Source organism: Pantherophis guttatus, chromosome 4 (assembly GCF_059756535.1).
Source record: "Pantherophis guttatus breed Tessera chromosome 4, ASM5975653v1, whole genome shotgun sequence".
Taxonomy (NCBI): Eukaryota; Metazoa; Chordata; class Lepidosauria; order Squamata; family Colubridae; genus Pantherophis; species Pantherophis guttatus.
The window spans coordinates 88,965,355-89,109,533 of record NC_142066.1 but is presented as its reverse complement, the minus strand read 5'-3'; the positions used below and the strand labels follow the sequence as shown (position 1 = coordinate 89,109,533).

Here is a 144,179-nt window from a genome sequence, read left to right as displayed (position 1 = left end):
GAATTGCCTTTAGCTTTGCTTCAGATGGGTGGATTCCAGCAGCATTGATGCAGAAACCCAGGAATTCTGTGGATTCCATGCTGATCTGGCACTTTTCAGTTTTAGGCCTGCTTTGCGGAAACATTGGAGTACCATGTGAAGACATTATGCCAGGATTGCTGCTAATTCCCCCACAATCAGGACATCATCAAAGTATGGGAAGACACCAAGAATGTTCTTCAATGTTCATTCCATAATACTTTGGAATAATCCTGGTGCTACGCTTACCCCAAACTGCAAGCGGTGCACTTGGAATGCACCTCTGCGTGTGACTGTTGTCTGGGCCTCTGTGGTAGTGTCATTCACCAGCAGTGGCTGGTAGGCCTGGGCAAGGTCTAGCTTACCAAAGATTCAGCCTCCCTGGAATGAGTTGAGGATGTGGCTTACCACTGGTACAGGTTAAGCATGCTGCTGTAGTGCCTTATTTATGGTGCATTTGTAGTCTGCGCAGATGCAAACATCCCCATTAGGCTTAACTGGGGTCACTATGGGAGTCTCCCAATGGCTACAGTCCACAAGTTGGAGCACTCCCTGTGTACCAGCTTGTCAGCCTCTATGATGCTTGCTTGCTATTGGCTGTCATAGTAACGGGGGGGGAGATGAATAGGTATTTGGGGGCAGAGGAGAGAGCTGGTGGAGATGTCTCATGATGTGACCGAAAAGGGAGGAAAAGGGAGGAATACTCTCAGAGTCTTCTGTGCAGCTGAATGGACTTGTTGATAGCTAGTCAAGGTCAACCATTCTGGCATACCAGATGGATGGGACCATCTGAAGATGCACCTCACATGACACCTTGGGGAGCTGGGGATTGGACATTCAGCCAGGGTCCTTGGGGGGAGGGATTTGGGAATACTTTCAATATGTAACTTTTGCCTCAGATCTTGCTTTCTTTTCACTGCTATCAGTTCATGCTCAGTACCTTTTTCTACAAACATGGAGTTGGGGTTTTTCTTTCTTGAGTTTTGAATGGAGGCACACCTGACATTAAGCAAGATCTGCTTTAACAGCCATCCCAGAGAAAACTCTACCATGGGGGCTGAGCAAAGAATGTCTAACCAAGGCAATGACCAGGAGGACATGGGAGCTGCTGGGTCCACTCCCCTGAAATCCCACCATAGCTGGGAAGTGATGGAGTGGATGCCTGAACTGCAGATTGAAGAAAAGCCGGTCAGAACCAAATGGTTGCTGGGCATGGGAAAGATGGAAGCTATGGAAGAGATTCCCCCTGGAGTGACAGCTGCTAGACACCAGCGTGGAGATACTGCCTGGCAGGAAGAGGACAAAGAAGACCTCTTGAAAGTCAGAAAGCACATGAAAGGTATGCCTTGCCTGTGCATGAGAAGGCTGAGCACCCGGGGGGGGGGGAGCAGGAGATCCCTAGAACCTGGCCAGAGCCAGCGCAGGCTGCAGGAATTCAAGCAGCGGTGGCAACCCAGCCCCCCCCCCTGTGAGGGGGGTAATTCCCCATAGGTGCCAAATTCCAAAGGTTGCTCAGTTAGGAGTAAAATATGGAGGTGATCCCAAGGCTTTGGGATTTTTCCTAGCCCAAGTTTGGAATCATATGCAGGAGTACGGGGAGGATTTCACCTCGGAGGCAGCAAAGGTGCCATGTATCACCATGGCCCTGGAGGGGACCGCAACTGAGTGGATAGTGGCCCTGCATAATGAGGACTCCCCACTGCTGAGTGATTATAATTTGTTTATGATGGCTCTCTGAGTGCATTTTGATGACCCCCTGCCTGAACAAAAGGCTAGAACCAGGATGAAAACCCTAACCCAGGGGAAGAGATCAGTGTCTCAATACACCCAGGAATTTTGCCAGCTGGTTGTCCACATGCGGGGGAGGTCTGCAGAGGCTCTGATGGAATGCTACAAGGATGGGCTCAATGAGGGGCCCCCTGAGACCTGCAACACTGGTATGTGTTGGCAGCTGATGTGGAAATTAATCAGGCCAGAGATTGGTACAGGGGGGCCGCAGCTGGAATAATCCTCCCCCCTTCATCCTGAAAGAAAAGAACAGCCAAAGGGGCCCCCAGCATCCAAGCCTAGGTCTACCACATGTTTCAGATGTGGGAAGGAGTGGCACTGAGCTACTGATTGTTTCTCCAAACCTGACTCCAAGCCGACTTCAACTGGAGGAAAGAAAGTTGAGAACCACCAGCAAAAAAAACGTGAAACAGCCTGAAAGGTGTGGAAGTCATTGAGTTCACTCTCCCAGGCCTGGAGGAGTTGGGAGCTGCGACCATCCCAGGGGACAGCAAAACTGACACCAACGATGACCCCTTGGTAAGTCAGCATGTGGACCCCATGACCATCCCAGTGGACTTAAGGCATCCCGGCATCATCCAGTGCCCAGGGGAAGATGCTAGCCCTTTTGGACTCTGGGTGTACTAGGTATGTAATCAGCCCAGAGGTGGTGGAAAAAATGGGACTGAGACTGTGGACAATGAAAGTGCCCTTAGTATTTTGCCAGTTGGATGGGTCAGTAGCTGGAGGGAGGGAGTCAGCCCATTTTGTGACCGAATCAATTGAGATGTCGATGCGGGACCACTGAGAGACTTTGAGTTTTATCATAGCTCCAGGAAGGGAACGACCCCTCTTGCTCAGACTGTCCTGGCTCTGGAAATGGAACCCTCATGTGAATTGGAGGAAGGGCTTGTTGCGCATCTGCTCCACCCAGCAGGGGAAGGAAGGGGGAAAATCCTTCTGCATGGCCAAAGCTGTGAAGGAGCTGGCAGCAGCAGTGAGCAAATACATTGCTGGGGAGGAGAAAATCCTTAAGGAATATTTGGACCTCAGGGAGGCATTCAGTGAGAGGGTGTCAGATGTGCTCCCACCTCATCGGCCCACAGACTGCAGCATAGAAATCCTCCCAGGGGTGAAGCTTCCTAAACCTAAGATCTACTCCATGACCCTGCATGAGCTGGAGGAGTTGCGAAACTTTATTGATAAAAACCTGAAACAGGTCTTCATCCAATGAACTAGGCCATGAGTGGCCACCCCGGTGCTGTTCTGGGAGAAAAAAGATGTCTCTCTTCACTTATGTGTTGACTACATGAACATCTTTACAAGAGGGTCCTGGTCTATATAGATGACATTCTTATTTACACTGAGACCATGGACAAACACATGAAAATAGTGCGATCAGTCCTGAAAAAACTCAGGACTGCTGAGCTGTATGCTAAATTGTCAAAGTGCGAGTTTCATCAGAATAAGATTGACTATTTGGGTTACCGGATATAGCATGAGGGTATAGAAATGGATCTGGAGAAAGTCCGGGCAGTCTTGGAGTGGGCACCTCCACGTATCCACAAGCAGCTGCAAAGCTTCTTAAGCTTTGCCAACTTTTATTGACAATTTATTCCCTCATTTGTAAAAATTGCATTACCCATTGCCAACCTCCTAAAAACAAAGCAGCTGGCTGCTCCTGTCATCACCAGAGATCAGGGGAAGGGGAACCTGAACCTATCCACCGATTTAAGCAAGCAGTTAAAGCAGTGATGAAATGTAAAATTTTTACTACCAGTTCTGTGGGCGTGGCTTGTTGGGGGGGAGTAATGTGACTGGGTGGGCATGGCCAACTTTTTTTTTACTTTTAAAAGCATTTTTTCTACAACCTCTTCAAGAGGTTGTAAAAAAAATGCTTTTAAAAGGCTCTGATGATCCCAGATGAGTTGCCTGATTGTCAGATCCTTTTAAAAGCATTTTTTCAACCGAAAGCTCTGACGAAGAGCTCTTCGGCCAAAGAGGTTATAGAAAAAATCCTTTCAAAAGGCTTTGATGATCCCAGCTGAAGAAAAAATGCTTTTAAAAGTAAAAAAAAACCTCTGATGATCACGCGGCTCAGCTGGACATGAGGGGGGCATGGATTTTTGCTACAGGTTCTCTGAACTACCCGCTGCCATTGCTACTGGATCGAGCGTTCCGGTCCGAACCAGGAGCATTTCACCCCTGAGTTAAAGGAAGCACTAAAAACTGATGACTGGTTCATATCCCACTCCAATGAGTGTACTGTTCGTGATGGTCTCACATGGGTGAGTGCTAAGTTGTATGTCCCTGCCAGCCTGAGGGGAGCAGTGTTACAACAAGCCCACAATGCCAAAACTGCTGGGCATTTTGGCTTAAGACATTACACTTAGTTAAACGACAGCTCTGGTGGCCTCGCTAAAGAAGGACATAGAGGCATATGTCACTAGCTGCCCTGTGTGTGCTTCTGCCAAAAGGCCACCTGAGAAGCTACGTGGGCTACTCCAGAATGTTGCCAGACATGCAGCTCCTTGGAAGGAAATATCCATGGACTTTATTGTTGAACTACCCGAAAGTGGTGGAAATACAGGGTGATTACAGACTTGTTCTCTAAGCAGGTGCACTTTGTACCATGCCCTCAAGATTTCCTCATCAAAGGTGTTGGTTGAACGGTTTATTCAACATGTGTATAGGTTACATGGTGTTCCTGAATGAATAATTTCAGACAGAGTGGTTCACTTCAACTCCCACTTCTCTCCCACTTCTTAACCCAAGGGCTAAGCTCCTCCTACCACCCTCAGACAAATGGGGCTTGTGAAAGGACTAACTCGGTGCTAGAACAATGCCTCAGGTTTTATGTAAATTATTAGCAAGATACCGTATTTTCCGGCGTATAAGACGACTGGGCGTATAAGACGACCCCCGAATTTTCCTGTTAAAATATAGGGTTTGGGCTATACTTGCCGTATAAGACTACCCCTCTTCCAACGCACACCAAATAAAAATTAAAAAACATCAACTGGCTTACCCACAATGTAAAAGCAGCTGTGCTAGACCCAAAATGGCCCCTGCAACAAGCAGGAACCTCACACAGCCACAAAAAGCCCCAAAACCCAACTTTCACACTTCACACACACAAAATTCCACATACAGCTTTGTGAGATTTTGTGTGTTTGTGTAGTTAGAGTGAAACACTACAAAAACATACTAAATCTCAGAAAGCTGTACAAATATTATTATTATTTTTATATATATGAAAGCTAAATTTAAAACTTCCTAAACTTTAAATGGCTAGGTCTAAAAAAGAACAACTAAAAAAACCCCAATTAACTATTTTTTTTAAAGATCCCAAAGGGGAAAAAAAACTTACCCAATAGAACAGGGGTCTCCAACCTTGGCAACTTTAAGACTTGTAGACTTCAACTCCCAGAATTCCTCAGCCAGCTTTGTTTGCTGGCTGAGGAATTCTGGGAGTTGAAGTCCACAACTCCCTGCCTGCTTGATTGCAGGCAGGGAATTGCTTGCTGATGGAATGGATTCAGGTAAGCGAAACAAGGCAAGCGAAGCAAGGCAAGCAGCTAAGGTAAGCAAGCTGGAGGGGGAAAACTTTTCCTTCTCCATGGCTCTGGCGATCCCAGTTGAGTTGCCTGATTAGCAGATCATCAGGGCTTGGATCGTCAGAGCCATGTGAAAGGAGAAAAGTTTTTTCCTTCTCCATGGCTCTGGTGATCCCAGCTGAGTTGCCTGATTAGCAGATCATCAGGGCTTGGATCATCAGAGCCATGTGAAAGGAGAAAAGTTTTTTCCTTCTCTATGGCTCTGGCGATCCCAGTTGAGTTGCCTCATTAGCAGATCGTCAGGGCTTGGCTCGTCAGAGCCATGTGAAAGAAGAAAAGTTTTTTCCTTCTCCATGGCTCTGGCGATCCCAACTGAGTTGCCTGATTAGCAGATCATCAGGGCTTGGATCATCAGAGCCATTTAAGGCTCGTCAGAGCCTTTTGGGCTGGTCTGCCTGGTTACAGGAGAACGACACCCGGCATTTAAGACAACCCCCGACTTTTGAGAAGATTTTCATGTGTTAAAAAGTCGTCTTATATGCCGGAAAATACGGTAACTGGGCAGACTTATTGCCATTTGCAGAGATCGCTTATAATAACTCCATACATAGTAGTACTGGTTTTACCCCATTCAAAGTAGTGTCTGGTCAAGATTTTGTGCTCATCCCAGAACTATTGCAGGAAAGCTGCTCAATCCAGTCTTTGGTGGACTGGATTGAGCAGCTTCAGTTTACCTGGCCCGTAACTCGTAAGGCATTAGACGAGGCTCACTGAGCCCATAAGAAGCAGGCTAACAAGAATAATTTAAGATAGAGATATATAGAATTAGAACTTTTGTAAATATGTTTTTTATGATAGAGATACCAATATAGAAAAGCTGTTATTAGTGGAAAAATTTTGCTATATTGTTTTTCTGGTTTTTTTTTTTCTGTGTTGTATTTTTGTATTGTGTTTTAAATGTTGGAATTTCAATAAATACTATCTTTTTTAAAAAAAGAAATAGGCTGACAAGAAAAGAGCTAGGCCAAAGGACTACCAAGTGGGGGATAAGTTTTTCCTCTCCACTAAGTACCTATAAATTACCCAAAAGTTGAAAAAACGTGGGCCTAAATATATAGGCCTTTTTCTTATTGTACGAGTTGTAAACCTGGTCATGCTACAGTTGGAGCTACCCAAAACCCTCACGAGGATCCACCCAGTGTTTCATGTTAGTTTACTGAAGCCTGAACATACCTCCTCACTTCATCTGGACCATTCCCCCCCCTCCAGTTCTGCTCCTCATTAAAGGAGAGCAACATTTTGAGGTCAAAGAGATCCTTGATTCTAGAAAACATAGGGGGAAAGTATAGTATTTGGTGGCCTGGAAACATTTCTCTTCCTCTCTATCTGAATGGCTGAATGAGCAAGATGACCGAGCTCTGAAGCTTTTACAGTTATTCCACTCCAAAAATCCTGATAAGCCTTGATTGTATTACTCTCTATATATATTCTATGTTTTGATACTTTTGGGAGGTATCTACCCTGTCCATTTTACTTTGTTTTCTTTCCTAGGACTAACATCTCTTCTGCAGGAAGACCGAACATCAGCCTCTATGATGCTTGCTTGCTATCGGCTGCCATAGTAACGGAGGGGGGATGGAGAGCTATTTGGGTGGGGTGAGATCGAGCTAGTGCAAATGTTTTGTGATGTGACCGAAAAAGGAGGAAAAGGAAGAAATACTCTCAGAGTCTTCTGCGCAGCTGAATGGACTTGTTGATAGCCAGTCAAGGTCAACTGTTCTGGCATACCAGATGGACGGGGCCATCTGAAGATGCACCTCACATGACATCTTGGGGAGCTGGGGATTGGACATTCAGCCACCCTTGGGGGGAGGGATTTGGGAATACTTTCAATATGTAATTTTCACACCTTTTGCCTCAGATCTTGCTTTCTTTTTGCTGCTATCTGTTCATGCTCAGTAAAAGTACCTTTCTCTACAAACATGGGGTTGGGGTTTTCTTTCTTGAGTTTTGAACTGTCTAGTCCTGCATCAATTTTAGCCTACAATGCAAAGGGAACCCTGCACAGTTTTAATTGGATTGGAGTTACTGCTGGATCAAGGTTGAGTGAAATGGATGCTCCTTTATATTATCCCAACTTAGTGCTGAATATGTCAGTGTATTGTTGGCATACCGCTTCTAGATCAGCTATTTGGGTTCAATGAATGCCCATTACCATTACCCTGCTGCCCAGGGCCTTGAGACAGTCCAGTCCTATGAGGCTGGTGTGCTGTCCCTCTATGACCACTACGCTGAGGGGACCCTCAAATTCTCTAAATTGTAGCCTAATGGTAGCTTCGCCCCTTACCGGAACATGGCAACTCTGGAAGTCTGTTAGCACTAAACTCAATTATTTGAGCAGGACTCGCCATTAGCTACATTTGCAGATGTGGTTGAAAGTCGTGGACAATATAATGGACAGGGCTGATCCAGTATCAAGCTCCATGGAGCATGGGACCCCTTGAAGTTCTAGTTGGAGTTTTATATTTTTTTTAATGGAGCGTTGGGTCCCTGTGTGTTGGATGCTATGCCTTCCTGAGCAGTATTTAACTTGGTTCTGTCCTGGGGGCCTTTTCCATTTGTGCTGCTGTGTCATAGTTTTCATTTCCCCCTGATGACCTCTGCAAACTCTGGCAATGTGCCCTTGCTTCCCACAGGCAAGGCATACAGCTGTGCAGAAACTGCACTGTTCTTTCATGTTGTCCCCTGCAGCTTGCACAGCTCTATGAGGGAGTTACTTGCTCGGTGGGGCATGGCCGTCTGGATGTCTCTCTCTGGAAGCAGTCAATTTTGTCGTTCTCACTCCAAGCCTTCTGTGGTCTCTTGGTGGATTGCTGTGTGGCTGGTGTGTGTTTTTGGTAGCCAGAGACTCTTCATGGCCCTGTTGTAGCTCCGTTGCCTGAGCCTGGGCTATCAACAGATGCAGACTCTGAGAGTGAGGGAGAGGAGTTGGCAAGGCCTCCCTCTCCAGGACCCTCCTCTCTGGCAATGCCTCCGGAAGACACCGAAGGCCAAGAGATAGGCCCAGAGCCAAGCACGTCCCCGCAGCCACAGGTGGACAGCAATGAAGGAGATAAGTGCTGGCTGGATCCTCAACAGCAGTGCAGAGAGAAGCGTGCGCAGCAGAGGGGAAGGCGTGCCAGAGATCAGCTGAGTCACTGGACCACACCCCACAGGGTATAATGTGGGTGTGGTGGCCGGTTCAGTTTGTGACAAGCAAAAACTAGAAATAATCCATGATCTCTGCATTACTGGATTTCTGCCTGCCTTATCAGACTGCATTTGGACTAATGCTTGTATTGCTGAAACTTTGCCTGCTTTATCGGAATGCTTGCAGTCTAATCTTTCTTTTGTGTGAGTAAAGTCTGAATTGGCAGCTAGCCACTGGGTTGCTGCCAGCTTTATCTTCAAAGACTTTGTCGTGTGGCTTATTAACTCCGGGCCGTCTGTGGGGGTGCTTGTGTGGAATGGGGACAGAACAGGCCCCTCCAGCAGCCTCATCTGCCATGACTTCCTTCAACATGCCTTGGAAAGTCAGTTTCTCTCTTTTTTAGAAATTTTTTTTTTTTAAATAATACAATTAAAAACATCGGACATGGTTTGACATTTCTGGTTTAGACATTTCTGTCACATTTTACTTTACAACTAATACAATTCCTTTATGTTATACAGATATATACATTATTTCACAATTCAAACACAAAAATTCTTATGTCTATAGAACTTACCTATTAGATCTCTCAGTGGCTTTTGATACCATCGACCATGGTATCATGCTGCGCTGATTGGAGGGGTTGGGGGTAGGGGGCACCATGTTGCGGTGATTCTCCTCCTTCCTCTCTGACTGGTCACAGTTTGTGTTGACGGGGGGGACAGAGATCGACCTCGAGTCGCCTTGTGTGTGGGGTGCCACAAGGATCGGTTCTCTCGCCCCTTTTGTTCAACATTTATGTGAAGCCGCTGGGTGAGATCATCCGTGGTTTCGGGGTGAAGTGCCATCTGTACGCTGATGGCACTCAGCTGTACATCTCAACCCCGGGCCACCCCAACGATGCCCTTGATGTGATGTCCTGGTGCCTGGAGGCCGTGCGGAGCTGGATGGGGAGAAACAGGCTCAGGCTGAACCCATCCAAGACCGAGTGGCTGTGGCTTCTGGCATCCTGATATAGTCAGTTGGTGCCATCGCTGACTATTGGGGGGCGAGTTGTTGGCCCCCATAGAGAGGGCTCGCAACTTGGGCGTCCTCCTGGATACACAACTGTCTGTAGAAGAGCATATGATGGCTGTGGCCAGGAGGGCTTTTTATCAGGTTCACCTGATCCACCAGTTGCGTCCCTTTCTGGATCGGGATGCCTTACGCATGGTCACTCATGCTCTCATCACTTCCCGCCTGGACTACTGTAATGTTCTCTACATGGGGCTCCCCTTGAAGAGCACCCAGAAGCTCCAACTGGTCCAGAATGCGGCTGCGCAGGTGGTTATGGGGGAGACTCGGCGCTCCCATGTAACACCTCTCCTGCACGAGCTGCACTGGCTCCCAGTGGTCTTCCGGGTACGCTTCAAGGTATTGGTTACCACCTTTAGAGCGCTCCATGGCTTAGGACCCCTTAGGTATTTACGAGACCACCTTCTGCCACCGATAGCCTCCCAGCAACCAGTACGCTCCCACATAGAGGGGCTCCTCAGGGTGCCGTCAGTCAAACAATGCTGACTGGTGGTCCCCAGGGGGAGAGCCTTCTCTGTGGGGGCACCTACCCTCTGGAATGAGCTGCCCCCGGAGATACGGCAGATCCCGGATTGACACACCTTTCGCCGTGCCCTAAAGACGTTTTTATTTCAACAAGCCGGGCTAGCCTAACTCTTTTAAATTGTTTTAATTTTTAAACTAAGAGCCTGGATAGCTCAGCAGACTAATGCATTGTAATTTAACTCCAGCTGTCTGCAATTAGTAAGTTTGAATCTTGCCAGGCTCAAGGTTGACTCAGCCTTCCATCCTTTCTAAGGTAGGTAAATTGAGGACCCGGTTTGTGGGGGCAATAAGCTGACTTTGTAAAAATATACAAAAGTATGAAGGCTATTGCTTAATGCATTGTAAGCCACCCTGAGTCTCCAGAGAAGGGCGGCATATAAATCAAATTAAAAAAAAAACCTGTTTAATTATGGGTTTTAATACAGGAGTGCTTTTAATTGTGGGCCAAATTAATTTAATCGGATTTTAATACTGTTTTTAAATTTTGTGTTCTTGTGTTTTATCTGTTAGCTGTTCACCGCCCCGAGTCCTTCAGGAGAAGGGCGGTATATAAATATAAACAATAAATAAATAAATAAATAAATAAATAAATAAATAAATAAATAAATAAATAAATAAATAAATTACATCCATAACAATTTCATAGCTTTCAAAAAACTAACATAGATTTCTGAACTTTCAACTCATCAGTAATCCTTTAACCCGGCAATTTTCCTCCTCTCCAACCAATAGTATAATTTATTCCAGATTTCATAGTATTCTGTTTTGCAATTATCGTTGAGTTCCAACGTCAATCTGTCCATTTCAGCACAAGTTAATATCTTAGCCACTACTTCTTCTTCTCAGGGGGTTTCTTTATTTTTCCAGTTTTGTGCAAAGGCCAGTCGTGCTGCCACTAGACTATGTAACATTAAGTATATTGTTTCCTTACTGTATTTATCTATTGTAATACCTGGTAAAAAGAGTTCTGGCTTTAATTCTATATTTTGCATTAACATTTCCTCCAGCCATTGCTTTATCTGGTGCCAAAAGTCTCTAGTTTTCAGGCATTCCCACCAGATATGATAAAAGGTCATATCTGACTGCCTCACATTTCCAACACATCGGTGAATAAGTTTTGCTCATTTTGGCTAGTCTTGTAGGTGGGAGATGCCACCTATAGAACATCTTGTATAGATTTTCTTTATACGTAGTAGCTAAAGTAAGTTTTCTGTTCCTTTCCCATTAATTCTGCCAATTATTTAAGTCAATGCTATAGCCAAAATTATTGCTCCATTTTAACATGGTTTCCTTCACTTCTTCTTCAAACATAGCCTGCTCCAGTAGTTATTGATATATTTTTCTAATCACTTTTTCCTCTGAACCTAATTAAATTCGGTCAAATTTCATTATTTCTGTGTTTATGCCCTGTTCTTTCTTGTCTTTTGTAAATTTTGATTTAACTTGGAGATATGCCCACCATTCAAGTTCTATTCCTTCCTCAAACAAATTTTTCCTAGATTTCAATTCTCCTCTTTCATTTAATATATCTTTCTATGTGATTACTCTTCCTAGTTTAATAAAATTTGGATGTGTGAACATCTCCAAAGTCGATAGCCAGTTCGGGATTTCCATATAGTTACGTTCCTTAGTTTTAACCCAGACATCTAGTAGTGCTCGTCTGACAAAGTGCTTCTGGAAGTACTGGTGAGTCTTATATTTCTCTTCCCAGAGGATAGCATGCCGCCCCATCTGCATGTTGTGGCCTTCCAGCGTTAACAGCCTCCTATTTTTTAGAAGTATCCAATCTCTCACCCATACCAGTGTTGCTGCTTGATAGTATTTTTCCCAGTCTGGAAGGCCAAGTCATGCTTTCCTTAGCATCCTGTAAAAGTTTTAATTTAATTCTCGGTTTTCTACTTTGCCAAATGAATTCCAATATAATTTTATTTAAATGTCTGAAAAATTCCTTTCCTAATCTGATCAGTATATATTGAAATAAAAAGAGTATTTTAGGTAATACATTCATCTTTATTGTTGCAATTCTCCCCATAAAGGAGAGTTGCAATTTTTTTCACCTATCTAGGTCCACTTTGATTTGGTCAATTAATTTGTCCTAGTTATCCCCTTTAAGTGTAATACATCTTGCCATCATCTGAATCCCTAGATATCTCACTTTTTTTGTTGTTTGAATATTTATTCTCCCGGCCAATTCATTTTCTTGCATCTTGGTCATATTTTTAACTAACATTTTAGTTTTCTCCTTGTTTATCTTCAGGCCTGCTACTTCACCATATTCACCCAGTACCTCCATTAGCCTTGCACCAGACTGTAAAGGCTCTTCTATAATAAAAACGAAGTCATCTGTGAACGCCTCCATTTTAAAAGTTTCTTTCTTAATTTCTAAATCCTTAATTTGTTCATCTTCCTGAATTATTCTAGCCAAAACTTCTAGGGATAATACAAATAATAGTGGGGATAGTGGGCAGCCCTGTCTTGTACTTTTTTGAATTTGGAAGTTTTTAGTTGTTTCTCCGTTAATTACTACTTTAGCTTCTTGTTTAAAATAAATTGCTTTGAACATGTTTATAAAGTTCTCCCCAAGCTCCATGTGCCTTAACTGGTTTAACATAAAATGCCATTTAACATTATCGAACACTTTTTGCGCATCGACAAATATTAACACCATTTGTCTTTGTGGTTCCTTTTGTAATTGTATCTCCAATTCTTCTAGATTTTTTTGTCATTAACTTTTCTGTTTGTTTTCCTTTGCCATATATGCAATTGCAATACCTCTCATGTAGGCTTTTGCCATATCCCATAAGTTTTGGTTATTAGTGTCTTCCTTCTTAATAACTTGAAAGAATAGATGTATTTGTTCTTCCATCTTTAATGTGAAGTCTTTGGGGTTCAAGACTGCTCTTTTTAAGGCCCGCCTCTTTATTTTCTTCTGTCCTTTCCACTTAATTTTGATTGGATTGTGGTCTTCCCAAAGATTTGTAATTGATTGTAATTTCCTCCACTTCCGAATTTAATTCTATTGATGTCCAGACCATATTGATTCTAGTCTACGATAGATGTCGACCTGAGTAGTATGTATATTGCCTTTTCCTCAAGTTTCTCTCTCTCCAGCTATCCTGAATGTTCAATTCCTCTGCCAATTTAAAAAAGGTACTGGGTAATATTCTTCTAATTCCTTTCCTTATTTTGTCACTTCTGTGGTCTAAGTCTCTATCTACTATTGCATTGAAGTTTCCCACTATACAAATGTTATCATTATCTATCTTTTCAATCACATTGTGTAATTTCTTTTTTTTCTTTTTTTTTAATATACTTTATTAAATTTTTCCATTATAAAAGAAAGGAAAAAAAAGATATACAATCTCTATCTCCTTCAGAGGTACAGTGTTTATACAATTTACGGAATCATACGTCAAATAAACTTCATCCTTAGCTATTCAATATTCTATGCAATATAGCTCGTACTTCAAGTGCATAACAAGTCATATCCTAAAATCATGTTTTTGTCTTGTTCTTCAACCAATTGTACCAATTTCCCCATACTTCATAATATTTAGATTTCTCCTCATTATTTATCTCACTCGTCAATTTTGCCATTTCTGCGCACTCTAGGATTTTGTTTATTAGTATTTCTTCTGAGGGTATGGATTTATTTTTCCAGTATTTCGCAAAGGCTAGTCTAGCCGCAGTTGTAATCTGGATTATGAGTTGAGTTTTGTTGTTATTGAGGCCGTCTCCGATTATACCCAGGAGGAAGATTTCTGGAGATAAAACTATCTCCTGTCCCGTTATTTCACATAGCCAATATCGAATTTTTGACCAGAACCTTTTGGTCTCTGGACAGGTCCACCATAGATAATAGAAGGTGCCGACCGTTTTTCCACATTTCCAACACGTGGCTGAGAGATTGAGAAACATTTTCTAGCTGGTGCTAGATACCACCTGTGTAACATTTTATAATGGTTTCCTCTGAATGTTACCGATTTCATCATTTTATAATTCCTATTCCAGGCCATCTCCCAGTCGTTAAAATTTAATCTGTATCCCAGGTTTTTTTCCCAAATATATAGCTGATTTTTTGCTATAATCTCCGCCCTATCCTCATCTAGTAAGAAGTTATATATTTTTGCTAGCATTTTCTTGTCTATTCCCCAAATAATTTTGTCAAAATTTCCATATTTAGCTTCTATACCAAATTGGTCTCTGTCTTTTTGGAATCTTGAATTAATCTGCAGGTAATTTCACCAATCCAAGTTGAAACCCTGGTCCCTCAATAAATCCAAAGATTTGAGCTTCCCCTTTTCATCAAGAATATCTTTATATGTGCCCAATTTATAACCATCTCTCCTGTTTGGGGCCGCCAATGCTTCTGTAATAGAAAGCCAGTTAGGTACCTTAGTATAAATCCTCTGTCTAATTTCCTCCCACGTGTGTATAAGTGTCTCCCTAATTTTGTGTTTATGAAAGTAGGATTTTTTCTTGTTCTTTGTGTCCCACAGGTGAGCATGCCATCCTTCCAATAGGTCATGTCCTTCTAATGTCAGGATTCTTCTATTTCGTAACGTGATCCACTCCTTAAGCCAAATTATTTTCGCCGCCTTTTGGTATATTTCCCAATCGGGGAGCCCGAATCCTCCCAAATTTCTTTTTCCTTGCAGTATCTTGAAGGAGATCGTCGATTTCTTACCCTCCCATAAGAAATTTCTAATGTGTTTGTTCAGGTCCAGAAAATTTTTTTTATCTAAGGTTATCGGAATATTTTGAAATAGGAACAGAATTTTAGGTAGGATGTTCATTTTAATCGCTGCTCTTTTACCAATCAGAGACAGTTTTAGCCTTTTCCATCTTTCTAGGTCTTGATATATTTTCTGCAATAGAGGGATATAATTGTCTTCTTTTAATGATGAGAATCTCGCAGTGATCCATATTCCCAAATATTTTATTTTCTTAACTACCTGGAGGCCTAATAAGTCTTCCAATTCCTTTTTTTGTGAATCTGTCATATTTTTCACTATTATTTTAGTGTTTTTCCTATTGAGTTTAAGGCCCACCACTTCTCCATAATTCTGTATTTCCTGCATTAATTTTAAACCGGTTTCTAATGGATCTTCTATTATGAGGGCTACGTCGTCTGCAAAAGCTTGCGTTTTAAATATTTCCTTCCTGATCTTTAATCCTTTAATTTCTTTATTGGCTCTGATCTTTCTAAGTAGCACCTCTAACACCAGAATATAAAGTAGGGGGGATAGGGGGCATTCCTGCCTCACTCCTTTTTGGATCTGAAATACCTGAGTTTTATCTCCATTCATTAATATGTTTGCCCTCTGTTTATGGTAGATGTTCTCGAACATTTTCCTAATATTCATCCCGAATCCCATTAGATTAATTTGGTTAATCATAAAAGTCCAATTCAAATTGTCAAACGCCTTTTGGGCATCGACAAACATTAGGGCCAGCTGTTTTTCAGGCTGTTGTTCATAGAATTCTATGGTGTTCAATACTGTTCTCAAGTTGTCTCTGATCTGTCTCCCTGGTAGAAAGCCATTCTGATCTTTGTGGATCCACCGATTTAAATTTTTTTTGACCCTCTCCGCAATTATGTTCGTGAACAGTTTGTAGTCTGCGTTCAGCAAGGAGATGGGTCTATAATTAGATATCTGTTTCGGGTCAGCACCTTCTTTCAGTATGAGCGTCAAATACGCTTTCCTCCAGGTATCTGGGATTGTTGTACCAGCCAGAGCCTCATTAAATATTTCTAATAGTTCTAGTTTCAGGGCTTCATCAAATTTTAGATATATTTCCCCAGGAAGACCATCTGGGCCTGGGGTTTTGTTTTTCTTTATTTTAGAGAGGGTGGTTTTTAATTCCTCTATAGTGATCTTTTCATTCAACATTTCCTTTTCTTCTTCTGTAATTTGGGGTAAGCTGGCTTCCATCAAATACTGTTCCACCTTATTTGACTCAATTTCTTCATTTTTGTATAGGCATTCGTAGAATTCTCTTATGCTTTCTAATTTGTCTTTTTCCTTCGTCAGAAGGTTGCCCTGAGAGTCTTCTAATACCAATATTTGATTTTTTTTTCCTTCTCTTTTTTTAATTTATAAGCAAGCCATCTCCCCGACTTATTGGCATTCTCAAAGCAATAATGTTTAGATCTTTTTATTTTTTGTGCCATCTCCTCCTGGTCCAATAGATTCAGTCTGTGTCTCACAATCGACCACTGTTGTTTAATCGCCTCATCTCCCAGACGTTGCTGGAGTTCATCTTCAGCTTGTAATAGCTTTTTAGTATGCTCTTCCCTGATCTTCCTTTTTTCCTTGTTTTTAAAGGCTGTATATGAGATGGCTACCCCTCTCACATAAGCCTTCATGGTGTCCCAAACAATTTCTTTGGCTGTATCTTGTTTCCCGTTTTCTATGAAAAAGCGCTTTACTTCTTCGTTCAGTTTCAGTGTGAACTCTTTATCATTTAGCAGGTTGGTCCTTAAACTCCATCTCTGTTGTTTTCTCTTGGTATCGTGGTGCCAGCTAACTTCAAGAAACTTATGGTCTGCCCAGGCATTTGTACACATATCAACCTTTTTGATTTCCAGGCCTAATTTCCTAGTAGCCCAGACCATGTCTATTCTGGACCAAGAGTTCTGCGGCATTGAATAGAATGTAAATTGTCTATCCTGGGGGTGTAAAGTACACCACATATCTATTAAGTTTATCTCGTCCACCAAGTCAAAGAAACTCTTTGGTAAGGGAGATCTTTTATTCTTTTTAATTATATCACTTTTATAGTCTCTATTTGGGTCAACAATTCCATTAAAGTCCCCTAACATGCATATTTCATTATGTGCCCATTTTGCAAGCTGTTCATGCAATTTCTGATAAAATTTCCCTTGTTTTTTGTTTAGGGCGTAGACCCCTACCAATAACATCTTAGAATTACCTCTCATTATTTCTACTATTAGTATTCTCCCTTTTTCATCCTTATATTTACATTCTGCTTCTATTCCTTTCTTGACGTAGATAGCAACCCCCCTTTTTCTTTTCTCAGCTAGTGAAACAAATACTTTACCAAATTTGGTATAATTTAGATAGTTGGCTTCATCTTTTTTTATATGCACCTCCTGAATACAGATTATATCGGGATTCTGTTTCGCCAGTTTGGACAATATTATCTTTCTCTTTTTATAATCATTTAAGCCATTAACGTTTAACGATAAGATCTTTGTATCGTTCATTCCTGATGTTGGTATCTGGTCTCTAGTTCTTATTTGCCTTTAAGGTTACTGCTCTTACTGGTCTAGTTTTTTTCCCTTTTTCTTCTGTGTCTTCCTTTTTCTTCTCCTCTTCTATATCTTCCCTTGTGCTTTGTTCTTGAGATATTTCTTCTTCCGTATTCACTGTTTCGATTTCCTCCTTACTAATTTGTTCCTCTTCTCCTCCCCTTAGCTGATTCTAGGAAATCTTGGGCAGCACTTAAACAGTCAATTTTAATTTTTCTCCCTTGCCATGATATTAACATTCCTTCTGGCAAGAGCCACCTAAATATTATGCTTCTCCTATTTAGTTGACTTGTCAGAAATCTGTAGTTTTTCCTCCTTTCCCTCACTCTCCTTGGGATTTGTTTTAAAATGTTCACTTCTTTTCCCCCATACATAATTTGTTCCTCCCGGGCTATATTATATAGAATATCTCTCACCTTTTTTCTAGCAAACCGAACGTGGACCTCTCTAGGGAGCCTATTTCTTCTCGTGTAGTTTGTTTGAACTCTGTACACCTCATCAATCTCTCGAATTATTTCCTGATTATCTTGTTGGAGGGTCTCCGCGATCAACTCGGCCATCTTGTCTCCTAGGTCCTCTTCTTTGTCTTCCAATATGTTTTGGAATCGAAGGTAAAACGAGGCCTTATCCATCTCGAGTTGTATCAGGGCGTCTTCCGTTTCTTTGTTCTGCGCCAACAGAGTTTGGTCAACTATGTCCAATTTCTTCTCGTTTTTTTCAATCCTTTGTTCTGCTTTTTGGATTCTATTTTCATTACTGGCAATAGAGATTTGAATCTCATTCATTTTGGAATCTAGTGCGTGTATGTCCAATTTTAATTCAGAATGGCTGTTCAATAGTTTCTCTTGCATCGCAAGCATGGTTTCTTGTATTGATAGCAGAGAAGATTGTACCGTTTGCAGCGTTGGGGTTACTGGGGGTTTGTCTGTTTTCTGGAGACCTTCTACTTATTTCTGGGTAGCTGGGGATGACATTGCTAGCGTAGGATTGGATGGCAATTTTTACCAGTTTTTGCAATTGTTGATGTCAAACTTGCCATTTCTTTCAAAAGCAATTTTTGTCTCTTATTATGTTCTCTATCTTTCTCCAGATAATCATCCAGTGGCACTTGCCACTTTTTGCTTAGGGGCACTTTCTTAAATCCTTGTTAACTTCCTTTATTAATTCCCAGTAAACTCTTAATAGATTTTAATTAATGCTTAATTTCCCAATTAATATAGTAGGATAGTTTAATGTTTCCAACAAACAACAATCACTTTTGGCAATCTAATCCTATATTATCAAATTATACCTTTAAATATTATATCTAAAAAGTTTTACTTAATTTTAACCTAAATCTATTAATAGCTTAGATAAATACGATAGGATCAATGTAATTGAATAATCACTATAAAAGTTCACAGAAGAAAATATTTAGATAGGGTAGAAAATTAGCTTCTTAATTAATTAATTAATTAATTAATTAATTAATTAATTCCTAAGAAGATAATCAAATGCATGCATAAACAATTGATATATTATCAGTGTCTATATAAAAATATCAAAAATATATTTGCTAAATATTATGATAATATACTATAAGTTAATCATGTTAATATAAATATGTAAATATAAAAGTTAACTGTGCATATAGATTATTTTTTTTCCACAAAGGCAGATTGTCACAGCCTAAGCTCAATAATATTTCTTAGATCTGGACTGTCAGTGAGTCAGCACTTTCAATAGTTCTTCAGGCCAGTCTCTGCAGTGGCTGTGCTTCCGGTCTCTAGGTTGAACAAACACAATCCACAAACTCCAAATCGCAATCCACAAACTCCAAGCAACAGCCTCCGATCATTCTAAAACTCTAATTCACCGAGAAAAAAGAAAACAGTATTCCTTGAATTCCTTATTCTTTTCTCCGATCTTCACCCTGTGCGCGTATTTTCGCCACCTCAGTTTTTTTAAAAGTTCCTCGCCGGCTTGTCAGGCACTTTATCTTCCTGATTAGCTCTCTCCTAGTAATCGCCGCTCACTCCCTCTCCGAGCACTTCTCTCCTGTCTCCACCGGCTCTTTTTCAGATGCCAATTGCACCACAATGGGGAAATCGCCTAATCGCCCAAATCTATCTCGCACTGTAGCCTCCGATCTCCGATGCTTCCTATTTGGTTGTTGGCTTCCGCAGCTTCAGGGCAGCCATTGACAGGCTGACTCGCGCGTGTTGAGTTGACAGAGCTGCCCGGTTTCACGATCAGCGTTGCGCTCCGCTTTCACATTCGCCGAGCTCGCTCTCTAGTCCGCGGGGCTCTCCGGGCACCGCGCCCCCGAGGGGATCCCCACAACACGGCGAATGAGGGGGTTGAGGAGCAGCGGTCACTCACCCAACGCCATATCGCCGTGGATCACCAACCAGAAGTCCCCACATTGTGTAATTTCTATATAGAATTGTTTTGCCCCTCATTCAGCGCACAGATTCCCACCAGTGCCACTTTTTTTTGGTTGGTAAGTGTTGGTAAGGCCTTCTTAAGTCTCTCACCCTTATAGGTCTTACCAACACTTACCAACTCTCACCCTTAAGTCTCTCACCCTTGTTTGAGTACTACTAGCTGTCTTCCTCTGTATTCTAGTGGGTCATCTCTGGTTCTGTGTAGTATCTCATCCCGAATTGATTTCTTAACAAATCTGATATGGATTTCTTTGGGTAGGTTATATCTTCTTGCATAATTGGTGTGAATCCTATAAATCTTGTCCATTTCATTAGCCATCTCTTCCTTCCTTCCCTATTCCTAAGGCCCCCGTTAGTAGGTTCATCATCTCTGTAGGTCTTCACCTTTGTCTTCTCTTACATTTTGAAAGCGTAAATAGTGGGCAGCCTTTTCTGTTTTGAGGAAGATAACAGTCAATTCTAAATCTTTATTTGCTTGTATTAATCTTTTATTCATTTCATCTACTCTTTTTTCCTCTTTCCCATTCTCTCTTCCATTTCTTGCAGTTTTTGTTCGTTCTTCATAGTTTGTTTTTGAAAGCATTCAAATTTTCCATCCATCTTTTCTTTAAGTTCTCCAGTGTCACTCTTCACTTCCCCTATCTCTTTTTTCAAGTCTTCATGATTTTTCAACATTATGTCTTGCATTGATTGTAGCATTAATTGCAGCTCCTTGAATGAATTAGTTCTTTCTCATTGCATCATCTCTTCTATCAATCTTTGTCCCACTGGGCTCAGTTTGACTGCTGTAGTTTGGGCTTCCTGTCTCCTTCCTGTACCACTTTCCGTTAGATTGGGAATACTTGTCATCTTTAACACCATTTTAAACCAGCCCTCCCACTTATTTACAGTCTTCGTGCTTCCCTCAAACATACCAAAACTATCAATTAATCTATTCTATGCCTACTTACATCAAAGTTTATGTTTTATATATATTAATAAATTATGTATTGAATATATTAAATTTTATGGTACAACACCTTGTAATATATACCACAGCAGATATTAATATTCACAAAACACTATTAACAAGGATATTTAAATAGCTTGTAAGTTTTAAATATTTATATCAAACTCTAATCCTAAATTGCCTACCTATTATTACAATCAATAGCAAAGGTAAATTAATAAAAATAAATGAATTATATTGTATAATCACATATATTGATAAAAACCTCTTGCCATAATGACACCATCTAATTTACAATTAATCTCCTGTATATACCTCTCTCTCTCTCTCTATATATATATATAGTCTTTGTGGAAATATAGTATTATCAACAAATATAGAAAATCTCTCGCCCTTACAACATAATCAGTCTCTTGTTTCTCTGTAACTTCTTTTTCTTTTTTTCCTTTTATAGCAAGAGTTCTTTTCATTTAAACTGTTGTTTAAGCCTATTTTCTTCTTCACCAGTAGATGTCTCCCTTGCCTCCTTCTATGTTATTCAGCATTAAATCCTTAATCAAGATGTCCACCTCCTCTGATTTGTCAGCACTTTTTACTTTCCAACTTTAAGTTATTTTAGTATCTTATTATAAGTTTTTTATAGACAAAAGCAACCACCCTTAGTCTTTTTACTTCTTCAGCCAGAAGAACCTAACACGTTGCAGTAAGCCCTTCCATGCCCAAACTTGCCTTTTGCCACTATTTCATGGGGGAAGAACTTTCTTCCCTCCTTCTTCCTGGGGCTCCTTTTCTCCTCTTCCCTTATTTGAAATCCTCCAGGGAGTTCTCTCACCTCAGATCACTTCCATGAGATTGCTGAGCTTCAAACTCCACCAGATCCATCACACCGTTGTCCCACTATCTCACCGCTTTTCTTTATCCAGCTATCGGCTGTCATCTCTTCATGGCCACCATCATGGGCCCTTTCCTTCTCCCATCCAGCTTCTCCAAGGCTTTCCTGCTTCTCCTGCTCCCGACTGCCATCAAGAACTGCTCTGCAGGGCGCTTTCTTCTTCCAGTCCCCCTCTGAGGGACCTGGGACTCCAAAAAGTCCACCGGGCAATTGGAAGTGGTTGTAAAAGTGGCTCTCTGATCAGGAGAGTTGTCTCACACAGCCATTCTCTCTGACAGCTGGCCCCGCCCCCAAAAGTCAGTTTCTCCATGGCGAATAGGTGCTGCTGTAATTCACTATTATGCAGGCTGCAAATGAGCCTGTCTCTGAGATGATCTTCCAGATCAGGGAACTCAATTGGTGTGAAGATTGGCGAAGGATTGCCACAAACTCTGCTGCAGATTCCCCACATCTCTGTTCTCATTGCTTGAATGCATGGCACTGGGCGATGACTGAGAGTCTAGGCTCAAACTGTTCCTTTAATTTTTTTTCTTGAGATCTGCATAGGCCACTGTCTCTAAGCTTGTCGATGCTACCAAGTTTTCAGTGATATCAAACATGGCTTGTCCACAGACACATAACAGGGCTGCCATCTTCAGGTCATTGTCTATGATCTGGTTAGCCCAGAGATAGTTGTCTACTCAGGAAACATATGAGCTCCACTGTTCTGGGTGAGTAATAATGGAATTAACAAAAGAGATTAAAAAAAACAAAAGAATGGTAAAGCAACAGGCCCAGATGGACTGCCAGCAGAGCTATATAAAACATTATAGGATGTAATAAGTAATACAATGTTGGATGTATTCAATAATCTTTTAGTAAAAACAAAGATACCGAATTCATGGATGGAGGCATATATTACACTTATACTGAAAGAGGATACAGATCTACAACAAATTAAAAACTATAGACCAATTTCCTTGCTAAATACAGATTACAAGATATTTGCATCAATAATGGTAAATAGACTAAAGAGATTGTTAAATGAATTTATACATACAGATCAAAATGGTGTTTTACCTAAGAGGCAGATTAGAGATAATATGAGGATTTTGAACACTTTGGAATATTACAAAGCAAATCCAGAAAAACAAATGGCATTGACATTTCTTGATGCACAGAAGGCATTTGACAAGGTGAATTGGCGATTTATGATAAATCAATTATAGACTATAGACTTTGGGGGGAGATTTACAAACTTGATCAAAGCAATTTATAGTAAAAATTTGACAAAGTTGATGATAAATGGAGATATGACTGAGAAGGTTAATACCATGAAAGGAACAAGACAGGGATGTCCTTTATCCCCATTGTTATTTGTGTTGACATTAGAGGTATTAAATAGAACTATAAGACAAAATGAAAAGATAAAAGGTATGAAAATGAAAAAAGAAGAATATAAGTTGCAAGCATTTGCAGATTACTTAGTGTTTATTCTAGAGGAACCTCAAGAAGTAGGACCAAAATTAATAGAATTAATAGAAGAATATGGAAAGGTGGCAGGGTTGAAAATGAATAAATATAAAACAAAAATACTGGTGAAAAACATTACAGAGAAACAGAAAATGGATTTAATGGAGAAATTAGATATTCAGATTACCAAGAAGGTAAGGTACCTAGGAATTCAATTAACATCAAGATGTGTAATAATAAAGGAAGATTATTATTATAAACTGAAAAGACAAATTGAGATGGACTTGGAGAGATGGAAAAACTTACAATTATCATTAATGGGAAGAATTACAACAATTAAGATGATTATATTACTTAGATTGTTGTTTTTATTTCAAACAATACTGATAAAATTGGGGAAAAATACTTCAAAAATCTTAATAAAATGATAAAATGATAAAATGAAATTTATATGGCAAGGGGAAAAAGTAAGAATTAACATAAAAATGTTTCAAGATGCGAGCTTCTGACGTGACATCAAGCAGTGTGGGCGAGGGAGAATTTGACAGCTCCCGTAAACCCAGCTAATCCTTGTATAGGAGCCCCAAAAGGGCAGTTCCAGACCTGGAGAGTCCGGAACATTAAAGGGGAAGGTTTCAAGCTTCGGACAAGGCGCTAGTGTCCTGGAGTGTGAAGCCGGACCCCTTAAATCTAGCAGGGAAAAATCTGCCTTCTTAGGCAGATCGAAAGCGATGGTGGCCGCCTTTGAGAGGAAGTAAAGAGTGATTCCAGCTACAGCTACAGCGATCAAAGGGGGAGGAAGGAAGAAAAGAGAATTAGTGCAATGGCAGAAAAACAAAGGTGGAGTTGAAAAGAGAGTCGCAGAGAATATTTAAAGAGACAACTACAGAGAAAGGCGCTCAGCGGGAGACGATCGAAAGAAATTAACAACGTAGCGGAAACAGTAAGCAGAATCAACAAAAGAAGCTACAAAGTAATTACCCTGGACTTTCTGGATTGATACAGAGGAGACGGAGGAGAAAAGAGAGAACAATTGTAAAATGGTGACTTTGCTTAAACGGATACCCTTGATGGATGATTTTGGAATGAGCTATCCGATTTTGTTTTGGAAAGGAGATTTTGGACAGAGCCAGAGAAGTAAGTAAAACAATTCGATACTGTGGATTTATAAATAACAAGAATGATAACAAAGTTTGAGACTGTGTAGGACTGGAAATAAGGAAGAATTGGATGGGGGTGAGAAGAGTGGAGGAAAAAAAATCTGAACTGGACAATCTGATCCAATAAGGAATGGAAGGAGTGGAGGAAGGCGTCTTGGAAAAAAAACCCTGGCTTCGAATTTGATTTAAGTAATCCTAAGTAACTATTAAGTAATTACTATTAAGTAATATTTTTGAAAGATTTTTGTAATTGGGAAAAAGGGGGAATCTATATGAGCAAAAATTATATGCTTTATAGAAAGGAGTAAGAATTAAAGGAAATTAGACAGTGGTGAAAAAGGGATTGGTTTAAAAAAATACAGTGAAAGGAGAGGGGAGAAGAAGCATAACAGTTGATAATTGTTGTTTGTAAGGTACATTTGAGAGAGGTAGCGATTTTCTAACTGAGTACTAATGTTGCAAAGTAAAGTAATACCAAAATTTTATGATATTGTGGAGGAATTGGACTAAAAATATAATAATGTCAACAACAACAATAACAAAAATGGGGGGGAACCTATAGTAAACACAACTGCAACACCCTCACCTACAATGCAGCGATCGATTGAATCCATGCTGGGAAAAGAAAAGGATAAGATGGAGCCAACTATGAGCAGCATGCAAAATATGTTACAAACAATTCAAGAAACTTTATTGAAATCGCAAGAAAAAATGGCAGATCACCAGGAGGAAGCCAGAAGAAATCACCAAGAAATTAAGGATGAACTAGGAGAGCTAAAGGATGATTTGAAAAGTATGAAAGAGAAGATGGAGAATATTCAACAGACAGTAGCAGAGAATGAGCATAAAGTAAAAAAAATAGAAGATGAAGTAGAACATTTGGATTTAAAGTTAGAAATGGCAGAACAGAAATTACAACAACAAAATAAAGACTTCCGGCGGCTCCGTAGGACGTTGAGGACGCTCCCTGGGTGAGCGCTAGCCCCGCAACTTTGTTAGCCGCTAGAACAGCAAAAAATCAGCTGTCTAGCGGCGAAGAACCTCCCCCCCCCCCGGGAGAAGAGGGGGAAGTGAGCAGCCAGGCGCAGGGTAGAGCTCCATAAGAGCCCTAGAATTAATTCTAGGGCTCGAAAGGTGTGAGCTCCCCAAGAACCTGGGAAAAGCTCCAAAGCCGGGACACCTCTGCCAGAAGGCAGAGCAAAACGCCACATCCGCCCCTGCTTCCAATTGATACAAAGAGAAAATTGAAGCAGGCAGAACAAAAACAGGAGACTACATAATTGCAAGTACTTATACTTTAATTCCTTTGAACATTGCTTCTTTTCGAGCCTATAAGAGTGGAGCTGGAGTGGAAAGGGAGGGGAAGATGGCGCTGGCTCGTTAAGACAAAGAGACGAAAGTGCAAGTTAAGAAGAAAGTTATTACAGGCTTGTTAACTCATTAATGCCTATCAGTTAACAACTCCGCTTAAAATTTTTTGGATTTAACCTTATATTCTGGACTTTGGGAATTAAAATTTAAAGATTTTAAAGACTTTCTGATTTTTCCTCGCTGGCTATAAGAACTGTTTCTGAGACTGTGTAATTTTAAAATGGCTTCAAAGCAGACAAAATTGGTGTTGCCTAAAGCAGGGAGTGCGGGAAGTTCCCCAGCTCAAACTAGCAGGTTGCAAACTTTATTGCCTCCGGCAGATACACAAGCTCAATTACAACCACAATTACAACCACAAGCACAAATGTTAACACTTGAGATGTTTCAGGAAGCCATGAAAGAAATTAAAGAAGGTTTTAAAGAGGACATTGCATTTGCATTTAAAGGAGTCTCAGATCAAATGGAAGAAATGAAGGACATAATTAAGACAAGAAATCAACACATAAGGGAAGATATAGTCTTTGCACTCCAGGGACTGGCAAAACATGTTAGTCATGTAGAAGATAGAATTGATGAGGTTGCTCAAGCTAATGAGATTTTAGATGGTAAAGTTGAGGAATCACAAACTAAGATTGACAAAGCAGAAGCTGAAATGTTGTTGACACAATATAAGATGATGGAATTTGCCGTGAGAATAAGAGGCTTGAAAGAAAATCCGAAGGAAAATTTGAAAGAGATCTTTGAAGATGCTCTGGCACAATTTATAGGAGTGCCCAGAGGTGAACTCGAATGGCAAATGGATCAGATCTATCGTGTTAACTCATGGGTAGCTAGACAAAGGAAACCAAGAGATGTTGTGATTTATTTTGTCACTAGAAGGATTAGAAATGAGATTTTACAAGCTGCCTATAAAAATAAGTTGCAAGTGGCAGGACAAGAAGTTGCAGTATTTAAAGAAATACCACCCAAAATGCTGAAATCCAAGAAAGAGTATGCTTTTCTGGCAGATGAGCTGAGGAATCGACAGGTACAATACAGATGGGAAGTCCCAGTCGGATTATCAGTGGATTTTGCAGGAGAGCGATATCGCCTTAATACAATATGCAAAGCAAGAGATTTTTATAGTAACATACTAAAGGCTGGACAACCACCAGTGCCAGGAGGTAAAAAAGTAAGAGAGGCGACAGAGGGAAGAAAAGAGGATCTGCAGAAGCAATTGGAAGGCGGAGCTATGAGTATGCAGGAGGAGGTTCTGCAACTTTCAAGTGCTGTCCAAGCATGGGATATAGTTGAAAAACAAGAAGAAGGCAAAGATCAAAGACAAACCAGAGCAGCTACTAAACGTAAAGTTGAAGAGTTAAAAAAGTTACAAGAGTAGGCTTTATCACAAGAAGTGAATACTGGCGCAGAAGCTGTGGGAGGGGCGAGACCCAAAAGAAAATTCCAAGAGGATTATCAAGCGGTTCTCGCCAAGCTTCGAGAGTCTGAGGATGGCTTCTAGGTTCTTAACCTGGAATGTAAATGGTTTAAATTCACCACAAAAAAGGAAGGAAATATTTCACCACTTGAGACAATTTAAAAATGAAATAATATGCCTGCACAAACACATATAAGGACAACTGATCAAAAATATTTAATAAATACAAAATTGGGAACACATTTTGTTGCATCAGCCCCGGAAAAAAAGAATGGAATAGTGATTTACTTGAAAAGAGATTTGATGGCTAAATTAGTTGAGGCAGATCAACAAGGAAGATTTCTGGCAATTGAGATAATGATAGAAGGAAAGAAAACACTTTTATTGGGGATATATGCTCCCAACCAACAGCAAGAGAAATTTTATAAGTTGATACATACAAAATTATTACATTGGGATTATAATTCATGTATATTGATGGGAGATTGGAACGGAGTGTTAGACCCTAGTATTGATAAGAAAAGAATAGTACAATCTACCAAATTGCGATCTAGACTGCCTAAGACTTTTTTTGATATGATGGAGGATATGGAATTAAGAGACATTTGGCGTGAAAGGAATTATAGAGAACAAGATTTTACATTTTTTTCAGATAGACATCAATCCTTTTCAAGAATTGATTTTATATTAATTACAAATGATTTTTTTTCCAGGGTAAAGAAGATAAAGATTTGTCCCAGAATTTTAACTGATCATAGCCCAGTTTGGATGGAACTGGAGTGTCGGGAAAGAGCTAGGAGATCTTGGCGGTTAAATGAAAACCTTTTCAGATACGAGAAAAATGTAATAGAATGTAAAAAACTAATGAAGGAATTTTTTGTTTTCAGTATGAACAAGGAAACATCTATGGACATGGTATGGGATGCTAGTAAAGCATATATGAGAGGAGTTTTGATAAATATGAATAATGCTTATAGGCGTAAACAAGTGGAGAAAAGGAGGGAATTAGAGGAAGAGATTAAGAAAAAAGAAAGGGTGTTAATTGATAACCCAGGGGATAAGAAAATCAAAGAAGAGATCAGTTTATTAAATGGGCAATTTAATATGATGCTTTCAGACCAAGTGGCAACCAATCTACAATATGCTAAACATAATACTTTTTGTAATGCAAATAAACCAGGTAGATGGTTGGCATACATGCTGAGGAAAAAACAAAAATCTCATACCATAGAGAAAATAGAGTATAAAGGTAAAGAGCTGTATCACCAAAATATGATTAAAAAGGCATTTTTAGAATTTTATGCAAGACTGTATACTGCAGACAAAATACAAGGTGCAGAGGTAGAGACATATCTGGATAGACAGAATATTCCAATAGTTACAGAGGAACAAAGAGAACGGTTAAACCAATTAATAACAGAGGAGGAGATCCTCTCAGCAATTAAACAGTTAAAAACTGGTAAGGCTCCTGGCACGGATGGATTAACAGCTGTGTATTATAAATATTTACAACTGGAGATGGTTTTACCTCTTAAAGAATTATTCAATAGAATTCAGCTGGGTGAAGGGGTACCACCTTCATGGAAAACAGCTTTTATTTCGTTAATTCCAAAAGAAGATCAAGATTTGACACAACCCAAAAATTATAGACCCATATCCTTATTGAATACAGATTATAAAATATTTGCTAAGATATTGGCAAATAGGTTAATGCTAGTAATGCAAAAAATGGTTCATGCTGACCAAACTGGTTTTATACAAGGTAGACAAATGAAAAATAATGTAAGACAAATTGTTGACATTTTGGAATATTTGGAAAGGAATAACCAAATCCCTGCGGTGCTTATATTTCTGGATGCGGAAATATTTGATTTTGATCGATTAGATTGGCAATTTTTATTGAGAGTGGTTAATAGGATGCAATTTGGGAATTGCTTTATGCAGTCCATAAAAGCAATATATCAGGAACAGACAGCTCAGATAATTATTAATGGCAGTTTGACAGAAACTTTTAAAATTGAAAAAGGCACGAGGCAGGGATGTCCCTTATCGCCATTATTATTTATATTAACTTTGGAGTTGCTGTTAAATAAAATACGTAAGGTAGATGGGATAAAGGGAATCAAAGTTAGAGATTATGAATATAAGATACGGGCATTTGCAGATGATTTGGTTATGACCTTAACTCATCCAGTGGAATCAGCAAAGGTTTTGATTGATATAATAAAACAGTATGGTCAAGTATCTGGGTTTAAGATAAACATTGGAAAAACAAAGATGATAGTTAAAAATATGACAGCTAATCAAAAAGAGGAGTTACAAAGGGTAACGGGATGTGAAATAGTTAAAAAAGTCAAGTATTTAGGAGTTTATATTGCATCTTCTAATGGTAAATTGTATAAGTATAATTATGAACTGATATGGCATAAAATACAAGCTGAAATGGATAAATGGAAAAAATTACAACTGTCCTTGTTGGGTAGAATAGCAGTTATAAAAATGAATGTGTTACCTAGGTTTTTGTTCCTCTTTCAAATGATACCAATACTAAAAAAGGATGCCAACCTGGAAGAGTGGCAGAAAGGTATTAATAAGTTCGTATGGCAAGGTAAGAAACCAAGGATAAAATTGAAAATAATGCAGGACATACGAGAAAGAGGAGGATTGAAAATGCCAAATTTAAAATTGTACTATGAAGCAGCTGTTCTATCAGCAATTAGTGATTGGATTAATTTAACAAATGGAAGGATATTGAATATTGAAGGGCATGATCTGGTCTATGGTTGGCATGCTTATTTAGTGTATGAAAAAAGGGTGGATAGAGCATTTAAGAGTCATATACTGAGAAATGCTTTGTTGCGTGTCTGGAAGAAATATCAATATAAGTTAAATGAAAAAATACCTATATGGACAGCACCCAGGCACGCAATAGAGAATACGAGTATAGAAAGTAGACAGGATGTAATTACGTATAAAGATATTCTCATTATGGAGGGAGGTATATTAAAATTAAAATCTGTGAATGTGTTGAAAGAGGAAAAAATAACTCAAACATGGTTTCAATATGTACAATTACAAGCCAGATGGAGAAAAGACCAGAAAACTGGTGTTATACAAAGTGATGAAAATTTAATTAAACAAATTAGAGACCAAAGCCCAATGCACATAAAAAGATTGTATAATATATTGATAGAGATGGACTCGGAAACAGAGCTAGTTAAGGACTGTATGATAAAATGGGCGCAGAATTTTGAACAGCCAATAATGATGGAAACGTGGGAGAAAATATGGGTGACAAATGTGAAATTTACCAAAGTGCAAAATTTAAGGGAGAACTTTTATAAAATGTTTTATAGATGGCATCTAGACCCAAAAAAGTTATCTCGTATGTATCCGAATGTACAACCAAAATGTTGGAGATATAATTGTGAGGATGCCACTTATTTTCACATTTGGTGGACATGTAAAAAGGTTAAAGCGTTTTGGATTAAAATCTGGTGGATTTTACAAAATATTCTTAAAAAGAGGTTGAAATTTACACCACAGCTGTTTCTTCTGGGTATAGTTACGGATTGTACAGTTATAGAGACTAAATTGATTTTGAATTTAATAACTGCAGCAAGACTGTTGGTGGCACAATATTGGAAGAAGCAAGATTTACCTACAATCCAAGAGTGGACAATGAAAGTTACAAATCTAGCGGAAATGGCAAAAATCTCGGCGTACTTGAAGGATCATTCAAATGAAAGATATTTAAGAGACTGGAGAAGATGGATAGATTATATTCAAAATAAATACCGGAATAAGAAATTGCAGGTTATGAATGATTATATAGATATTTAGTGTGTCTTTAAGTAATAAAGCTAGGCGGGTAATTAGGGAATTGAAGGAACAAGAGATGTGGAATGTCATAATTGTTTAGATTAGGATTGATTATGATTGTTGAAGTTTATACCCTGTAATTTGTTCTGGGAAGAGGAGGGGGGAGGGGGGAGGTTGAGGTAGGGAAGGGGGGGGAAATATGTAAACTTTTTGTAAAACTTTTCAATAAAAAACAAAACAAAACAAAATAAAATAAAGAACTGGTTGGCGCCAGTTGGAGCCTCCGAGTGCTCCTCAAGGGGAGCCCCAAGTAGAGAGCGTTACAATAGTCCAGACAGGAGGTGACGAGGGCATGAGTGACCGTGTATAACGAGTCCCGATCCAGAAAGGGACGCAACTGGCGGATCAGGCGAACCTGATGAAAAATCCTCCCGGTCACGGCCGTCAAGTGCTCTTCTAAAGACAGCCGTGAATCCAGGAGGACACCCAAGTTGCGAGCCCTTTCCGTGGGGGCCAATGCTTCATCCCCAATAGTCAGCGATGGCACCAGCTGACTATATCGGGATGCCAGAAGCCACAGCCACTCGGTCTTGGATGGGTTGAGCCTGAGCCTGTTTCTCCCCATCCAGATCCGTACGGCCTCCAGGCACCAGGACATCACTTCAAGAGCATCGTTGGGGTGGTCTGGGGTGGAGATGTACAGCTGGGTGTCGTCAGCGTACTGATGGTACTCCACCCCGAAACCACGGATGATCTCGCCTAGCGGCTTCACATAAATGTTGAACAAAAGGGGTGAGAGGACCGATCCTTGTGGCACCCCACATATAAGGGGCCTCGGGGTCAACTTCTGCCCCCCTGTCAACACAGACTGCGACCGGTCAGAGAGAAAGGAGGAGAACCACCGTAATACGGTGCCTCCCACCCCCAACTCTTCCAACTGGTGCAGCATGATACCATGGTCGATGGTATCAAAAGCTGCTGAGAGATCTAATAGGACCAGGACAGAGGAACAACCTCTGTTCTGAGCCCTCCAGAGATCATCCACCAACGCGACCAATGCCATTTCCGTGCTGTACCCAGGCCTGAAACCCGACTGGAACAGATCTAGATACGTCGTTTCATCCAGGTACTGGGGAAACTGTCGTGCAACCACACTCTCAACAATCTTCGCCACAAAGGAAAGGTTGGAGACTGGACGATAGTTAGCCAATATTGCCGGGTCCAGGGAAGGCTTCTTGAGGAGAGGTCTCACCACTGTCTCTTTCAAGGCGGCGGGAAAGACACCCTCGCCCAATGAAGCATTTATAATCCCCTGGAGCCAGCCTCGTGTCACCTCCCGGGAAGCCAGCACTAACCAGGAGGGGCACGGGTCCAGAAAACATGTGGTCACGTTCAGTCTACCCAGAATCCTGTCCACGTCCTCAGGGTTCACAGGATCAAACTTAAAGATTTAAAGACAGAGCTGTTCCTGTTGGGTATCTTACCTGAGAAAATTAGTAAAGAAACTATATATTTGATTATTCATGTAATAACTGCAACAAGAATTGTTTTTGTACAAAATTGGAAAGCAGAAAAAATTCCTACAAAGGGTGAGGTAATTAAGAAAATATTGGAAATTGCAAAAATGATTGACAATGGCAATTAAAGGAAAGGAAGAATTGGAATATTACAATATATGGGGGCAATTATATCATTGAATAGAGATTGAATATGGACAAGAAGCAGAATAAAATTTAAGAAATTTAGAAAGAATATGTTGTAATAAACTATATTAAAATGTAAAAGCAAAGATGTATATGTATCACGAAAATGATGGTAAATGTTGAATATGATGACACAAAATTTTGTACTCAGATGACATACTAATTGAATAACGATGTACCGCTTGTTTAAAAATAAAAATTAAAAAACTTTTTATTAAAAAAAACACCAATCATAGAACTAGAAAAAGCCTGCCCAAATATAAATGTTTTAAATTTCCTTCCAAAACAGTTGGGGTCATTTAAAGGTTAGCTTCACTTTGGCACAGTTAACAGTTAGGGTCATCTAAAGGTTAGTTTAATTTTAATACAACTATATATATTCAATGCATCACAAGGTTCACCCTGTATTCCATTGTAGCCTACTCAAACTGGAAGTTACCTCTAATATCAGACCACCCTTACCAACCCCTCCAGTACCCATTATGGTAGAAGGAGAGCAACATTTTGAAATCAAGGAAATCCTTGACTCATGCACTCACCATGGCTCCACACAATATTTGGTAGCCTGGAAACACCTACCCCCCTCTCGGAACGAATGGGTAGCCAAAAAACACATTAAGGCCCCTATGCTATTAAGGAAATTCCACCTGAAATACCCACAGAAACCTTCCTAACTACTAATGTATTGTATCTCTTCTTATGTCTTTCCAGGTGGATTATCCATTTTTCTAAGGAGGGCAGTATGTCAGATCCGTGTATCTGCCATTCTTCAGAGGAAGGGGGGGGTTTATTTTCCTTTTCCTTTTCTATGTATTCCATATCCTGGATTGCATTTTTGTATAACCTTTAACCTGATTTATAACCATTGCTTGGCGCCCTAGCTGCCTGGCATTTTTTCACCTCTTGGGGAACGTAGGGGGGAGGGTGGGCCATGTGGACTGCATCGCCAGATAATGGCCCTGAGAAAGTTCTCTTATCTCTTTCTCAGAGTAGCCGGTACAATAACATCTTCATACCTGTGGATTGGCTGTTTATGGCTCCTACATTGGACTGTTGGGAGGGGTCTCTAATTTCTTTTATTTTAATTGTATGCCCTGAGGAATCTCAGAGCCTGCTTTGAATTCATCTTGCTATCACCCTTTTTCAATAAAAGATTCCTTTTGAAATGCCAAGTTTCAAGAATCTTTACTTTCTTGAATAAGGGGGAGAGGATAGACTTTACACTATCAGAACATGGTAAAACTTATTTGGAGATACAAGTTCAGCCTGATTAATGGCTGCATGTCTGAATAAATCTATGATGGGGAGAGACCAAATTATAAGGTCAGAGAGGAGCAGATGAATCTAGGTTTCTCAATAACAAACTAGGATTTTTTTTTTGTTAGAAGTTTAAACCATCCATCAAAAGCCAGAAGTGGTTCAAGCATGAAAAGCTTTAGCATACTGATGTCCCAATTGGCTGTCTAGTTGGATGCAGTAGATATTTTCTGAACCATATTTTTTGCCTCTTAAACAAATAAAATAAATAAGAGTTTGTTAAATTTAGTAAAGGCGTAATCCATGTATTCCAATTGACTCCCAATGTTAATAAGAAAACCACCCAGCTACCATTGTTTTGCAACTGAATTTCAGCAGAACAATCTGAGGAGACACAGGCAGGAACTAAAAAAATTGGGCTGGAGGGACACATGTGGTGGTCCAAACCACCTATTGCTCCCATCTTTTAGAAAGCACGGAACTTTAGGACCAGGAATATGTCCCTACTGGGCCATGAAATCACTGAACCATGACTCCTTTCAGCCCAACACACCTCACAGAAGGTAGTGAAGATCAAATGGAAATAGAAAGCACATTTGTGAAATATAACAAGATATAAAAGCAAGGAATACTTTAAACAAATGATTATTTACTAGGAAGAATTGTCTACTGTAAAAGATGGGCCAAATAAGTATTAAAATCAGTTGATTCGCTTTTTCATGAGAAAGGAGAACACCCTCTAATAAATTGTACTTTCTTGTAATATATCTTATTTGAAAGAGCATACTGTGATTTCAATGAACTTTTCAAATTAATGTTTAGGATTTCAGTCATTGCAAAAGGATCTGTGTGATGGCTTGTCTAACTTAGTTCATAAACTTGTAAAACGTTCTGCTTTGAACTAGGAAATTTTACATTTGGTTTTCTTTTCTTCCCAATTGTAAATGTCTAAGGACTTCATAGAACATTGGATTCAGCAACATATATCTGCCAAATTATTCAGAAGTAATACGGCCTAAATGGGACAGCAGCATGTCCAACTGCAACTACCCATTAAATCATAATTTGAAATCAATTTCAAATGAAACAGAAACAAAGTTCAAATTTCTATACTTCAAACCCTACTTAAATTATGTTTATTTTAAAATAAGCCTCACTGATTTTGTATAATATGGCTTTGAAAAGGGCAAAGTACCCAGTTTGTTTAGAAAACACTCTCAGTGTTTTATTTTTTTTTCTTTTTTAAAGGCCTAAGATAGAAAGGGTTATAAAAATAGCAACTGTAGCTTGCATCAGTAAAACAGTGCTTTGATGACTTCACATCTGGCTTTGGTTTAAGGCAAGGATAGAAAAGCAGCTACAGAAGTAGTTACTGGGGTCTTGAGAGTAAACTGCAGAAATAGTCACCCTTGAATTATGTTTACACAGTACAGCACTGGGAAATTTGCTGTACATCGCTTTCTGACTTTAAGACAGTCCCCAAGAAGCCAGCTGATTTAGAGCTGCCCTATAGAAATGCAGCACTTTAGTTATGGCACCTGTTGCACTGGTGGGTAAGGAGAAGACAAGAAAGCAGTGGTTAGATAAAATATCCCAATCTTCCTCCAATTATGTATCCACAAAGCAAGATTATAAGAAACATTTTATAATGTCTTTTAATATGACTACTTTTATTCAGGTTTCTGACCAAACCACAAGTCTCAATGTAGCTTGGCAGTCACAGAAGCAGAAATCAAACTTCAAGATATAAAAAGAATACTTTCCCCATTCCTTTTTCTAATTCCTTTAATCTTCTTGATTTACAGCTTCCAATTTGGGGGCAATCATTCTTTTTATTTTTTAGAAAATGCGTAAAATGCGTGATGTATGTGCACTAAATTTTGAACTTATAAATTGTTTCTGAAAAACCAAGAAGAACCAAAACAAAGTTTAGGCTATTAATTTTTCAGAAGAAGAATGGCTTCCCACTAAACCAATCATGTAGGATATAATGTGTAGGGACAGAAAGAAAACTACTCTTTTATTCCTCATTTGAAAAATATACTAAAAGCTCTTTAAAGGAATTAGAAAAAGGAATGGGGAAAGTATTCTTTTAAACTAGCATAATTTGACTATTTATACCAACATTTGAATTTAGTTAACTGAATATAATGACCAACAGAAAACTGCCAGCATTGAAGAATGCTTCAAAATTTGAGAATTGGAATTTAGATTTTAAATGTTATCATTTTATACTTTATAGTTTGAAATAAGCCCATTTTTATGTGTGAAAATTTAATAGAATATTTCCAAATTGTCAAAAGTGCTTTCCCACAAAGTATTTATATCCACCTTTATCAAAAAGAAATACTTCAAATAACATCAAACTCACTCAGAACTTCTAAAACAATTGGTATTTCTTGTGATTAGACTGCAATTCTGTTGCAGTTCAAGATGCCCCAATTATCTCTCCCATAGGCCATGTATCAGTCACTGTAGTCTTCCCTGAATCCCACAACAGAGATACAAGGCCACACAGTTGTTCTTTCATTTAACTTTTCATTACAGCATGGAGCAGTTTCATTGATTATATGATATGATTCAGAACACTATCTTGTTGGTTGGTTTCTCTCTTTGACATGCTTGCTGGAATTATATTGATCAAATGGGAAAGGAAAATTACAGCAGTGCTTGTCCTCGCTCACACCAAGTAATGGTATTTTATTGAAGCTTCAGTGCCTCTTCAGATGGGTTGAATTCACAAGGCCTCCCCAATGGTCTGCAGACCACAGGTTGAGAACCACTGATCCTATCCAAAGAAACTTTTTGTTTGCTAAATTACTTAAGTTTTGAAATGTTGGAAAACAGAAAGAACCTTGACTGGTATCATGCAGGTTGGACTAACCAGGCCAATAACAATCGTTTTAGAAAATAGTGGGGAAATGGGGAGGGAATCCTATTGATTACAGGATGGCTATCCTGGCACAAACTAAGATCTATAGCTTGCCTTTAACTACTGATCTGCTTACTGGTTAAACTGTAAAATTCCTGCAAAGCATTTAAAACAATAACCAACTTTTCTATAATAAATAAATTGCAGTCTATTCAATACAGTAGTGAGTAATTTATGAGACTCAAGTTACTGAAGCCCCAGATATAGTAATAGTTTTTTAAAAATCAAACACCTCCCATTTATCCAGGAATAAATACGTGAAAACTTTCCTACTAAAGAATCCTTTGAAACACATTCACTTTCAGTAACAATCAAAAAGCCCAAACCAATCAGGCAACCCCTCCAGAGCCATATCGGAGAATTCCTTTTCCACATAAGCTTCTAATAGGAAAAGATGAAAAATTGGGTACCGCGCTGGAGATAAACATCTGTATGTGAGTTGAAATGTACTTGAATATAAGTAGCTCTGGTTGGTAGTTGGGCTGTTGACTAACAGCCCATCTGTAACTGAATGTTTGCGTGCATGTGTCTGTATATATCTGTATTATGATACACACCCCAGACGTTCGAGATACCTTTGATTCCTGGCTGGTGGTAGAGGCAGGAGGTGGGGGCTGAATGTCGTTCTCGTTCTCCACCCTCTCAAGGCTGACTTCAGTCTTGTTACCCGGAGGAATCATTTCGCCTCTGACAGGAAAGATCGCGGCTGTGACTGGCTGTCAAAAAGCTCTCCCTTTAGTTCACGTGTTTTCGCTTCGCCATTCCTCCGGAGTAGCGTGATTCCTCGGACTCCACCGGACTAAGATGCAGGCGTGGATTTTCTACTTAACAACTAATAAACCCTACAGCCTTTTTCTACCGCCTTCGTGTTTTATGCCTCTTCCTCCTCCTCCTCCCATTCCCAACTCTCCTGCTTACAAGTTATGGATTGTTCGCCGGCATCAAATTAATCAAGGACGGTCGATGCGCCCACTGCTACTGTTCGCTCCTTTTGTCCCTCCCTTTTTCTTCCCAGTCGGATAGGTGTAACACGGAGAAGCCGATACACCATCACACCTCCTGCAGCCCAGCCCTGAAAGCGAACTGAGCAGAAAGCGTGGGCATAACACATGGAGTGGATAAGGGCGGGAGCAATGCTATTCTGAGCCTTGGAGCGAAACACGTGTTTTTAGTAGTGAAAAGAATTGCAGTCTGACGAAGCTCGGGGAACTGTAGCAAAGCCTCAAAGAATTTATCTAGATATTTCTGTTTCTGTATCACACTTCCAGTGAGGTAGTGGCTAGCTGTTCTGTCTCTCATTTTTCCAGGAAGAATAAGATGTAGCTCTGAACGTCATTTTATGTCAGATTGCTGCAATGGTTAACCTTAGGTGACAAATCAGGAAAGTTGGTTTCAAATCCTGGTCAGTCATTTAGAATTTTTAAAGTAGCCATTTATAGCATTATCTGGCTGTTACTGTGGCAAAATAGGACCAAGGACCTCAGATATTTTTTTGCCATGGTGGCAGTGATGCAATAAATTGTGGAAAGACTCTTAATATCTGTCACTTTTGTATTAGTAAAAATGAGATCACTCCTATGGTTGTGTTTGTGTGACACCATGAGTCACATTTAAATGTTATATTCTGGCTGAATTCAATTTAAGGGTTTATTATGTAGGTATGAATTCAGATAATTGGATACTGGATACAGCTATGGTTCAATTAATTATCGAAAAGTGTGTTTTGCCAACAAAGCCACAAATTTTTCTCAATGAAGAAAGGACAGATTTTATTAGCTACATACATACATGCATACATGTTAGATATGTTCGAGGATTGTGCCCAATAACTCCATAGACAAATTCTTAGTGTATCAAGTATTGTTTATTAATTAAGCATCTTATCGTTACAGGTACAAGTCTGGAACTGAGGCAGGACCGCATGGCCGATCCTTAAGTACCCCTGGGGCGTGGCTAAGGTAAGGAGGGGTCATTGGGTTAGGGTGGACCTTGGGGGTTGGTTTGCCCAGCCCCCCTGCTTCTGGATCTGGATCAGAGGCAAGGCATTTATTCATGACAAAACCCCCTCTAAATGCCTGGCCGAGATATTTTTCTATGTTATGTACTTGAGTTGTTTTTTTCAAGAGGACTCCTAATTTTGATGTGAGATATGTGTGCTGTTTATTTTGTAACGGCTTTGTTAGGATGTCTGCTGTTTGTTCTTCCGTGTCACAATGTATGACCTCCACAAAACCTATATTCACGAACTGCCTGACATGCTTGTACTTTATGTCGATATGCCTCGACCTTTGACCCACTGCTTCAGCCTTAGATATTTCCATGGCGGCTTTATTGTCCTCGTGCATGATGATGGGGTAGCTTGGCTCGGCCCATATGTCAGCGAGCAGGTCATCAAACCAGACCAGGTTGTTGGCGGCTTTAGACAAGCAGATATATTCAGCCTCCGTGGTGGATGTGGCTACCAAGTCTTGCTTGCCTGTGTACCAGTGAACTGGGCTGTTGTTTAGGAAAAATATGTAACCCGAAGTGCTTTTCCTGCACTTCACGTCTCCAGCCCAGTCAGCGTCAGCATAGCACGTGAGTGTGGGTGCTTTGGTGTTCTTGGGTTCTAATGACAGGCAGGCCTCGGAAGTTTGCTTTAAATACCTTAATACCCTTTTGATGGCCTCCCAGTGGTACACGGTGGGCTTACCCACGTGTCTTGACAGCAAATTGACTGGCAATGCGATGTCTGGCCTGGTCCAGTTTGCAATGTACAGTAGGGAGCCTATGGTGGATCTATATAAAGTGTTGTCCTTGAACGCTTCAGCCTCATTATACATGTCCTTCAAGAAGTCTGGCTGCATTGGCGTTTCACACCCCTTGGCGTTTGTCATGCTGCATTTGTGTATTAGCTCTAAAATTTTATCCTTCTGTGACAGCTGAAAACCCTTGTCGGTTTTCGTGATCTGTACCCCCAGGTATTTGTCTACCTTGCCCAATATTTTTAGTGTAAAATGTTTCCCCAGCTCATTGGCGAAGTTATTGCATTTGCTGGCTTGATCACCGATATACAATATATCGTCTACGTATATCAAAACATACTCGGGGGAGTTGCCTGACTTCTTGGTGAAGAAGCAGTTGTCGGCTGAGGTGGCTGAGAACCCCATGGATTTCAATGTCTTGGATAGGCACTCATACCAACGTTTCCCTGACTGTTTGAGTCCATACAAGCTCCGGTTTAAAATCCAGGTTTCCCCCTTTTTGGTGCTTTGGCTGGGTGGCGCTCTCACGTATATCTCTTTGTCGAGCTCAGCGTGTAGGTAAGCGGTTTGCACGTCGAATTGGTGCACCTCCAGCCCCAGCAGTGATGCGACCACCAGTGCACATTTCACGCTCTCAGCCCTGACTGTGGGGGAGTACGTTTCCGTGTAGTCATCAGGGTATTTCTGGGCGAATCCCTGGGCCACCAACCTTGCTTTGTAGAGCACTTTGTTTCCCTCTAGAGTCTTAATCTTATAGACCCACCTAGTGCCTATGGTTGTCTTTCCTGTTGGAACTTTAGAGGGAGTGTATACATTTAGTTCCCTCAAGCTGTCCATTTCCCTTTCCATGGCTTGCTCCCATTTCTCTCTCTCCTCATTTGGTAACCCCAGTACGTCCTCATATGTGTTGGGGGTTAGTTGGTTATTGTGTAGGGATAATATGTAGTCCCCTAACCTTTCTGGCCTTTTGCCCCTGTTTGTCCTGACTGGTCTGTCAGGAGGTGTCTCTGTGTCATGCATGTACCTAGCTTCCCTCTCGGTGAGTGCGTCTACTTTAATGAGCGGGTGGCTTTCCTTCCATCCCTTCACTGGTATTTCCTGTCCTCTGGGTTTGTTCTTTCTGTGTTCAGTGTCCCTCTCTGCTTGGTGTTTCATTTCCTTTTGATCATCCCCTGGTCCGTCCTTGTTAAGGGACACCTTGTTGAGGTGTATTTTGGACCAGTTAGCGTTTTCGTGAAAAACAGCTGTTCGTGATATCACGAAATTGTTGCTGTTGTCTATGAACCTGTATCCTTTTGTTCCCGGTTCATAGCCCATGAACCTCAACCTCCTGGATACCCTGTCCCCCTTACGCCTGAGTTGCTTGGATATGTGCACATCTGCAGTGACCCCGAATATGTGTAAGTGTGACACTTGTGGTTTCCTTTGGTACATTAATTCATATGGGGTTTTATTTAGTACGCTGGACCACAGTCTATTTAGAGTATAATTCGAATAAATGAGTGCTTCGGACCAGAAATGCTGCCCTAGGCCGGCATCGTCTAGTGCGCACCTCATCATGGTCTGTAGCGTTCCGTTTTTTCGTTCCGCCACGCCATTTTGAAAAGCGGAAAAAGGAGAAGTCGTGTAGTGGACCATCCCGCGTGCTTTTAACCATCGCGAGAAGTCGCTTGATAAGAATTCAGACCCCCGGTCTGTCATTATTTGCCTGATTTTGGTGTTGTGTTGTGTCTCCACCCTCGCATAGAATTCCTTAAATTTTTGAAAAACTTCATTTTTGTGTTTTAGGGTGTACACGAAGCCATAGCGGCTGAAGTCATCCACTATGGTCAGGAAGTACCTCTTCCTGTACTTAATGGAAGGCCTTAGTGGCCCCACTAGATCCATATGTACAAGTTGGAAAACCGAATTAGTTGTGCGTACTGACTTCTTGGGCCTTGGTTTGGTTTTTAATTTGGAGCCCTTACAAATAGAACACTCGAGATAGTTCTCACAATCCTTTATTTTTACACCTTCAGAGCATTCCAACATTTTCTGTACTACGGGGAAACTAATGTGTCCTAGTTTCCTGTGTAATAGGTGGGCACAGTTGTCATGCATTGGTTTCCCTATCATTGGTTTCTCCTTCCTGGGTGTCCCCTGTTCATTGGGCTCATCGGTGGTGTGTGTGTGCTCAACCCCCTCTACCTCCTTGCTTGCGTTGCCTGTGTTATTGGAGTTAACCCCTCGGTGGTTGTTCACTTCTGGCTGTGTGCTCTTGGTTGGGTGGAAGAATGGTAGTTCCCCACTGACTACTACTTTCCCTATCCCTTTACCCCCTCTGGTCACCTGTGCCTTTCCTTCTTTGAAAGTCACCTCGACATTGTTATCCTTGCTTAGTTTTAGGGTGGCAAGGATATTATATGGTATATTTGGTACTAGGAGTACTCCCCGTACCATACCTATTCCTGGTACGTATGCATTACCTTTGCCTGTTACTTGTACGTTATTCTGGTTAGCCACTTTCACTACAAAACTTTCTCCTGTGAAAGAGGTTAGTAGGTTGCGATCATGTGTGGTGTGGTTTGTGGCTCCTGAGTCCAGCAGCCATGTGCCTTCCTCCCTGTCTTGGCCTACGTGTTGTGCTTGATCCCCTATGCCGTACAGTGATCCAGTGTGGCTCTCCCTGGAACTGTCCCTGTGGTCTCTCCTGTCTCTAGGGCTAGGTGAATCCCTACGCCTGTGCCTGACCTCTGGCGAGCGTCCGCTAGTGTGTCTTGTCCTTTGTTCTGGTCTATCTCTCCTATGTATCCTGTCCCCTGTATTTTTAGGGCAGTCTCTCTTGTAATGGTTTCTTGACCCACATATATAGCACTCTGTGTTGCTCTGGCTCCTGCTCTGTGGCTCAATCTTTCTGCTGGGTCTTTGCTCCCTGCGGCTTAGGGAGCGTTCCCTTCTAATGCAATCCTCTGATATTAGTTTACTTGTTAGTAATTCAAGTGAGAGCCTCCCTGTCCCTAGATTGTCTATCTGTGTAACAAAGGTGTCCCAACTGGGATCTAGGGAATTTACTATGATACTTATCATGGTCCTCTCGCTTATGACCTCCCCCCTTTGTGTCAGCTGGGCCCTAGTATTATTTAGTGATAGTAAATGCTCGCTCATGGGTGTCCCTGCCTTGAGTTTAGTGGCATAAAACTCCCTAGACAGCCTGGTGGTGCTGGCAACGCTTTGGCAGTAAAACAGTTTGTGCATTCTCTGTATTATCTCTAATGCAGTCAGGTGGTGGCCAATACTGGGGTAAATGCTGGGGGTAATGCTGGCAATGACAATACAGTAAGCTTTGTGATGGATGCAATCCAATTCAAAAGTCCAGGGTTTTTCTGGGGGGTCTGTAACCATGGATAGCAGGTCTTCCTTAAGCAGGGTGCCCTGGAGCTGCTGATTCCAGTCCAGGAAATTCTCCCCATCTAGCCTCAGTTTTGGAAAATCACTGGGTAAAGTCCCTGAATTGTAAGTTAAATTACTCACATTATGTCGCTGTCCATGGTTCCTCACATAAGGATACTCGCAATATGGCAGAGGAACGACTGTGGCAAGTCTGAACTGACTTGTATCTACGTGTCTGCATCGGTGTAGCTCTATGTCCTGTTCCGTTTTTCTTACAGGGGCGTGCTGCGCATGCGTGAGGTTCATTTCTCCCCAGTCGTCGTGGAGTGAGGAGCTCATCCATGCTGCTCCCGGATGAAGGCCCCAATCTTCCGGATGGGCCTTCAGCTCCTCTCCGGTTGGCCTTGCCTGCTCGGGATCGTCGCGGATCGTCGCCTGGAGCCTCGGAAAGCGGTGAGGATCGCCGGTGGACGTTGGGAGTCCCGTTGGGGCCGCGAATGGTCCCGGTTGGCCCGGTCTCGCGCGGATGTCGCCTGCGGGTGCCGGGCCGATCCCCCTGCCCGCCGATGGACGTCCTCTGCCTGCGGATGGCCTCGCGATCCACGGGTCTGGTCCCGGTCGTCGGTCTGGTGAGTAGTCCCATCGCCCTTGGCTTCCGGCTTTAGTGGGTGGACCTCTTAGGGGCTCTGGGTGGTCCTGGGTCCACGCGATGGTGGCATCCTTCCCAGGGTGGGTGCCGGTGCCGGCCCTCGTCGCGTTGGGGTCCCTTTTATTTTTTGGCCTGGCGCCGGGATGTACGGCCGGTATTTTTACCTTGTCCCCTAGGGCCGTGGCGATTAGTTCGATGGCCTTGTTGACTTCGGGCTCGGTTGGCGAGCTTGTAGGTTTTGTTTTTGGGCCTTTGTGTTTTTTGTAGTATTTTTGGTCGGTAGTTTTTGAGTAGGCCCCGATTCCCGCCATAGGATTTAAATCCTGGGAGTCTATTGGTGGATGGTCGGCCATCTTTGATGACGCCGTCTCCCAAGATGGCCGCCGTGAAAAGGGCGCGAAGTCTCCTTCGGCCTTTGCGGTAAGTTTTTGGTGGGGGAAATCTTCCCTTACCGGGTCTCCTTCGCTGTAGTCGGATTCGTCTTCGTCTTCCTCACTCGCTGCTTCGGAGTCTTTGATCAGGCTTCGGAGTTCCGCGATGAGGCCGCTGTTGCTTTGCGACGAATCTATCAGTTCGAGGAGTTTTCCTTTTAGGTCGTGCATCTCTTCCTTTGAGGTTTCGTGTTTCGTCCACTCCTCGTTGCTCCTGGCCGGAGTGGATGGGTGGTGGAGTAGGCCGCTCGTCTCGGGTGCCTCTCCTTGCGTGGTTTCGGGTTGGGCAGATCGTCCTGCCATCTTCTTGGTGAATGCTCTGGTATTCACCCTGTCTGTTGTGGTCCCTTGCATGTCGTGGAGTATCAGGATTGGGCTATCCAACCATCCTCTGCTACCATTTTGTTAGATATGTTCGAGGATCGTGCCCAATAACTCCATAGACAAATTCTTAGTGTATCAAGTATTGTTTATTAATTAAGCATCTTATCGTTACAGGTACAAGTCTGGAACTGAGGCAGGACCGCATGGCCGATCCTTAAGTACCCCTGGGGCGTGGCTAAGGTAAGGAGGGGTCATTGGGTTAGGGTGGACCTTGGGGGTTGGTTTGCCCAGCCCCCCTGCTTCTGGATCTGGATCAGAGGCAAGGCATTTATTCATGACAATACATGCATACATACATACATACCAGAGGTGGGTTTCAGCAAGTTCTGACCAGTTCTGGAGAACCGATAGTGGAGATTTTGAGTAGTTCCGAGAACCCGTAGTAAAAATTGTGACTGGACCCACCTCCATCTATTCTCTGCCTCCTGAGACCCAGCTGATCGGGAGGAAATGGGGATTTTGCAATATCCTTCCCCTGGAGTGGGATGGGAATGGAGTTTTAAACAGTATCCTTCCCCTGCCACGCCCACAAAGCCATGCCCGCAAAGCCACACCCACAGAACCGGTAGTAAAAAAATTTGAAACCCACCACTGATTACATACATACATACATATATAACCCCCCCCCCCAATTGTCTTCAGGATAAGAAACCTGAAAAAACTCCAAGGAAGGATTTGCAGGTCTTCCCTTGGGATTTAAATAATTGATGGAAAATCCTGAAAGCTGAAAATATTGGAGGAATGATTGTACAGATATCAGATTAAAAAAAATAGATAACAGAATTGGAGGGGACCTTATAGATCATCTAAACCAACCTCCCTGCCCAAGCAGGAGACTCTACACCATTTCTGACAGATGACAGTCCAGTCTCTTCTTGAAATCCTCCAGTGATGAAGCTCCCACAACTTCTGAAGTCAAATTGTTTTATTGGTTGATTGTTCTCACTGTCAGAAAATTTATCCTTATTTCTAGGTTAAATCTCTCCTTGATCAGTTTCCATCCATTATTCTTTGTCTGGCATTCAGGTGCTTTGAAAAATAGCTCCCTCCTCTCTGTGACAGCCCCTCAAATATTGGAACACTGCTATCATGTCTCTCCTGGTCCTTCTCTTCACTAGACCAGTCATGCCCAGTTCCTGTAACCGTTCTTCATATGTTTTAGCCTCCAGTCTCCTAATCACCTTTGTTGCTTTTCTCTGCACTATTTCTAGAGTCTCAACATCTTTTTTATAGTGTGGTGACCAAAACTGGATGCAGTATTCTAGGTGTGGTCTTACTAAGGCATTATAGAGTGGTATTAGTACCTCCCTTGATCTTGATTGTATCCCTCTATCCAGGGGCGGGTTTCAAAAACCATCACTACCAGTTTGCTCATGGGTGTGTGCGTGCGCACTTGTGTGCGTGATGCTTCTGCACATGCGCAGAAGCATCCAGGCGGGTGGGTGGAGCCTTCTATTGCTGCCGCTACCTGTTCACCCCATCCGGAGCGAATCAGTAGCAACCCACCACTGCCTCTATCCATCAATATTAAAGAGTATTGGGCCTAAGATGGAGGCTTGAGGTATCCCACTATTTACTTTTCTCCATGTGGATGTAGAACCATTAAGGACTACTCGTTGAGTATGGTTTGTCAGCCAGCTACAAATCCATCTAGTGGTGATGTTGTCTATTCTACATTTTTCTAGCTTACTAAGAAGTAGGTTGTAGTCTACTTTGTTAAATGCCTTGCTGAAGTCTAAGTACTATGTCCACAACATTTCATTGGTCCACTAATTTACTATGTTGAAGAATGATATAAGATTTGGTCTGTTTTTAACAAACCCATGCTGGTTTAGTTTACTAATTTCTAAATGTTGGCAGATCTGTTTTTTTATTAACTTTTTCAGTATCTTCCCTGGGTATTGGTCTTAGACTGATTGATCTGTTGTTTCCTGGGTCTACTTTTTTTCCTCTTTTTGAATATGGGAACCACATCAGCTATTTTCCAGTCCTCTGATAGTTCCCCAGTTCTCCAGGATTTTTGAAAGTGGTGGTACAGTGGTTTTGAGATGACATCTGCCAGCTCCTTTAGAACTCTGGGATGCAATCCCAAAGATTTATATTCAGGTCCCAAAGATTTATATTCATCAAGATCAGACAGGAATTCTCTTACCTTTTTTTAAAAAAAATTTTTAAACTTTTTTTTGTAGCCTGTCGTTTACAATTATGTTTTTGATAGGTTGAACTATAATTTCTTTTTGCATGAAGACTGATGCAAAGAATGAGTTAAAGCATCTATGCTTTCTCTCTGGTGGCTGTTACTTCTTTGCCATCTTCTCTCTTTAGTGGACTGACTGTTTCCTTGATATTTTTCTTGTTATTTATATGTTAGAAAGTTTTATTATCTTTGACTTTTGTTGCAAGTCTTAGTTCATTCTGAGCTTTTGCTTTCCTGACTTCATCTTTACAGATTCTGGTTATCTGCTGATATTCTGCCTTAGTTATGTGTTCCTCTTTCCATTATTTGTACTTGCCCTTTTTGTCTTTCAATTTATCAGAGACATCTTTGTGCAACCATGCTGGTTTCTTCTTGGTTTTCTTGGTTTTTTTTTCAGTGGTACTGTGCTGGATTGGGCTTTTATTTTTCAGAGTTTCTTGAGTTGATTCAAGAGTTTCTTGAATCTTCTTGAGTTGTTTTCTCCTTTAGAATGTTCATCCAAGGAATGGGTCAATATAAAAGAATGACATTGCCATAGGTGCATACTACAGGCCACACAACCTAGAAGAAAAAATAGATGCAATTTTTGCTAACAAATTAACAAATATGAGTAGGAAACACACTACAATAGTAAGTAAATTAAATATCCTGACATCAATTGGAAGACTAATTCTGCACTGTGAAAAATTGAATAGTTCTCTCTGAGTTTATTCTCTCTTTTAAAATCTAGGACTCTGGTATCATTTTGTTCTACTGCTTGTGTTTGCATTATGTTGAATTATAGTATGACATGGTCACTCTCACCCAAGGTGCCTGCTGTTTTAAGTCCCTCTATCATTTCTTCTCTGTTTGTAAGAATTAAGTCCAGTATGGCTGTCTCTCTAGTTCCCTCCTCTACCTTTTGGACAACAAAGTTTCAGCTAGGTTTGTTAGGAACCTATTCAATTTTTCACAGTCATCCAATTGTTCTGTTTAGTTTGTACTTATAAATAAAAATTGAACAAAAAAGAAAAGAAGGTATTAATAGAGAAGTTAGGTTTTGGAAAAAAATTTAGACAAATGATAAATCAACTATATTCAGAGAATAAAGCGAGTACAACCATAAATGATGATGTTACAGAGACAATAATTTTAAACTGGGGAACAAGACAAGGTTGCCCTTTACCTCGTTTTATTTGCATTATTGATGGAAATTTTGGAAAAAGCAATTAGGGAATATTCACTGATTGAAGGAATTGGTGTACAGAAGAAAACTAAAATAAATTTATTTGCAGATGATACATTATTAACATTTGAAAATCCCGTAGTTATTATAGAGCAGATTTATTTACACCTGAATGAATTTGGGAAATACAGTGGATTACAAATAAACTGGGGAAAATCTGAAATGATGTTATATAACCATAGTAAAGAAGAAGTGGAGGTATTGAAAGGAAAACATGAATTAAAAGTAGTAGATAGTATTAAATATTTAGGTATTGACATCCCAAAAAATATTCAAGAGTTAAAGAAAATAAACTATGAAAAGTTAAAGAAAAATATAAAAGATAAAATAGATAAATTGAGAAAGTAAAATTATCATGGTTTGGAAGAATTTCAATGATAAAAATGAAAGTTTTACCAAAAATTATTTTTTTATTTTGGATAATCCCAATTAAATTTTTGGATCAAGAATTAAAGCAAATACAGAGGTTGCTGGAGGTGTGTTGTAAAGGAGGTAAGAGAGTAAGAATAAGTAAAGCATGAATCATAAAAATTTTTCCCCCTGCTAGACAAAAGTTAGTGGTATTGAGTACTTCCCTTGCTAAATATTCCCATATGTTTCCTTTTTCTGGAAAAAGGCTTGGCTCCAGGAATGCTGTCACATATATTACAAATAGTATACAGTATAAACTGCACAATATGTTTACACTGAATTTCCTGTTTCCCATGGTTGAAATCTCCCTACTCCTTCAAGCCCCCCCTTTTTTTTTAACAAGGAAGAGGAAAAACAATAGCAATAACAGGCAATAATAACAATGAAGTCTAGAGTCCTGTTCTTTACTCTGAAAGTGAAGGGAAAAGAAGAAAACAGAAAAAAGATGAGGTAGAAGTAGGGGGGGGAGAAAAAAATCTTATAATCTAATGTCCTAAATATATATATATACAAAAATCTATAGTTCAATATCCTGTAGTCCAATGTTTGTACCTAGGGTGTTTTCAGAGTCTGTGGTATCAAAGAATGCTGCTAGTGACCATTGATCTGTTTTAGGATCTTTTCTGAGCTTGATGTGTGAGACTGCTTATACTAGTGCAGAGCTGTGGTCTATAACTGCTGGTTTGGCATGTGTCCAATGGATCCAGGAATCTCTTTCTGCCACTTTGATACCTGTTTGTGTGGTTAGCAAGACTTGGTAGGGTCCCGTCCACCTGGGTTGTAGTGGTGATGTTCTGGTGAAGAATTTTATCCACACCCAATGTCCTGGTTCAAAGGGATGAAGGGCTTCTTCCAAGGGCAAGGTCTGCGTTAGAGCACTCTGTGTCCACAGGGTCTGCAATCTCTTGTGAAGGGCTGAAATATAAGAACAGAGAACCATATCCCCCTTATCTAAACTGAGGAAGTGGGGATCTAGGCCTTGTAATGTGTCTGGGGCAACCAAAGAGGATTTCAAAAGGGGAGATTCCTATATCTCGTCTTGGTCTGGTTCTAATATAAAAGAGGGCGATTGGAAGCACTTGTGGCCAAGAGAGGTGGGTTTCTTGACATAGCTTGTCCAATAGGGTCTTTACCTCCCTATTAGCTCTCTCTATCCCCCCAGTGGACAAAGGCAAGTATGGCATGTGAAGGTTTTGGGTGATGCCAAGGACTTGAAAGATGTGTGTGAGGACCTGGGCTATAAAATGTTTTCCCCTATCTATATCCAGTACAGTGGGTATCCCAAATCTGGGCACAATATCCTTAAGGAGGTGTCTGGCTGTTTCAAGGGCTGTGGCATGGCGGCATGGGAAAGCCTCCACCCAGTGAGTCAATTGGTCTCTGCATACAAGAACGTATTGATAACTATTTGCCTTTGGTAGCTGTATATAATCCATTTGTACTCTTTCAAAGGGCTTTTGTGCCCAGGGTCTTCCTCCCTCATAGATTGCTTTCCTGGAAGTGGCGTTATTTGCCTGACAAATTTTACAGATGCTAGCTACTCTTGTTGCTTCACTATAGGCTCCAGGTGCATACCATACTCTCCTTATAGCATCTACCATGGCTTTTGTCCCACAATGCCCTTTTGTGTGTAACCTCTGGCAAATTAATCTAAGGATGCAGCGTGGAGCTATGGGTCTGCCATCTGGGACTCTCCAAAATCCTTCTTTAAAGACTGCCCCTAATTTTTGTTCCCATTGCTCAGCTTCTCCTTTATCTAGAAATTCTGTGTATTGTAATTCAGGGTTTATCATTAGGGCTGGAGCCATGAGGTTATGAGGCAGAGGTTCTGGTGCTATCCATTTGGCTGTTTCATCCGCATATCTGTTTACTTTCGTCACTGTGGAGTCATCCTTTTGATGGGCTCTACAATGAATGACTGCCAAGGCTTTTGGTAATTGTATGGCTTCCAATAATTGAATCACTAGGTTTGCATGTATGATCTGTTGACCAGCTGATGTTAAAAAACCTTGTTGTTTCCACAAGGCACCTGTCGCATGGCATACCCCAAAAGCATATTTAGAATCAGTATATATGTTGGTAGACTGACCCCTTGCAGCTTTGCAGGCTTTTGTTAAAGCTACAAACTCAGCTGCTTGAGTGCTGTGGAAGGGAGGGAGGGGGGATGCCCAGACGATTTCATAGAGGGAGACTACTGCAGCCCCAGCCACTCTCCTGCCTTCATGTATATATGAAGAGCCATCAATAAAAAGCTCAAGGTCTGGGTTTTGTAGTGGTGTATCTGTCAAATCTGGTCTGGATAATTCAGCATCATGGACTAGGTGGAGGCAGTCATGAAGACTTTCTCCATTCTGCTCTAATGGAAGTAATGTGGCTGGATTTAAGGTCGTGCATCTTGCAAAGGTGATGTTTTCTGATGTAAATAATTCTGCTTCATATCGAGCCAGGCACTGCTGGGTGAAGGCTTGGGTCTGAGATTTCAAAAGCATTGCAAAGACCTCATGGGGAACTTTTAAGGTTAGAGGTTGTCCAAGCACCAAATCCTTAGATCTTTTTACTATCTCCACAGTGGCTGCCACCGCTCTTAAGCATGGAACTGCCCCCTTTGCCACTGGGTCCAATGTTACTGAATAGTAAGTTACTGGTCTATGTGTATGTCCAAATGGCTGTGTCAGGACCCCTGAAGCAACGCTTGACTTTTCATGAATAAACAGGGTAAAAGGCTTTTTGTAGTCAGAGAGACTAAGTGCTGGGGCAGAAGCTAAGGTTTGTTTTATTGTTTGAATGGTTTGATCTAATGCTTTTGACCATTCGATGGGGTCAGGCATATCCTTTCCTGTCAATTGTATTAGTGGTCTGGCTAATTCTCCAAATGAGGGGATCCATGGGCGGCAGAAACCTAAGACTCTCAATAGGGCTCTCACTTGTCATTTTGTTTTAGGGGGTTTCATGCCTAAGATTGTTTGTACTCTGCTGGGTACTAATTTCCTAATTCCTAGCGCAATTATGTAGCCTAAATAAGTTACCTCCTGTTTCAAGTATTGTAATTTTGAAGGGGAGGCTTTATGCCCTTTGTCAGCCAAAGCTTTTAGTAGATGTAAGGTGTCCAGTTTGCATGCCAGCTCGGTGTTAGAAGCCAGCAATAAATCATCAACATATTGTATCAAAGTTGACTGGTGTGATAAAGAGATAGAGGAGAGATCTGCATTCAGGATTTGAGAGAATAGGGTAGGGGACACTATATAGCCTTGTGGCAAGCGAGTCCAGGTGTATTGTTGATCTTCCCAGGTAAAAGCAAAGAGATATTGGGATGCCTGGTCTACCGGGATGCTGAAGAAGGCAGAGCACAAGTCTATAACTGTAAAATACATAGCTGAAGCTGGTTATTATAGTTGCAGGGTTTGGTACTATAGGGGCACGTGGTATCACATGTTGTTCACGAGACGCAAATCATGTACAAATCTGAAGATGGGGTTTCCTTCATTATCTACCTTTCCCTTCTTAACTGGAAAGATTGGGGTGTTGCAGGGAGATGTACATTTCTTAAAGACTCCCTGTTCCAGATAAGACTTTATCAGTTTCCTTATAGGTTGAATTGCCTCAGCTGGAATTTTGTATTGGGGAACACATGGAGGTGGTCCTTTCTTTACCTGAATGGTGACTGGATTTGCCCCTATTAATAATCCCACCTCCATTGCATCCTAGCCCCACAGAGAGGATGGCAAGATCTTTAGATCCACATGAAGCCCTGTGTTATTTATGGCCAGCTTATGGGTGCCTTTCCCTGGAATGTTTAACATAAGCCCTCCCCCCCTTTCCACATTTTATGGTGGCTCCCATTCTGCATAAGAGGTCCCTTCCCAAGAGGGAGAGTGGGGATTGGGGACAGACTGTAAAAGAGTGTTTTAAAGAGAACGGCCCCAATTCTACTTTTATTTCATGAGTGGATTCCACAGGAATGATTTTTCCTCCAACTCCCATTATATTGTCTCGAGCTCCTGGAAACAATGAGTCTTTATATGGGGCCTCTGTAATTAAGGATGAGGTAGCTCTGGTGTCAACCAGGCAGTCATATTTCTTTCCCCCTATGATCAGGGAAATAATGGGTTCCACTTCCGGGCCATTCCTTAAGGGAATTGCGAGCCCAATGAAGGTAGCTGTGTATTCAGTGAGTTCATTTTCATGGTCCAGTCAGGAAAATTGTGCCTCTCTTCCCCTTCCCTGCCCCCATCAAGATCTATCACTATCTCTATTGTGGTGGAATGTATCATCTTGGGGAAAAGGGGCTGTAGGCGGCTCACGATGTCGGTTATATCTCTGCTCGCCTTGGTAATGTGAATTATTGCTTGGCATGGGGCCTCTGGGTGAATCTTGGGGCTGGCCACGAAATGAAGTCTGTTTACAGTATCGGCTAAAATGCCCTCCTTTTCCATATTTATAACAATGTTGGCACCCATCTTGGGGCCATCCTTCCTGTCTACATTTCCAGCATCCCTGCCTGATACCGGCAGTCCTGCATTGAACTTGTCTGGCATTATGGTGCATGGCAGCAAAAACTTTTAGCTCTTCATGTCTCTCTATCTTCCTCTTTCTATCTTTTTCTTCCTCTTTTAATTTATCCCTTTGGTCATAGACAAAGTTTGCAATCCTGCGCAACTCTGCTATTTCCAAGGTAAGCCAATTAGATACAATACAGTGGAAATGTTCCCTGATGTCACTACTAGCCTGGTCCACGAAAGCTGAGGCTAAAATTCTCTGGTCCTTTTGGCAGCTTGGGTCTAGGTGGGCATATGTCACAGCTGCCTCTGAGAGACGAACCCAAAAGACATCAGGATTTTCTTTTTCCCTTTGGGTTGTCTTTTGAAATTCTGACCAGTTGAGGATCTTTTTTCCTATTTCTACTAGGGCATTCATTAGATTGCCTTTTGCCTTTTTTGTAATCCCTCCAGTGATTGGCATCATTGTAGTCCCAATCAGGGCACTGGGTTGGCCATGCAACCCTTATCTGGGCACCCTGTCCTGGAATAGTTGGTTGGCTATTTGTGCTGTTTTCTCAAATAGTTTTAATAGTTCATCCTGAGTTAGGAAAGCCTGTAGTAACTGATTCATGTCTTCCCAGGATGGGTTGTGGCTTTCTATTATTGATTTCAGGGTTCGGATTACTGCCCGAGGGTTTGCCCTGAATGTTGGAGTGTCTGTTTTCCAAATATTAAGGTCTGAGGCAGAGAAGGGCATACAGTATGTGTCAGAATGTAATTGCATTCGCCTCTTATTCTTCCTAATATTGGTTTGCTCAGCAGAGGAGCCATTATTTTTGCCTCAGTGTTTCCTGCCTCAGTTTTCCCTTCTAGAAAATGGGTTTCTGCTTTAGCTTGCTCTGGGATACACTGGAGTTCCCTTTATTTGTTTTGGGGTTTTTCTTTTTCCTTTCTTTTATTAACCTCTTCTCTCTTCATAGCCCGTTCAGTTTTTTCCTTGTGTTCCTCAGAAAGCTCCCACACTCTGTGACCCCTCCTTGCTTTCCCAATCCTGCTGGTCACTGCTCTTTCGAACTAGCAGCAGGGTGGGGGGTGGCTAGAGATCAACGGAGGAGGTGGGATCCAGCTGTTTCCCGCAGGTAAAACCCACATACACACATACACACACACACACACACACACTCGCTTCCACTCCCCACAGAGTTCTAGGGTTTTAAATTTAAAGCGGTACTCACCTGCTTTCAAGCAACTGTTGAGTGCAAAGCTCAAGGACTCCCTTTACTATCTGATGCCTCCCAGGGAGAGTCCGTAGATATTTTCCCCAGACAAAGAAGGTCCGTGGCGGCTGGGTTTTGATCTCTGGGCCCCATCCGGTGGTTCGGTTGCCCGGGAGGCCACCTGGGTCACCAATTGTTGGAAGGAAAAAAAGCCTTTCCCTTTAAGGATTGTTGGAAAGCAGAGCTTTCCCTTCTTGAATTCAAAACTCCCAGCTGGGAGATTACTTCGAAATGATTGGAGGTCAGCTGCTTGAGAGCAGAATCAGTTTATTGTTTATAGGAAGGCAGGCAAGAAACAAATACAAGCAGAGTGTTCCAAGGCTAGCCTGATTGAACTGTAAGAATAACCCTTTTTTATATCCTAAAACATCTTTTGATTTTCTATGTGACCCTTTAAAGTCTTTTGAAATTCTTTTGATTTGTGTGTGTGATTGTTTTATGGTGTTTAAATCCTGTTTTTGTTTGTGATTAGGTTCTGATTTGTGTGTGTGATTGTTTCATGGTGTTTAAGTCCTGTTTTTGTTTGTGATTAGGTTCTTCCGTCCTGGATCTGGCAAATAAGTAATTGTTTTATAGTCCACTCTCGGTTATTCCTAGCCCTTTGTAGTTGTTCATTCCCTATAATTATTCATTTTGCTATTTCTGTGTTTTAGTGAATATCTCTTTTTCTGATGTGTTTAAATTACTTTGGCTTGATTTCTTTTCCTTTTTGGGTGTTCGTTTTTCTTTCCTGTGTCCCACATCTGTTTGGATGTTGCAGGCCCCTGTAATTTTTTCTTCCTTTGTTGTGGAAAATAAGGTGGCTTCAACTTCTTAATGGCCCATTGATAAAGGTGGGGGCTGAAATTCTGCCTGAGTTTCTGCTTATTTTCTTTTAGAGGAATTTCCCTGCTCTTTTAATATTGAGATTCTCATATCTTCAACACTATCCTCTTTAGAAAACGAAAGGGTCCATCTGTGAAAAAATATAAACAAAAATTTCATGATAGTATATTAACAAGGTTTGTTAGGGTATTGGGAGTGAAGTTTTCTCAGTAAGGTTGGAGCCCTAAATGGTGTTTAGCCACTCATTCGTTGTGGGCTGAGGGTAAATGTTTCCAAGCAACTAAGTATTGGATTTTCCCTCTGTAGATCCTAGAGCCAAGGATTTCCTTGATTTCAAAATGTTGTTCACCTTCAATCATGATGGGAACAGGTGGTGTAGATGCAGGTGATCTGAGGGATGAGATTACTTCTCGCTTGAGTAAGAGCCTTGATAGTACAGGGGTTTAGTGCACCCTGTAATTAACACAGCTGCCTGCAATTTCTGCTGGTTCGAATCTCTCCAAGGCTCAAGGTTGACTCAGCCTTCCATCCTTTCTAAGGTAGGTGAAATGAGGACCCAGTTTGTGGGGGCAATAAGCTGACTTTGTATAAAACATACAAAAGAATGAAGGCTATTGCTTAACGCATTGTAAGCTGCCCTGAGTCTCCGGAGAAAGGCGGCATATAAATCAAATTAAAAAAAAAAAAAAAAACTAATGTGGAATACTGGGTGGACTTGCCTGAGTGTCTTTGGAAGGAGTAGTTCAACAGCTACTGGATTGATGACTCTAGTGATAGGGAAAGGTCCAGTGAAATTTGGCCCTACTTTCTTTGATGGCTGTAATGATTTCAGGAATTTTGTAGTTAAGTATACTCTGTCTCCAACATGGAAAGGTTTGGGTTCCATCCTTTTCTTGCCAGCTTGGATTTTAAAAGCCTTTCTAGTTTCCTTTAAGGCTAATCTAACCACTGGCCATGTGTTTAGCAAATTATCCACCCACTCCTTAAGTGAGGGGATGGTGGGTTCTTCTGTGGGTAGTTCAGGCATAGGGCTGAAATCCTGGCCTGTTGCTACTCTAAAAGGGGTAAAACAGTGCTTGAGTGTACAGAATTATTAAATGCAACTTCAGCAAAAGGTAAAAGTTTGGTCCAGTTATCCTGTTGAAAATTAATAAAACATCTTAAATATTGTTCTAGCACCGAGTTCAATTTCTCAGAATTCCCATTAGTACACGCATGATGTGACAAGCTCAACCCCTGGCCAGTACCAAGTAAGTCCAAAAATGCCCTCCAAAATTTGGAGGTGAATTGAACCCCTCTGTCGGAGATGATCCTTTGTGGAGCTCCATGAAGTCGATAAATGGGGCAATAAATGGGGTATTAGGAATAATTTGACTAAGCTTTTAGCAGTTGGGATCTTTTGGCAAGGTATAAAATGTGCCTGTTTTGAAAACAGGTCTGTCATGACCCGAATAACTATTTCCTGCACTGTCTGGCAATTCTACAATGAAATCCATAGCAATCTCTCTCCATGGCACTGAAGGCTCAGCTACTTTCTGCAAGAGACCTGAGGTTTTCCCCTGACGTCTTTTTGCTGCTGTACAAATGGGGCAGCCAGCTACATAGCTTTCTATATCCTTTTTTAGTGATGGCCACCAAAATTGTCTTTTAATTAGGTGTAAAGTTTTCACAAAACCAAAATGTCCAGCTAATTTGGAGTCATGGCATCTTGCCATTAAGCATAGTCTTTGGCTGGCTAGAACATACAACTTTCCTCCCACCCAAGCCAAGTCCTCTTTCATTAGACAGCTGGATTTGTGGTTCATCCATCGGTGGCCAATGCTTGTTTAAAAGTTTGGGTAGGCTTTTTGGATAAAAATTTGGTGGGTCATGCAGAATGTTTTGAGGAAAAAAATTCAATTTTCTCCACAGTTGTTTTTATTGGGCATAGTTAAGGGTTTTACACGGGGTGAAACAAAACTGATATTGTATATGATAACAGCAGCAAGATTGTTGATAGGTAAATACTGGAAGAATGAAGCTTTGCCCACTATCGAGGAATGGACTTTGAAGATGGCTAGTTTTGCAGAGATGGCGAAGATTTCAGCATATTTAAAAGACTGTTCACAAGAGACTTATGAATGGGAATGGAAAAGGTGGATAGAATATGTTCAGAACAAATACCAAACTAGAAAGTATCAAATAGCTTTTATTTGAAAATAATGTATTAGAAATATTTTAATGTAAAGAGACAAAGAGGAAAAATTATACAGGGGGAGGGATGGGTTCAAGCTTATATATCAGTGTCATTAGTTATGAGTACATAATAGGGAAGTCTGGGGGGGGAGGGTTAGGGAGGGTTAGGGAGGATGGGAAGTTTGGGGAGGGGGGGTGAAAAAAGGGGTGAAAATGTAATTGTAAAACTTTTGCAATAAAAAAAAAAAGTTTGGGTAGTGTCATTGTCCATCAATGTTTCTCGTTTTGCCTGGGATCTGGTGACTACTTTAGCGGCTAGTTGATTGTTTTATACTATGGGTTTGATTAAGTCTGATTTCGCACAATTGTATTGCAGTTTTCTGGATAGCGCATCTGCCAGAACGTTTTTTCCCCCAGGGAGGCATTTTAGATTAAAATCAAACTGTTTAAAGTACTGAGCCCATTGTACTTGTTTTGAGAAGAGTTTCCTTGGGGTCTTTAGGGCTTCTAAATTTTTATGACAGTCCAGACTTCAAAAGGGGTCTTACTCCCTTCTAGGAAATGCCTCCAGGTTAACAGTGCCCAACGAACTGCATAAGCCTCTTTCTCCCAAAATGGCCACCTTTGCTCAATCTCATTCAACTTTTTGGATGTGTAAGTGCATGGTTGTAGCTGGTCTTGCTCATTTTTCTGAAGCAGGACTGCTCCTATTGCCACATCATTGGCATCTGCTTGTATGACAAATGGTTTCTCCATGTCTTGGTGTTTCAGAATTGGTTCTGCTGAGAACAGCCGTTTAAGTTTTTCAAATGCCGCTTGTCATTCCATAGTCCATTTCTATGTCCTGGTGCAAAATGTGGTACCCCAAATAGTCAATCTTCTCTTGGTGGAATTCACATTTAGAAAGTTTAGCATAAAATTTGGCAGAGTGGAGTTTGTTTAAAACAGCCCTGACTAGTTTTACATGTTCTGTTTTGGTCTTGATATATATAAAAATGTTGTCCAAGTAGACCAGGTCCCTCTTATACAAATGCTGATGTAGCACTTTATTTATTAATTGCATAAACACTGCGGGGACTCCTTGTAATGGGAGCACCTTGAATTGGTAGCACCCGAGAGAGATGTTAAATGCAATTTTCCACTCATCCCCCTCCTTAATACTGACATGGTAGTAAGCCTCCCTTAAGTCCAGCTTTGAAAAAAAAATTCCTTTAGCGAGTGCTAGCATATCTTTCATAAGGGGGAGGGGGTACATGTTCTCCACACTGATCGTATTCAAATTTCTAAAATCAACACAAGATGTTTTGAGCCATCTTTTTTTCTCTCTAAATAACACTGGAGCTGTGATTTTTGGTCGGGCTGGCTTAATGAAACCCCTTGCTAGGTTTTTCTCAATAAATGTGCTCATCTCTTCCAACTCCCTCGGGGACATGCCGTACATCTTGGGTTTAGGGAGTTTAGTGCCAGGTAAGATTTCTATCATACAGTCAGTGGCGCGGTGGGGAGAGAGTTTGTCTGAGGCTTTTTCGCTAAAAACTTCAGCCAAATCCTTGTATTCTATGGGTATGCCCTCAGTTGGCATGGCGTGATCAGACATGACTGTTTCTCGGTTCTCTGCCCCCTCAGTTTCTTTATGTGGACTCTCGGCAAAAATTACATGCATCTGAAATTTTATGATGCCTTGCTTCCAATTGATTTTGGGGTTCCATTTTTTCAGCCATGCAAGGCCCAAGAATAATGGCCATTCCATGCCAGATGCCACCATAAATGTAAGTATTTCCTCGTGTATTCCAATGTCTATATATAAAGGCTTGGTAGCAAAAGAAGCTGGCTCTCCCCCTGTTATTGACCCATCTTGTTGGCAGAAAGTGATGGGGTTTTTCAGCTTTCTTACGTTAATCTCCAATTTCCCTACTAGGGTTGGGCTGATCAAACAACGGATGCACCCTGAATCCACTAGAGTGGAGATATTTATCTCCCTGTCCCGGTTTGGGATAAATAGTCTTAAGGTAAGGGGAGGGTAAGCGGTTTAATTGATTTGCTTACCAGTGGTTCATCTTCTGGTTAGCTTCCGAATGAGTGTGATTCCTCCTGCTGAGATGCCAGGGTTTCCTCCCCAAAGAGGGTGGGGATGGAAATTCTACAATCTCCCTGCTCCTCGGGGCAGTCTTTTTCCTGTGCTGGCCAGGTTTTGCAAGTCCCCCGCCCCGGTGGGTGGTTCTGGGCGGATGTTTGCGAATGACACTCTGCAGCTCAGTACCCCTTTTTCCCACACTTGAAACAGACTGAGGATTTCAGCGAAAATGTGGTTTGTGGTTTGAGGGGCTCTTGCTTCCATTGGGGTGGGGATTTCTTCCATACTCACCCCGCTCGGTATTGGTTTCTGGCCATATCGATTTCGGCTTCTTCAGCGGTGATGTACCACTCATGTAGGTGATTTGGTGTGCCTTGGGCCACGCAGGCATTGTATAGATCATCACTCAGCCCATCCTTGAAACAGCTCACCAAAATATCCTCTGGCCAGGTCACATGACAGGCAAGGTCCTGGAATTCTTCAGTATACTCTGCTACTGGCCGTCGCCCCTACCTAACCACCTTAATGAGGTTGCGTGCTTTGTGATCTGCAAGGGGGTCCTCAAACCGTCGTTGCAGGGCTATCATGAAATGGTCGAAATCCCGCAGTTCTGGTGCATTGGTGTTATGCAGGGTCACCATCCATCTGGCAGTGGCACCCTCTAGGGCTAGGGTCATAACTCGCAGTCGAGATCCTTGGGTTTGGAAATCACACCCGTACTCATGCATGTAGGTGAGCACGTGTGCACAAAGAATCCTAATTGCTCTGGATCCCCATCTAACTTCACCCCAAGGGAGGAAATTTTGCTTTCCAGTTGCGGGACTCAGGGCTCATTAGGAATGGGCACCAGTGTGCATGCTGCCAGGAGGGGAGGGTTTACTGTGTCTTCTCCCGCTGCTGCTGTGCCATTTGCTTGATAGGCGGGCTCCAGAAGGGGGGTGCCTCCCTAGCTTGCTAGCCTCTTGCCAGTCCCATTTTGCCAACAGGCGCACAAGCTTGGAACAGAGGGCGAGGGGGGCGGGTTGCAAGGCAGAAGGCTGCCTTCAGTCCACGGAAGGGACCACAGGAGGAGCTGTGTCACTTGGGTAGTGTCCCGAAAGCATTGTGGAGCTCGCACAGGTCCATTAAGCCGCCGCTGCCATCAGTGCCTGGAGCACCAGTCTGAGGAAAGCTCAATCCCCATTGGTGCTATGGCTGCCCAAGCCCAGCTGGGATTGCATGCATCTCCCCCCCCTCACAGTGGTCATTTTTTGTCTGCTGGGCCTGGGCATGTTTTACCACCTCTACTTGGCCTTTCTAGCTGGCCCCTTTGCCTCCTTTGGGCTGGGAGGCCTGGTGCTCCATGCAGTGAAAGCAGTAGCCTAATGGACCTGTGCAAGCTGCTGGCAGTCTCGGAGGTGCATCAGGTGTATGAGAGGAACGTGCCTTTCTAGCTGGCTGCTTCTTTGGGCTGGGTGGGTCTGCCAAGCAGTGGCAGAGTTGCTACCCAGGAGCTGCCAGGGGTAGAGACCTTTGATGACATGCCTCCTTCACGGGGGCTGCTCAGCAGGGAGAACCAAGCCCTGCCCTGCTCTGTGAGGTAGCATCTCCAGAGCGCTTTTGGGGCACTGCCCAATAGACGCAGCTCCTTCAGACAGAGCCTCTGAGACTGCAGTCCCTTCCCTGAACTAAAGGCAGACACCCCCCCCCCGCTGCATCTCCTTTCCGAGCTGAGCATTGCAGCCAAATCCCCCACTCTGCCGGCATTCCAGGAAGGTGCAGCTTGGGGGTAGGCTTCCCTCTGCACGAGCGAGTGAGATGGCAGGGGTGTCAAACTCAATTTTATTGAGGACCAGTTCAGCATTTTGGCTGTCCTCTGCGGGGCATCACCGGGTGGTCACAACTGATTGAGTGTGGCCAGGGGGCATGACCCACTTGACATCACTCATGTAGGTGGTGCTTGTAGGTTTGGGCAGGGTTGGGGAGGGAATCCAGGGGTCTCTGGTGGGTGGGGTGGTGGGCAGGAAGCTTGTCCTGCAGGATGAGGTAAGGTGAAGCAGGGAGAAGGGCAGCTACAGACAGAAACTCATCGGCCACCATTCATTCACCACCCTTTTTGTCATGTGATGTGAACCACCAGACATGCCTGCTCCATCCCATGTGTCTGGTACAGAGCGGGGGAATCAGCAGGATGCTGCCCAAACTGGGGCTCAAAGGCCCTCTTCCTCCAGCCTTGGGATGGGCACCACTTCTTACCCTCCCCCCCATGCTTCAGGGAAGGCTGGCCGGGTGCTGCATGTTGGGTCTGGTAGTGGACAGAGAAATATTATACCCTCCGCTACTTCCTGCAGGGTCTGCTGGAAATGCACCCCTCTCGTGCACCTGTCACTGCAATAAGGTGCCTGAGAGAAACATGCTCCATGCATAGGCCAAGGGCAAGACCTGCTAGGGGGCTGAGAAGATGACCAGCAGCGACCTGCTCTCCAACCGCAATCCAAAACAGACAGTGGGATGGAATAAGCGCATCTAGCAGTCTGCATTACATTCCTTCCTCCCGCCTCCCCTTGCTGCTTGGACAGCCAGCCCAGTGCTGGCAACAGGTTCCAGAACTGTAGCATGTGCCAACTGAGGGGATGGCAGGCTGTGTCTACAGCTGGAAACTATTCTCCCTGCACACAAAGGGCAGCGAGCGCACAGTGGACGATGGGTTTCTGGCTGTAGCTGCCCTGCTCCCTGCCTCACCTCACCTCACCTCATCCTGCAGGATGAGCCTCCTGCCCACCCACTGGAGATCCCTGGATTCCCTCCCCAATCCTCCCCAAACCCACAAGCACCACCTACATGAATGATGTCAAGTGGGCTATGCCCCTGGCCGCACCCAATCAATCATGACCCCACTGGTGATGCCCCTCCCCCTGCAGAGGACAGCCACAATGCTGAACTGGCCCTCAATAAAATTGATTTTGACACCCCTGCCTTAGGTTGAGCAAATACAGCTTAGGAAGGAGAAAGGCAAAATGGACTGCTAAATTGACCACACCCATCCAGTCACATGACCACCTAGTTACACCCACCCAGTCACATGACCACCTAGCCATGGCCACCCAGCTGGTCATTAGGCAGATCAAACTATAGTTCAGCCCCCCCCAGCAGTCTGAGGGACCATGAATTCACATCCCCCTGTTTTAAAAAGTTTGAGGACCCCTGTACTAGAGAAACATATTAGGTGTCCAATTATCCAGATTTAATGACATGCATGGTATATGACAGAACATGACATAGCAATTGGGTTTGTATATCACAATTGTAATAGCATAACTGTGGTTTATTGAATATTCCACAATCAGCTGAGTTAATGAAATTTATTAAGGTCTAAAAACTTGGTCAATGGATAATAGCTGTAATTCACATGCTGAGCTAAACCCCAACATTGGGGATGGGATATTGTGTAAGACAAGCCAATGAAGAAAAAGAGAGAGAAATCAGAAGAAAAAAATAACATTGTTCACATAAATTAGGGTGCAAGGAATACATGAAAGGAAGTAATTGTGACAGTAAGTCCTACCATGGGATTCAAAAGAACATATTTGTTTTTCTGCTTGTAATAATTATAATATGCACTTAAAGTATTATCTATATGTTGTTTAAATGTTGTTTTTCTATGGCCCTAACTACTAATCTGTGTAAGTTACTTACACAGTCAATTACTTTTGTTGAAGTAATATTTAGTCATGTGAATAGAAATATTCTTACATCTTAACAAAATATGAGTATGTAAATACTGGTACGTCAAAGTGTGGCCAAGAAGATGTTCATTTCTTCACATGCCATAGGTCTTAAATACCTAGAAACCTTTTTGCATGTATCCGTCTACATAAATTGCATAGAAAATTATGTCTCCAGTAACTGCCATCACAAATTAAGCATGCAGATGGCAGAATGTACAGGAGCTATATAAAGGTCAAAGAATGTGACCCAGATCTTCATCAAGCGGTTTCCACAGGTTGGTGGCATAGTGCTGGCAGCAAAGTGATTAATTAATTTTGCTCTCCTCTGTAATGAGGGCATTTGGATTGACACATTTGTCTTCTCTTTCCTCCACAGTGATTCATCTCTGAGGATTAGTCAACTTGTTTGGATCATTGGGAATATGGTGAAGATTGCTGTATGCTTGCCTTCTCCTCCCTTGTTCCTTCATGAACTGTAGATTGCCCAGGATATAGTCACTTTCCCATTAAATCCCATTCATATTTATTCCTCCTCATAGTCCAATCCTAACATTTGTTTCAAATTTGTTATTAACAAGACTGGATTTCCAGATGGTCAAAGGCATAATATGCCTCATTTGTAATAAGTTTTTTATAAGACAAGCTTCTTAAAGCTTGTCTTGTAAAAAGTTTCTTAACTTTGTTTTATCCGATGCCAGAGCAAATGCACCAACATTATGTGGAAGAGGTAACCTGCAGTTCAGTAGCTGCATGGCAAACGGCTAGGTTTGGTTTTTCTAGTGACTGCTCCGCTATTCTGATAGGAATCACATAATTGAAACTTTTCCCTGCTATGATAGAAAGCAAGAAGAACATATCCTCCAAAGCCAGAATTTTTCTTCTTCACACAATAATTCCATCTGTGTTTGAGCACACATCTAACTGTTTCAATCTGCTGCATCCATTCTTTTTGGAAGAAAATTAATACAATAGGACTTCTGGTTTGGCATCACGGCCAGATGGTCGATGGATAGTGGGGCTCCATGAATCCAGGCCGATTCTTCATCATTGGAGACCCTAAAGGGCTAACGTCACCCTGGAGGGGTAATGAAGAACGGAGGGGCTTCTTGTTGATCGTGGGAGAACGGCAGCTCTCACACTCGATCCAAGCCACCCTCCCAACTAATGAAGAAGAGAGACGGCCATTATGGCCAACTGAAGCTGGGGCAACTGAAGAAAGACATGAGTTGGAGCTGTTTTTGAACAGTTGATTGGAACTGGGTGAGGTGATTTTCATCTTCTATACTAAAGACTTAAACCCAAATGGAAGAAATTTTGAAAGAAAGATTCTCTAAAGCATTGAGAAAGTGGTGAGCTAATACATAGAGAGAGATTATTACCCGAAATAGAAAGGAAATTTTAATGGGAGACTATGAAGTTCTAAAATACAGAAAAATTGGACGGGAACTTTTAGTATTGTGAAAAGTGATTTTAATTCATTGACAATATGGTCTGACTATTGGAAGAGAATATATAAAGAAAAATGGTTTTGTGATTATTTGGCACTCAGCTGTGAGATTTGCTGTTTAGTTTTAATGCTGGAACCTTGGGCTAAGGTGCCATCTACTGGTAGAAAAAAGAAAAAGTTTATACTATACTGGAAAAGACATTGAAACGCAGGATTGATAAGAAAAAGGAAAATAGAGTGCAAACAACACCTGGAAGGCTTTTTGTTTTGTATCTACTTGCTTTTTGGCTGGTTGGGAGTAACTGGTGAGCCCTTTGAAGATTATAAACAACAGGAATTGCCCTTGAAACTAAACATTTGTCTATATGGATTAATGAGATATGATGGAACCTGGTGGGCCATTCTGGGTTATAAATGTTGCACAATAGAACATTGTTCAATAAGGCAAAAGAAGAAAAGTGTCAGGGTTCGCGAGTTGACAAAAAGTTAAACAAGACCTATAAACTTGGATAATTTAGTGGGAGCAAATTGGCAGATGCTGAGGACTATAAATATTGTGCTCTTTGAGGAATAGTTCTGGGACTGAGTAATTTTTTCTGATATTGGCCTTTTGGTGTGATGGACATTGTATGTATTTATGTATTTATGTATTTATGTATTTATGTATTTATGTATTTATGTATTTATGTATTTATGTATTTATGTATTTTGTCAAGCATGTATTTTATGACAGATACAAGTGTAAACCTAATTATAAATATGTGAAAAGGATACAAATAAAATAAAACATTAGGATAGGGATGATAGGCACGCTGGTGTGCTTATGCATGCCTTTTACAGACCTCTTAGGAATGGGGTGAGGTCTATAGTAGACAGTCTAAGGTTAAAGTTTTGGGGATTTGGGGAAGAAACCACAAAGTCAGGTAATGCATTCTAGGCATTGACAACTCTGTTACTGAAGTCGTATTTTCTGCAGTCTAGTTTGGATCAGTTTACCATGAGTTTGTATCTATTGTGTGCTCTTGTATTGTTTTGGTTGAAGCTGAAGTATTCATTGGTTGGTAGAACATTGTAGCAGATAATTTTATGTTGGGATCTTTTAGCCCATTAAATTAAAGTAAAATGGCACAACAGGGGGAAATAAATGCATTCCAAAAAGAAGTACTACTTACTGGTGTTTCAATGTATTCAGGAAGCTATGACAAGGAACCAAAGGAAGATGAAGAAACATGATACAGATGTGAGATCAGGAAACCTTCTGCAAAAGACAATGAAAAATAAATAACGAATAATAAATAAAAATAAATAAGATATCCAGGAAATAGAGAAGAAAGTAGAAAGAGTAGAGGAAGAAATAGAGAAGACAAATCAACAAATGACACAAATAGATAAAGATGAGAAAGAGACAGTAAAAATTTCTGAAATGAAGCAGGCAGTTTATGCTTTAAAATGGGGATATATAAGAGGCCAAAGAGAAAGTGGGAGTGATGGAAGAGTTATTGATGGATATGCTGGAGATTCGACAGTGAGAGGTAGATATAGAGGCAGACAAAATACTTAGTTTAAATAAGAGTGATGTAAGGAAATGTAAGATCCCAAGGGAGGAGTACGGGAGAGTGGTCAAAACTCTCCCATACTCCTGGGATAGGGTGGCCGCTGGAGCTTTGGACCGTGTCATGTCTTTATGGCCTCTGACCTGCCACCGATCTCACTTAGCTCCCTAGTTCTCCAAGGAGCTGAGGGAGATGAAGCGCCGGAAAAGATGCCTAGAGAGCAGTTGGAGGGCTAGCCTTTCCGAATCCGACCGAACACTGGTAAGGTCTCATATTAAGATCTACCTAGTGGCGATAAAAATGGCAAAGTTTAATTATTTTTCCGTTCTTATTGCATCTGCAGATAAACACCCAGCCGCCCTGTTCAGGGTGACCTGTTCCCTGCTCCATCCGGGAGCATGGGAGGACCCCTTGGAGGGCAGGGCTGAGGATTTTGTGCAGTATCTGCATGACAATGTCGCTCAAATTCAGGAAGGCCTGGACTCTGACTGGGTAGATACAGGTGGGGTGACGGAGACAGGTCTTGAGAGCATTATCTGGGGGGAGTTTGACCCAGTGACCCCTGAAGACGTGGACAGGATTCTGGGTAGACTTAGTGCAGCCACATGTTTGTTGGACCCGTGTCCCTCCTGTTGGTGCTGACTTCTTGGAAGGTTACAGGAGGCTGGCTCCAGGGGGTTGTTAATGCTTCTTTGAGAGAGGGCTACTTTCCTGCCGCCTTGAAAGAGGCGGTGGTGAGGCCTCTCCTCAAGAAGCCCTCCTTAGACCTGGCTGTTTTAGCAAATTATCGTCCAGTCTCCAACCTTCACTTTGTGGCGAAGGTTGTTGAGAGTGTGGTGGCGCGACAGTTCCCCCAGTACCTGGATGAAGCGGTCTATCTCGATCCGTTCCAGTCGGGCTTCAGGCCTAGGCACAGCACGGAAACGGCATTGGTCGCATTGGTTGATGATCTCTGGAGGGCTCGGGACAGGGGCTGTTCCTCTGTCCTGGTCCTGTAAGACCTCTCAGCGGCTTTTGATACCATCAACCATGGTATCATGCTGCACCGGTTGGAAGAGTTAGGGGTGGGGGGCACCGTGTTGTGGTGGTTCTCCTCCTTCCTCTCTGACCGGTCTCAGTTTGTGTTGACGGGGCCAGAGGTCGACCCCGAGGCGCCTTGTATGTGGGGTGCCCCTTCTGTTCAACATTTATGTGAAGCCACTGGTTTCGGGGTGAAGTACCATTGGTATGCTGATGACACTCAACTGTACATCTCCACCCTGGACCACCCCAATGATGCCCTTGACGTGATGTCCTGGTGTCTGGAGGCTGTACGGATCTGGATGGGGAGAAACAGGCTCAAGCTCAACCCATCCAAGACCGAGTGGCTGTGGCTTCCGGCATCCCAATATAGTCAGTTGGTGCCATCTCTGACTATTGGGGGCGAGTCATTGGCCCCCACAGAGAGGGCTCGCAACTTGGGTGTCCTCCTGGATGCACAGCTGTCTTTAGAACAGCATGTGACGGCCATGGCCAGGGGGGCTTTTTATCAGGTTCACCTGAATCGCCAGTTGCGTCCCTTTCTGGATCAGGACTCCTTACGCACGGTCACTCATGCCCTCATCACTTCCCGCCTGGACTACTGCAATGCTCTCTACATGGGGCTCCCCTTGAAGAGCACCCGGAGGCTCAAACTGGTCCAGAATGTAGCTGCGTGGGTGATTATGGGAGGGTCATGGCACTCTCATGTAACACCTCTCCTGCGTGAGCTGCACTGGCTCCTGGTAGTCCTCAAGGTGTGATTCAAGGTGTTGGTGACCACCTTTAGAGCGCTCCATGGCTTAGGGCCGGGATATTTATGGGACCGCCTTCTGCCACCGAGAGCCTCCCATTGGCCAATACGCTCCCACAGAGAGGGGCTCCTCCGGGTGCCATTGGCCAAACAATGCCGATTGGTGGCCCCCAGGGGGAGAGCTTTCTTTATGGGAGCACCTGCCCTCTGGAACGCGCTCCCCCCGGAGATACGGACAATTCCAGACTGACATACTTTCCATTGGGCCAAATTGTTTAATTCATTTTTAAATTGTTTTTATATTTTGTATTTGATGTTTTTTTACTTCTGGCTGTTGACTGTCCTGAGTCCTTCGGGAGAAGGGCAGTATAGAAATTTAAATATTAAATTAAATTAAATTAAATTTAAAAAGTAACAAGAATTGAAATACTAAAAAGGGCAAGAGATGATGGATAGATATAGAATACTTCTTAATATAAGACTTGTTTGATTAAGAGTTAGAAAATAGAGGTAAAGTTAGAAATGTGGAAAATATTACTACATATATCGCTATATAATATATTATAATTACCACGTAGATGCAAATGTTAGAAGCTGAAAGATTATTATCAGATATACTTGAATAATATTATTATTGTTATTAGTATTGTGTATAAAGTAAACCGATCATTATTATTACTATTATTATTTTAATTAATATTACTAATCTTGGAATTATTATTAATATTTTGTAAATCTAAAGTGACTCAGACAATACACTGTTCTCCAAGCACCTATGTGTATTTAAAGAAAAAATGTATAAATAAAAATTTGAAAAATTAATACAATGATCTTTTGGACTAAGCCACTTAAGCAACAAGAATTAACAATCTCTATGATCTGTTTTTGTCACACAACACTTTTGTATTTGATTTCCCCCCCGCCCCCTGCCCCATCCCCAATCTACAGCAATTGAGCTTAAGGATTCAAAACAGGCTAAGTTCAAGTAAAGAGAAGCTTTTCTTTTAAAGATCTAATTACAGCATAGGGATACTCATTTGGGGGGGGGAGAATTATTGCTGAGAAGGGATCCCTGTGGGGTGCTGCCAGGGTGGCAATTAGACTTGTGGGAGCAGGGATAGGTGTATTTGAATTACTGCTAATGGGGAATTTTTTTTCAGGTTGTAATTGTAATTGGAAATGCAGTGAAGAGGAAAGGCAACAATTAGCAGAGAAGAAAAAGAAAGAAAGAAAAATGGGAAAAAAGAGAAAATAGGGGAAGATTATAATATGTTTCATACTTCTTTATATTTATGAATCAGGAGGAGGAAGAAAGAGATAATATGTCAATCCAAAAAAGTAAACCAAACTAAGAAACCAACACTAGTTAGTTTATGACTACTTTTATTGAAATACCTGTGGTAACAGAATGTTGCAATGTGTGCTTCCCTCTCCCTCTCTTTAGCTTTATGTCAGCTAGGAAGGGACTTTTCTGAGTTGCTTTTTAAGTTATTTTCTTGGCTAGGGCACAAGGTTTTTTTTTTTTTCCTGATGTTCCCTTGGTAGCAATTCTCCCTCCTTATCCTTCAAGACCCTTTCCTTGTTTTCCACATAATAAGTGAGAATGGATGAATAACTTCTGTGAGCAAATCCAAATAGGCTTCCCTTGCCTCATACAAAGATAGCCCAAAGTTTTTGACCACCTGATTGTGTGCCCTCTTTTGTATGTCCTCAGGAAGGATTAATGTGCTTCCCTGGAAATGGTATTTTTTTTCTTAACATCTTACCTTCAAATATTGTTCATGGGAAAGGTAGACTGAGTTGATGTGCTTTGATGAAAGCTTGAAATCAGAGTTACTAGGTCAGCAGCAAACCTCGGTTTCAATTGTTTCTGCTGAAACCAGAACTCCAATTTTTTTTGAATTGGACACCATTTGGAGGGTGCATTCACAAAATGTAAAGCCTTGAAATAGGCCAGACTGTGCCTGGTTTAATGCATTTACAGTTGTACCTCAGTCAGTGGTGGGATTCAGCCGATTCAGACCAGTTCGAGCAAACCGGTTGTTAAAATTCTGTGCTGGCCCATCCCCGCCCACCATGCCCCAGTCACTCCTTATCTTGCCCGCTCACCCAGCATAGCTGCTGCTGCTCTCTGTCTGGCTCCCTCGCTTTCCTCAATCACATGGTCTCTACGGGCCAGCCAGCTTGCCTGCCTTCGCTGCCATGGCTTCATCCCATGCAGTGCTCTCCCTGCAGCCCAGCTGAGTGGCTGTGATCTGCCTGAGTAAGCCTGCAATCAAGCCTTGAATCCCGGCCTAGCTGCCTCCCACGTGGCCCAGCCAGCTTGCCTGCCTTTCACCATGGCCTACCATGTGGTGGCCACGGCCCAGCTCTCTGCCTCTGCCTTCCTTTGCCGATCTCCATTCCTCCTTGCTCACCTAGACAGACTCACCCATCTGCCTTGGCCTGCTCCCACCTGCTCCAGCAGCAGACGCCTCAAGGCAGAGGTAAGTGTGGCTGGGCGCCCCCTCAGGGAAGCCGGGCTGGGAAGGGTGGTCATCTCCAAAGCCTCCCATTTGTCTCACTTTCTGTCTCCAATCGCTTCTCTCCACCTCAGTCCTTTCCTCTTCCTCAGCCTCTTACCACTTCTCGAGGCCCAAGAAGCCTTGAGAACAGCTCTCCACAATGGAACCCTTCCTGGGGAGCAAAGCCTTGGACAATCTGATCTGTTCCGAAGGCCTCAAGGAGCTGCAGACTTCCCACATGCTTCCACTGACACTAGTGCCCTGCCCTTCAGATCACAATGGGGCCAACACCCAAAGGTGGCAGGAGGTTGGGCAGATATCCCACAGCTGCATGCACACACTGCAGCAGAGCAGCAGTCTCGGCCCCACAGTGGCATCTCCCCCAAGGGCTGCCCGCCATCAACCTTACCTTCACAGGCAGCCATGTGCTAGCCCCATTTGGATCCAAAGGGCATGGTATTCAGGCTGGCAGAGACATGTGGAAGATCTAGAAGGTAAGGCCAATGCTGGCGGTGGGGCAGGGAGACCCACTGTGCTCAGCCAAAGAACTGCCTCGGGGGAACCTGGTGAAGCTCACTTGCCTTTTGGGCCTGGCATGCTCAGCTTCCACAGGGCTGCAGGTGACTGCCACCTGCTTGCCTTCCCCTCTGCCTTGGGTCCTGCATCTAGCCTGTGCCACTCCCAGGCCAGCCCGGTCAGTGGGTGGGTGGGCAGCCCTCAGGGGAGACACTGTGCTGGGGCAGAGACTGCTGCTCCAGTGCGGTGTGCATGTGCAGCCATGGGAAATCTGCCCTCCTTCCTGGAGCTCGACCACTGCCACCACTCTAGTTCTTGCCTTCCGCCACCATCTTCTGCTGCCACTGCCACTCTGGAGCTCGCCTTCTGCCTTCAACTGCTGCTGCCATCACTCTGGAGTTCACCTTTCACCACTATCACTGCTCTGGAGCTTGCTTTCTTCCTTCTGCTGCAGCTGCAGCTCTGGAGCTTGCCTTCAGGATGGATCAATTCATCAAGTCATGCTTTGTTCCCCAGGCTGTGTGCCCAGACCAGGCGCTTTCTCTTGGGCCTCCTGCCTTGCATGGGTGGGTGGGATGAGGAAGTGTGTGGCTGGGAAGGCTACCTGCAGTTTTTGCAGCCAAAGCTAGGATGTCTGCAAACCCGCAAGTATATATGAAGTCTTCTGCCTTGAGCAGAAAGTTGAACTATAAGACCTCCAAGGTACCTTCTTCTAGCCTATGATTGTAATGTCTCTAAGACAAGGGAGTTTGCTTAAATTGAGTGTGTGTGTGTGAGAGAGAGAAGGTGGGGAGAGAGAAAGAGGGAGGGAGATGTGGCTTCTTGGGGGTGCATTTTAGATCAAGAGAAATGCCAAAAGGGCAATCAGTTTGGGAATAAATTCCAAATGAAATTGGGTCTTCAGGGTAAGGAGACATGAAGAACTTTCAACTGCAGGTTTCTAAAAATCTTATTAAAATGAATGTCTAGAGGCAGTTCTTTATCTCATTAATCCAAAGGGAGCAAAAGATAGGTCCAAATGAGGCTCTTAGCTATGTAGCTCAGGAATAACAGAATAACAGACTTGAAAGGGACTTTGGAGGTCTTATAGTCGAACTCCCTGCTCAGGCAGGAAAACTGAGGATGCCAAAATCTGAGTAGAGGGCCTGGGAAAGGTGACAGAATGACAGTATAACACTTAGAAGGGACCTTGGGGGGAGGGAGGAACCCTATACCATTTCAGAGAAATGGCTGTCCAGTCTTTTCTTAAAAACGTCCTGTGATTGAGCACCCAGAACTTCTGGAGACAAACAGTTCCACTGTCAGGAAGTTTCTCCTTAGTTTTAGCTTGCTTCTCTCTTTGTTCAGTTTCCATCCATTGCTTCTTGTTTTGCCTTCTGCTCCTTTGGAAAATACATTGCCCACCCTTCTTTGTGGCAACCCCTTAAAAGCCTGTTGCTTATCACACTCTTAGGCAAAGCATGTGAGCCATTTCCTCCTTTCAATGGTCCATGAAAGTATATCTATAGTATATAGATGGAGATAATAAAGTCAAAGTGACGCCCACCCAGTCACATGACCACCCAGCCATGCCCACCCAGTCACATGACCACCCAGCCACGCCCACCCAGTCACATGACCACCTAGCTACGCCCAGCCAGCCACGCCCACAGAACCTGTTGTTAAATTATTTGAATCCCACCACTAACCTCAGTACTTGACTGCTTCAAAACTCATTGAATTTAGTATTCAATGTATTTTAATGTGACAATGTTGTCCTGGTACTCATTGCTTCTTTGGTATTCAACATGCTGCAAAAGAAAGAGGGAGACAGCTACAGAGGGCAGACAGGACATCAGCCGTGCTGGGAAGGTCTCCAACATAGGAAAAAGGACAGACAGAAAGTTTTTCCTTGCCAAAACATAGGGTCACATGGTAAATCATCTGGTTTGTTTGGCACTCATAGTTTTTAGTACTTGTAGTGCCACCCAGAACAATTAACATTGAGTACCGAGGTACCACTGTAATTGAAAGAGTTTAGCTCTTGTTTTTCTATCCTGTCTCTTCTGTGCTATTCTGAAGGAAATCCTGACTCTATGTTTTCTCTCTTCACATTAGGGTACTTTGTAGCTCCTTTCTCAAGCTCTTAGCTCTTCAGCAGCATTTACCCATTAGCTCCACTGTTTCCTGCTCTTAGAAATTGCTCCATATTTGATCAACAGTTTAAAAAGTACACTTTGAATTTTTTTTAACTGTTTGTGCTTATAATCTGAATAGAGGCAGTAAAAGAGTAATTTACCATGTCATTTGGAGCCATTGCTTTACATGGAGGTCAGACCTTTCTAACCAAAAAAGAAAGATTACATTTGTTCTAAAACTTGTCATACTTTCTGGCCACAGATTATAGTTTGGTTTATTTATATTTTATTTATTTATTTATTTATTTATTTATTTATTTATTTATTTATTATTTATTTATTTATTTATTATTTATTTATTTATTATTTGTCAAATATGTACAAGATGATAAATATAGGTATGAACATAAACATAAACAAAGGAAGTAAATACAAATAAATGGGGACAGTAAGACAGGGACAGTAGGCATGCTGGTGCATTTATGCACGCCCCCTTTATGGACCACTTAAAAAGGGAGTGAGGTGTACAGTAAACAGTTTGAAGTTGGATGTGAGGGTTTGAAGCTGTAACAACGGAGTTGGGTAGAGCATTCCAGGCATTGACCACTTTGTTGCTGAAATCGTATTTCCTACAATCGAGTTTGAAGCGGTTTACCTTGTGTTTGTATTGATTGTTTGTTCATGTACTATTGTGGTTAAAAGTGAAGAAGTCGTTGACAGGCAAGACATTGTAGCAGACAATTTTGTGTACTATGCTTAAATCGGCCCACAGGGGGTACAATTCCAGATTGTCCAAGCCCAAAATTTTAAGTCTGGTGGCATAGGGAATTCTATTGTGAGTAGAAGAGTGGAGTACTTTTCTCATAAAATACCTCTGAACCTGCTCAATCATGTTAATGTCCGAAATATAGTGTGGGTTCCAGGCGGACGAGCTGTATTCAAGAATTGGTCTGGCAAAGGTTTTGTATGCCTTAGCTAGCAATACAATATTACTGCAAAATTAGGTTAACAACTCTTAGTGAGTTGTTACAGTGAGCTCTGGGGTTTAGATAATTTGAGATGAGTACTCCTAAACCCTTGACAGAGTGAGGGTCATCTACAAGATCATTTCCGCCCAATTTGTATTTGGTGTTCTGATTTTTATTGCCAATGTGTAGGACAGAACATTTATTAGTAAAAATTTGGAGTTGTCAATTGCGTGACCATTCTGACACATAGTCAAGGTTGCTTTGTAGGGCAGAAGCATTGTCAGTGGTGTTAAATAATTTTATGTCTTCAGCAAAAAGGACACAGCTGCTTATAACATGATCACATAGGTTGTTGATGTAAAGCAGAAAGAGTGTGGGTGCTAAAATGCTGTCTTGGAGGATTCCACTGTTAACTGGTGCCAGATTTGATAAGGCCTTCCCTATTTTGACTATTTGTTGCCTGTTTGACAGGAACGTGGCTATCCACTTGTGCAGGGATCTGGAGATGCCATAAGAACTTAATTTCAACAGTAGTTTGTTGTGCACCACTGAATCAAAGGCATTACAAAAATCTATGTAAATTGTGTCAATTGCTTTACCCTGGTCAATATGTGTGGTCCAAATGTTTTTGCAGTGTAAGAGTTGCAGTATTTATATAGGCAACTCTGCTATTAGTTTATTAGTTGAAAACAATTTGAACCCAAATAGACAAAGCTTTTGTTCATTAGATAGCTAAGTACTTTTGATTGCTGTAATTACAGAGAAACACAAGTTAATAACTAGGATAATTGTACCGTATTGACAAAAAAATACGAAGTATCAAGTGTATAGAGTACTATTGTGAACCACAAATAGGACTTTTAAAAAAACTTGCATTGTGCTGTTCTACATATTTATCCCAAATACATAAAAATATTCATCTACTTTCTGGCCATCCAGTTGTGTCCAGAAATGATTCTATTTTGAAAGTATTTTTTTCAATATGTAGTTTAATTTCTCAGGGCCTTTCATTTTTGCATAAAAGATTCCATGGGTTTGATCAAAAGATAAATAGAAGCTTAACATTGAATCAAAGGACAGACTGATCAAATTAATGTTATAATTTATATCATTTTATATGGCTATTCCACAAGATAATGCTTTGAAATTGTATCATGAGTCACTTTCCATCTTATTTTCTGACAACTCTAGTAGAGCAATTCTTGAACAGAATTATTTTCAGATTGAAAAAGAACTTCACTGATAAATTAAAGGAGTAACTAGTATATCTACTGAAGCAAAAAATCACTTTTCTATGCATTTGAAGAGAATACTGACTTTGGTCAAAAAAAATCTTATACCACACACATATTGGTGAACATATGGATATCATTTTTTGCATTTGGAAAACACAGCTGAAAATTTTAGTTCAATATTATATGTGGTTGCATCAGAGTGACTTTCAGATTTATGATGCAATTAATCCTATATTTTTAGATTTGTTTAAATCCAAATTTCTTTATATAAAAATACATAAAAAATCATTACACTTCCCATTCCAAAGAAATAGGATGTTATTTACCCCATGAATATATTTCTGATAATTTGATATATTTGATCCCTTAAACTGATTTTAAATTTAAAGATATCAAAAGATTAGCTCTTAATAAGAGGATAGTTATAACTATTAATTGATGTTTCAGATATGCAGAGGTATAGCAAATGGAACCAAGAGACAATATAAGATCCAAGACACTGCTGCTATTTTGATACATATTGCAGAAACATTTTAATAATTAATAATTAATTTAATAATACATTTTAATTATAATTTTAATAATAATTTAATAATTGTAGATTTTTGGGGGGATATTCCAGGATGTAAAAGAACTGCCTTTGAGCCTCATGTGATCTGGCAAATTAGGGCACTATTTAAGGTGGTCCATCCTGGGGGATTCTTTCTGCTACCTGACAACCATCAGGCATCTGATCAAACTCTGGAGCTCAAAGATGGCCATTGCTCCCAAGTAGTCTCTCTGATGCTCTGTTGGCTAGTTCTAGAGCATCATGATTCAAACACAAAGAGGTAGAGACTTAAAACAGGTTTCTATGTACTCCCTTTAATTTTTCATAGACTTTTGCCTTATCTTCAGCCCCTACATTCTGAGGAAGATATTCAGAAAATAGTGCAAGGCCTGATCGAGGAAGAAAAAGCTCTATGCCCTGGTGGATGACCATAATTGGTGATATTAAAAGAGAAGAAAGTAGCCTAGGGTATGCTCCATTGTGGGGTATGACATTCTTGTACTTTAATTTAAGAAATTACAAGGAGAAATAAAATATTAGTTCAGAATGAGGTACACAGTATGTTGATTATATTAAGCTTTAAATATTCGTGTTGGGTTTTAATTTAATTTAATTTAATTAATTAAATTTATATGCCGCCCCTCTCCGAAGACTCAGGGCGGCTCACAATACATTTAAAAAATCATTATAAAAAGACGTTGAAAAATTAAAAACATTAAAAACATTAAAAACTCATTCACACCATTCATGGCCGGATCTCGCCAGATCACAAGAGCGAGATCAACGGCCCCAGGCCTGCCAGAAAAGCCAGGTCTTCACCACTTTTTGGAAGGCCAATAGGGTAGGGATGGTCCAGACTTCAGGAGGTAACTGGTTCCAGAGAGCTGGGGCAGCCACAGAGAAGGCCCTCCCCCATGGGCCCACCAGCCGACATTGTTTAACTGACGGGATCCGGAAGAGACCAACTCTGTGGGATCTTACCGGTTGCTGGGAACTATGCAGCAGAAGGCGGTCTCGAAGATAACCTGTCCCTGAGCCATGTAGGGCTTTAAAGGTAATAACCAACACCTTGAATTGTGACCGGAGACCAATAGGAAGCCAGTGCAGCTTGCGGAGAATTGGTATAATGTGGACGTAGCTCTCGTGGCTGCGTTCTGGACCAATTGTAGTCTCCGAACACTTTTCGAGGGTAGCCCCATGTAGAGCGCATTGCAATAATCTAACCGTGAGGTGACAAGGGCATGAGTGACTGTGAGGAGAGCCTCCTGATCCAAGTAGGGTTGCAATTGGTGCAAATCAATTGCAAATCTGTGCAAAGTTCCCCCTAGCCACAGCAGTCAGATGTTGCTCTAATCTTTAGCTGGAGATGTTCTGTAAGTTTTGACTTTGTGGATCTAGAAGACTCAAACAAGTTTAATTTGCATTATTGTAAGGTGGTGGCACTGTTCATCCCAAAATCATCTGGCTGCCACTTAAATACTTAGGTATTTGCTGTTTTTGTCTCTAATTGGGATAACATTTCTCATGAAAGAGAAAATCTATGATTAGAGGATTATGTTGGATTTAGTTTTAGTTTACTTTATTGTCATTGCACCTCGTACAACAAAATTAAATGCCATTTTTGGTGTACATTATAACTATAAAAAACACTTCATAATAACTGCTGGATTGGAGAATGGTTGGGGCCATATCTGGATCAGGATGCCTTGATGATCTTAACTCTTACCCTTTTCATCTTGAAGTTAGACTATTTTAAATCACTTTACATGGGCTAAGTTTGAAGATGATTCAGAAACTACAATTGTGGGAGAATGTGATTAGTAGTAAAACCTACAAATGCCATTTCATATTGGGCTCCACATTGGCTTCCAACAGAGTCCTGAATCAAAGTTCTGTTTTTAACTTATAATACCTACATGGTTTGTCTCTCAAGTAGTTCCAGAACTATTTGCTTGAAGTAGAAATGGTACATTCTATAAGGTCCTGCCAGGAAGGATATACTAAGAACACTTCATTTATGATATCTGGGGGAGAACACAGGCACTGTTTCTCGTTCCTTATAGCATAGCTTAGAAGTTTGGCTGGTACTCACTTTGCTTGCATTTGGAAAGCCACTGTTCAACAAAGTTTTATGGCTGTGTTTCTTACATTAATATTTTTAATTGCATTTTTGCTACTATTATTAACATTAGGAATCTTTCTGGAATTGAAAATATAGAAACAACTGTAATACATAAATGTATACAGAGAGGAGGAATATAATACTGCTATTCAAATATCTGGAATTATTTCTTAGAAGAAAGCCAGGACATCTCCACTATCATATTATGCAGACAAGAAATAATGAGTTTTAATTATAGGAAGGTAGGATCCAGTTACATGTGAGGAAAAGTTTTCTATAAGAGCAGTTGGATGGGAAAATCAGTTATCTAATGAGGTGGAGGGTTTCTCTTTACCGATGTGTTCAAAGACTAGATACCTTCTATTATGTGTACTTTAATTTGGTTTCTTATACTGAGCAGGGTAATTAGACTCTTTTTTCCATTGCTTATTTTCAATTCTATGATAATTTACAGACTTACATTTTAGCATTGTGAAGTCAAGCTTATTTCTTATATTGAAAATGTAACAAATAGTCATAAATCTGTGAGTAGATTATACCATTTGTAGATTTTTTTTAAAAAAAGATCACCAAATTAGTATTGACACTTACTATACTTATTTTATTCTTCCAATTATTCATCTATCAGCTTTCACCAGACTGTCTACAGCTTGACAAGATATCTCAGATTCAAGATTTCTTGCCTTAAAAGTCTTTCCATCTGTCTTTATTTGGCAATAATGTAATAAGCTAAAAACAAATAATGAAACAATATGCTCAGATCAGATAAATATATGTACTATCCTTGCATTCTTTCTTAAGCAACTTAGCTTTCAAATCGAGAGATTGTCAGATCCCTAAAAGTGATACTGCCATTCAAGTGAAGGAAGGGGGGACTTGGATTCGATTTACTAGCATGGCCTGTGTCATCAGATATTTTACAACCTATATCCTGGCGCCAAGGAAGCCTGAGATTCCCTTTACCTGCAGGAATTTATATGATAGCCATGTGGGTTGTCTCACTTTAAAGGGAAGTGGTGGGAATGCATGTTTGTTCGGGTTCTCAAAGGAAATAGTAAAGAAAACATCTTCACACTTGTGTATTGGCTGAAATCTGCATTCTGACCTAAAGGGAGGGGTCTCTACCACTTTAATCCTACTGCTTTGCCTAAGGGCATTCAGATTGTGCTTTAGCTGGATGGTTTTCACTTCTGCTTAATAAAAGAATCCTTTTGAACAACTACGTTTCAAGAGTTCATACTTTCTTAAGTTGGAAGGAGAGGCGATCCTTACAGAAAGCAATCTGCAAAACGGTCAACCCAGAGAAGCAATCTTTGCTCTACTGAGGGGACCTTGCAAACCATGTCTGAACAAAGCAGAGAGCTAGGAGAAACCGATTGCTGGGGAGAGACAGCAACCGCCACCCAGTCAGATGCCTGTCTCGTGCAACCCATCGGAGAGGATGAGGTAACCCTGGAGAATCCTGAAAAGCCCCGCTGGTCTATTGGCATTGGGAAGAAAGATGGCTGGGATGAGAGAACCAGAGGAGTCACCCTCAACTATGGCAACCGAAAACCGGGGTGGAAACTGGAACTAGAAGCCCTTACTGACCAGGGGGGGCTGATCGAAGCACCCCTGAGGGAGGACTATCTGAAGAGGCATATAACCCAATTGGTGATGGAGACTTTGGAAAATCTTAACATCCGAAGGGAGCCAGGACAACAACCAAAGAGCACTGAAAGGGCAGCAGTCATGGATGATGCCAGGGGAGGCACCCCCCTCCTGGAGGCCGCTTATCGAGCAGATGGTGCAGCAGCTGTGGGAGAAGACACAGCAAACCCTCCCCCCCAGGCAGCATGCACACCGGCGCCCATTCCCAACCAACCCCGGGCTCCTCAGCTGGAAAGAGAAACTCCCCCTCTTGGGGTGAAGTTTGATGGGAATCCGCAACAATTAGGATTCTTTGTGGCACATGTGCTGACCTACATGCAAGAGTAGGGGCATGATTTCCAAACCCAAGGCTCCCAAGTGCGAGTTGTGACCCTAGCCCTAGAGGGTGCTGCAGCCAGATGGATGGTGACCCTACATAATGCCAATGCACCAGAACTGCGGAATTTCGACCATTTCATGATGGCCCTGCGACGTCGGTTCGAGGACACACTGGCAGATCGCAAAGCACGTGACCGCATTAAGGTGGTGAGGCAGGGGCAACGGCCAGTAGCAGAGTATACTGAAGAATTCCAGGACCTCGCGTGTCGTGTGCACTGGCCGGAAGATATTTTGGTGAGCTGTTTCAAGGACGGACTGAATGATGATCTATACAATGCCTGTGTGGCCCGAGGGGCACCGTATGACCTACATGAATGGTATGTCACTGCCGAAGAAGCTGAGATCAATATGGCCAGAAACCAGTATCGAGCGGGGCGAGCATGGAAGAAATCCTCACCCCAATGGAAGCAAGAGCCCCACAAACCACAAACCGCATTCTCCCCGAGATCTTCAGCCTGTTTCAAGTGTGGAAAAGAAGGGCACCGAGCTGCAGAGTGTCGTTTGCAAACACCCGCCCGGAACCACCCACTGGGGGAGGGTCCTGGAAAACCGGGTCGGCGTGGGAAGGAGACTGCCCTGAGGAGCAGGGAGACCGTAGAAGTCCCATCCCCTCCCCTCTTTGGGGAAGAAACCCTGGCATCTGAACAGGAGGAATCACACTCGTTCAGAAGCGATCCAGATGATGAGCCACTGGTAAGCAAACCAATTAAACCGTTACCCTCCCCTTAAGACTATTTATCCCAAACCAGGACAGGGAGATAAGTATCCCCACCCTAGTGGATTCCCGTTGTTTGATCAGCCCAACCTTAGTAGGGAAGTTAGGGATTAACGTAAGAAAGCTGAAAACCTCCATTGCTTTCTGCCAACTAGATGGGTCAATAGCAGGAGGGGAGCCAGCTTCTCTGGCCACCGTGCCTCTACATATAGGCATTGGAAGCCACGAGGAAAGTCTTACCTTTATAGTGGCACCTGGCATGGAATGGCCATTGGTTCTGGGCCTTGCGTGGCTAAAAAGATGGAACCCACAAATCAATTGGAAACAAGGCATCATAAAATTTCAGAGGAAGGTGACTTTTGCTGAGTATCCACATAAAGGACTTGAGGGGGCAGAGAATCGAGAAACAGCCATGTCTGGTCATGCCACACCAACTGAGGGCATACCCATAGAATACAAGGATTTAGCTGAGGTTTTTAGCAAAAAAGCCTCAGATGAGCTCCGCTCCCCCCCACCGTGCCACTGACTGTGCAATAGAAATCTTACCCAGCGTGAAACTCCCTAAACCCAAGATGTACAGCATGTCACTGAGGGAGTTGGAAGAGCTGAGAACATTCATTGAGAAAAACCTAGCAAGGGGTTTTATCGAGCCAGCCCGACCAAAAATTGCAGCCCCAGTGTTATTTAGAGAGAAAAAAGATGGTTCAAAACGCTTATGTGTTGACTATCGAAACCTTAATACTATCAGTGTGCAGAACGTGTATCCTCTCCCCCTTATGAAAGATATGTTAGCACACCTTGCTAAAGGGAAATTTTTTTCAAAGCTGGACTTAAGGGAGGCTTACTACCGTGTCAGAATTAAGGAAGGGGATGAGTGGAAAATGGCATTTAACACCCACCTCGGTTGCTATCAATTCAAGATGCTCCCCTTTGGGTTACAAGGAGCCCCTGCAGTGTTTATGCAGTTAATAAATGAAGTGCTGCATCAGCATTTATATAAGGGGGTTCTGGTCTATTTGGACGACATTTTAATCTATACCAAGACCAAAGCAGAACATGTAAAACTAGTCAGGGCAGTTTTAAACAAACTCCGCGCTGCCAAACTTTATGCCAAACTTTCCAAATGTGAATTCCATCAAGAGAAGATTGACTATTTGGGATACCGCATTTCACACCAGGGGGTTGAGATGGATCCTCTAAAAGTGCAAGCTGTACTTGATTGGGACCCTCCACGCACACATAAACAGTTACAGAGCTTCCTGGGGTTTGCCAACTTTTACCGCCAGTTTATCCCTGCGTTCACTCAGATTGCCCTCCCCATCACAAAGCTCTTAAAAACAAAGGGGGAGGACAACCCTAAACCAAAGCAACCATTGAACTGGACTATGGAATGCCAGGCAGCATTTGAAAAACTTAAACGGCTGTTCTCAGCAGAACCAATTCTACAACACCCGGACACGGAGAAACCATTTGTCATACAAGCAGATGCCAGCGATGTGGCAATAGGAGCGGTCCTGCTTCAGAAGAATGAGCAAGACCAACTACAACCCTGCGCTTACACATCCAAAAAGTTGAATGAGACTGAGCAAAGGTGAGCTATTTGGGAGAAAGAGGCGTATGCAATTCGTTAAGCATTGTTAACCTGGCGGCACTTCCTAGAAGGCAGTAAGACCCCTTTTGAAGTCTGGACTAATCATAAAAATCTAGAAGCCCTAAAGACCCCAAGGAAACTCTCCCCAAAACAAGTACGATGGGCTCAGTACTTTAAACGGTTTGATTTTACTCTAAAATACCTCCCGGGGGGGGGGAAACTTTCTGGCGGATGCGCTATCCAGAAAACCGCAATACATTCGTGCAAGGTCAGACGTAATCAAACCTATAGTACAAAACAGTCAACTAGCCACTAAAGTAGTCACCAGATCCCAGGAAAAACAAGAAACAGTGACAGACAATGACATCACCCAAAATTTTAAACAAGCATTGGCCACTTATGAATGGTTTTTGAACAACAAATCCAGCTGTCTGATGAAAGAAGACTTGGCTTGGGTGGGGGGGAAGTTGTATGTTCCTGCAAGCCAAAGACTATGCTTAATGGTATGGTGCCATGACTCCAAATTAGCTGGACATTTTGGGTTTGTGAAAACTTTACACCTGATTAAAAGACAATTTTGGTGGCCATCACTAAAAAAGGACATAGAAAGCTATGTAGCTAGCTGCCCCATTTGTGCAGCAGCTAAAAGACGCCAGGGGAAATCCCCAGGTCTATTGCAGAAGGTAGCTGAACCTGCAGTGCCTTGGAGAGAGATCGCTATGGATTTCATCGTGGAATTGCCAAACAGTGAGGGAAATACTGTTATTTGGGTTGTGACAGACCTATTTTCAAAACAGGCACATTTTATACCCTGCCAAAAGATCCCAACTGCTAAAAGTTTAGCCAAACTATTCCTAATACACATTTATCGACTTCATGGTGCTCCACAAAGGATCATCTCCGACAGAGGGGCTCAATTCACCTCCAACTTTTGGAGGGCGTTTTTGGGCTTACTTGGTACTGGCCAGGGGTTGAGCACATCTTTTCATCCGTGTACTAATGGTAATTCTGAAATTTTGAACTCGGTACTAGAACAATATTTAAGATGTTTCATTAATTTTCAACAGGATAACTGGACCGAACTTTTGCCTTTTGCTGAAGTTGCGTTTAATAATGCTGTCCATTCAAGCACTGGTTTTACCCCTTTTAGAGTAGCAACAGGCCAGGATTTCAGCCCCATGCCTGAACTACCCACAGAAGAACCCACCATCCCCTCACTTAAGGAGTGGATGGATAATTTGCAAAACACGTGGCGGGTGGTTAGATTAGCCTTACAGGAAGCTAGAGAAGCTTTTAAGATTCAAGCTGACAAGAAAAGGATGGAACCCAAACCTTTTCATATTGGAGACAGAGTATACTTATCTACAAAATTCTTGAAATCTTTACAACCATCAAAGAAACTAGGGCCAAAGTTCATTGGACCTTTCCCCATCACTAGAATCATCAATCCAGTAGCAGTTGAACTACTTCTTCCAAAGACACTCAGGCAGATCCACCCAGTATTCCATATCAGTTTACTCAAACGAGAAGTAATCTCATCCCTCAGACCACCTGCATCTACACCACCTGTTCCCATCATGATTGAAGGTGAACAACACTTTGAAATCAAGGAAATCCTTGATTCTAGGATCCACAGAGGGAAAGTCCAATACTTAGTTGCTTGGACATATTTACCATCAGCACACAATGAATGGGTCGCTAAACACCACGTTAGGGCTCCAATCTTACTGAGAAAATTTCACTCCCAATACCCTAACAAACCTTGTTGATCTACTATCATGAAATCTTGAAATCTTGTGTATATTTGTTTTTTTTTTTTTACAGGTGGACCCTTTTGTTTTCTAAGGAGGGTAGCATGTCAGATCCCTAAAAGTGATACTGCCATTCAAGTGAAGGAAGGGGGGACTTGGATTCGATTTACTAGCATGGCCTGTGTCATCAGATATTTTACACCCTATATCCTGGCACCAAGGAAGCCTGAGATTCCCTTTACCTGCAGGAATTTATATGATAGCCATGTGGGTTGTCTCACTTTAAAGGGAAGTGGTGGGAATGCATGTTTGTTCGGGTTCTCAAAGGAAATAGTAAAGAAAACATCTTCACACTTGTGTATTGGCTGAAATCTGCATTCTGACCTAAAGGGAGGGGTCTCTACCACTTTAATCCTATTGCTTTGCCTAAGGGCATTCAGATGCCCTTTAATCCTATTGCTTTGCCTAAGGGCATTCAGATTGTGCTTTAGCTGGATGGTTTTCACTTCTGCTTAATAAAAGAATCCTTTTGAACGTTTTGAACGTTTCAAGAGTTCATACTTTCTTAAGTTGGAAGGAGAGGCGATCCTTACAGAGATATGTGACAGAAAAAAATGCAAAGGAATGCAAAGCAAATATGCAGACCCTTCAAACCAATTGCCATTTTATGCAAATGAAACCACACTTTTATACTTCAAGAACCTCTTCTCTTGTATAACTTTATGGAGGCTTTCCTAGACAGAAAAATAAGTAATGGAAAAAAGAGAAATTGCTTGAAACAAAAACCTAACCTTCCTGAATCCTTTAAACATTTTAAAGGAACTTAGAGGATGGGAAATAAAAATAAGGTTTGAAGGATTCAACTCTGCTGGGTGAAATTTTATTTATTTCTTACTTTATATCTTTATACTTTTATATCCTTATATCATTTCAAGAATCTAAGTGTGAGATGCATGTTGTGATTTGAACCAATCCTAGTTCTTTAATCTATTCATTTCTGCACATTCTAATATTTTCCTTATCACCTTCTCTTCAATAGGAATCTCTCCATTTTTCCAATGTTGTGCAAATAGAATTCTAGCTACATAAATAATTAAATATATATTCTCTTTATTATAGGTTTCCAGTAAAAGTCCTAACAGGAATATTTCTGGTTTCAACTCAATATGTTGTTGTATCATCTTCCAACCATGTCTTAATTTTTCCCCAGTACTTCTTTGCTTCTTCACATGTCTACCACGTATGATAGTAAGATCTAGGTAATTGGTGACACTTCCAACATTTAGCTGATTTATCTTTAAACATCTTTGCCAGCCTCGCAGGTGGTAAATGCCATCTGTAAAACATCTTTTACAAATTCTCTTTATATGCAGTTGATATCGTTAATTTGTAATTCCTAGCCTATTCCTAATGACTGGCTAGGTAGGCATGGCTGGGGGGGGGGGTCATGTGACTGAGTGGGTGTGACATCAAGTTGGCTAGGCCCACCCAGGTTTTTTGATTCCTGGTGTTTTCTTTTCTATGGGAAAAGGGTCTAAATGGCTCCTAGTGTTTCTGACTTAGTTTCTAACTAAGAACTTAGTTTCTGACTTGCCTGATCAGCAGATTTTTTTTTCCTTTTAAAAATATTTTTTCTATAACCACTTTGGCCAAAAAATGCTTTTAAAAATGCTTTTAAAAAATGCTTTGACGATCCCAGCTGAGCCGCGCGATCATCAGAGGCTTTTTATTTTTACTTTTAAAAGCATATATTCGGCCAAAGAGGTTGTAGAAAAAATGCTTTTAAAAATTAAAAAAAAAAGCCTCTGATGATTGCACGGCTCAGCTGGGCAATGGGGGAGAGGCAGGGATTTTTGCTACCGGTTCTCCGAACCACCCACCTCCATTGCTACCGGATCAGGCGATCTGGTCCGAACCGAGAGCATTTCACCCCTGCAATGGAATCCATAACATGCCCTCTGTGTTGGATCTGGTGGAATAGGCAGATGAAATCTGGGAAATAAAGTACCTCAAACAACTTAGTCACATGCCATGAAAGGCTTTAAAAGTCAAAAAGCCTTCATTTATACTTGGAAAAAAACTGGTAATCATTACAGCTCATAAAGCAGAGGTGTAATGTGTGTTCTAACAGAAACACACATAATTGCTTGACCACCACATTTTGCAACAGTTGAAATTTGTGAATACTCTTCAAAGGTAGCCCCATTTATAACAGTAGGATGTAGGCATGCCCAGGGCATAGCCCAGACTTAAGTAGGATCCCTCAATTTAGGAATTGATGCACAATACGAAGTTGTACAAAGCCCGCCTCTCCCTTGTGGCCATGACTCCCACTTACACATTGAATAGAAATTGTAAAGACCCACAGGTTGTGCATATGGTCTGTTGAGATAGTGCAATCCCCTCTATTACCAAATATGATATAATCCCAGAATCAGGGATCTCAAACCACTGACTCTTGCCTAGGTTCAATTGAAGCCTGTGATTCCCATCCAGAATCTCACAGCTTCCAGACATCAGAATAAGATATCCATATTGTTATTTAACTCCCAGGAACACATATGTATAGTTGGGCATCATCAGCATCCCACCTTGCCCCATGGTGATGGATGAGCAAATCCAGTAGGTGTTAAATGGGAGAGGAGAGAGCACCAATCCCTGCAACACTCCACATGGTAAGGGCTGAGAATGGGATCTTTCCTGCTGAATCACCGTTGATTGGAATTGACCCTGGAAAAAGGAAGTGAACTAGCACAACCTTGCTGCCCGTTCGTAATCCTCAGACCTCAATCCAGAATGACACCATGGTTGATAGTATTGAAAGCTGCTGAGAGGTCAAGTAAGCAAGGATGGAAGCACATCACCATTCTGCCCATGCCAGAGATCATCCAGAACTGTGACCAATGAGGTTTTTGTTCCATACCCAGATCTGAATCCTGACTGAAAAGAATCCAGATAATTTGTTTCTTCTATACTTCTCTGAAACTCTTATACAGCCACCTTCTCAATCAGCTCCTTCAAAAGGGGAGATTGGAGACCAATGGTGGGATTCAGCTGTTTGCACTAGTTTGTGTGAACCAGTAGCTAACATCACTGTCTGGCCCCACCCTTCACCCCACCCCTTGCCCTGTCCTCCCAGCCACTTCTCGCATGGCTAGCTTTTTGCCTAGGTTTGACCGGTTGTCAAGGGGAAAATGAATGGAGGCCTGGGGAGGAGGTGCCAGGCTCAGCTGAAGGGTGTAGGCCAGCGGGTGGGCAGTGGGCGTAGAATGGCCAGAGGGCAGAGGGGCGATGCAGGCGGTGTAGGCTCATGGTCCCTGGCTGCCCTGCCCACTGGCAGCCATGGCAGGCAAGGCCCAGCAGCTACAGAGAGTCAGGACGGGGGGGAGGAGCGAGATGCCCTGCCACTCCCTTTGCATGCAAAAAGAGCAGCATCCACCAAGGCAGCTGGAGCAGCAGGCAAGAAGATGCAGGGATGCCACCAGGAACAAGGATGCTCAGGTTTGCATCCATCCAGGCAAACTTTGCTTGGCAATGAGGTTCCACCGGGAAAGAGAAAGAGGGGAGATCCAGCAGGCACTCATAGGCCTGCTGATGCTGATGCTGATGCTGATGCTTGCAAAGAGATCCTCAGCACACTGCAATGACTTCATTGCCCCGGCCTCCCTGGCGCTTTCTTCTACAGCAGTGGTTCTCAACCTTCCTAATGCCGCGACCCTTTAATACAATTCCTCATGTTGTGGTGACCCCCAACCAGGGGTGGGTTCTAAATTTTTTTACTACCGGTTCTGTGGGCATGGCTTATTTTGTGGGTGTGGCTTGGAGGTCATGTGACTAGGTGGGCATGGCTAGCTGGTCATGTGACCGGATGGCCATGGCTATGTGTATAGGGACTACTCAGAGGGCTGAAAAAAGTCATTTCTGACAGGTCCTCGCACTTCGACTGGTCCTCACACTTATGACCATCCTCACATTTATGCCCGTGCAGCATTCTTAACAACCATGTCACTCATTTCACAACTGCTTCTCTTCACCATGGTGACAAGATAGGGCTAAAAACATAAAATGTGAGGACAGTCGTAAATTCGAGGACTGGTCAAAAGTGCAAGGACCAGTCAAAAATAACTTTTTCAGCCCTCTGAGTAGTCCATATGCATAAAAGGATACAGCAATAGAGAGGGATGAAGGAAGGGAAGGGAAATTAGAGTAGGAGTGAGGGTAAGAGAGGGAGGAAGAGAGGAGGAGAAGGAGAAAGGAAGATGAAGTAGGGAGAAGAAGAAAGGGGGGAAAGAGAAAGTAAGAAGGAAAGAAAAGACAGAGGTGGTAGGTTTGAGGAGAAAGATTGCTGTATAATAAAAAAGATGAAATGGAAGAAAGGCAATCCCAAACAAATATAAAGATATTAAGATAAATGAATTGTTAAACTTTAAAGAATAAAAGAGAACAAATATGAATAAATAGCAATAATTAGAAACACACATACAAACATACAATGTATTTTCTTTGAACAGAGTATTTGGCCGGTTCACAAATTTAAACAGTGTTTAGTCATTTCAATTAAATTTACAATTTCTATATTTCCTTTTTGCCATATTTATTCCTCATCTATTTTTTTAAAAAAACCAATATTACCCTTCATCCTCATCTCTAATCTTAATCAAATTCAATTTTTCCCTTCTATTCTATATTATACCCCTTCCCATTGTCATCTATTTTTATATCCATCCTCACATTGGTTAATTATGTAATTATGTAATACAGTTGTTTAATACAAATTCAACATTTTAATATAAATCAATTAATTATATAACTATCTTTTTTGTATATTAATCAATATGAACATGAATATTCCAATTATTTCCATGCAATCCAATTTCTTACAAATCAATTAATTATATTTACCAATAATAATAAACCAAATAATTCCCCCCATATATTCCTCCAAACCACAACTTAACCATTTCTGCTTTCAACACAATATACAATTAATAGTATCTCAATTATTACAATTCCCTAGTTAAATAGAGCTTTTTTTCTTTTGTGTTTTAAAATCTTGAACCTCCTCTTTTGCCCTAAATTTCCCATTGTTTGCAATTTTGCACCTACCTTTTTTGGTGAGGAAAAAGAAAAAGAAATCTCTCTCTGCCTCATTTTGTCACATTGCAGCAAAGACCCTGCTTTACTTTCAGTTTCAGTTTTTCAGCATAGCTAGGGGAAAAAAAATCTGCTCCAGCAATTTACCTCTTTGCAGCTAGCTAGCAACAGAGCCCTCCCCAAAACAGCTGAGAGCAAATCAGCTGAGAGTCCGGAGGCTGTTCAAATCAACTTATGGTAATTAACTTATGCTGAAGCTGAAAGGGGCTGTTTTTTCTATTTTTGCAGGCACCGGTCTACTCATTTGTTTTCTTTTAACACTGATCAGCTGTAGGGTGACCCTTTGAAGCCCCGCGGCAAGAATTTAAACAGTTTTTTTCCTTCTAGCCATCAGCTGGGACTCAGGAGGCAGCAGTAGATTGGGGGTGGGCGGGGTAAGCGAACGGCGAACGGCGATCCAACAGAGGCAGAGGGTGAGGGTGAATGAAGGGGTGGGGGGCGAGAGAGGGCTTTGGCGACCCCCGTGAAATGGCCGTTCGACCCCCAAAGGGGTTGCGACCCCAGATTGAGAACCACTGTTCTACAGCCTTTGCTTTGAGCAAAAGGGGAAGGAGTCACATGGGCCTGTAGAGAGGAGAAGGGAGGGGTGGAGCACTCCAGCTGTTTTCATTGAGGCTCATTTGCAGAGCATTTTAAGCTTTGTCTCTTGGGTTCTCAGGCCCCGGCACTGCAATGGAAATCAGGTTGGAGGGCAGGAATCCTTCATGCATTCATTCATGCACACAGAGGATGTGTTGTATTCCCACAACAGATTAAATTAGAGTAGAATAAACAGCCATCAAGGGAAAGGCAAAGTGTGTTCTCTTCCCCTCAACCCCTTACAAGGGTTTTTAAAACCCCTTTAAGCATGATTTTTGAAGGTTGCCAATACGCTTTACTTGCTGTTTTGAACTGTGAAATGTACGAAAAGTGTAAATGGTAAAATAAGCCTATCACAATTAACACAACAAAGCCAAGTGAGGAGAGGCCAGGCAATGCGAGCCACCTCTCAATGTGAGTGACCACACCCACCCAATCACATGAACACCCAGCCACACCTACCCAGCTGGTCATTAGGGCAGAGAAAAGATAAAGATAAATGATTTGAATCCTACCACTGATCATGGGGTACAGCAATGGCTTCTTCAGGAGGGGATGAATCAAGCCATCTTTAAGGGATATTACATTTTGGTAATATCCCAAAGTAAGCAATCTGTTCTCAGACTATTCTGATTATGATCTTTCCCCCATAAAGATTCATCTTTCCCTCCCCCCCTCCATTATACTGTCCATCTCTGTTCATGAGAGGGGAATTTTGTGTCTTAGTGTGGGAAAATAATTTTACCAAGACAACCAGTTCCTTTAATCAGAGTCATAAAGTTAATCTCAAATTAATATGAAACATATTCCTGAGTGTATGGAAAAAAAATATTCAGACCATTAGGGCTATATGCTATCCCATAATAGTAATTATTTAAAGAAGAACCTTATTAGGATATATCATTTAAAACATGGAAATAAATCCCTGAAAGTGCTGGGTATACATTTGCTTAAGGAAAATTCTAGAACATTTCTAGTTCATGACATATTTGTTTCATATTTTATGGGGTTTTAATTGATGACATTTATGCGTCTTCCTTGTTGGCAACCTATAAAGACTAGAAAAATATTAGCGCGAAACAGTTTCAAATGAAAAGCAAAAATGAATTATCCATTTGTTTAGGTTTGCCTGGTTTTATTTAATAAAGTCAAGCTATCAAAAAGCTTCATCATGCCTATTTTAAAAAACAGCAGTATGAAACCATGATCAATTCATTTGTTTCCAGAATAATGTGCTTTGGAATCCAACATAATGCCAAGTTGGACTTGAAAGGAAGAGATTAAGATCAGGATTGTTAAAAGAAGACAAATATTTGATATTTGAAGAGATGGGTTCTAGCCGGCGGTTAGGTCACACCTATTTGCTAGAACCAGTTGTTAACTTTCTAAGCACTACAGAGAACCAGTTGTTGGAAGAAATCTTGTTCACCCCACTTTACAGGGCTAGGGAAGCCAGGAAGGAAACATTCTGGTGTTGTTTCTAGCCTAATCTTTATTGCCCTGCTTACAGAAACTGCCTCTTGGTTAACCCTTATTACATTGTAACAGCTAAAGGTTCTTGGCAGTACACCCAAACTTACTGTCGCCTGAGCTTCTCTGGAATCCCCCCCCCTTTGCTGGTACTTTGCTGGGGCTTGACTTTCTTAAAGGGGAAGGGTTGTTTTAAGCTTTTTACCCTGCTTGTTGGGAGGAAATACTCCTCTGTTGGAGTTCTTCCAGCTGGGATGCAATGATCAGCACTTTGAAGAAATAATTGAAGAGCTGCCAGAAAGAAATGTTTAATGACAAGGAATCAAGATGAGTGACATTCAGCAAGGCTTCTTGGCTAGCTAGAAAGATTGACATTCAAACGTGAGTTTACATACCCTTTCTCAGTTATTTTGTGGTTTAAAAAACGGTTTTAAAAAACCGGTTTTTTGTAAAGTTTAATTCTGTACTTGGTGATATATAATCCTGTTTATTGATGGGATATTTTTTCCTATTCAGCTTTGTTTGGAAGGGAAAACATTAATCTCTGCTCCTGAAAAGGAACAGGGTTCAGAAATCTGGCTAGTTCCTGTGTCTATTTGTTCTGGTAATTGGTTTACCAAGCAACAGCTACCGTGTTTGCTCTTTTGCTACATTCTAGCACTAATTGCTTTCTTTTCTTCTTTTTTTTTAATTTGATTTATATGCCGCCCTTCTCCGAAGACTCAGGGCGGCTTACAATGTGCTCAGCAATAGTAAGTCTAACTACTTTGTAGTTAGACTTATCTCAAGTATTTACACTTGAGGTTGCCTAGGGTGTGAGTTTTGGCAATGATCCAGACAAGGCTTGTGTTTTAGTTTTAAAAGGATTTAAACTGTTGTGATTTAATTATTTGTATTGTGTTTGAATTTTTTCCTGCCTCCTGGTTTCTTTTTCTATCTGGGGAGGGGGCCTTCCTTCACTGCTTTAGTGGTCCCTGGCACTGTCCTTTTGGGGTGTACTTCCAAGAGGCAGGATGCAAACTTGGCACTGATTTTTTTACTGCCTTTCTGGGGGCCATGTGATCTTTCCTTAAAACTGGATGCTTTCCTTAGGATAACTTGTGAGGTGTGTGAGACCAGCCATGCTTGACAAACTTGGGAGGGCAGAGACTTGAACCTGGGTTGGTTCCCTATATAATTTGTTAATTTGTCTCTTTAGCTCAGCATTTTGTAGACCAAATATGCCCACCCACTTTCTGGAGAGCTTAAATGATCTCTCTGCTAAAGGGTTTCACTTTATGAGCAAGAGTTGGCTGCTGATAGTTATTACTGCATTTTTACTATTTTAATTCCTCAAGGTGCTCTGGCACCCTGCCTGATTTGTAACTCTGGGTTGCAGGTATTTCTAAACTAATGATTGGTATTTAGGGCAGCTTTTTGCAAGCAAAGAAGCTTTTTTATTTTTGAACAGGTAATCCTTGATAGTTCATTTAGTGACCATTCAAAGTTACAATGGTACTGAAAAAGTGACTTATGACCATTTTTCGCACTTATGACCATTGCAGCATCCTCATGGTCACAAGAGGCTGGGCGAAGAGAAGCGCCCCTCGATGTGAGTGACATCAAGTTGGCCATGCCCACCTAGTCACATGACCACCCAGCCACACCTACCTAGCTGGTCATTAGGGCAGAGAACCAGTTGTTAAATTATTTGAATCATATCACTGATTCTAGCTAAGAACATTTAGGAAATTGAAAAACTTGTGTTCAGAATTTTGAATGCTCCAACACTGGAAATTTTTAAGAAGAGATTGGACAACTATTTGTCTAAAATGCTATAGGGTTTCCTGCCTGAGCAAGGGTTGGACTAGAAGACCTCCAACTATGTTATTCTATTCTATTCTGTTTTGTTCTGTTCTATTCTGTTCTGCAACATAACACCCAGACTTAACAATTGTCAATAAAAGACAAAAAATAGTCTGGATAGTGGATGTGGCAGTACCAGGAGATAACAGAACAGAAAAGAAAAAACAGGAGAAAATCACAAAATACAAAGACTTGCAAATAGAATTAGAATGACTGTGGTAAAAGAAATGTTTTTGGTCGCAACTGCTGTTGTGCTTAATAAAATAAAAATAAGCCAACACATGAACCAAACAAGTGCAGGAATGGGGAAAATGGGTTATCAATGAATAGAAACAGGTAACCATTTTAAACTTTATTCAGGAAATATTCAGGAATAAACTTGAGAAGATCTCAGAAGTTTCTGTTATTGCAGAATGCGGTAGCCAGACCTCTTACAGATATGGTGGCTCAAAAATAAGAAACCATGTAAATGATGTGAAAGGAAATCTTGGGATTCATTTTGAAGGAAGCATTAGTCATTCATCTTTGTATATCTCTGCTGAGCAAGTGTGGCTGATTATTGTTTCAATAGTTGTATAGACAAAAAGCCAGTTGGTGGAGATGCATCTTGACTTGTTTTCTCTCTCCCTTGAAAAACTGAATTCTAATTTTCCCTAGTATTAATTATTCCTTTACAGTACATAAATATATTTCTCCAGGAGTTTTCTTTGTATTCAGGTTGTAAATTGTTCCACAAAATTCAGAAAATATCAGAGGTTGACTACACATAATTACATTTTGATTGGGCATAAAGGTTAGAAAGTGTCAACAGGTACACTTGCATTAAAATACAAACTGAACAATTTTTCTATGTCTGTAAGTACATTCTTACATTCTGTGCTATAGAAATTAGTGAATAATTGTTGGAATTGCTTTTTTCTTCTTTTTGTTCTGAATTACTATTCTTTTACCAGCTGTGCCACAAAATATTATCTAGTATAATATCTAGTATTATCTAGCAGGGCTACCTGGCTTACTTCTGATTCCGAAGATACAATTATATATCAGAACATTTTGTTTCAGGGGGAGTTATTTCTGAATAAAAGTACTAATATAATCTGCAGTGTTAAAATCAATTTGTTTTGGTGAACATTCATAGTAAAAAAAAAAATAACAACTTACTAAGTGCCCTATGAAGGAGAGGGGCTAGAAAAATAGTGTAAAAGATGACAACTACTTTATCCAATTATAGAATCTAATTAAGGTTTCAAAAATATTATGGCACAACTGAAACTTGGAATTGTTCTTTTTCATTAGCTATTAATAAATACTAATTAGTCTATTGAGATTGAAAGCAGCCATTTATTGTCACCTATGATTCAATCAATTTAATCTACTTTATAATTGAGTTTATATAAACATTTTGATCTAATTCACAAAAGACTATTTTCTAAAAATAGCAAGTACATACAATGTTTCATCAAACATTTGGCCTATTATTTGACTTATAACCATGACCTCCAAATTATACAAAAACCCATGGAAAAGCAGGGTAAATACTAATGCTGTTGTTGAAAATTCTGTCCTGTTCTCTGGATAAAGTGTAATAAAATCAGTGAACTTTGCACAAGTGCTGGAGATATTCAATCCAGATATCCTGGCAGCAACATGTCACTAATTTTGATTGATCTGAAAAATCTAAGCAGGTTTGCATCTTATTACTTCAAATGGAGAACACCAGAATATTTTAGAAGAAGGCAACTGCAACCCATTTCCATAAAGTTACCAAAAATAATGTAAATATGTCCATTAGGTCATCAGGAGTCAAACTTGATTTAAGGAGGCTATAATTTGCTATTGCCTGAGCAGCATGGTGGAGCTCTCGCCTCTCAATCAGGAGGCTGTGAGTTCAATCTTAGATAGTGGTAGATATTTCTCTCTCTGGGCACAAAGAGAAAATATCTGCTGTGAGCTCCATGTAGGTGTCAGGAAGGACATCTGGCCAGTAAATGCTCAACTCCAATTGCTCTGACTCCACCCTGTAAGAGATTACACAGTTGTTAACAGGGGAAAAAAAGATGATACTGACTATTAATATGAATATCTTACTGATATCCTACTTGCATTACTAATGTTTCAGAACTTGATTGGCTGTATATCAAAATAATTATGGTTATATTTGGCATTCTGATAGTACAGATCCACCTATAGGTCTGTTTGGGAATATGTATAGATTTGGCAAAAGCCATTGTAGCCATCAACACATAAAAATTTTACAGCAGGGCTCTCCAAAGTGATTAATATCGGCCTGCAAGAGTCACTGGGACTATTCATTTTTGTTGTTGTTGTTATCATTCCTAGTGCTATTAAAGTAATATTTATTAAATTATTTATTTTCCTATAATAAATGTTTGGAGGTCACAATGAACAATCTGAAACATCATGAAGGGGTCAATGTACTTAAGAGTTAGGAGAGCTCTTTTTAGAGACAGAGAGAAAGATGCAGTATAAATAGTTTTGAAAGAATTCTAGTTCTGGGGGAAGCTTTATTTTGTTGCTTCTGCTAAAGACTATCACCTTTTTCCAGTCTAGTGACTCTACAATTCCCACTATGGGCAACATGGGGGAGGAACCGGGAGGTTAGCTGCTAAAGCATGTTTGCAGTAGCTCCTCTCAGTTTTATTTTCTTTTATCAACTTTTAGTACTCCCACTGGGTTCTTTGGATGAGATAAAAGTGAAGACCACAACACAGATAAAGGTTTTTATGCCTGGGACTGATAAGACATGGGAAAAAGAAAGAAATGCCATGGTACCAGCCTGGGAGCTCTCCTGCCTGTGAAAACTGCAAAACAACCAAGAATTGAGGAGCACTTTGCTGGAAAGAGAACTGTAAGTAAAACTAATGCCCCCCCCCCATCCCAACAAATTTGAGGTGTTAGAACGGGACATTAAAATAGAATTGAAAAAACAACAGCTATTAGACTTTCCCGATCTTGGGGGGGGGAGGAGCAAAGTTACATCTTGTATGGAGTCTGAGATGAAGGCTAAAAAGGCTAAGAACAGCAAGTTATTCAGAGTACGGAGAGCTTATCATGGAAAAATACAACTCAGTTTATGGCAAAGCAATGCCTTCTCACAGCGCAAACTGTTGTTTCAATATTTGAGCAGTTAATAGCCATAAAACATGATTTGGAGACACTGAGAAAAGATATAAATGTTTTTCTTCAAGCACAAGATCTGGGTCCATGCACCCCCACTAAAGACCTTGCAGCAAACTTGGTTAAATCCCATACTCTGGATAAGACTGTGGACAAGGAGCAAAGAGCCAATAAAGCATCTCCCCTCCCCCAATTATATCAATTACATTGTTCACTACAAACACAACAGATTGCTCTTAGAATCCATATGAACAGACTTAATTATGGACATGTGTATTACCAAGAGTGTAATACTAAGTTCTTCATTGCCAATGTGGGCAAATTGATTTCTGTGCTGCAGAGTGGCTCCCTGAGGCCCCAAATTGGAAGTGGATTCAAGCAGTCCACCATACCATTGATGCTATTTAAGATGAAGGCATACCTAGTCTCCTTTCAAATCTTTCCCATCAGAGTTTTCTGTGAGAAAATAGTTAAACTCTTAATTATTAACATGCAAGCTCCCAAAGTTGCTGTCTCTTCCTTATTTTCAACCTTGGGAAAGCGAGAGAAAGAAAGCGGGAGTCAGCTAGCCTTATTCGGTGAAAATGTACTTAACAATACAGAAGCTGTCCTCATTAATGCTTTTGGCCCTCTACAAAGGAAAGAACAAGACAGCATACTATTCAAGTTAAAAAATTTAAAGAAATCCTTATTTATTTATTTATTTATTTATTTATTTATTTATTTATTTATTGGTTCAATTTATAGGCCGCCCTTTTCCGGAGTCTCAGGGCGACTTACAATGCGTTAAGCAATAGCCTTCATACTTTTGTATATACCTACTTAGTAGGGCTTTCGGAGGGCCCCCCCAAGCAGTGTTCTTTTTTATACAAAGTCAGCTTATTGCCCCCACAAACCGGGCCCTTGTTGGTCACAATCTACACAGCTAGGTCGCTTATAGATCTGGCCTCCCCAATAATTGAGCCTCTTCCCCCCATCAGAGGGCAAGGGATTGCATGAATATGAGATCATGGAAAACAAAAGCCAAGATCCACAGAGGCCAATAGATGTTCAGGTAGAGATAGAGATGCTATCATCCTTATACGAATATCCTATGATACCTTCAGCACTAAACCAAGAGATCGAGAGAGGACCCACATCAGTGCCACTATTTCAAAGTTGAATGCAGCATGACCTAACAACTCCTTGCCCTACATCTCAAGAGGAGGCACCTAAAAGGCAAGCTCTGTTAGCTGGTGTTAAAGCCTCTTACTCCAAACAAGTTCCTCAGGAGTCTACCCAGGACTTAGATGAGACTTTTTAGAGAAGGCCAATTTTGTTCATGACGACATCTCAATCCAATGTAACAACCTTACAACTTCCCTTTGTATAAATCATATTTCCTGATGAGCTGCAAATGATGACCCTCTTACCCTTATAACCTGGAATATAGTGGGTTGGACTGTCCCATCAAAAATCAACTCTTTTTTGATTATATATCACAATTCGACATCCTCTTCTTATAGGAAACCTGGGCCTCTGCAGAGATACAGTTAGATGGTTATTGGGCTAACTCTATCCCAGCTGTCCCAAGTAAGGTGAATGGGAGAGCCAAGTGTGACACTAGTTAATACATCCCTGCAATTTAAATGTGTATTACTGCCACCTTTTCAGCCATGGGTTGTAACTATCTTACTCTTATCTAAACAGGTGGAGATTTTGCTTTTTAATATCTATATTCCTCCACTTAATAAGAATAATTTGATCAACAATATTTGGGACTGCATAGAAGATTTTATCCTTGGATGCTCAGACAAATACCCCACAATGGTAATAATTAAAGGGGGGATTTAAATGCTAGGATGGGCCCAAACAAACAAGCATTATTTAATCAATTTAAGAACCATTATGATGAGAATGCACCAGGAGAACCCCTATATTCCAGACAATTTCAAGACCCCAAAGCAAATTGGGTAGGTTTGTGTGTAAGACAGACGATTACACATTTGGACCTATGTATCCTTAATGGTTCCACACGTGGCAATTACCCAGCAGAATATACTTACTAGGGAGTAGGAAGAAAATCCACGGTTGATTACTGGATAATATCATATGACTTCCTGAAGTTCTTACAGAAGATGGAGGTAGACTCGTGATTGGAAAGTGATCACGATCCAGTAACCTTTATTCTTACAGTACACCAGAAATTTTTAAGGGCTGACTTCAATCTACCTACCCAGGTTAGAAGGCCAAAATACTCAGGTAAAAATTAAATGGACTGAGGAAAATGCAAAGGAAGTTACTAAATGGATGTTAGCTCCAGAAACCAAGGAACTACACACATCTCTACTAAGAAGTAAGTTTAAAGGATCATACTTAGAGGGGTTTGAAACTTTAATTACAAATTTGAAATCAGTTCTTATCAACAGAATATTGGCTCACTCCAAAAAGCCAGCTTTAAAGATTAAAAAATGGTTTGATAGAGATTGTGAGCAACTGAAAATGATATATAACAAGGATACAGGAAAAGTAAAAATGCCCCTTCTGAGGATCATACTCACTATTTAAAGTAGTTTATTTAAAGCACAATGTAAGACCCTTCTAAAAGAAGAAAAGCGCAGCTCTGAAGGAGTCTTGGCATAGATTAACTGCATCAGTCAAGACAAAAAATGCATCCCTTTTTTGGTACAGATACAGATTAACAGAGTTGGAAGGGACCTTGTAGGTCATCTAGTCCAACCCTCCACCCAAACAGGAGACCCTACACCATTTCTGACAAATGGCAGTCCAGTCTCTTCTTGAAAGCCTCGAGTGATGAAGCTCCCACAACTTCCGAAGGCAAGCTGTTTCATTAGTTGATTGTTCTCACTGTCAGAAAATATATTCTTATTTCTAGGTTAAATCTCTCCTTGATCAGTTTCCATCCATTATTCCTTGTCTGGCGTTCAGGTGCTTTGGAAAATAGCTCCCTCTTCTCTGTGACAGCCCCTCAAATATTGGAACATTGCTATCATATCTCCCCTGGTCCTTCTCTTCACTAGACTACCCATGCCAGTTCTTGTAACTGTTCTTCATATGTTTTAGTCTCCCATCCCCTAATCATCCTGGTTGCTCTTTTTTGCACTTTTTCTATAGTCTCAACATCTTTTTTATGGTGTGGTGGCTAAAACTGGATGCAGGGTGTGGTCTTACTAAGGCTTTACAGAGCGATATTAGTATCTCACTTGATCTTAATTGTAATGCAACTTAGCATTGCATTGGCTTTTTTGGCTGCTGCCACACACTGTTGGTTCATATTTTACTGGTTGTCCATTAAGATTACAAGATCCCTCTCACAGTTACTGCTATTAAGTCTGATTTCACCCAGTCTATGGTTTTTCTTGCCTAAGTGTAAAACTTTACTTTTCTCTACATTGCATTTAATTTTGTTAAATAGAGTCCAGTGTTCAGCCATCTGGATTTTGAGCCTATCTTCTAGATAGGGGTCTGCAACCTTAAACACTCAAAGAGCCATTTGGACCCATTTCCCACAGAAAACAAAATACCGGGAGCCACAAAATCTGGGTGGGCATGGCCAACTTGACATCACTTACTCCCACATAACCACCCCAGCCATGCCTACCCAGGTATTGTGGCTTCAGGTGTTTTCTTTTCTATGAGAAACAGGTCTCTCTCTCTCTCTCCCCCTCCCCCTCCCCCTTCCCCTCCCATCTCTCTCTCCCTCTCCTTCCCTCCCTCCCTCCCATCTCTTTCTCTCATCTCTCTCTCCCCATCTCTCTTTCTCTCTCTTTCTCCCTCTCTCTCCCTCTCCCTCCTTTCCTCCCTCCCCGGGCACCCCAAAGATACTTGACAGGCAAAGTACAGGACGACACCCCCCCCCAATCCATCACCAAGGCAGCATCCGTTGAATCCTTGCAAAACTGGACAAAGTCCAGGGGGACAGAGCCGAATAGAGCTGAATCTGTCTCTCTCTCTTTGTCTCTCTTGCTGCCCAACTGTAGCAGGAAATGGCGGGCAGCTACTTCTGGCTTTGTTGATGCAGGACACGCAACCTGCTCTTCACCCCGAGAGAGAGTTGCCAGGGGAGAGTGGGCAGGGAATGGGCTCCAAGAGGAGGAGGGGATCCAGTCTCCCCATTGTGAAGCACGCTTTCACTGTGCTGCACAAGGCGCTGCAAGAGCATCAGGCAGGCCACGGAGGGAATATTGGGTCTTCCCCCCACCCCACACCAAAAGGAAACCCAGCCAGACTTCTCTGAAACCCCCCTACCCTATCCTTGTTTCCTGCTCCCTGCTCCCTGCCCCTTATCCCCCACTCAATCCCACTTTGGGACAGAGGAGCACACGCTAGAAACATTTGTTGGGGCAACATGCTCGGCCCGCAACTCTCCACCCTTCTCCAGGCTCAGCTTTCTGTGGAGGGGGGAAGCAGCCCTGATGCCTTTGCTGCCCCCCCCCCGGCCCCAGCCATTGCTGCCCAGCTTCCTCAAAGGCATGGCACATTTAAAAGCTGGCAACTTGCGTTGGAGGTGCCGAACAATGGGATAGCTGCGAAAACCAGGCCAGACCTCTCTACCAATGGGTTCAATTGGGTAAATTTTTTCCCCCTTTGGGAGCTTTAAAAAAATAGTTAATTGGGGTTTTTTTTAGTTGTTCTTTTTTTAGACCTAGCCATTTAAAGTTTAGGAAGTTTTAAATTTAGCTGCTATTATATAAAAATAAAAATAAAATAAAATAATATTCGTGCAGCTTTCTGAGATTTAGTGTGTTTCTGTAGTGTTTCACTCTAACTACACAATCACACAAAATCTCACAAAGCTGTATGTGGAATTTTGTGTGTAAAGTGTGAAAGTTGGTTTTTTGGGCTTTTTGTGGCTGTGTGAGGTTCCTGCTTGTTGCAGGGGCCATTTTGGGTCTAGCACAGCTGCTTTTACATTGTGGGTGAGCCAGTTGTGTTGTGTTGTGTTGTGTTGTGTGTGTATAAAGTGTGAAAGTTGGGTTTTTGGGCTTTTTGTGGCTGTGTGAGGTTCCTGCTTGTTGCAGGGGCCATTTTGGGTCTAGCACAGCTGCTTTTATATTGTGGGTGAGTCAGTTGTGTTGTGTTGTGTTTTGTAGGTTAAAAAAGAGCAAAGAAGTGACATTGACTTGGGCACACCCACCTGACCAACAAGCCACGCCCTCCCAGTCACCTTACCACCAAGCCATACCCACTAATTAAGCCACGCCCACAGAACCAGTAGCAAAAAGTTTTAGATTTCACCCCTGAATAGAAGCAACAACAACTGATGAATGGCCTGACCTTGACTCTGTTGTTAGAAGATGACTGAAAAATCTGAGAACATTCAAAGGTCTATTTTTTTAATAGAAAGATACTTTATATAATTTGTATTAAATCACTATAAAATGGATCTAGAGATGTATGAAGAAATATTGTGCATGTTAAAAAGTCTGCATGAATAGTTAAGATATTTCTGCATGAATAGTTAAGACAAAGAGACGAAGGGATTGTTTGAAGATACAGAAATGAATGTAGAAGCTACTCAACAATTGGGGGGAAAAGAGGAACACGATACTCAAGAAATAGATGAGAAATTAGAAAAAACAAGAGAAGGGGAAAATAAAAATGAGAAGCAAGATGTTAAGAAGAAAGAGGAGAAAAGATTAACAAGTAGAAAACAATTACATAACCTCTTAATTTACAATGGTATAGAGAGAAAAGAGAAAAACCTCTTTAAAAACAAAAACAAAAGGAAGTCTTGTGGATGAGTGTTCAAACAATGCATCAGAAAGAGACAAAAGGCACTGTAAGATATAAAACCCCCAAATGATTTACTCACAATGCGAAGACAAGTCTGGTTCACAATTCAAAGTTTTATTTCAAAAAGTGTTTGCAAAGGCGGCCTCCAAGTCTCTTCCTGTGGATTGAGTACAAGGAAAGCAAAGCACAATATTCAATCCATACATTTTATACCCTCTCCACAATGCACATTACACTTAAGATACTCCCCCCTAACCCCCTTATTCTACTAAGTCATTTCTTTAAGTCATTCTATCTTCTGAAGGGTCATCATGACAATTTCTCTGGAGGAACAGATATCTTATCTTGTTTACTAGTAGCTTCATCCTGGGCGGATGTTCCTATCTAATTGAATTGTGGCCTTGCCTTGGGTGTATGTTCCTGTTTTCCAAGAAACATTTTTAGCAAGTTATCACGTACTGTTTTACTGAGTACTGTCTGTAGTAAGTTTTCCAACAATAAGAACATCATAGTTTTTTATACATTACACACTTTATAAAAGAGTAACTTATTATTCATTTCCTTCAGCACCAAAGGGAAAGATTAGTAGACATAAAAAATCAAAAAGAGATACAAGATTCTAAGAGAGAGAGATAAAAGACTGACCAAAAAGTCAATAAATGATGGAATTTTAGAAAGGCCAAGAAATGATGGATAATGAGAAAATATATTAATAAAATGGGAAAATACCATAGCCCCAATAAGTTTAGGTTAGTAGATGGTAAATTAACAGTAGGCAACTTAATTATAGCATTAATGTTAACAGTATGTTAAAATATATTGTGAATTTAAAATATTAAGGATTGGAAATGGTGGGGATTTTGAGATATACTCCCGTGATGGATTGAATATTGTTAAAAATTGGTGTCATTACTAATCCTATATATTTGGAATATTGATGCTATAGTAGAATAATGAGTGATTTTTAAAATATGGAAGGATAATATTTACTAAGGAATAACAAACATGGTGCAAAGAAATGTTATTTATGCTTAAATGAATCAATGGGAAAATGTAAAAAGAATATGAAATGAGGTTAGTAGTGTTCAAAGTTGGAAAATTAGATCTTCACATGTTATTTGTATTATTGTTGTTAATGTTGTATAAAAAAGACTTGACCCAATCAATGCACTGTCCACAAAATATGTATGTTTATATTGGGAAAAAAATAAAAAAAATATATAAAAAAAGAATGGCCCACAAGTTCTCAATAGGGTTTAGGTCAGGTGAAGAAGGGGGACATCAATTAACATAGATGGACTGAATTCGGAAATAAAAAGGAAAAGAACTTTTAATAAATTGGAAAAACTAAAGCAGGATATAATTTGTTTACAACAAGTTCACATTAAAAGACAACATAAATTTTTTTGGGGAATATCCTAAAATGCGGAAACTATATGCCTTGCTTACACATCAAAGTAAGAGAGGCGTTGTATTGTATATTAAGGAGGTAATTGTCAGCCTCAGCTTTGCCTGCTTCAGCTGCCATAAGAAACGGGGGAGGGATTAGTTATGGGGTGAAGGGTGGGAAGATGCAGGAGGTGTTTTTTTTTCCTTGTAGGACGTGTCTTCATAAGAAACGAAAGTGAATCTTCAAAGGGGACGGCTGACCAACTGCCCTACATTCCTGATGAATGACGCTGCCAGACGTGATGCCACCTGACCTTTGGAAGACCTTTGGATTGGCTGATGATCAATGGACACGGGGGGGGGAGAAGCTTAGTAGATGCATTTCACGCATTTTGCTCACTTCCAGCTTTACCTGGGTTGCGATCATTTCATATTCAGTAAAAGTACTAATCTCTTCAAAATGTTTGAGTTTGGGTTTTCCTTTCCTGGATATTGAAGGAAGCATACCTGACATTAAGCTGGAAGTCACATCCAGTCATCCCGGACAAAAACCGAGGGGACTGTAAATCCAAATTATGTCAGATTGAGGGAGTGATGGAGAAGAGAAAATGGGGGCAGCCAGTTCAATGGCAGCCGCCCTCCAAATGGAGAAAGAGACTGCAGAATGGTTGGAACGACTCGGTTTAGAGCCAGAGGAAGCTAGATGGTCGAAAGGAGTGGGGAGACTGCTGGACTGGGGAGAGGACCCCCGGGGAGTGACGACTTCCAGACCCCATAAAAAGGAGGCAGTGTGGATGCAAGAGCAAAAGGAATGTCTCATGATAGAACAAGCCTTGCAGCTTATCCGTGTAGAAGAAAGCAGAAAAAACCGTGAGTCTTTTGGAATTCCTGTGGAGAAGGGGGGAGCAGGCCCCAGGGGGGAGCCAGAAGAGACAGCCTGCGGGGGAGAGAAAGAGTTTGAGGAGGAAACATCCCAGGCTTCAGCAGCTTGAGGGAGAGATGCAGCTGGCCAGAGAACCCCAGCCTTGCAGGGCCCCCCCCGCAGACGAAAAAAGCCAAAAATCCCCCCCCTTCCTGGGAAGTTTGATGGGAATCCTAAAGCCTTGGGATTTTTCCTGACTCAAGTGTGGAACCACATGCAGGATTGGGGGGAGGACTACGAAACAGAGGCGGCTAAAATCAGAAGCGTCGCGAATGCCCTAGAGGGAGTAACTGCTGAGTGGATGGTTGTCCTCCATAATAACAACTCCCTCTTGCTGAGAAATTACAACAAGTTCATGAGGGCCCTTAGGAGGCTTTTTGAAGACCATTTAGCTGAAAGAAAGGCGAGACTCAGAATGAAGAGCATTCAGCAGGGCCGCAGGCCGGTGGCAGAGTATATCCAAGAGTTTCGTGAACTGGCACCCTATATGACAGGCTGGTCAGAGATGGCTCTTTTGGAGAGTTTCAAGGATGGGTTGAATGAAGAGATATATCGAGACTGCAGAAGCATGGGGGTCCCCAATGATTTGGATAGTTGGTACATAGTAGCTGAGGATGTAGAGATCGAGCTGAGATGGAGCGAACTCTGAGGAAGGTGGATGGGGGACCAGTCATCCTCTTTCCACCGCAAGGAGGCACCCAAGATGACTGGCGGGAAGACCGAATTCAAACCCAAGTCAAAGCCCTTCACCTGTTTCAAATGTGGGAAGGAGGGTCACCGGGCTGCTGAATGTTTCTCCAAGCCACCGCCAAAAGCTACCGGGGCCAACCAAAAGAAAGGCGACAAAAGACCCGCCAAAACCCGCAGCACCGCCCTGAAAGGAGAAGTCGTTGAGTTCACTCCCCAAAACCAGGGTGAGTTGGGAACTCTGACCAACGATGATGACAGCAAGACAGACTCCGACTCCGACACCGACGATCGGGTGAGTCACACGGAAGAACCCTTACTCATCCCTGTAGAAATAAGGGTGCCCTCCACAGGGACTCAAGTGCAATTGTTAGCCCTGTTGGACTCGGGGTGCACTAGGTGCATAATTAGCCCCAAAGTAGTGGAGGAAATGGGACTGAGACTAAAAACTTTAAAAAGACCCATTGCATTCTGTCAATTAGACGGGTCGATTGCAGGAGGGGGCCCAGCTAGCTTTATGACCGAACCCCTTGAACTGCAGATGGGGAATCATGTAGAAAATCTCAGATTTATTGTAGCCCCTGGGATGGAGAGACCCCTCATTCTAAGACTGCCCTGGCTTCGAAAATGGAACCCACAGGTAAATTGGAAGACAGGGGTCCTGCGCATCCACACGGCAGAACCAACTCCGGAAAAGGAAAGGCCCCCCGCTGAGAGACGACATAAAATCAGAAAGGGCGGCAGTAGTCATTAGCCATATTGAGGGAGAAGAGAAAATTCCAAAGGAATATTGGGATCTCAAGGAAGTTTTTAGCGAAAAGGCATCGGATGCTCTACCTCCCCACAGAGCCACCAATTGCACCATTGAAAGCCTTCCTGGGGTGAAGCTTCCCAAACCAAAAATTTACCCCATGACACCTCGAGAATTGGGGGAATTGCGAAATTTTATTGACAAAAACTTAGAACGGGGATTCATCGAACGAGCCAAACCCAAGGTGGCGGCGCCAGTAATGTTCCGCGAAAAGAAGGATGGATCCTTTCGTCTTGTAGTTGATTATAGAAATATGAACGCGATTTGCGTAGAAAACATCTACCCCCTCCCACTCATGAAGGACATGTTAGCCCATTTAGGGAAGGGAAAAATTTTCACCAAACTTGATTTAAGAGAGGCATACTACCAAGTGAGAATAAAAGAGGGGAATGAATGGAAGACAGCATTTAATTGCCCTCTGGGATGTTTCCAGTTTAGAGTACTCCCTTTTGGACTACAGGGAGCCCCGGCTGTATTCATGCAGCTGATCAACGAAGTATTGCATGAGCACCTGTATAAGGGGGTGTTGGTCTATTTGGATGACATTCTGATCTATTCTGACAACATGGCCGAACATGTAAAGTTGGTACGGACGGTCTTGAAGAAACTCAGAGCAGCTGAACTCTATGCCAAGCTTTCTAAATGTGAATTTCACCAAGACAAAATCAACTATCTTGGATATCGTATCTCGCATGAGGGAATAGAGATGGACCCTGAAAAGGTCCGGGCAGTGCTGGAATGGGCCGCACCGCGCACCCGTAAACAGTTACAGAGTTTCTTAGGGTTTGCTAACTTTTATAGACAATTTATCCCCCCTTTCGCGAAAATCGCACTACCAATTACAGACTTGCTAAAAACCAAAGGGGAAGTTAAGCCCAAACCCTCGAAACCACTAGAATGGACTATGGACTGTCAAGCCGCTTTCGAAAAATTGAAATGACTTTTTGCGGCTGAACCTGTGCTCAAACACCCCGACATGGAACAACATTTTGTAGTACAGGCTGACGCCAGCGACGTAGCTGTAGGAGCAATACTCTTGCAAAAGAATGAAAACGGGATATTACAACCCTGTGCTTACACGTCCCGTAAACTGTCGGAGACAGCAAGGAGATGGGCCATATGGGAGAAAGAGGCGTTTGCAGTCAGATGGGTGCTGTTGACATGGAGACAATTTTTAGAAGGGGCGAAACACCCTTTCGAAGTGTGGACTGATCATAAGAATCTAGAAGCATTAAAAACACCCAGCAAACTATCACCAAAACAGGCTCGTTGGGCCCAACATTTCAAGTGATTCAATTTCACTCTACGTTACCTTCCTGGTGGAAAAAACTTCATGGCAGACGCACTTTCCAGATTGCCGCAGTACAACAGCATCAAAAAGGAAGTGGTTCAACCAATGATCCCCTTGACACAATTGGCGACACCTGTCACTACCAGAGTGCAGAGTAAAACCGAACCAGAACTCTCGGGGGATTTACTCGAAAATTTGCGAGAAGCACTAAAAACTGACGAGTGGTTTAAGAACCACTCGAATGAATGCACACTTCGTGATGGCCTAGCTTGGGTTGGATCGAAATTGTATGTTCCAACCACTTTAAGGACAACCGTATTGACATATGCTCATGATGCCAAGGCCGCAGGACACTTTGCGTTTGTCAAGACTCTACATCTTGTTAAGAGACAATTTTGGTGGCCTGCACTAAAAAAAGACATAGAGGCATATGTGGCTAGCTGTCCAGTATGTGCCTCCGCTAAAAGACCTCCAGGAAAATCCCCTGGATTACTGCAAAATGTAGCTAGACCAAACGCCCCATGGAAGGAAATATCTATGGATTTTATTGTGGACTTACCAGAGAGTGAGGGCTGCACTGTCATTTGGGTAGTAACTGATTTGTTTTCCAAACAAGTACATTTCATCCCTTGCTCGAAGATCCCTTCAGCAAAAACCCTCGCAAAACTGTTTATTCGGCAGATTTACCGACTACATGGATCTCCGAAAAGAATAATTTCTGACAGGGGTGTGCAATTTACTTCCAGTTTCTGGAAAGAGTTTTTGAAATTGATAGGCTCCGCACAGGGGCTAAGTTCCAGTCACCACCCTCAGACAAATGGGGCCTGTGAAAGAACCAATGGGGTGCTCGAACAATACCTGAGGTGTTACGTAAATTACCAGCAAGACAATTGGGTAGACTTGTTGCCATTTGCAGAAGTGGCATATAATAATTCCATACACAGTAGCACCGGATTCACCCCTTTTAAGGTCGCATCAGGCCAGGATTTCGTACCCATTCCCGAGCTACCACAAGATGATCCCCAAAATCCCTCCTTGATGGATTGGATTGAACAATTAAAGAGCACATGGGCAGTGACTCGGAAGGCATTAGATGAGGTACATCGGGCTCATAAGGCGCAAACCGATAAGAAAAGGTCCCCAGCTCACCTTTATAAAGTGGGAGATAAAGTCTATTTATCTACCAAATACTTACAGACTACCCAGAAGTCCAAAAAGCTGGGGCCTAAGTATGTGGGACCATTTCGTGTGATTAGACTGATTAATCCAGTAACAGTTGAATTGGAATTGCCAAAAACGTTGAGACGTATACATCCTGTATTTCATGTTAGTTTATTGAAACCTGAACACTCGTCTCCCCTAAGGACTGACCAAAGCACCCCTCCAATTCCCATTCTCATAGAGGGGGAGCAACATTTTGAAGTTAAAGAAATCTTGGACTCTAGAAAACACCATGGTAAAGTCCAATATCTGATTGCCTGGAAACATTTCCCTTTGTCTCAGGCTGAATGGGTGAATAAACGGGATGTCTGAGCTCCCAAGAAAATACAGCAATTCTATACCAAATACCCAGATAAACCTTAATTATTGTATATATTCTGTTTCTCTCTCTTTTCTTTCCTCTTATTTAGGAATAACGTCTCTTCTGCAAGAGGGGCCGAATGTCAGCCTCAGCTTTGCCTGCTTCAGCTGCCATAAGAAACGGGGGAGGGATTAGTTATGGGGTGAAGGGTGGGAAGATGCAGGAGGTGTTTTTTTTTCCTTGTAGGACGTGTCTTCATAAGAAACGAAAGTGAATCTTCAAAGGGGACGGCTGACCAACTGCCCTACATTCCTGATGAATGACGCTGCCAGACGTGATGCCACCTGACCTTTGGAAGACCTTTGGATTGGCTGATGATCAATGGACACGGGGGGGGGAGAAGCTTAGTAGATGCATTTCGCGCGTTTTGCTCACTTCCAGCTTTACCTGGGTTGCGATCATTTCATATTCAGTAAAAGTACTAATCTCTTCAAAATGTTTGAGTTTGGGTTTTCCTTTCCTGGATATTGAAGGGAGCATTCCTGACAGTAATAAAGGCCAAACCAATTTTCATGGATGAGGAAAGAAGGATATTAATGGTGGAGATAACAATGAACTATAAACAAATTCTTTTAGTGGTGATATATGTATCAAATGATAACCAAGAAGACTTCTTTTTTATTATTATTAAAAAGTTTTATAAGAAATACAAACAATTTTCTCCCCCCCACCCTTCCCCTTCCCCACATAAATTATACATTTTCTTATACATAAGAAATCCTCCATATACATGTTTCCCTTAAAGAAAGCATTAAAATAAAACATTTTAATTATATTCGGAGTTGCTCTTCTCCTTCTTCCCTCATTCCACAACAAACCTTCTTCTCCTCCTCCTTTCTTTCCCATCCCTCCCTCCTCTTCCCTCCTACCTCTTCTCCCACCTCATCCTACTTCCTTTCCCTTTCCCCCACTTCTCTCTTCTTTTCCCCCTTCTCGCCTTCACTCCTACTCCTGTCCCCTTCCCTTCCCTTCCTCCTCTCCTTTCTTCCATTCCTCTCCCTCCCTCTCCTCTTCCTACCCCCTCCTCCTCTCTCCTTTCTAACTTCTTTGCTGTGAAATATTTTCCTCCTTTAGTATCTGAGCAACTCCTATATTCTAGAATACACTTTCTTCTGCTAAAACATTCATCACTTTCCCCCCTCCCTTACCCCCCCTCCCTTACCCCCCCTCCCCACCCCACCCCTGACTTCCCAGAGCAAAAACAGGGTATAGCATCTAACAAACATATGCTAAAATAAACTAACAAATTATAAAGTTCAAAGCTCCCACATGTTCTTTAACTCCCTTTGCTCCAATTCAACAACCTCCCCTTTATAAATTCTCAATACCAATTAAATTAAATTCATTCTTCCTACTTATATAGAAAAAAAGAAAAAAAACCTTTTTCTTAATGCATAATCCAATACTTTAGCAGTCTTACAAGCAATAAAAATCATGAATAAATTCCATTTCTATACCAGAAAAAAAATTTTCATCTTAGAATCTTGCACATTTTATCTCATATATCTTTTAAAATAATATAGTCTAATGTTAAGCATTTTAAAAATCTCTTAATACCTTTAAAACACTTATTTACCAAATATAAATTTCAGAATCTATAGGAGGGTATCTTTCAATTTTTCAATTAACCGTCTTAATACCTCTAACTTTTTTAAAAGAACAACCCTTAACTATCCAAAACTAATTATCAGTTTACAATAAAATTCTGAGTTTAACATTAATCCTCTTCGCTTCAAAGGGTTAAACATCCTAAAAGCTTATACAATTTATCTCATATATCTTGTAGAATAATATAACCTTATGTTAAACATTTTAAAAATCTTTTAATACCATTAAAACACATATTTGCCCGTTGCCAATTTCAAAATCCACAGGAGAATATCTTTCTTAATCTTCTGTTCTTCACTTCTTTTTGTATTTTTTCCAATCCTTTTTTTTTATAAATTCTTTCAACAATCCCCCCAGTTTTATTTTGGAATCTTTTAAAATAGTGATTTGAGGTTGATGTTTCTGAAATACTCGCTCTCTTCTTGAAGTCAGCTTTTCTAACTTAAAATCCTCATCTCGTCTCTTCTGGTTTGTATAATCATTCAATCCATTTCTTTGTCCATATAGCCAAAATTTGTTGCCATAAAGATTGTCAGCTTGCAATAAAGAAACCATTTGTTGCTTTTCTGTCATTGGAATGGAAACGTCCACCAAAACCTTTGTTTCAGCTGTACCAGCCAATCTCTTAATCCTGTCCATTTCCTGATCTTCCAAAAACAAATTCTTCTGAATAATTTCCTGCTTATAATTTCCCAATCTATTTTTTGAAAAAGCCCTTTCGATTGTATTCAGCAGGGCTGAGGTAAAAAAGTCTAGAAGTTCTTGAAAAGCCTGGACAGTCACGGCTTGGGAATTTGCTGATTCACCAGCCCTGTTGTCAGCCATATTTCAGCTACTTTGTATTTATCCAGCTATCAGGAGAACAATTCAACTGTTTTCCACACAGTATAAAGACCAGATTTTAGTTAAAGTCAGTACCAAATTCTTTTCCTCAATACCAAATTCTTTTCCTGGCCGCTTCCATTTAAAACTTCCTCTTAGGGTGTAATCCAGTAGCTGTAAAGTGTTAACAAGCCATTAACGAGCACTTCCCCTGGTAGTTTCTTCCTCCCGCCCTCAGGCGCCATTTTCTGCATATTAAAGCGGAGTTAAAGTGTTACTTGCAAATTTCCTTTTGTTTTCTCCTGATTTGCTCCATCTGCGATCGAAGTAAAGATGTTAAAAATCCCCCCTGTTGATTTTTCTGCAGATTCTGGTCGCAGCTTCTAGCTCCGCTTCAGCGGAGTCGTTTCTGGTCCGGAGTGGCTTGACAGGCTTCAATAGGGAGCCCACACCCTTTGCACCCCAGGATTTCTCCTAGCGCACTTGGGGGGGCTCTACCCCTGCCTGTCGACTCTTCTCTCTCCCCTTTGCCCGGGGAGAGGGTTCCAAGCCTCCAGACAGCAGTTTTTCAGCTGTTCTGGGGCTTTTACGGAACCAGAAAACGGGCGCTCAAAAAGGAGCGTCTTCAAAGCTGCGGAGCCAGGCAGGAAGTCACCAAGAAGACTTCTATGGTAAATTACACAGGAAAATAATAGAATTGGCGTATGAAAACATATATATAGTAGGTGATTTCAATGTAATTGTGGATGTGGACTTGGATTATAAAACTAAAAAGATTAATAAGAAAGCTAGGAGAATACTTCCAATATTTCCATTTGAAGTACTTTTTCAAAATGGTGGAAGAATTAGGTATTCAAGATGCTTGGCGAGGAAGATTTCTGGAGAAAACTCAATATACATTTTACTCAAATAGATATATGTCTTGGTCCAGAATTGATATGATGTGGATGTCAGATGACTTATTATCTAATATGCAAGAAATAAACATTGAAACAAACATATGGGAGGATCATAATCCAATGAAAATTATATGGAAGGGACAGAAAAAGAAATTAAAATGGACATTGAATCAAGCAATTTTAAATGAGAAAGAATTTTTACATCATATGCAAAAGGAGTTGGTTTTCTTTTTTAAAGAGAATAAAAAAGAAGAAACCTCATTACAAAATGTATGGGACACAGCCAAAGCATATATTAGAGGACTGGCAATAACATATGTGGGAAAAAGAAACAGAAAGAAAAGACAAGTTCAAAAAAAAAAACTAGAGGAGGAGTATAAGAAGTTAGAAAAAGAATTGCAAAAAGAGCTGCAAAAAAGGAACATAAGAAATCAAATGGGTTTGAAAAAACATAAATTGAATCTAATAGAAAAGGAGGTCTTAGCTCAAAAAATTAAGAGGTCTAAACAAAACTTTTTTGAAAACGCAAATAAACCAGGAAGATGGTTGGCATATAGATTGAAAAAAGAGAAGGAAAAAAAATCAATCTATCAATTAATAGATGATGAAGGGACTGCACATTACTGAAATGATGAGAAAAAGAAAATGATTCATGATTACTATAAAAAATTATACAAACAAGAGACAATGTCAGAAGAAGAAAAAAACAATACTTAGAAAAAGCTGAATTACCTATTATACCAGAAACATCTAAAAAGGCACTAGAAGAAAGGATAACAATGATGGAATTGACAGAAACAAAAGACAGATCAGAGATAATATGAGAATAATTTTGAATACATTGGAATATTATAAAGCACATCCAGAGAAACAAACGGCATTGATATTCCTTGATGCACAGAAGGCGTTTGATAATGTGAACTGGCAATTCATGTAGATGCAATTAAAAGTTATGGGTTTTGGGGAGAGATTTACTAATATGATTAAGACGATATACTATAAACAATTGGCAAAGGAGATGTTAAATAGAGATATGACAGAAAAGGTTAATATTATGAAAGATAGAAGACAGGGATGTCCTCTGTCTCCACTATTATTTGTACTGATGCTGGAAGTATTAAACAAAAATATAAGACAGGATAAAGAGATAAAAGGTATGGAAATTAAAAAGGAGGAATATAAATTACAGGCATTTGCAGACAATTTGGTGTGTATTTTAGAAGATCCACAAGAAACAGGGCCAAAATAGAAGAATATGGTGAGGTGGCAGGATTGAAAATTAATAAAGAGAAAGCTAAGATATTAATAAAAAATGTTACAGAGAAACAGAAAAGGGAGTTAACAAAGAAGTTAGATATTCAGATTACAAAGAAAGTAGGATACTTAGGAATTCAACTAACAGAAGATGTGTTGTGATTAAGATAAGATAATTATTATAAACTAATAAAACAAATTGAGACAGATTTGGAGAGATGAAAAAATTTGCAATTACTGTTAATAAGAAGAATAACAACAATTAAGATGAATATACTATTAAGGCTATTGTTTTTATTCCAAACAATTCCGATAAAATTGGAGAAAAAATATTTTGAAAATTCGAACAAAATAATAGTGAAATTTATATGGAGGGGAAGAAGGTGAGAATTAACTTAAAATTGTTACAAGATGCGAGAACCAGAGGATTTGGATTACTAAGCTGGGAACTATACTATCAGGCAGCAGTGTTAACATGGATGAAAGAATGGATTGTATTGAGAAAGACAAAATTATTGACATTGGAGGGACATGACTTGCAGTTGGGTTGGCACATCTTTTTATGGTATTGGAAAAATGAGATACATGGTTACTTTCAAACACATTATATAAGAAATGCTTTATTATTAGTATGGGAGAAAATTAGAGAACCACATTACTTGAAGATATCAGTTTGGCTTTCGACAATGGAAGCACTTATATATCCAAATATTATTAATATAGGAAACATTGTTAGATATAAGGACATTTTGTCAGAAAAGGGGGAACTTAAAATGAAATAAGATTTGGAAAAACAGGGGATTGATATACACAACTGCAAAATTATATGGTTTTTATATGGAATTGACAGAATTAGACAAGATATTAACAGGAACAGATGAGAGAGTGATAAGAAAATTGTATAGTAAAAAATATGGGTCCAGAATGTTAAATTTACACAGTCGCAGAATTTGAGGGAAAATTTTTATAAAATGTTTTATAGGTGGCATTTAGATCCTAAGAAATTGTCTTGCATGTATCCTAATGGTCAACCAAAATGTTGGAGATGTGATTGTTTAGATGCCACATATTATCATATATGGTGGACCTGCAAGAAAGTGAAGGCTTTTTGGATAAAAATTTGGTGGGTTATGCAAAATGTTTTGAAGAAAAAACTACAGTTTTCTCCACAATTGTTCTTATTGGGTATAGTTAAGGGTTTTACATTGGGTGAAACAAAGCTGATATTGTATATGGTTACAGCAGCGAGATTATTGATAGGTCAATATTGGAAAAATGAAGCTATGCCCACTATTGAAGAATGGACTTTGAAGATGGCCAGTTTTGCAGAGATGGCGAAGATTTCAGCATATTTAAAAGACCGAACTCAAGAGACTTATGTATGGGAGTGGAAAAAGTGGATAGATTATGTGCAGAATAAATATCAAACTAGGAAATATCAGATAGCTTTTAGCTGAATGAATGTATTATGTAGGGATAAATTAATTGAGTTTTATGAAGGTATAAATAGTATATAGGGGGAGGAGGGGTTTAAGCTTTATAAAATGTATTTTTTGATTAGGATTTTATTTTGTGGAAGTCCTGGGGGGAAAAGGGGAGGGCTAGGGAGGGCATGGGGGGTCGGGGGAGCTTGGGGGGGGGGAAATTGAGGAGAAAATGTACTTGTAAAACTTTTTAAATAATAAAAAAAAGAAAATTGTATAGTAGACAGACTTCCAGTGGTGTCGTCTCAGTGGAGCGGGGAAAGGTGAACGGTCTCTATTCCTAGACCCCGAATACTTCACGTTTTGGGGACCTTTTGGGCGCAAAGAGCCTGGAGAGCTTTGCAGACTAGAGGGGAAGTCCAGAGTGTAGCAAAGTGAAAAGCGATCACTTGTTGCAAAGAAGGACACCCCTGTCAAACCAACATGAAAGTGTCTGCCATCGTGCTATGGAGGACCCAAGGCTGCGATGATCCAGAGAGCATAGGGAAGAGAAGATTTTTATAGCAGACTGTGACATTTGAAATGGCTGATTATCCTGAAAACCGCAAGGCTGATGATCACTTGAAAAAGTGAGCCCTGTTTGCTTGGTTAAAAGGGATCTCCAGCTGGGGAGCGGGTGGCAACTTGGCAGAAGGAGCAGTGATTCAGCATAATATATCTAACCACTAAAGTGGTGAAGAGGAGGAAGGACAAAAGTGTTTGAGACAGTGGTGTTACGATGAGACAGGTGGACATTCTGGTGAGAAACTAAAGGAAAGGAGAAAGTGAAGAAGAAGAGAAATCTGGCATGCTAGTGCGACAGGAAAAGAAAGGAGAAGAAGAGAAGCGGTGAGAGCAGACGATGGCACACCATGACTGCAAGAGAGGCTTGAGTGGACGAGAACCCGAGACAGAAAGTGGAGAAAGAACTCACTGCTTCAATAGAATTTTTAAACAGAGGGACCAGAAGAACCCGAGGCTGAATAAAAGTGGAGAAAGACAATAATAACTTAATAGACTATAGAAAATATATAATAATATAATCGAGGCATTAAAGACTTAGGAGGAGTAAAAAGAGCTATAACTGGAAGAAAATACAAGGATTCACACTCTTTTAGAATTAAATGCCTGAACTTTGCACTTAAGGCATATTTATTATTATTTATCACCCTCTATTGCTGTATATGCAATAGATATACCCCTCACATATGCTTTCAGTTTTGAGTGGTAGTGTCAGATCCCTAAGAGTGATATTAATGGTGTGAATGCATGTTTGTTTGGGTTCTCAGGGAAACTAGTAAAGAAAAAATCTTCACATGTGTATTGGCTAAAATCTGCATTCTGACTTAAAGGGAGGGGTCTCTACTGCTTTAATCCTACTTGTCTCGCCTAAGGATATTCAGATCTTGCTTTAACTGGGTTGCTATGACTTCTGCTTAATAAAAGGATCCTTTTGAACTATCACATTTCAAAAGTCTTTACTTTCTTAAGTTGGAAAGAGAGGCAATCCTTACAGAAAGCAAGATCTGCAAAATGGTCAACCCAGAGAAGCAATCTTCGCTCTACTGAGGGGACCTTGCAAACCATGTCTGAATGAAGGAGAGAACTGAGAGAAGCTGAATGTGGGTGGGAGACATCAACCCCACCTAGTTGGATGCCTGTTTTGTACACCCCCTCGGAGAGGATGAGGTAACTCTGGAGAATCTCGAAAAGCCCAACTGGTCAATTGGCATCGGGAAGAAAGATAGCTGGAATGAGAGAACCAGAGGAGTCACTCTTAGCCGTGGCAACTGAAAACCAGGGTGGAACCTGGAACTAGAAGCCCTTGCTAACCAGAGGGAACTAACCGAAGCACCACTGAGGGAGGATTATCTGAAGAAGCATATAACCCAATTGGTGATGGAAACTTTGGAAAATCTCAACATCCGAGGGGAGCCAGAACAACCAAAAAGCGCTGAAAGGGCAACAGTCATGGATGATGCCATGGGAGGCACCCCCACTTCTGGAGCCTGCCTATAGAGCAGATGGTGCAGCAGCAGCAACGGAAGACCCAGCAAACCCTCCCCCCCAGGCAGCACACAAACCAGCGCCCATTCCCAACCAGCCACGAGTCCCGCAACTGGAAAGAGAAACTCCCTCCCTTGGGGTGAAGTTTGATGGGAATCCACAGCAATTAGGATTCTTTGTGGCACACGTGCTCACTTACATGCAAGAGTATGGGTGTGATTTCCAAACCCAAGGATCCCGAGTGCGAGTTGTGACCCTAGCCCTAGAGGGTGCCACAGCCAGATGGATGGTGACCCTGTATAATGCTAATGCACCAGAACTGCGGGATTTCGACCATTTCATGATGGCCCTGTGACGACGGTTTGAGGACCCACTAGCAGATCACAAAGCACGCAATCACATTAAGGTGTTGAGGCAGAGATGACAGCCAATAGCAGAGTATACTGAAGAATTCCAGGACTTCGCGTGTCATGTGAACTGTCCGGAAAATATTTGGTGAGTTGTTTCAAGGACAAGCTGAGTGATGATCTATACAGCCTGTTTCAAGTGTGGAAAAGAGTGTTGTTCACAAACACCCGCCCAGAACCACCGATCGGGGGAGAACCCTGCAAAACCGGGCCGGCGTGGGAAGGAGACTGCCCTGATGAGCAGGGAGACTGTAGAATTTCCATCTCCCCCCCCCCCTTGTGGAGAAAACCCTGGCATCTCAGCAGGAGGAATCACACTCATTCAGAAGTGATCCAGAAGATGAACCACTGGTAAGCAAACCAATTAAACCGCTTACCCTCCCCTTAAGACTATTTATCCCAAACCATGACAGGGAGATAAATATCTCTACTCTAGTGGACTCAGGGTGCACCTGTTGTTTGATCAGCCCAACCCTAGTAGGGAAGTTGGGGGTTAATGTAAGAAAGCTGAAAAACCCCATCGCTTTCTGCCAAATAGATGGGTCAATAGCAGGAGGGGAGCCAGCTTCTTTTGCCACCAAGCCTCTACATATAGGCATCAGAAGCCATGAGGAAATGCTTACATTTATAGTGGCACCTGGCATGGAATAGCCATTAGTTCTGGGCCTTGCATGGCTGAAAAAATGGAACCCCAAAATCAATTGGAAACAAGGCATCATAAAATTTCAGATGAACGTGACTTTTGCTGAGAATCCACATAAAGGAACTGAGAGGGCAGAGAACTGAGAAACAGCCATGCCTGATCACCCCATGCTATCCTTCTAACTTAAAAAAGTAAAAGATCTTGAAACGTAATAGTTCAAAAGGATTCTTTTATTAAGCAGAAGTGATAGCAACCCAGTTTAAAGCAAGATCTGAATACCCTTAGGCAAGACAAATAGGATTAAAGCAGTAGGGACTCTTTAAATCAGAATGCAGATTTTAGCCAATACACAAGTGTGAAGATGTTTTCTTTACTAGATTCTCTGAGAACTCGAGCAACCATGCATTCACACCTTTATCCTTTAAAGTGAAACAACTCACATGGCTATCATATAAATTCCTGCAGGTAAAGGGAATCTCAGGCTTCCTTGGCACCAGGATATAGGTTGTAAAATATCTGTTGACACAGGCAATGCTATTAAATCGAATCCAAGTCTCCCACTTCTTCCAATTGAATGGCAGTATCACTTTTAGGGATCTGACATGCTACCCTCCTTAGAAAATGAAAGGGTCTACCTGTAAAAAAAAAACAAATATAAACAAAATTTCATGAGAGTATATTAACAAGATTTGTTAGGGTATTGGGAGTGAAATTTTCTCAGTAAGGTTGGAGCCCTAACATGGTGTTTAGCGACCCATTCATTGTGTGCTGATGGTAAATATGTCCAAGCAACTAAGTATTGGACTTTCCCTCTGTGGATCCTAGAATCAAGGATTTCCTTGATTTCAAAGTGTTGTTCACCTTCAATCATGATGGGAACAGGTGGTGTAGATGCAGATGGTCTGAGGGATGAGATTACTGCTCGCTTGAGTAAACTAATATGGAATACTGAGTGGACTTGCCTGAGTGTTTTTGGAAGGAGTAGTTCAACAGCTACTGGATTGATGACTCTAGTGATGGGGAAAGGTCCAATGAACTTTGGCCCTAGTTTCTTCAATGGTTGTAATGATTTCAGGAATTTTGTAGATAAGTATACTCTGTCTCCAACATGAAAAGGTTTGGGTTCCATTCTTTTCTTGTCAGCTTGAATTTTAAAAGCCTCTCTAGCTTCCTTTAAGGCTAATCTAACCACTAGCCATGTGTTTTGCAAATTATCCATCCACTCCTTAAGTGAGGGGATGGTGGGTTCTTCTATGGGTAGTTCAGGCATGAGGCTGAAATCCTGGCCTGTTGCTACTCTAAAAGGGGTTACCCAGTACTTGAATGTACAACATTATTAAACGCAACTTCAGCAAAAGGCAAAAATTCGGTCCAGTTATCCTGTTGAAAATTAATAAAACATCTTAAATATTGTTCTAGCACCGAGTTCAAAATTCCAGAATTTCCATTAGTAGATGGGTGGTGAGAGGAGCTCAATCCCTGGCCAGTAACAAGTAAGTCCAAAAATGCCCTCCAATGTGCCTAGCCATGTGGGTTGTTTCACTTTAAAGGATAACGGGGTGAATACATGTTTGTTCGGGTTCTCAGGGAAACTAGTAAAGAAAACATCTTCACATTTGCTAAAATCTGCATTCTAACTTAAAAGGAGGGGTCTCTACTGCTTTAATCCCACTTGTCTTGCCTAAGAGTATTCAGATCTTGCTTTTACTGGGTTGCCATCACTTCTGCTTAATAAAAGGATCCTTTTGAACAATTATGTTTCAAGAGTTTTTACCCTCTGGGGGGAAGCGTGGCCAACATCCGGGTGGAAAGAAAGGCTCTTTGAGTCCTCTCAAGGACCTGTCGATATCTCCACTGCCCGAGGGTCCCCAGGTACCTAAGTCATCTCATAAGGATGACAAACAAGAGGAGCAAGTACTGGTCATCACAGGGAGTTCACAAATTCCCTGGAAAGACCGGAAGAAGCTCCTCAATTTGGACAGTGAAGAAAGTGACCAAGAAGTCGCTATGAAGTGGGGGCGGCTACAACAACAAAAGAAGATCAAGAAAGACAGCATGTGGCATGGAGGTGAGAGGGTTCTGATTTTGCCTTATTAAAGTTTCTCTTCAAACCCACCTGGAGAATTTACAAGGTGGAAAAGACTAGCTGAAAGCGAGGAGTGAGAGTGGTATAAGGTCTCACATCAGTAAATTGGCTGCGAAGGAAGCGAAACTGGAAACTTTTTTATTGTTTTATTATTGAAGAACTTTGAGAATTTTAAACCTTTTTAAATTTAATAATAAGAATTGGGATGATGAATTGAATTGGAGATGGAAAAAGCAGACATCACAGAGAAGAAAGTTGAAGAATTAGAAGAGAAACTAGTGTCAACAGAAAAATTACAAGAAAAAACAATTATCTCACTTGAAATGGAACATTCTGAATTCTACTTAAGATTTCAAAATATAGAGTTCTTCCTCTAAAATCTACCCAAGGTGATTGTGGAGATCTTGGCAGACATTTTGGAACAACCCAAGGAAAAGATTCTAAATGAGATTGATGAAGCATTTAGAGTATATACAAGAAATGAAAAGCAAGAAGAATTTTATCGAAAACTACACAAAAAAATATTAGAATTGGATTATGAATATGTATGTATAATGGGTGATTTTAATGCCATAGTAGATGTGGACTTCGATTATAAAACAATGAAAACTAATAAAAAGTCTAGAAGGATACTGCAGAGATCTTTTTTTACAATAATGGAAGAATTGTGTATTCAAGACAAAAGCATTTGAAAGAAAAGCAATATAGTTTTTATTCAAATAGACAGTTATCATGGTCAAGGTTAGACATGATATGGATGTCAACAGAGCTTATGGATAGTATACAAGAAGCAAATATTGATTCAAACATTTGGGCAGACCATAATCCAATGATAATAACATGAAAAGGTCAAAAGAAAAAGACAAGATGGACTTTAAATGCAACAATATTAAATGAAAAATAATTTCAACAGTTTATGAAAAAAGAATTAGTGTCAGCCTCCACTTTTACTGCTTTGGCTGTCATAAGAACCGGGAGGGGGGAGAGCTAGGGGGCCTGGGGGGGAAGCATGCTGGAGGAAGAACGAAACTTTGGAAGAAACGAAACTGAATCTTTGAAGTTGCTATCAGGTCAATCGTCATGGCATTCTTGATTGATGACGCTGCCAGACATGCTTCCACCTGACCCTGGGAGACCTTTGGATTGGATGATTTACGATGGACAGTGGGAGGGGATGCTTTCTAGATGCACTTTTTGCGCCTATTGCTTTTAATTTCAGCTTATCCTTGGTTGCATTCACTTCATTTCTAGTAAAAGTACCTTTCTCTATAAAACATGGAGTTTGGGTCATTCTTTCCTGGATTTTGAAGGAAGCACACCTGACATTAAGCTGAAATTCATCTCCAGCCATCCTGGATAAACACCGAGGGGGCTGACACCAAATTATGTTGGACCAGGAGAGTGAAGAAGACCAGATGGGAGCATCTGGTTCTACGATAACTTCACTTCAAGCAGAGAAAGAGGCTGCAGAATGGATGGAAAAACTCTGGCTGAGAGAGGAGCCTGAGGAAGCTAGATGGTCGAGAGGAGTAGGAAAATTGCCGGACCTGGGGAGGACCCCCCAGGGAGTAACCAGCTCCAGACCCCGTAAGAGAGAGGCAGTGTGGCTGCAAGAGCAAAAGGAAAGCCTCATGATGGTGCAAGCATTACAACTCCTCCGTGATGTTGAAGAAAGCTGGAAAAGCCATGAGTCTTATGGGTTCCCTGTGGAGAAGGGAGGAGATTGCCCCAGGGGGATCCAGAAGAGACAGTCTGTGGGGGAGAAGAAGAGGAAGCTGGGGAAGGAACATCTCAGGCTTCTGGAGCTCAAGTGGAGGATGCAGCAGCCCAGGGACCCCCAGCCTTGCAGGCCCCACCCCGCAGGCGTAAAAAACCAAAAATTCCCCCCCTAACTGGAAAATATGATGGGAATCCAAAGACATTGGGGCTTTTCTTGACCCAAGTGTGGAACCACATGCAGGACTGGGGGGAGGACTACTTATCAGATGCTGCTCGAGTGAGATGCGTCATGAACGTCCTAGAGGGAGTAGCCGCTGAATGGATGGTGGTCCTCCACAATAATAACTCCCCCTTGCTGAGGAACTACCACCAGTTCATGGGGGCTCTTAGGAGGCGGTTTGAAGACCACCTAGCTGAACGGAAGGCGAGACTCAGAATGAAGGGCATCCAGCAGGGCCAGAGATCAGTGGCAGAATACACCCAAGAATTTCTCAAGCTGGCACCCTGACCACAGGGTGGTCAGAAGCGGCTCTATTGGAGAGTTTCAAAGATGGGCTGAATGAAGAAATATACAAGGACTGTAGAGGCCGTGGGGTCCCCAAAGACTTGCAAAGTTGGTACGTAGTAGCTGAGGATGTGGAGAGGGAGCTGGCCCAAAGCCCACTCCAAGCAGGCCATGCAGGGGACCCGTCATCCTCTTTCTACCGCAAAGGAGCGCCAAGGGCGGCCGTGGGGAGAGCAGAATTCAAACCCAAAACGAAGCCCTTCACCTGCTACAAATGTGGAAAGGAAGGCCATCGGGCTGCAGAACGTTTCTCCAAGCCAGCGCCAAAATCTACCAGTTCGGGGCACAAGAAGGCCGACAAAGCGCCTGCAAAAGGCCGCGACACCGCCCTGAAAGGAGAAGTCGTTGAGTTCGCTCCCCGAAACCAGGGTGAGTTGGGAACTCCGACCACCGCAGACGACAGTGGGATGGATTCCGACTCCGACTCCGATGATCTGGTGAGTCACACAGAGGACCCCATGCTCGTCCCCATAGAAATAAGGGTGCCATCCACAGGGAAACATGCGCAGATGTTAGCCCTATTAGACTCTGGGTGCACCAGGTGCATAGTCAGCCCAAAAGTGGTGGAGAAAATGGGCCTGAGGCTAAAAACATTAAAAAGGCCGACTGCGTTCTGTCAGTTGGATGGATCGATTGCAGGAGGGAGCCTGTTCAGCTTTGTGACTGAACCTATTGAAATGCAGTTGGGAGATCATGTAGAGAGCCTCAGATTTATTGTGGCCCCTGGCATGGAATGACCCCTAATACTTGGCTTGCCCTGGCTCCGTAGATGGAACCCATGGGTTAACTGGAAAATGGGGGTCCTGCATATTCGTACCGGAAAACCGAGACCAGAAAGGGAAGAAACCCCCCTTGAGGAAGGTATAGAACCTGAAAGAGCGGAAGTGTCAGTAGGCCACATTGAAGGAGAGGAGAAGATTCCAAAAGAGTATTGGGATCTCCGTGAAGTTTTTAGTGAAAGGGCCTCGGATGTGCTGCCTCTCCACAGAGCTACGGACTGTACCATTGAAATACTCCCCGGGGTGAAGCTCCCTAAGCCAAAAATCTACCCCATGACCCCTCGAGAACTAGGGGAATTGCAAAACTTCATTGATAAAAATCTAGAATGGGTTTTTATCCAACCAGCCAGACCAAGGGTGGCGGCCCCGGTATTGTTCCAAGAAAAGAAAGATGGCTCCTTTTGCTTGATAGTTGATTATAGAAATCTTAACGCTATTTGCGTGGAAAACGTTTACCCCCTACCACTCATGAAGGACATGCTGTCTCACTTAGGAAAGAAAAATCGTCACCAAACTTGACTTACGGGAGGCATACTACCGAGTGAGAATTAAAGAGGGGGATGAATGGAAGACAGCATTTAATTGCCCACTTGGATGTTTCCAGTTTAGAGTGCTCCCGTTTGGACTACAGGGAGCCCCTGCTGTGTTCATGCAATTGATTAATGAAGTACTGCATGAGCATCTGTATAAGGGGGTCCTGGTCTACTTGGACGACATTCTTATCTATTCTGAGAACATGGACAACCATGTGAAGTTGGTGCGAACTGTCCTGAAAAAACTCAGGGCTGCTGAACTATATGCCAAACTTTCTAAGTGCGAGTTCTACCAAAGCAGAATTGACTATCTTGGATATCGCATATCGCATGAGGGGATAGAGATGGACCCTGGAAAGGTTCGGGCCGTATTGGAATGGGCCGCACCATGCACCCGCAAACAACTACAGAGTTTCCTGGGATTTGCAAACTTCTATAGACAGTTTATCCCCTCGTTTGCAAAAATTGCACTGCCAATAACAAATCTTCTGAAAACTAAAGGTGAGGTTAAACCAAGGCCCTCACGACCTCTTGAATGGACTAAGGACTGTCAAGCGGCATTCAAAAAGTTGAAAAGATTATTTGCTGCTGAACCAGTTCTCAAACATCCAGATATGGAAAAACCTTTTGTAGTACAGGCTGACACGAGCAATGTGGCGGTGGGAGCAGAAGAACGAAAAAGGGGAATTACAACCCTGTGCTTACACGTCCCGTAAATTGTCAGAAACCAAGAGGAGATGGGCCATATGGGAAAAGGAAGCTTTTGCAGTGTGGTGGGCATTGTTAACGTGGAGACAATTTCTGGAAGGAGCAAAGCATCCTTTTGAAGTTTGGACTGACCATAAAAACTTGGAGGCATTGAAAACACCATGTAAGCTGTCACCAAAGCAAGCTCGTTGGGCCCAGCACTTCAACCACTTTAATTTCACTCTACGATACCTTCCTGGTGGAAAGAACTTCATGGCAGATGCACTTTCCAGATTGCCTCAATACAACAGCACCAAGGAGGAAGTGATTCGTCCTATCATCCCTTCGACACAACTAGCAGCGCCAATGACTACCAGAGCGCAGGCAAAAGCCAATCCAGCCCTCTCGGGTGAGTTACTTCAGAAACTGCAAGAAGCCTTGAGAACTGACGAATGGTTTAAAACCCACTCAAATGAATGTACACTCCGTGATGGTCTAGCTTGGATTGGGGCGAAATTGTATGTTCCTGTCAGTTTAAGAGTAAGTGTTGCAGTACGTTCATGACGCCAAGGCGGCAGGGCACTTTGGATTTGTTAAAACATTACATCTCGTTAAAAGACAATTTTGGTGGCCTGCACTCAAAAAGGACATAGAGGCATATGTCGCTAGTTGTCCGGTGTGTGCCTCAGCTAAGAGACCTCTGGGGAAGCTGCCTGGTTTACTTCAGAGTGTGGCAAGGCCGAATGCCCCTTGGAAAGAAATATCCATGGATTTTATTGTTGACCTACCAGAAAGTGAAGGGTGCACCGTCATTTGGGCAGTAACGGATTTGTTTTCCAAACAAGTGCACTTCATCCCCTGTTCTAAAATCCCTTCAGCTAAAACCCTTGCAAAATTGTTTATTCGTCATGTTTACTGATTACATGGGGCTCCAAAATGTATAATTTTGGACAGGGGTGTACAATTTACTTCCAACTTTTGGAAGGAGTTTTTAAAGTTGATAGGCTCCACCCAGGGGTTAAGTTCTGCCCACCACCCCCAGACTAATGGGGCTTGTGAGAGAACCAATGCCGTGTTAGAACAGTACTTGAGATGTTACATAAATTACCAGCAAGATAACTGGGTGGACCTATTGCCATTTGCAGAGGTGGCGTACAATAACTCCATACATAACAGCACCGGATTCACTCCATTTAAGGTAGCGTCTGGTCAGGAGTTTGTGCCGATCCCCAAGCTGCCACAGGATAACCCAGAGAACCCCTCTTTGATTGAGTGGATCGAACAGCTACGGGGTACTTGGGCAGTAACTCGAAAAGCTTTAGATGATGCACACCGAGCACATAAAACCCAAGCTGACAAAAAAAGCTCCCCAGCACACATGTACAAAGTGGGTGATAGGGTTTATCTTTCCACCAAATATTTACAGACTTCCCAGAAATCAAAAAAGCTTGGACCCAAGTATGTGGTCCTTTCCTAATCACTAGACTTATTAACCCAGTAACAGTTGAATTGGAATTGCCAAAAATTTTGAGACGTATACCCTGTATTTCATGTTAGCTTGCTGAAATCAGAACATTCGTTCCCTTTGCGTCCGGACCAAGATTCTCCCCCAGTCCCCATTCTGATAGAAGGAGAACAACATTTTGAGGTTAAGGAAATTCTAGACTCTAGGAAACACCATGGTAAAGTGCAGTATCTGGTGGCCTGGAAACATTTCCCTTTATCTCAAGCTGAATGGGTGAATAAATATGATGTCCGGGCACCCAGGAAAGTACAGTTGTTTCATACCAAATACCCTGATAAACCATAATTTCTGTGTTGCATTTTCTCTCTCTTCCCTGTTTAGGACTAACATCTCTTCTGCAGAGGGGCCGAATGTCAGCCTCCACTTTTACTGCTTTGGCTGCCATAAGAACCGGGAGGGGGGAGAGCTAGCAGGGTCTGGGGGGGAAGTGTGCTGGAGGAAGAATGAAACTTTGGAAGAAACGAAACTGAATCTTTGAAGTTGCTATCGGGTCAACTGTCATGGCATTCTTGATTGATGACGCTGCCAGACATGCTTCCACCTGACCCTGGGAGACCTTTGGATTGGATGATTTATGATGGAAAGTGGGAGGGGATGCTTTCTATATGCACTTTTTGCGCCTATTGCTTTTAATTTCAGTTTATCCTTGGTTGCGTTCACTTCATTTCTAGTAAAAGTACCTTTCTATATAAAACATGGAGTTTGGGTCATTCTTTCCTGGACTTTGAAGGAAGCACACCTGACAATTAGAGTTTTTCTTTAAAATAAATAAAAAAGAGGACATATCACTTCAGACGGTATGGGATACTATGAAAGCTTATATTAGAGGTCTGGCAATTTAATTTAATAATTTAATTTAATATTTAAATTTATATACTGCCCTTCTCCCAAAGGACTCAGGGCGGTGAACAGCCAGAAGCAAAAAACATCAAATACAAAATTTAAAAACAATTTAAAAATAAATTAAACATATTTGGGGGAAAAGAACAAAAAGAAAAGACAAAAACAGATAAGATTGGAAGAGGAGTATAAGAAACTAGAAAAAGACTTCCAAAAAAATGCACAACATAAAAAATTAAGAAGTTGATGGAAGTGAAAAAACATGAAATAAATATAAATGAACAGGAACAATTAGCAAACAAATTAAGAGCAACTAAACAAAAAATTTTCAAAAATGCAAATAAACCAGGAAGATAGTTGGCGTATAAATTGAAAAAAGAAAAGGAGAAAAAGATGATTAAATACTTACAAGATGAAGAGGGGAAAATATGTTACAGAAACGAGGAAAAGAAGAGGATAATTCAAAAATACTATAAAAAACTCTACTCTCAAGAAAAAAATTCAGAGGAAGAAATATCAAAATATTTGGAAAAGTCAGATTTACTGAAAATAACAGATCAATATAGATCTGTTAGAACAGAGAATAACAATGATGGAATTAATAGAAGCAATAAAAAGACAAAAAAATGGGAAAGCACCTGGACCGGATGGCCTACCAGAAGAATTATACAAAACATTACAAGAAGTGATGAGCAATGTAATGCTGGAAATATTTAATGAACTTTTAATGAAGGCAAAAATGCCTGATTCATGGAGGGAGGCCTATGTGACACTTATTCCCAAAGAAGATACAGATCTACAACTAATAAAAAACTATAGACCCATTTCATTATTAAATGTGGACTACAAGATTTTTGCCTCAATAATGGCAAACAGATTTAAAAAACCATTAAATGAACTTATTTATACAGATCAAAATGGATTCCTACCTAAAAGGCAAATTAGAGACAATATGAGGGTAATGTTGGATACTTTGGAGTATTACGAGACACATTCAGAAAGACAAATGGCGATGATGTTTTTAGATGCTCAAAAAGCTTTTGACAATGTGAACTGCCAATTTATGATAGGACAACTGCAGGGAATAGACTTTGGGGAGAGATTTATAAATACAGTAAAAAATTTACAACAACCAATCTGCTAAAATAATGATGAACGGAGAAATGACAGAGAACGTTGAAATTATGAAGGGTACTAGACAAGGATGTCCCCTATCACCATTATTGTTTATTCTGACTCTAGAAGTATTGAATAGAAACATTAGGCGAGATAAAGAGATAAAGGGAATGAAAATTTAAAAAGAGGAATATAAATTGCAAGCATTTGCAGATGATTTAGTATTTATCTTGGAGGAACCACAAGTTACAGGACCAAAATTATTAGCTCAAATAGAGAACTATGGAAAAGTGTCTGAACTGAAAATAAATAAAGAAAAACAAAAAATTTGGTGAAAAATATTACAGAAAAACAAAAAAGAGAGATAGAAGAGACATTAGACATATAAGTAGTGAAAAAAATTAAATATTTAGGAATATATTTGACTTCAAGGTGTGCAACGATCAAAGGACACAATTATTATAGACTTAAAGAACAAATTTAGAAAGACTTGGAGAAATGGAAGAATCTTCAATGGTACATGACAAACTACTTCTAAAACTAAAATCCTATGGCATCTCTGGACCCCTACATAATTGGATAGCTGTGTTCCTGTCAAACAGACAACAAGTGGTCAAAATAGGGTGTCCCCCAACACAGTGTTCTAGGACCAACACTCTTCATACTATACATAAATGACCTTTGTGATCATATTATAACCAACTGCATTCTCTTCGCTGATGATGTAAAAATATTTAACATCACCGACAATGCTGCTACCCTTGACTTTGTGTCGGAATGGTCAAACAATTGGCCACTCCAAATCTCAACCAACAAATGCTCTGTCTTACACATTGGCAAAAAGAACCAGAACACAAAATACAAGCTGAGTGGACACAACCTTGTAGATGACCCTGTCTGTCAAGGATCTTGGAGTACTCATATCTAATGATCTAAGTGCCAAAGCCCAGTGTAGGAACATCGCCAAAAAGGCAGATCACACTACTAACCAGAACATACAAAACATTTGCTAGACCAATTTTCGAATACAGCTCATCTGTCTGGAACCCACACTGCATATCGGACATTAATACAATTGAATGTGTCCAGAAATATTTCACAAGAAGAGTCCTCCACTCCTCTGCTCGCAACAACATATCTTATGCCACCAGACTTGAAATTCTGGACTTAGAAAACTTAAAATTACGCCGTCTATGGTATGACCTAAGCGTAGCTCATAAAATTATCGGCTACAATGTCCTACCTGTCAATGACTACTTCAGTTTCAACCACAAAAATACACGAGCACACAATAGATACAAACTTAAGGTAAACAGCACCAAACTCGATTGCAGAAAATATGACTTCAGCAACAGAGTGTCAATGCTTGGAATACACTACCTGATCTGTGGTTTCATCTGCAAACCCCCAAAATTTTAACCTAAGACTGTCTACTGTTGACCTCACCCCATTCCTAAGAGGTCTGTAAGGGGCGTGCATAAGAGCACCAGTGTGCCTACCATCCCTGTCCTAATGTTTCTTCTATTTGTATCTATTTTATGTATCCAATCCATGCTTATACTTATTACCAAATACGTTCTTGACAAAAATAAATAAATAAAAATAAATAAATTATATTTCTCCAGTAGAATACCCAACAAGAACATCTCTGGTTTTAGATCTATTTGTTGTTTTATCATTTCTTCTAGCCACATTTTTATTTTTAATCAATATTTTTTTGCCACAGGACAAGTCCACCACATAAGATAGTAAGAACCTTGTATCTGTTTACATTTCCAACATCTGGGAGATATGTTTTGGAACATCTTTGACATTCTTGCTGGTGCAGATGCCACCTTTAAAACATTTTGTAGATATTTTCTTTGTAGGCTGTTACCATTGTGAAGTTATAGTTTCTTTTCCAGAGTTTTTGCCATTTGTACTAATTCTATAGTATATCCAAAATTTCTGGACCATACCACTGGTGACATTCAAATTTTTTCCCTACCCTACCAGTTCTCTGGGTGTGGCTTGGTGGAGGGGGGGTTTCCTGTGACTGAGTGGGCATGGCCAACTTGATGTCACTCATGGCCATGCCCACTAAGTCACATGACCCCCCCACCAAGCCACACCCACAGAACCAGGTAGGAAAAAATGAGCATGAGAAGGGCTCATAGTGAATTCTGTGGCAGAGAGAATCTGAAGTTTTCTCCTTCCATTCACAGCAGAGCTGCTGCAGCCTTTAAGGTACTTCGACCCCTGGGAGGGAGAGGGCCAAGGGGGACCATAAAAGGAGCAGCAGCTCTGCTGTGAATGGAGGAAGAAAACTTTGGATTCTCTCTGCTGCAGCATTTAACGTTGAATGCTGCAGCAGAGAGAATCCAAAGTTTTCTCCCGCAGTGGCTGCATCTTCCCCAAGGGCCACCCACCCACCCGCTGGCTGGGCCAGGCCTGAAGCAGTGCGTCTCCCGTCATGGGCTGGATGCATGACCCGACCTCAGAAGGCAAGCAGGCATGGGGGACTGCAGGGAAGACCTTGTGGAAGGCAAGCAAGCATGGCAGGGGTGCAGGGAAGGGAGTAGGCTGTTAGCTCCCTTCCCTGTGGCCGGGCATCCCCGACATGCTTGCCTGCCTTCCACGCAGCCTTCCCGGTGGTCCCCGAGGCCAAGCCAGCTTGCTTGCCTTCACAAGCTGGCCACGGGGATGCCGGGAAGGCCGCATGGAAGGCAGGCAAGCATGTTGCGGGTGCCTGGCCGCGGGCCACAGGGAATGGAGTAGGGCCTCATCAAAATCTTTTTTACTTCACCAAAATCTTCTATTTTTTTTATTAATTTAGACCCCATTTTTAGTAGTTCTTCTATTATAAATACTAGATCCATGATGGTGAACCTATGCTTTGTGTGCTGGAAGTGGCATACAGAGCCATCTCTCTGGGCATGCAAGCCATTGCCCGTTGCTCTTCCAGGTTCCGGTATGCCAGCCAGCTGGTCTTCACAGACACGGGAGCACCAGAAACCAAGAGAGCAGCTGCCTGATGTGCATGCGTGCACCAGGAAGATGATCTTCCAGTTTCCAGTGCGTACATGCATGCTTGCCACCTGGTCTTCCAGTTTTTGGTGTGCATGCATGACCGAAGACCAGCTGGTCAGTGCACATGTGTACACTGGAAACCGGAAGGTCATCTTTGTTTAGAATTTATTGCCTTAATCATATTTATAATTTTTTTTTGCCAAAGTCCATATATTTTAGTTGTGGTATCATGAATTGCCAAGTCAGATTATCAAAGGCTTTTTGTACATTTAAGAAGATCTAGCTAGCTGTTTTTCAGAGTGTACTTAATAATATTCCAATGTGTTCAAGATGATTCTCATATTATTTTTAATTTGTCTTTTGGGTAAGAAACCATTCTGGTCTGGGTGTATAAATCCGTTCAAGAACGTTTTTAATCTTTCTGTTACTATTGAGGCCTATATTTTGTAGTCTACATTTAATAATGATATTGGTCTATAATTTTTTATCTGCTGTAAATCTGAATCTTCTTTTGGTATTAAGGTAATATTTGCATCTGCCCAAGTTTTGGGAAGATTGGCCCTTAACAACACATCATTATAGATCTCTAATATTGACAAGCCTAAGACATCTTGTAGATGTTCATAAAGTTCTGCCGGAAGCCCATCTGGTCTACGTATTTTATTGTTTTATTGTTTTTTGTCTTTTAATTGCTTCGGTTAATTCCATCATTGTTATTCTTTCGTTGAACATCACTTTCACTGTTTCTGGTATTTTAGGTAATGCAGCCTTTTCTAAGTATTGTTTTATTATATCTTCTGACACTTTTTCTTGACTGTAAAGTTTCCCATAACTGGATTATTTTCTTTTTATCTTCATTTTGATGATGAAGGATCACCTTCTCATCTATCAGTTTATTTATCATTTTCTTCTCTTTCTCTTTTTTCAGCTTGTATGGTAGTGTTGGAAGAAATATCCTTCTGGGTTCAGCTCCAAGTAGGGAAACAGACACTGGAAACATGGAGACTGCTTGGAAAGATGGTTTAATGGTGGACAGGATCACATGATTTGAGTTCCTGAACAGAAAAGGGGTGAGATACAGTGAGTCCCCAGGTTTTATGCTCTCTCTGGCTTTGAACTTCCTGGGGCCCCGAAAGAGTATCCTGATTGGTTGTCAGACTCCCAGGGGATGGGGTCTTAGCTAGCCTTGCTGGCTGATGTAATCTTCCCAGGTGCCATGTGGTGAGTTTCTGTTGCTATTGTGTTGCAGATGGGTCCTATTGTCAAAGACTGAATTTCTGCCTCTGGCCCATTAACAAAGGGGGGGGAGAGGCAGGAAGGTGGGAGTTGCTTGTTCCCGCTTCAACACGTGGCAGTTGTTAAATTACTCATCTATATGTAGATTCATCATTCTCAAATGAGACCAATGACTGTTGTGTCATTTTTAAACATCAGTACTTTAACAGAGGGATCCTTTGAGATGCAGTCATTGGAATAGACAGAAAAGAGTAAGGAAGAGAGCACTCAGCCATGGGAGGCACCTGTGCTAATTATATAGGTATCTGATGTAATTTTGCCTAGCTTCACCTGCTGCTTCCTATCTGTTAGAAAGCTTATGAGCCACTTACAAGTAAGTGTATCCACTTACAACAAATAAGTAATCCTCGCATGTATGCTTTAGCCGTGTCCAAACATTTTGTAGTGATGTTTCTTCTTTTCTGTTTTCTTTAAAAAAAGAAGTCCATTTCTTTTTCCATTATTTGTATAAACTTCTTGTCCTTTAATATAGTTTGGTTCAGTGTCCATCTCAGTTTTTAGAGATTTTAGAGATTTTATACATGCTAGTCCTTATTGGAGGACTAAATAAATGGTTAATTCTGAATGAGGATGACTGTTATTTCAGCATAAATTCTGCCTGCCCATCCTTATTATGCTCAAATGGAGGAGCCAATTGTAGTAATAAATACATCATCTGTTACAGCTGGCCAGATGGGCATCTCTCTGTCCAGAATTGCTTAATATGACTCAAGAGTTTCCATTTAATTTTCTATGTCTCTTTCTTATCTTTCTAATTAATGTATGTAGATTTCACCCATAAATACTTTCTACAGAAAGTGGGAAAAGCTGGAATCTACCCCAAAAATAGCTACTTTGATTTTCTACTAAACTACTATTTTTTCTGACAAATTACTACTATTTTCTGATAAATTTCTACCTTAAAAATGTTATCCCCCCTCCCAAAGCAAAGGTTATTGTATATATCATAGATGATTGACACTTCTTAATACAAACCAGCATGTAAACCTATGAGTTTAAAGAATACCATCCTCAATGATGTTTGAGACATCTAAAAATAACATAGGGTGGGATGAAGTATAATGGAGGTTAAAAATGTAGCTGATACTAAATACATATATGCAACTGATGTCTACAGTCTTACAATACAGACTAAGTGTGACACGTTATTTGAATCCATTTTTACTTTGACCTTGGAAGAATACCAATTTTATGTACTGTAGCATGGTCTGATCAATCTTGGTCAGCCCTAACTAACATCTGTTTTTTTAAAGTTCCTTTTTTTTTTGGAATTATTTTTTATTTTTAAACAAAACAAAACATAAAACAGACATCATCCATTACTATTACAGAAAGTGTGTCGATTGGTTACAATTCTTTTGTGCTTAATCCCATATCCAAAATTTACAGGTTATTTAATTTCTCTTATTTGACAATTTATTATATCCCTTTATGCTATTATTCTCATTTAACAATTATTTAACAATGGCTTGTCTCCCATAAAAAAAAAATTGCTTCATATATTTTATCATTACATTAATTTCATGTTTCATATTTCATTTCCATGCTTTATTATCTAGCCATTGATAAAATAAATCCCATATCATATAATATTGTTTATCTTCCTGTTCTCTAATTTCAAATGTCAGTTTACTTATTTCAGCACATTCCATAACTTTCTTAATAATTTCATCTTCAATAGGTATTTTCTCCTTTTTCCAATTTTTAGCAAATACAATTCTAGCCACTGTTAAAACGTTCACAATTAAATATCTCAATTCTCTATTATATGTTTCTGGTAAAATCCCTAATAAAAATATCTCAGCCAATGTGTTTCTTTGTCATTTTTTCCAACCATGTGCGGATTTTAATCCAATATCTTTTAGCTTCTACACATGTCCACCACATATGGTAATATGAGCCTGGAGTCTGATGACATTTCCAACATTTCTCCAATTTGTCCTTGAACATTCTGGCTATTCTCGTTGGGGGTAAATGCCACCCGTAAAACATCTTATACAAATTCTCCTTATATGCTGTTGACATTGTCATTTTATAATTTTGCAACCACAATTTTTGCCATTTCGCTAAATCAATCCTATCACCAAAATTTTTCCCCCATGCAATCATTGTTTCTTTAACTTGTTCTTCTTCCAATTTTACTTCTAATAAATAACCATACAATTTTTTGATTACATAGTCATCAGAACCTGTTAAAATTTTATCTAAATTAGTCAAATACTGTAAAAACCCTCTGTCTTAGAATCTTTATCATATCTAGACTGTATTTGCATATATGAAAACCAATCCATCTTTATCTCTTGTTCTTCTAATTCTTGCTTCGATTTAAGTTCACCCTTTTCATTCAATAGTTCACTAGATCTAACAATTTGTTCCTTTCTTAATGTTATTGAGTATGAAAATGCTTCAATTGTAGATAACCAGACTGGAATTTTTAAATAATGATGTCTTTTAATCTTCTCCCAATTTAATAACAAAGATTCTTGTATACAACTGGCTTGTCTTGGGTGGGGATTCCCACTGCAGTGAGAGGGCAGTTGTGGTTCTATGACACCGAACCGGCCTTGCAGGGTTGGGAGCTCTGTAAATGGCCGAGAATACCACTGGACAGAACTCCCAGTGGACTTCGGGATGCCATCGTGGTGAGAGGGTGACGGTGGTTACCAGCTTTGCCTCACCCAGGTGCCCAGGGGTTGTGACGGGATGCCTGGGTGCAGAAGTTCCCGATGTTTGGGAGAATATTAGAAAGTTCTAGCCCATGATTAACATCTCCTGTTTGCCATTCTTCGCACCCTCCTCCATGGCTGTCTATGGCTCCACGATTATATTCAAGATCGGACTTAAGGGCTTTAAGGAATATCCCCCATTCCTGGAAGTGGCCCACTGGCCTTACCAAGAGATACCTCAAAGATGGGTCCTGGGATCCCGAGAGGTGGCATGAAGGCGTTGGGGATTTAAAGAGTTCTTTGTATGCATTTTTAATCCGTTTTTTAAGGGGTGGGAGGGAGAATACAATGACCAGGGTGGGTTTGGGGGGTAACCCACTAGTGTCAGAGGGGCCTGGGTGGGCTAGTTCCTATATTGGGGAGAGTGTTTCCATCGGCATTGTGGGTGGGAGGGGCAGATACGGCAGGAGCAGGGGGCCATATCGTGTTAGGGTAGGGCGCACTCGCTGTCTGCAAGCGATTGCGTGCTCCGGCCCTCAATGCTCATCTCGCACCCTGGGTTGTTCAGATCCTCAGGCCCTGGGCCTTCGGTTGATGTTGTGCAATGCCAGGTCCGTGGTAAATAAAGCCCCCCTCATTTGTGATCTGGTTCAGGAGGATCCCTCCTCCCTTGCAGGGTCGTACCGAGGATTTTGTTCAGTATCTGCACGATAAAATCACTCAGATTCGGGAAGGCTTGGTCTCTGACTGGGTAAGTACAGACAGGATTATTATTATTACTATTATTATTATTATTATTATTATTATTATTATTATTATTATTCAAATTTCTATAAAATTTTTAAATTTGACCCGTAATTTAAAACTTGTCAATTTAAAATCAATATTAAAATTTTAAAAACTAACCCTAAAATCAAGACAGACTGGCTAACTGAAAAAAAATAAGTTTTTAGGGCCCGACGAAAAGTCCGGAGGTCGGAGATCACTCGTATCTCTGGGGGTAGATTGTTCCATAGGGTAGGTGCCACCACAGAGAAGGGTCTCCTCCTGGGGGTCGCCAGCCGGCATTGTCTGGCCGACGGCACCCTGAGGAGGCCCTCTCTGTGGGAGCGAACCGGCCGGTGGGAGGCTATTGGTGGCAGAAGGTGGTCCCATAAGTACCCTGGTAAGTACCCTAAGCCATGGAGCGCTTTAAAGGTGATCACCAACACCTTGAAGCGCACCCGGAAATTCACCAGAAGCCAATGCAGCTCGCGCAGGAGAGGAGTCACATGGGAGCACCCCGTCGCTCCCATAATCCCCCGCGCGGCCGCATTCTGCACCAGTTGGAGCCTCCGGGTGTACCCCAAGGGGAGCCCCATGTAGAGAGCATTACAATAGTCCAGACGAGAGGTGACGAGTGCTTGAGTGACCTTGCGTAGGGAGTCCCGGTCCAGAAAGGGGTGCAACTGGCGTATCAGGTGAACCTGACAAAAAGCCCCCCTGGCCACGGCCGTCATATGCCCTTCTAAAGACAGCCGTGCATCCAGGAGGACACCCATGTTGCGGGCCCTCTCCGTGGGGGCCAATGATTTGCCCCCAATAACCAGCGATGGCGTCAGCTGGCTATACCGGGACACCGGCAGCTACAGCCACTCGGTCTTGGAAGGGTTGAGTCGAAGCCTGTTTCTCCCCATCCAGACCCGCACGGCCTCCAGGCACTGGGACATCACTTCCAAGGCATCATTGGGATGGTCTGGGGTGGAAATGTACAGCTGAGTATCATCAGCGTACTGATGGAACTCCACCCCAAAACCACGGATGATCTCACCCAGGATGATGGGTGCCAGTCTTGGGACTGCCATTTGGGAGGAGTTCGACCCTGTTGCTCCCGAGGACGTGGACAGGATACTGGGACGGCTGAATGCTACCACATGTTTATTGGACCCGTGTCCCTCCTGGTTGGTGCTGGCTTCCCGGGAGGTTACTCGAGGCTGGCTCCAGGGGATTATCAACGCTTCCTTGAGTGAGGGTGTCTTGCCATCCACCTTGAAAGAGGCGGTGGTGAGGCCCCTCCTCAAGAAGCCTGCTCTGGATCCGGCTGTTTTGGCTAACTATCGTCCGGTCTCCAACCTTCCCTTCTTGGCTAAGGTTGTTGAGAGTGTGGTCGCGCGACAGCTTCCTGGGTACCTGGATGAAGCTGTCTATCTGGATCCACTCCAGTCGGGCTTCAGGCCTGGGCACAGCACGGAAACGTCATTGGTCGCATTGGTGGATGATCTCTGGAGGGCTCGGGATAGGGGTTGCTCCTTTATCCTGGTCCTGTTAGATCTCTCAGCAGCTTTTGATACCATCGACCATAGTATCCTGCTGCACCGGTTGGAGGGGTTGGGAGTGGAGGGCAGTGTTTTGCAGTGGTTCTCCTCCTATGTCTCCGACCGGTCACAGTCGGTGTTGGCAGCGAGGCAGAGGTCGACCCCGAGGTGCCTTGTTTGTGGGGTGCCACAGGAGTCGGTCCTCTCGCCCCTTCTGTTCAACATTTATGTGAAGCCGCTGGGCAAGATCATCCGTGGCGTTGGGGTGCAGTTCCATCAGTACACTGATGATACTCAGCTGTACATCTCCACCCCAGGCCATCCCAACGATGCCCTTGAAGTGATGTCCCGGTGCCTGGAGGCCGTGCGGACCTGGATGGGGAGTAACAGGCTTCGACTCAACCCTTCCAAGACCGAGTGGCTGTGGCTTCCGGCGTCCTGATATAGCCAGCTGGTGCCATCGCTGGCTATTGGGGGCGAGTTATTGGCCCCCACAGATAGGGCTCACAACTTGGGTGTCCTCCTGGATGCACGGCTGTCTTTAGAAGAGCATATGACAGCTGTGGCCAGGGTGGCTTTTTATCAGGTCCGCCTGATTCGCCAGTTGCATCCCTTTCTGGATCGGGACTCCTTACGCACAGTCACTCAGGCGCTCGTCACTTCCCGCCTGGACTACTGCAATGCTCTCTACATGTGGCTACCCTTGAGGAGCATCCGGAGGCTTCAACTGGTGCAGAATGCAGCCGCGCGGGGGATTATGGGAGCGAGGGGGCGCTCCCTTGTGACACCTCTCCTGCATGAGCTGTATTGGCTTCCAGTGGTCTTCTAGGTGCGCTTCAAAGTGTTGGTCACCACCTTTAAAGCGCTCCATGGCATAGGACCTGGATATTTGCGGGACCGCCTTCTGCCGCCAATAGCCTCCCACCGACCAGTACGCTCCCACAGAAAGGGACTCCTCAGGGTGCCATCAGCCAGGCAACGTCGGCTGGCGACCCCCAGGGGGAGGGCCTTCTCTGTGGCAGCTCCTGCCCTCTGGAACGATTTCCCCCCGGAGATACGAAGGATATCGGATCTCCGGGTTTTTTGCCGTGCCCTAAAAACTTTTCTTTTCCATCAAGCAGGGCTGGCATGAAACACATACCCCTCCCCACCTTTTTCAGTCCTTTTTAGCCTTTTAAATTGTCAAATGGGTTTTAGTTTTCAATGTTTTAAATTTTGGGGCCACAGTTATTTAATTCTTTTAATAATTTTAAATTTTGTATTGATATGTGTTTTAGTTCTGGCTGTGCACCGCCCTGAGTCCACCAGGAGAAGGGCGGGATATAAATTGAATAAATAAATAAATAAATAAATAAATAAATAAATAAATAAATAAATAAATAAACATGTCTTCTAAAATACCCCTGTGTTTTTGTACTCTTGTACCATAAGAAAGCATGCCAGCCCAACAGCAAGTCATGTCCTTCTAAAGTCAAAAATCTAATATTTCTTAACATTATCCATTCTTTTATCCACATCAAATTACTAGCTTGGTAATATAATTCCCAGTCCGGTAAACCAAAACCTCCTCTTGTTTTAACATCTTGCAACAATTTTAATTTTATCCTTGCCTTTTTACCCTGCCAAATATATTTTAACACAATTTTATTCAGATCTTCAAAGTAATCTTTCCCCAACTTAATTGGAATTGTCTGGAACAAATATAAAATTCTAGGCAATATATTCATTTTAATAGTTGATATCCTCCTATCAATGATAATTGCAAATTCTCCCATTTAACCAAATCTGTCACTATCTGTTGTTTGAGTTTATTGTAATTATTCTCCTTAAGTGTACTGCATCTTGCTGTCAAATATATTCCCAAATACTTAACCTTGTTCATGACCTACATCTTTGATACTTCCGCCAATTCTTCTTTTTGTTTTTTTAATATGTTTTTTGTCAAAATCTTCGTTTTGTCTTTATTTATTTTCAAACCTTGCCAAATTCTTCTATTTTATCTATCAGTTTATTTATTGATTCAAGCGGATCTTCCAAAATAAACACCAGGTCATCTGCGAATGCTTGCAATTTATATTCTTGATTTTGAATTTTCATTCCTTTTATTTCTTTTTCTTCTCTAATATTTCTATTTAGTACTTCTAGTGTTAGCACAAACAACAGTGGTGACAGTGGGCAGCCTTGCCTCGTTTCTTTTTGTATTTCAATAGATTCAGTCAATTCTCCATTTATCATTACTTTTGCTGTTTGTTTATGATATATGGCTTCTATGGCTTGAATAAATTTCCTCCCAAAGCCCATCTGTTTCAACTGTAATAATATAAATCGCCAATTCACATTGTCTTTTTTTTTTAATTTTAAAAAGCAAAACTTTATTCATTCTTAAAAACATTTAAAACATACAAAAGCTTGATTAAGTTAAAAGTTAACTTAATCAAGAAACAAATTTACATATACATATACAATAAACAACTTCAACTACTAATTAATTTCTATTATTATATATACATATATACAAACCTACAGTGACATATTTCATTTTCTATCTATCTGACAGTGCATTTTTTAATTATATTTATTTCCTCTAAATTTCATCTCTACCCATTTGGCCTCCTCTGATTTATCCACTGGTACCATCTATTCCATATTATAAAATATTTTGAGTCCTCCTTATCCTGTAACTCTAAGATTAATTTGTCCATTTCTGCGCATGTGTATATCTTTTGTATTAGCTCCTGATCAGTTGGCAATCTATTTGTTTTCCAAAGTTGTGCTACCGCTAGTCTAGCCGCCATTATTATGTGAAGTATTAAATATTTTATGTCATTCCTAATGTTCTTTTTAATCATACCTAATAAAAAAATTTCGGGTTCTAATTCAATTTCATAATCTGTTATTTCTGCTATCCATGTTTTTATCTTGTTCCAATATTTCTTCATTTCTGGGCAGAGCGACCAAGCGTGATAAAAAGTTCCCTGTGCTTTTTTACACTTCCAACAGGTCTGGTTTACATTTGGGTACATTTTTGCTAACCTTGCGGGGGCCAGATACCATCAATACCACATTTTATAGTGATTTTCTTTGTAGGCTACCGATTTTGTCATGCTATAGTTATTTTCCCATGCTCTTTCCCATTCTTCTAGTTGTATACTGTGCCCAATGTTCCTCGCCCAGGCTATCATCTGCCCTTTAACCAATTCTTCTGCCAGATCATATTTGAGTAAATATTTTTGAAATTAATTTCCCTTCCTTGGATTCTAATAATTTGTCCAATCGATTTTGTTTTAAATCTATTCCTCCCTCCTCCTGATCCTTCCTATATCTTATCTTTATTTGTGAGTATGGCCACCAGTCTATTGCTATTCCTTGTTCCTTTAATTCTTCTCTGGTTTTCAGTTTCCCCTGTCTATCTAGTATTTCTCTATATCTTAATATTTTTTGTTTTGATAATATATTGGGATGGGTTATTGCTTCTATTGTTGATAGCCAGCCGGGGATTTTCATATAGTGTTTGTGTTGGATTTGTTGCCATGTATTAATTAAAGATTTCCTAATAGTATGGTTATTGAAGTGTTTATATATTTTATTCCCGGTGTTCCAAATAAAGGCATGCCATCCCTTCATCAGGTTCATCCTTCCAAGTTTAACAACCTTTGATTATCCAAGGTTATCCATTCCTTGATCCAAAGTAAGCTTGCAGCCTTGTAGTATTTTTGCCATGCCGGGAAACCAAATCCGCCTCTAATTTTATCGTCTTGCAATATATTTAGTTTTATTCTTGATTTTTTCCCTTCCCACAAAATTTTGTGGTTATTTTATCCAAATTATCGAAGAATTTCTTGTCCAATTTTATTGGAATTGTTTGGAATAAATAAAGGAGTCTTGGCAGTATATTTGATTTTATTGCTGCTATCCTCCCCAACAAAGATAGTCTTAATTTCCCCCATTTCTCTAAATCCTCTTTTATTTTCTGGACTAAAGGTTCATAATTATCTTGTTTTATTGTTATAGTTATAGCCGTCAGATGTATCCCCAGATATTTCACTTTTTTAACTGCCTGTAATCCTGAATCTTTTACTAATTTCTCTACTTGTTTTGTTGTCATATTTTTTGTTATCATATTTGTCTTTTCCTTATTAACTTTTAGACCCGCTACTTTTCCAAATTTTCCAATCTCTTTTAGTAATTTCGGGGTTATTTCTGTTGGGTTTTCTATGAAGAAGACCAGGTCGTCGGCGAAAGCTTGGACCTTGTACTCCTCTCTCTTAATCTTTAATCCTTGTATTTCTTTGTTTGCCCTAATTCTAATTAGCAGGTTTTCCAAGGTTAAAATAAAAAGTAGGGGTGATAACGGGCATCCCTGCCTTACTCCTTTATTTATTCCAAAAAAATTTGTTGGATCTCCATTTATCAAAATACATGCTTTTTGGTTCTGATATATTGATGTTATCATTTTAGTAAATTTCTCTCCAAAATTCATAGTTTTGATTTGTTGTTTCATAAATTGTCAATTTACTTGATCTTGCTTTTTGTGCATCCAGAAAGATCAGAGCCACCTGTCTCTCTGGATGTACCTCGTAATATTCCAAAACATCCATTACCATCCTTAAGTTATTTCTTATCTGTCTTGTGGGCAAGAAACCATTTTGGTCCTGATGTATTTTGTTGTATAATATTTTTTTCAACCTATTGGCAATTATACTCATGAAAATTTTGTAATCAGTATTCAACAAAGAAATCGGCCTATAGTTTTTTATTAATGTGGTATCTGCCCCCTCTTTTGATATTAGGGAGATATACGCTTCTTTCCATGTGTTTGGTAATTTTGCCTCCATCAGCGCTTCATTGTATATTTCTAAGAGCATTCCATTTAATAATTCCCCAAATGTTTTGTAAAACTCCGTTGGTAGACCATCGGTCCCCGGAGTTTTATTATTTTTCTGTCTCTTCAGACCTTCTTTTAATTCCCCTATCATAATCTCCTTATCTAATAGTTCTTTTTCTTCCTCTGTTAGTATTTGCACTCTCTCTCCTTTTAGATAATGTTCAATTTCCTCCGTTGTTACTATGTCCTTCTCATAGAGTTTTTGATAATATTGGACTACTATCTCCTTTTTTTTCTCTAAGCTCTGATGGATCTTTCCCTCATCATCTTGTAGCTTCTGAATTGTCTTTTTTTCCCTTTCCTTCCTCAGTCTGTATGCCAACCACCTCCCTGGTTTGTTTGCATGTTGGAAATAGTTCTGCCTTATATATCTTAAAGTAATTGCGTATTTCCCTTGTTCTAATATGTTCAGCTTGTGTTTTGCCACTATCCATTTTACCCTTATTTGTTCATCCCCTGGTTTTCCTTGCAATTTACGTTCCCAATTTTGAATTTCTTCTCGTATTTTATTATATTCTTTTTCTCTCTCTTTTCTCCATTTTGCATTATATGCTATTGTAAGGCCTCTTACATACGCCTTAGTTGTGTCCCATAAGTTTTGTAGGGAGGTGTGTTGTTTTGTATTTTCCTTGCAAAACAATTCTAACTCCTTTTCCATATAATTCTTATATTCTTTTTCTTTCATCAACTATATATTCATTGTCCATCTGTTTTTCCTTTTCTGCTGCCCCTTCCACGTCATCATTATTGGGTTGCGATCTGCCCAATCGTTTGATAGAATTTCTACCACTTCTATTTCCGTCATTAACATACTGGATACCCATGCCATATCCAACCTAGACCAGGACTTATGTGGATTCGAATAATATGTAAAATTTCTAATTTCGGGATTATAGAATCTCCAGCTATCTATCATATTTAGCTCTTCCACCATATCTATAAAGGTTCTGGGCAATACATTTTTCTTATTTTTATTTTGCTGGACACATTTATAATCTTTTCTTGCATCTAAAATAGCATTGAAGTCTCCAATCAGACATACATTTTCCATTTTTTGATCCATAATTTTCTCGTGCACTTTTTTATAGAATTCTAATTGTTTACTATTTGGGGCATATATTACTACTAACAATATATTTTTAAAATCAAGTTTTAGCTCTATCATCACTATTCTACCTTCAGTATCCACATATCTTATATTGCTATCTATTCCTTCCTTAATATATACCACTACTCCTCTTTTTTTTTCTTCTGCCAATGATGAGTATGCTGTACCTAATTTCTTATATTGTATATATTTTATATCTTGTTTTCTTATGTGTACCTCCTGGAGGCACACTATATCCAATTTTTGTTTCACAATTTTTTAAAAAATTTGGTGTCGTTTGGATGGCGAGTTGAGTCCATTTACATTTACTGATAGAATTTTTAGAGTTCTTTCCATTTTTTACTGACTTTCCTGTTGTTTCTTCTTTGTTTCTTCCTGTTCCTTTTTTTTGCCTCTCGTTTGCATTCCTCCTTCCTCCTGCGTCTCTCCTTCGTCTTCTTTTCCTCCTTGTGGGGGGGGGGTTCACGTTCCCGCCTCTGTTTTCCTTTAATATTCCTTCCTCCCTCTTCTTTACTACTATTTGTTGCCTCGCTGCCCGTCATTTGGTCGTATAGTTCCCTTGCCTTACTCTGCGAGTTCACCTTTATTTTCTTTCCCTGCCATGTTACTAACATCCCTTCCGGCGGCATCCATCTAAAGGGTATATATCTCCTATTTAGCAATGTGGCCAGGAACCAATAGTCCTTTCGCAGATCTCTTATCCTTTTGGGAATTTGTTTCAGAGTAATTATTTCTTTATTCCTATAGAACATAGGTTCGTCCTTTGTTATTTTGTATACAATATCCCTCACCTTTCTTCTTACGAATCTTATGTGTATCTCTCGGGGAAGTTTATTTTGTCAGGTGTAATTTGTATGGACCCGGTACACTTCATCAAGTTCATTTATTATTTCGTCCTTTTCTCTTTGGAGCGCCTCAGCAATCATCTCTGCCATTATCATCATCAAATCTTCTTTCTCTTCCGCTACATTTTGGAAACGCAGGTAAAATGCCGCTTTTTCCATTTCCAGCTGCGCCACTGTGTTCTCAAGTTCCTTGTTTAATCCTGTCATTTTTGTATCCAGTGCTTCCAGTTTTTCTTCTGTCAATTCTGTTTTTTGTTCTATTTCTTTTATCCTTTGGTCATTTTTTTGAATAATTTCTTGTATCAGATCCATTTTTTCGTCAATCTTTTGGATATCGTTCTTTACTTCTCTCTTTACCTCATACATATCTTTTCTGGATTGCTCGTGGTTCCTGGTCATACATTCTTGCATTTTGGCCATGGTTTCTTGAATTGTTATTAATGTGGCTTGCATTGTTGGCATATTGGGTGTGCTGGGTTGCTTCTCTGACGCAAACATTCCTTCCAAGGTTTTCTGTGACAGGCTGCTGTTCCTGCTGTGACAGACTGTGGGGAGGCTGCTGTTCCTGCTAAGATTGATGTTATCTTCTTCCCTGTCTTCAACATTGTTGTGGTAGTACTCGTCATCTCTTTCAAAATTCTATGTTGCGCCACCAATATTTTATCAACTTTCTCCCAAATCACCATCCAAATTTTGTATAATTTCTTTCTCTCTCTTTTCTTTTCTCTCGTAAAAAATTCAATTCAATAATCTCTCACTCACTTAATCTCTTTCCTTTAAGCAGATTTCTTTAAATAATCTTTAAATAATTAAATAATTAATTACCTCTATAAAATACTCCGTAAAAATGTGGCAGAAATGTAAGTATAAATATAATATAAAATAGCGATATAAATATTAATATACGTATAAATATA

The 144,179-nt window shown here is 41.3% G+C and overlaps 2 long non-coding RNA genes across 4 annotated transcripts; one reads left to right on the top strand and one right to left on the bottom strand.

Annotated features, from left to right (window-relative positions):
* Window positions 1-46,387: 46,387 nt before the first annotated feature.
* On the bottom strand, window positions 46,388-54,113 carry LOC148114221 (uncharacterized). The gene is made up of 3 exons (XR_015733926.1): window positions 53,912-54,113; window positions 48,931-49,113; window positions 46,388-47,123 (listed from the first exon to the last, which is right to left on the bottom strand). It is a non-coding gene; the product is annotated as an uncharacterized LOC148114221 (long non-coding RNA).
* Window positions 53,878-133,272, top strand: LOC148114220 (uncharacterized). Of its 3 annotated transcripts, none has more exons than XR_015733925.1 (3): window positions 53,878-54,290; window positions 95,333-95,519; window positions 100,882-102,792. It is a non-coding gene; the product is annotated as an uncharacterized LOC148114220 (long non-coding RNA). The 3 variants fall into 3 exon arrangements; XR_015733923.1 differs by lacking the exon at window positions 100,882-102,792 and adding an exon at window positions 131,097-133,272 and having other exon boundaries at window positions 53,881-54,290; XR_015733924.1 differs by lacking the exon at window positions 100,882-102,792 and adding an exon at window positions 108,256-108,632 and having other exon boundaries at window positions 53,881-54,290.
* Window positions 133,273-144,179: the final 10,907 nt, after the last annotated feature.